General features: G+C 37.2%; 8 protein-coding genes and 2 long non-coding RNA genes across 14 annotated transcripts; 7 read left to right on the top strand and 3 right to left on the bottom strand.

The window, feature by feature from the left end:
- The first annotated feature begins 30,529 nt into the window (after positions 1-30,529).
- Positions 30,530-32,023, top strand: LOC147760868 (uncharacterized). The gene is made up of 2 exons (XR_015335530.1): positions 30,530-30,815; positions 31,131-32,023. It is a non-coding gene; the product is annotated as an uncharacterized LOC147760868 (long non-coding RNA).
- A 7,108-nt stretch (positions 32,024-39,131) lies between these two features.
- Positions 39,132-47,486, top strand: LOC106170076 (steroid hormone receptor ERR2). Its single transcript, XM_013549813.3, has 8 exons — positions 39,132-39,597; positions 40,122-40,415; positions 41,303-41,488; positions 42,161-42,328; positions 43,613-43,720; positions 44,091-44,175; positions 44,363-44,550; positions 44,966-47,486. The coding sequence occupies exons 1-8, from the start codon at positions 39,360-39,362 to the stop codon at positions 45,202-45,204; spliced, it is 1,506 nt and encodes a 501-aa protein (XP_013405267.2). The 5' UTR covers positions 39,132-39,359; the 3' UTR covers positions 45,205-47,486.
- A 513-nt stretch (positions 47,487-47,999) lies between these two features.
- On the top strand, positions 48,000-53,194 carry LOC106170063 (uncharacterized). Its single transcript, XM_013549792.2, has 6 exons — positions 48,000-48,154; positions 49,053-49,165; positions 50,019-50,082; positions 50,734-50,939; positions 51,512-51,666; positions 52,074-53,194. The coding sequence occupies exons 2-6, from the start codon at positions 49,145-49,147 to the stop codon at positions 52,162-52,164; spliced, it is 537 nt and encodes a 178-aa protein (XP_013405246.2). The 5' UTR covers positions 48,000-48,154; positions 49,053-49,144; the 3' UTR covers positions 52,165-53,194.
- A 1,033-nt stretch (positions 53,195-54,227) lies between these two features.
- On the top strand, positions 54,228-57,436 carry LOC106170038 (uncharacterized). Of its 2 annotated transcripts, none has more exons than XM_087018435.1 (5): positions 54,228-54,365; positions 54,487-54,550; positions 55,365-55,570; positions 55,907-56,049; positions 56,909-57,436. In XM_087018435.1, exons 1-5 carry the CDS (start codon positions 54,282-54,284, stop codon positions 57,018-57,020), a joined length of 609 nt encoding a protein of 202 aa, XP_086874561.1. In that variant the 5' UTR covers positions 54,228-54,281; the 3' UTR covers positions 57,021-57,436. The 2 variants fall into 2 exon arrangements, with proteins under 2 accessions (XP_086874561.1, XP_086874562.1); XM_087018436.1 differs by having other exon boundaries at positions 54,344-54,369.
- A 2,010-nt stretch (positions 57,437-59,446) lies between these two features.
- LOC106170042 (uncharacterized) lies at positions 59,447-68,147 on the bottom strand. 2 transcript variants are annotated; one of them, XR_015335362.1, is made up of 12 exons: positions 67,967-68,147; positions 64,847-65,462; positions 64,296-64,434; positions 63,791-64,134; positions 63,273-63,423; positions 62,456-62,610; positions 61,876-62,035; positions 61,288-61,520; positions 60,906-61,000; positions 60,632-60,674; positions 60,455-60,518; positions 60,128-60,205 (listed from the first exon to the last, which is right to left on the bottom strand). XR_015335362.1 is itself a non-coding variant. In XM_013549770.2 (11 exons), exons 2-11 carry the CDS (start codon positions 65,426-65,428, stop codon positions 60,110-60,112), a joined length of 2,019 nt encoding a protein of 672 aa, XP_013405224.2. In that variant the 5' UTR covers positions 65,429-65,462; positions 67,967-68,147; the 3' UTR covers positions 59,447-60,109. The 2 variants fall into 2 exon arrangements, 1 of the variants encoding a protein (XP_013405224.2); XM_013549770.2 differs by lacking the exon at positions 60,632-60,674 and having other exon boundaries at positions 59,447-60,205.
- Positions 68,148-69,282: 1,135 nt separating this feature from the next.
- On the top strand, positions 69,283-78,180 carry LOC106170053 (uncharacterized). The gene is made up of 9 exons (XM_087016644.1): positions 69,283-69,446; positions 69,952-70,032; positions 70,728-70,895; positions 71,844-72,023; positions 72,484-72,663; positions 73,065-73,244; positions 73,647-73,826; positions 76,356-76,535; positions 77,427-78,180. The coding sequence occupies exons 1-9, from the start codon at positions 69,405-69,407 to the stop codon at positions 77,559-77,561; spliced, it is 1,326 nt and encodes a 441-aa protein (XP_086872770.1). The 5' UTR covers positions 69,283-69,404; the 3' UTR covers positions 77,562-78,180.
- Positions 78,181-80,653: 2,473 nt separating this feature from the next.
- Positions 80,654-86,609, top strand: LOC106175111 (uncharacterized). The gene is made up of 10 exons (XM_087016643.1): positions 80,654-80,821; positions 81,246-81,314; positions 81,921-82,070; positions 82,718-82,897; positions 83,541-83,717; positions 84,123-84,299; positions 84,690-84,863; positions 85,050-85,226; positions 85,597-85,767; positions 86,116-86,609. The coding sequence occupies exons 1-10, from the start codon at positions 80,774-80,776 to the stop codon at positions 86,278-86,280; spliced, it is 1,488 nt and encodes a 495-aa protein (XP_086872769.1). The 5' UTR covers positions 80,654-80,773; the 3' UTR covers positions 86,281-86,609.
- Positions 86,610-86,738: 129 nt separating this feature from the next.
- Positions 86,739-89,804, top strand: LOC147760867 (uncharacterized). Of its 3 annotated transcripts, none has more exons than XR_015335359.1 (2): positions 86,739-87,406; positions 88,866-89,804. It is a non-coding gene; the product is annotated as an uncharacterized LOC147760867 (long non-coding RNA). The 3 variants fall into 3 exon arrangements; XR_015335360.1 differs by lacking the exon at positions 86,739-87,406 and adding an exon at positions 87,423-88,533; XR_015335361.1 differs by lacking the exon at positions 86,739-87,406 and adding an exon at positions 88,549-88,690.
- A 176-nt stretch (positions 89,805-89,980) lies between these two features.
- Positions 89,981-94,265, bottom strand: LOC147760866 (uncharacterized). The gene is made up of 5 exons (XM_013556958.2): positions 94,074-94,265; positions 93,504-93,692; positions 92,637-92,779; positions 91,587-91,704; positions 89,981-90,803 (listed from the first exon to the last, which is right to left on the bottom strand). Exons 1-5 carry the CDS (start codon positions 94,075-94,077, stop codon positions 90,643-90,645), a joined length of 615 nt encoding a protein of 204 aa, XP_013412412.1. The 5' UTR covers positions 94,078-94,265; the 3' UTR covers positions 89,981-90,642.
- Positions 94,266-95,306: 1,041 nt separating this feature from the next.
- On the bottom strand, positions 95,307-100,064 carry LOC106175117 (uncharacterized). The gene is made up of 5 exons (XM_013556957.3): positions 99,873-100,064; positions 98,768-98,956; positions 98,153-98,295; positions 97,171-97,288; positions 95,307-96,493 (listed from the first exon to the last, which is right to left on the bottom strand). Exons 1-5 carry the CDS (start codon positions 99,874-99,876, stop codon positions 96,327-96,329), a joined length of 621 nt encoding a protein of 206 aa, XP_013412411.1. The 5' UTR covers positions 99,877-100,064; the 3' UTR covers positions 95,307-96,326.
- Between the last annotated feature and the right edge of the window lie 1,119 nt (positions 100,065-101,183).

Here is a 101,183-nt window from a genome sequence, read left to right as displayed (position 1 = left end):
AAATGAAGTAAAGGAAATAAAAAATGTTGAAAATTTATCAAATACTGCAGAGGTAATTAAAAATCAAAGCATTCAAGTCAGAGAAGAATTTTATCAGCTATGTTATGTTACCTGACAACAGTAATTTTCTTCAATCAGCAGCTTAATACTGTAATAGTTTAACTCCAATATTTTTGTCTAACAGAACATCTTCATTAGAGAGTTAGGCTATCCAGGTGAACAGCCTCTATTCAGGAGATATACTTGCCCCCCACCCCCCTCCTCCTCCTCCCAAACAATGAACGTTTAACAAGCACAACTTGTACAGAAAAGCTGGGTTCACCATCCAGAATACAATGGTAAGTCCCAAAGACCCATTAAAGTCAAGAACAGAGAGTGAGGAGTAGTCTGTTAAATGTAATGTGAAGGGTGTGGAAGATCAGCAGCAGAGAGAATAGCAGAACACCCAAAATCAGTTTAAATAGAGACAGCAAGTCGGCATTAAGTCAGCATGAGTATCACATGGACATGTATCTCCTGAATTGAGGTTATTCACCCAGATAGCCTCATTCCCTGATGAAGATGTTCTGTTAGACATCAGAATATTGGAGGTAAACCATTACAATATTAAGCTGTTGACTGAAGAAAAATTACTTTACTCAATGCTTTCAAGTAAGATATTACCTCATAGGGTAAATTATAGTTATCTGAGATGCAGTGAGTAAAGTGGTGTTGGTTTGGCATAAAAAAAGAAATGGTTTGTAATATGAAAGAATAGTTTACTCTACCAGGAACAGTTATGATCAAGCAAAGCAAGAGTCACATTTCCAAGAGTCACATTGCATGGGGCTCTTTCTATCTGTAACAAAACCTTTTCATTTGATATGGACAGTAATTTTTAAAATAATAATTAAAATAATAATAATAATAATTATTATTATTATTTCTTATTGCACTTATTTTACCATCAAGCAACATTCAATGATTTTTTGAAAGTTATTGTATTGCAAGTACTATTCTATGCCTTACATACATTTTGTACATGTATCACCTCACCAAAATTAAAATCTAAAAGATAAATATGATATAATGTTATAAGTATTTTTAACAAAGAATTTGACTTCCTGTACTTAAAGGGATAACAACTCTTCGTATCAAATCTGTATTTTACAAAAAAATACATTGTATACAATTCAAAGGAATATAAAAGTTCTATTTTACACCAAAACAACGGTTATTGCAATTATTCTTGAACCTGTACTTGAAATTGGACCACGACCCCCCATAGATAACTACCCTCTATAATAATCTCTGAAGATACTGCTAGAAAAGTTCAAATATTTTAGGAAAATAACCCCCCCAAAAAAACAGGGACTAACTTTTAATGTTGGAAGAGATTCACAAACCATTGATAAAGATGGGAAAATTGTTGTTTACCCCAGGAAAGTCCATTTTTTAGCCAAAATGAACAACTGTTATTCCCTTTGATGCCTTGCGCATAATTGCTTAGTATTTGCATCACTAAAACATCCCCTATTCTGTTCCACCATCCCCCTAAACACTGCCCCCAACTCACATGCTAATAATATGATATACCTTTCAATTCTGTCAGTAACCTGCATTGGTGCTGCTGCATTAGCCCTGTATTGTTGCTGCTGTTCGTCTTCATATTGTGCTTCGTCTTCCTCAGTCCACTGGTCTGCTTTTACAAGCCTCTCAGCTTCTACATGCACACTGCTTGTGTAAACTCTTACTTGACCTTTCCCTAGTATGAACACACACACAGTTACTGCCATATATTACAAAAACAGACAATCACTATAAGGATACATCACAATGAATATATAGTACTAGCTAGTGCCCACCAACTCCACAGGGACTCTTGCTGAATACAATCAGATTAACAGAATTTAACAAGCCCCTTCCTGTTTCAAAAGCACTTGTATAACCACCACGTTTTCTGTATTCTACTCAATTCATAGTAGTGATATGTTAATCTGAGTGCATTCAAGAGTCCCAGTGGAGTTAGTAGGCACTAGCTAGAATGATAAATTCATTGTGAATGCACCCTCATATTCCTTTCTGAAGAAAAAAGTCAATGAAAAAGGGTTTTGTTAATCATCTTCCATAATAAATATACACAGTTAAAAATAAAATGATACATTACTAAACATCCACTTACTATTATCACTGCACAAATATACCTTGCTCTGGTGCTAGATTAAAAGCAACATATGGTGCATCTGCCTCATTATGTGTACAGTTTTTTACCTGGCCTTACACCTTTGGTTCCTCCTTTTGGGTCCTCTCCATTATCTGTATTAGTTGAAGTAGTTCTTTTATCAGGACCTCTTACAACACCTGTTACAGTGGATTCTCTGTCAGGACCTCCTTCATCACCTGTTACACTGGATTCTCTTTCAGGACCTCCTTCATCACCTGTCACAGTGGATTCTCTTTCAGGACCTCCTTCATCACCTGTTACAGTGGATTCTCTTTCAGGACCTCCTTCATCACCTGTTACAGTGGATTCTCTTTCAGGACCTCCTTCATCACCTGTTACAGTGGATTCTCTTTCAGGACCTCCTTCATCAACTGTTACAGTGGATTCTCTTTCAGGACCTCCTTCATCACCTGTCACAGTGGATTCTCTTTCAGGACCTCCTTCATCACCTGTTACAGTGGGTTCTCTGTCAGGACCTCCTTCCTCTGAAATACGTATGTAATACTTAACAGCATAAAACTAAACAACAAAGCTGGCAAATGTACAGACACCAAAAAGCAAGAAACATCAACAAAATACATGCAAAAAATTAATTATTTTACCTTAGTTAAGGACCTGTATAATCTACTGAAAAATGTCAAACATAATAAAATTGCTTTCAAAATGTGTTGAAATATATCATTATGCCTAAATAATTCTTTGATTAATTCCTGGAAACATGCAGTTGAAAGATATAATGACCCAAGTGGTACAATTTTGAGGACTAAATTTTAGTGCGTCACCACTTATTTGCATGTCCGCCTATTTGGCACAGTACTAGGACACATACTGTCATGGCGTAGGGATTTTACGTCATTTTTTCACGCATCATTACATTACGTCGTGTTCGTTTTGTGAAACAATGAAAATTTGACCGAAAAATGTCAATATTATCTGCAGAAGTAAATATCTAATACTTCCAATCAGATGTATATTAATTGGGTGTTTAAGCTTCATACCCATGTAATATTTTATTTGGAAACGTTTTATTTGTCAGAGTATATGTTCGCCAAACTCACACATTGCGGTAACATTTTTCCTTGACAACATCATAACTTTCATTTTAATTTGCAAACTAGAAAGTGTGCGGGAAATTCCAGAGCCTGTATAATTTGTTTAAAAGCCATAATTGTGTAGCTATAATTTTATTCAAATCTATCCTTGTAAACAAATGCTTCAGCTGTTTTTGTAGGAAGATCATGTAAAATTCAAGATTAGATGTCATGCATTGACCAAGACGAGCCCAACTCAATGTTTGTTTACATTTTTATCAATTTTCACTTTGGCAAATACTTGTGTTAAATATGGTCGGTAATTCTATTTTTATGTTGATATATGTTACTGTCTGTACAGGTTTTAGTCCCAATTCCATTTTACGCTTTTATAACCGAGAATTGTCCAAAAAAACAATATCTATAATACCCCATTCACACTACGCTCAGTTATCCGGATAGCAATTTCGAATAAATGCAGTAGTGTGAACGCAAGAGGATTTTTGTAATGCGCATTTTCAAAATCCTGCAAGCGAGGTGGATTTCTTAGCGCGATCCGGATAACTTACTGGAATCGACACCTGTACAGATCTAACTGCGCATGTGTGCAGATAAGTGCGGGTATCTATGAACGCTTGTTTATTACTTTAGCGATTGCACCAAACGTATTTGGAGGTCACCACTCACTACAACATGAGAAAACAAACTTATTTTGCCATCTTATACTTCTCAAGAATGCTAGAATGTCTTTAGAGTTGCATTTGTCGTCACAAATTTTTGTTGGTATTTTAAGATTTCCTGTGCGGCGCATGCGCGAGTGTTCAAAACAGGAAGTTAAACCTGAAATTTTCAACGTGTAATTCGGTTTCGCTTACATGTGTGAACGCAATACCGATTCGAAATCTCACGAAAAATTCGGATTATAGAAAAGCGCATTTTTGCAACTGTACTGTGAATGGGGTATTTGAAGCTGGTCAAAAATTTCAGTGGTAAATGTGTAAGCTAAAATGACTAATTTATGTATTCATAAATGTAATCTGTGTTTTATGTGATATTGATAAAATAAGTGGATTGTTTTCTTCATTTTCAAGGGCAGATAAGTATCTTTAATGAATATATTTTTCTTTGAAATTCTTTATTCAACATGTACAACATAATGAAACATGTTGAACAATTACACGTACTGGTATCTGGCAAGTTGTAATAGTAGAAAAAAATGATAAATTAACATGGTTATAGTAATAAATCCACCTCCAAAAACCAAGGCATCATTCTGTTACGATCTGTACCATGTGTTAATGATATAAATGCACTTTTTGGTTGTTTTATGTTAAAGGACTTCTCTAGGCATTTGGCAAATTAAAAATATTTGAAGACATCGTACAGTGCCAGCACACTTCATTTGCATTTATTATCAAGTGCAACCGGCTGTTTAAAAACACATAGACCTTTTTTGTCACAGTATATACTAGTTCTGCTATATGAAATGAAATGAAAAGAAAAATGACACAAAATATATTAAAGCTTTGTGATCAAGTCTGATAATGTATATAATTTCAAAATACAGTGTCATTTTCAACATTAATCACAAAATCATTTTGCATGTTCTTTTACAAAACTTTGCTCACGAATCTTTGAGAGTGCCTGTATGTAAAAATGTAGAGATATAAAAAAAAATTGTTGCAGAGATACTGTCAGAATGCCCACAGGTACTATGCTTTCTAGACAGTCCTGGTTTGGATGGAGAAATTATTAGAAATGTCCAGTGTTTTGAATGGGTTGTGACCAAATGACTATCCTACAGTAGGACGGAAGTCTGGTGTCCCATGTGATTAATAAATGTTCAGGTTAGAAGGACGTACCTGGGTAAGTGCACAGATCAAACGACACCTGTACATAGTAAAGGGGAATGGATGTTATGTCTGTCACAATAATGTATAACCAAATAGACACTAGAGGATCAGAGAGGCAATACTGCCTCCGAATATTGTACCACCAGCTGGAGCAAGCGCATTCGTATAGACCCCCACATATACAAAATAAGGGACACAGCCACCAGTCTTTTGCTTGACAAGCTGTAAAAATGCAATCAACAAGAATTTTCAAAATATGCAAAAAAATATATCAAAAGTTCATCAAAAGGTAGGTGAAAGGTCAATTTCACAGTAAGATTGCCAGTATATGACTTCCTATTCAACTTCAAAAGTAACTTTGGACCTATCTCTGCCAGTTTGGGAGATAAAAAAGAAGCAAAATTTGCAAAGTTCAGTTCATGGTGAAAAGTAGGTCAACGGTCAATTTCAAGGTCACATTTAGATTACCAGTGTATGACTTCCTATTCTAGTTCAATAGTAACTATGGACCTATCTCTGCCAGTTTTGGAGATAAAAGGGAAGCAAAATATATGCAAAGTTTAGTTCATGGTGAAAAGTAGTCAGGCGGCTAAGTCCAAATTTTATCCAGAATTGTGCAAAAGATGATAAAAGCATGAAATTTTCCACGATGAATGACCATTGGGTGTTTGTCAACCCCCTGATCCAAAATAGACGAACACCCAATGGTCATTCATCGTGGAAAGTTTCATGCTTTTATCATCTATTGCACAATTCTGGATAAAATTTGGACTTAGCCACCTGACTATACCGTACTGCACATTTTGCTTTCACCACCAATATGTGCTTTTTGAAAGCGTAACTCGAAAACCGTTTGGAATACAAAAAACGGAGACCACCTCCAGTGTTGGGCTTTACATGCTCTACAAAATGCAAAAAAGAATGGGTCTCTAGCATTAAAGGTTCCCCAATTAGAGACAGTTTTCAGTTTTGGCATCTTATGGCCGCTACTCCAGTGAAAATGCACTGATTGACCCCAAATTCAAGGAGATGAAAGATGATCTGAAGGGTAACACTTTCCAATAATATTATTGGTTAAGTCTGTGTGGTGTCTGAAAAACAGGGCAAAAAAAATTTTTTTCATAATTTTTTTGAAAATTTTGGCCAGTTTGACCTTGAAGTAAAGGTCAAAGGTCAAATCCAAGGGCATATTTGAAATCTACACATATGACTTTTGGAAAGCCGTCTGTAGAAATTTTTCCCGAAGGGTAGATAATTAGCATTTAATTTTGCCATTTTTGGACAAGGGTGCATTGCAATGAGTGCCACAACCAGACCCCAATACCGACAAAGCCCAAATTTTACGTGGAACGAGCTGAGATTATAGGTGACCTAAATCCAAGAGATGGGTACGGGGGCCCTTACCGTCTAGGAGGAGAAGCGGTAACGGTAGCCATCCGGCGGAGCCGGCGGAACGATCCGGACAGGACCGAAACCATGTGTACCGCCAGCGCTAACGCTGGTGGTACAATAACTGAAAATACAAATAACCCTGCAGGCCAAACTGGTGTGAATTTTACTGTGGCACAGCAGCTCTTTTCCTCAGTACAATGCTTATTATTACCTCCTTCCTCATCTCCTCTCTCCTGCACTGGAGCCTGGAGAAGTCCTTCTCTAGCTAAAATGAAATAATTTGGGATTAAAAAGCATACTCACCCCATGTTCCTACCTACATGTACCCAGCCAAAGTTTTTTTTAAAAATAAATATTTATCTGCAACCAAGAGTTGGACTGAACAAATTTTATACTTAAAATTGTAATTCTAAGAAAAACATATTGCATATAATATAAATCATATCTAAGGTACATTTTCAAGAACTGCACTAAAATTGAGTTATACAGATGGGTTGCAGTACAACTAAAACAAATTCAATGAAACCAATTGTAACCATCTCAATGTATTTTGAAGTTTAATAGCTAGGTACGAAATGATCAGCTGTTAAACACAAATTATTACAGGCTCAACCACAACAATTCAAACTAAAAATATTCAGAGACTGAGACCCTTTTCATTTTGTGCGGTACAATTTTGTCTTTTGCTCCATTTTTTGAAAGATTGACAACAGAACTCTACACTGATATATATATATATATATATATATATATATATATATATATATATATATATATATATATATATATATAACAACTATGAGACATGGGCAACACGGCACCGATCTTGTGAGCACGCTTTCCTCTCATAATGTGCAATTTAAAATTTGGAAAATGCAACATTAAACACATACAAAATTTATTAGGAAAGAGTACACTTAACTTTAAAGAGTCCGAAAAGCACACTGTGATCCTGCACTGGCAGTTATGCAACGATGACATGAAATCATCTCTTGTGTCCAAGCTCTACCTTTATAATATATATAGTACTTTGCTTCATATTAATAAAGTTTGGAAAATGTTACATTAAACACATTTAAATTATCAGGGAAGAGTACACTTAAAGGGTGTCTTTCCGATGTAGACGCTTAAATAGGCCTTTCTCTGAAACTTTGCCTATTTTATCCTGAACCCCAAAGCATATCTCACACGAAACCGTTGAGAAAATAAAGTTCAAGATATAGGTTTTTAAGATCACTTAAAGAAAAAAAAGCGCAGCATTTCTTTTTTTCGTCTAAACTTTTTGCCATTACTCCCCTACACGTGGCATTCTGGGACTTGCCTCAATTTGCATATGACTGAATACTACTGTTTACTACGCTCTGGAGAAGACCTGGATGTCACTGCAAACCAAGATGGAGCGTAGTCCGAGCACACGTGGGTTGAAAGAGAGAGGAATAACTCCACGGGACAATGAAAAAGGAAATAAAACGGGAAATGCAGAAGCAGAGGATGTTATTTTCATTGGCAGGCCAGTTAGGTAGACAAAGCAGAAGTAGGAACTAAAACTGACACGCGAGAAACTGACAAAAATTCTGCCAGATATGGGTAGGTTAATTCTATATCTTATCACCCCCGACTCTTTTATTGAGAACATATTCAGGAGGCGGATTTAGGTCGTCTTCTGGTTCTTCCGGAAGACGGTTAGATTTTCAAGTTTTCATTGTCAGGTATATGTAATATTTCTGTTGAAAGGCGGTCAAAAATGGAGGATGGATCAATATATTCGGAAGACTGTCAGAAAATATCTCTGGATCCGCCCCTGTTATCCCTGCCGCACGCAGAAAAGTTTATTATTCTTTAGAGCAGTCAGTGCAAACAAGGATTGAGCTAAATCGTCTTCTGTTGAAGACTGGTTTTTGTCGGCTTACTTAACGTCGTAATATACTCAAGTCCATAAAAAACTTTCACGATTAACCTTATTCGAATTTAATTTAAATTAAAAGATTTAAAGCGAGCATATTAATTGCAGCATCAGATGGAAGTAAATGTTTATTCTCTGTTTACATTTTTAAAAGTTGACTTCATGGGGAATCTCTGGGGAATGAGGACAATGCACTGGTATAATTTTTTTTAATCCAGGTACTATGCATGTGGCAAACATCTACTCCTAAATCAGGTTCAAGGCCACAGTCTTGTTTTAACCGTGCAACATAGAGCTTCAGAGCCAAAGTAAGTACCTGACACCCAGAATCCAAACACACAATAGCTGTTCATTTTACCATGTTCGATACACCTTGCCATCAATACAGGCAGCGTTTGACCTTCGTTTGAAATAGTACAGGCCAATTTGGCCAGTGTGCTCTGAAAGTTACTGGCCAAACCGAAAATGCACAAGCCAGACTTTGGCCAGCTTTATTACGAAGTTACTGGCCAAATATTCAAAGTGCAGGCCATGTGGTAATGACTCATGATGGAGATGTTATCATATGCAAATAAAGAAAAAAATTAAAACCTTTTTTAAACCTAGAACTGTGTTTATTCTTTAGTCTACAGATTTTGCACATTCTAATCTAAATTAAACATAAACTATATGCATATTTATTTACCCCACTTTATCTAGAGATACTCTGATTAGATTTTTAATAAAATTTTCTGTACTTGTACACCATGTCATGAACATAATTTGTTTAATGAAATTTATATTTTGTATCTTTAAGTTGCATCATCACACCAAGAAGTATTCATACAATAGATGCAAGGATTTAAGCTTCATGCTCTTTGCTATATATTTGTACATAAATATTTATTCTTTGGGGGGAATCGGCCGGGGGGGGGAAATTGTCCTGATACCGATGAAGAGATAAAAGTCAGTATAAAGATCAATTTTGTCTTAAAAACGGCTCCACATCCTTCTCAGTCATTTCATTTTCTTCATCTGAATCACTATAACAGTCATCAAACCCCTCATCACTGTCACTGTCTGACATCTCTGCCTGCTCAGAGTGGATACTGGGAGTTGTCACATCAATGGAAGACTCAGAAATTGTCAAATCAATGGATGGCTCAGAGTGGATACTGGGAGTTGTCACATCAATGGAAGACTCAGAAATTGTCAAATCAATGGATGGCTCAGAGTGGATACTGGGAGTTGTCACATCAATGGAAGACTGAAGTTGTCACCTCAATGGATGGCTCAGACTGATATGCCTTAATCTGAGGACCCTTCAATTTTTGGTGTTTTTGGTTTGGTACCTGCAATTTTTAGTGTCAAGTGTCAAGTTTATTAAAGACTGCCAACACAATCGCTGAGTCAGACATAATCAATTACTGGTACATGTGATAAAGAGCTAAACATTTAACAACGTTAAAATCAACAATTGGGACAAACAACTAGACCATTCAGATATGGGGTCCTAATAAATATATATATAGAAATACTTGTTTCAAAATAAATATTAAAATGAGGTTAAATTAAGCACTATCATTATTAGAGAACTTGTGAAATTCAGGGTGAACTCCGTAAGTCGCTCTGACGGAGATGCAATCGGTGAACTGCTGAAAACTAACGAGATTGTTAAAAGATTCAATTGTATCAGAGTTGAAATAAAATTCATTATTTTGTATTATTTGTATAGTATTGCACTGTACTGTAATAGCGTGCGCTAGGTAATTCAAGTTCTCCTACCCTACACACGTTGCACATCGCACGCATTTAACCCCCCCCCCCCCCCCTTTGACCTTGGTTTTTTTTTTTTTGTTCCGCTCAGGAAAAAAATCAGAAAACGTCAAAAACATGTGTTGGGTCAAAGAGCTCAGACTATTAGTTCGTTTCTGCTTTGATTTTGTTTACTTACCACTTGAAGTTGAAGCCGATTCTGCGACGCTCTCACTTCTACTTGCCGTTTTGAAATTTTTAAAAACTTCTCCATGCAGCTTGATGATCCACGTGCATCAGGTTTTCTCCCGGAAGCGTCAACTGCGCAAAATCGCAAGACGTAAGTGAAACGAAACAGACAGCATTTCCTATACTTTGTCAAAATCCGGCGCGCAAACAAAGGCTAGATACTTTCAAAAACGACAGCGAGACTGTGAATACGTCATTGTGGAATTCCCCAACTTCAACCAATCACGATTATGAGAGTAAAAACGAGGTTAGCAGTAAGGGTAATCCCATGAACTTCCCTGTAAATTTTGGCATATGAGTCGTACTTAAATTGAGTTTTAATTTTGCCGATAAACTTAATACAGTAAGTTGACATAAATCGCCAAAATGGCGACTTGCACCATGATTTTCACTCGCCAGATTTAATTTTAACTCGCATTGGCGAGCTGGCAAGTGCGAGTGTCAAACCCTGTACAGGTCTAATTAATGCATGTTAGTACTTGGAACAATGCCACTTTATTATAAAGTTTAATACCGTCCATGACAGTTTTGTCCCAGACTTGTGACGAGCACAGGATATCAGTACTTATAATAAATTGGATTTTGAAACAAATAATTTTGATAACCATGCTCTATTTAGTGCTTTTATGTCTGGCATAGACATTACAGATAGTGGGTGCTATTAACTTCACAAAAATGCATTGAGGTCTTTCCAATAGTCAATGTTTTGTTTTTAGGTATACTAAGCAGGCAAGCAAGCACTCAAAATCATGGATGACAGTAGGACCTCAAGCTGTTACATAAACAATTAGCAAAAACTAGAGGATCAGAAAGGCGATACTGCCTCCGAATATTGTATCACCAGCTGGAGTAAGCGCGATCGTATAGACCCCCACACACACAAAAAAGGGACACCACCACCACCAGTCTTGTGCTTGACAAGCTGTAAAAAATGCAATCAACAAGAATTCTCAAAATATACAAATATATATATATATATATATATATATATATATATATATATATAACTAAAAATGGTACACTCAAAGTTCAGTTCATAGTAAGGTAGGTCAAAGGTCAATTTCAAGGTCACAGTAAATTTCCAGTATATGACTTCCTATTCAAGTTCAATAGCAACTATGGACCTATCTCTGCCAGTTTTGGAGATAAAAAGGAACCAAAATTTGTAAACTTCAATTCATGATAAAAAGTAGGTCAAACATAAATTTCAAGGTCACACTTAGATTGCCAGTATATAACTTCCTATTCAAATTCAATAGTTACTATAGGCGTATCTTGTCAGTTTTAGAAAAAAAAAGGGAACCAAAATTTGCAAAGTTAAAAAAAAAGCATTAAAAAGTTGCAAAGTTCAGTTTATGGTGTTAAGTAGGTCAAAGGTCAATTTCAAGGTCACCTTTAGATTGCCAGTATATGACTTCCTATTCAAGTTCAATAGTAACTATGGACCTATCTCTGCCAGTTCTGGAGATAAAAGGGAACCAAAATTTGTAAACTTCAATTCATGATGAAAAGTAGGTCAAAGGTCAATTTCAAGGTCACACTTAGATTGCCTCTGATGACTTCTATTCAAGTTCAATAGTTACTATGGGCGTATTTTTGCCAGTTTTGGAGATAAAAGGGAACCAAAATTTGCAAAGTTCAGTTCATGGTTAAAAGTAGGTCAAAGGTCAATTTTAAGGTCACAGTAAATTGCCTAGTATGACTTTCTATTCAAATTCAATAGTAACTATGGGCGTATCTCTGCCAGTTCTGAAAATAAAAGCATTAAAAAGTTGCAAAGTTCAGTTTATGGTGTAAAGTAGGTCAAAGGTCAATTTCAAGGTCACATTTAGATTGCCAGTATATGACTTCGTATTCAAGTTCAATAGTAACTATGGACCTATCTCTGCCAGTTTTGGAGATAAAAAAGAACGGAAATTTGCAAACTTCAATTCATGATGAAAAGTAGGTCAAAGGTCAATTTCAATGTCACACTTAGATTGCCTCTAATAACTTCTATTCAAGTTCAATAGTTACTATGGGTATATTTTTGCCAGTTTTGGAGATAAAAGGGAACCAAAATTTGCAAAGTTCAGTTCAAGGTTAAAAGTAGGTCAAAGGTCAATTTTAAGGTCACAGTAAATTGCCTCGTATGACTTTCTATTCAAATTCAATAGTAACTATGGGCATATCTCTGCCAGTTTTGAAAATAAAAGCATTAAAAAGTTGCAAAGTTCAGTTTATGGTGTAAAGTAGGTCAAAGGTCAATTTCAAGGTCACATTTAGATTGCCAGTATATGACTTCCTATTCAAGTTCAATAGTAACTATGGATCTATCTCTGCCAGTTTTGGAGATAAAAGGGAACCAAAATTTGTAAACTTCAATTCATGATGAAATAAAAGTGAAAGGTCAATTTCAAGGTCACACTTAGATTGCCTCTAATGACTTTTATTCAAGTTCAATAGTTACTATGGGCGTATTTTTGCCAGTTTTGGAGATAAAAGGGAACCAAAATTTGCAAAGTTCAGTTCAAGGTTAAAAGTGGGTCAAAGGTCAATTTTAAGGTCACAGTAAATTGAATTAATGACTTCCTCTTCAAGTTCAATAGTAACTATGGATCTTTCTCTGCTAGTTTTGGAGATAAAAGGGAACAAAATTTGCAAAGTTCAATTCATGGTGAAAAGTGGGTCAAAGGTCAATTTCAAGGTCACATTTAGATTGTCAGTATATGACTTCCTACTCAAGTTAAATAGTAACTATGGACCTATCTCTGCTAGTTTTGGAGATAAAAGGGAACAAAATTTGCAAAGTTCAGTTCATGGTTAAAAGTAAGTCAAAGGTCAATTTTAAGGTCACAGAATAGTGCCTCGTATGACTTTCTATTCAAATTTAATAGTAACTATGGGCGTATCTCTGCCAGTTTTGAAAATAAAAGCATTAAAAAGTTGCAAAGTTTAGTTTATGATGTAAAGTAGGTCAAAGGTCAATTTTAAGGTCACAGTAAATTGCCTCGTATGACTTTCTATTCAAATTCAATAGTAACTATGGGCATATCTCTGCCAGTTTTGAAAATAAAAGCACTAAAAAGTTGCAAAGTTCAGTTCATGGTTAAAAGTAGGTCAAAGGTCAATTTTAAGGTCACAGTAAAATGCCTCGTATGACTTTCTATTCAAATTCAATAGTAACTATGGGCATATCTCTGCCAGTTTTGAAAATAAAAGCATTAAAAAGTTGCAAAGTTCAGTTTATGGTGTAAAGTAGGTCAAAGGTCAATTTCAAGGTCACATTTAGATTGCCAGTATATGACTTCCTATTCAAGTTCAATAGTTACTATGGACGTATTTTTGCCAGTTTTGGAGATAAAAGGGAACCAAAATTTGCAATGTTAAGTTCATGGTAAAAAGTAGGTCAAAGGTCAATTTTAAATTCACAGTAAATTGAATTAATGACTTCCTCTTCAAGTTTAATAGTAACTATGGATCTATCTCTGCTAGTTTTGGAGATAAAAGGGAACAAAATTTGCAAAGTTCAAATCATGATGAAAAGTGGGTCAAAGGTCAATTTCAAGGTCACATTAAGATTGTCGGTATATGACTTCCTATTCAAGTTAAATAGTAACTATGGACCTATCTCTGCTAGTTTTGGAGATAAAAGGGAACAAAATTTGCAAAGTTCAGTTCATGGTTAAAAGTAAGTCAAAGGTCAATTTTAAGGTCACAGAAAAGTGCCTCGTATGACTTTCTATTCAAATTTAATAGTAACTATGGGCGTATCTCTGCCAGTTTTGAAAATAAAAGCACTAAAAAGTTGCAAAGTTTAGTTTATGATGTAAAGTAGGTCAAAGGTCAATTTCAAGGTCACATTTAGATTGCCAGTATATGACTTCCTATTTAAGTTCAATAGTAACCATAGACCTATCTCTGCCAGTTTTGGAGATAAAAGGGAACAAAATTTGCAAAGTTCAGTTCATGGTTAAAAGTAGGTCAAAGGTCAATTTTAAGGTCACAGTAAATTGCCTCGTATGACTTTCTATTCAAATTCAATAGTAACTATGGGCGTATCTCTGCCAGTTTTGAAAATAAAAGCATTAAAAAGTTGCAAAGTTCAGTTTATGGTGTAAAGTAGGTCAAAGGTCAATTTCAAGGTCACAATAACATTGCCAGTATATGACTTCCTATTCGAGTTCAATAGTAACTATGGACCTATCTCTGCCAGTTTTGGAGATAAAAGGGAACCAAAATTTGCAAAGTTCAATTCATGATGAAAATTAGGTCAAAGGTCAATTTCAAGGTCACATTTAGATTGCCAGTATATGATTTCCTATTCAACTTCAATAGTAACTATGGACCTATCTCTGCTAGTTTTGGAGATATAAGGGACTAAATGTTATAATTTTGGAGTTACAATAATGTGCCATAAATTTCGTACAGAAAAAATTAATTAAAATAAAGAAATGGTCATTTTAGTCAAAATTCCTGAAATGAGAGGTGCTCTGAAGTTCCAGATGTTCAAATTTGATGAAATAATGTCATTTTTGACCACAAGTTGTCTGCCTCGCCAAGCCTTATGTTTTATTTTTCCGGAGTTCAAAATTTATTATCCATTACCGTACTGCACATTTTGCTTTCACCACCAATTTGTACTTTTTGATACAGCGTAACTCGAAAACCGTATGGGTTGGGCTTTACATGCTCTACAAAATGCAAAAAAGAATGGGTCTCTAGCATTAACAGTTCCCGAATTAGAGACAGTTTTCAGTTTCGGTATCTTATGGCCGCTACTCCCGTGAAAATGCACCGATTGACCCCAAATTCACGGAGATGAAAGATGACCTGAAGGGTAACACTTTCCAATAATATTATTGGTTAAGTCTGTGTGGTGTCTGAATAACAGGGCAAAAAAAATTTTTTTTTGTAAAAAATTTAATTTTTTTGAAAATTTTGGCCCGTTTGACCTTGAAATATAGGTCAAAGGTCAAATCCAAGGGCATATTTGAAATCTACACATATGACTTTTGGAAAGCCGTCTGTAGAAAATTTCCCATAATTCCTTCTGTAGGGTAGATAATTAGCATTTAATTTTGCCATTTTTAGACAAGGGTGTATTGCAATGGGTGCTAACGCTGGTGGTACAATACAGGTACATTCCAGTCTTACAAACCAGGAATTTGACATGGGAATTACAAGTACACATTTCTTAGCAGCCATGGTGCAGATGGAACCAAGAGACTCGAGGCACCTTGGTCCTTATATATATATAAGAAACAAGGCAGCAAAGCTGTCAAATGTACAGACAAAAAGCAGACAATAACAATGCACAAAACAGGCTACTGTCAATTCTGATGCAAAAGTACATTATGCTTAACTGCAAATTCAACATCAAATTTTAATTATGCTCAACAGGTAATACCAATGTAAGTGAAATGTGAAACAAGCGTAAGGCTTCGAGCCCATGGGAGTTTAAGTTCACACTTTGAATATGCCAGAATGAGAAAAATGAAAATTTCACATAAAACTGCTTAAATTCAATAATAAATGATAACCCATTTGAGCTGGCTTTCTTATTTGAACTATACGCCAATCCTACCAATCATACTTGTAAGTTGAAAATACTAATAAGTAACATAGTTTTCTTTTCATAATGTTTGTAGTAGCAGTGCAAAAAGATTTTTGTCAATTTTGATGTAACATTACATAATAAATTACAGAATAATTATCACCAATTTTTGATTATTGACTATAAATAGCATGGACAAGTAGAAAATTTCATTACCATTTGGCTTCATGTCCATGGGAGCTTCGAGTCCCACAATGAATATGCCAACATGATAAAAATGAATATTTCACTACAATGTATAACTTCCAGAAAAAGAAGCCAATTAGACTGCTTTTCCAGCTCAGGCTGCATTTTAGTCCTTTGTTTCTTTTTTGAAAGTTTGACAATCATAAGTAACATGGTTTTCCCATAATGGTCATCATGGCAGCAGCACCCAAAATTGTGTTTTCTTCTATTTTAATGCAATATTACATAATGCTTAACAGCATAATGACCATCAGTTTTTAATAATAAAAGATCCATATCATGGATTTTCAGAAAATGTGATTAGCATGGGTCTTCAAGCTCGTGGAGGTTCTTAAGTCACACCTTGAAAATGCCAATATGTGAAAAATTAAATTTTCAGAAAAAAAAAAACAGTTTAACTGCCAGAAAAATTTACCAAACAAACTGCATTGCCCACTGAAGCTTTATTTAAGTCCCATGTTTCTTTCCTGTAAGTTTGAGAACAGTAAGTGACATGGTTTTCCTTAAATGGTCATCATGGGAGCAGTGTCCAAAATAGGTGTGTCTTCAAATTTTGATGCAATATTACATAATGTTTAACAGGATAATTACCATCAATTTTTAATAATAAAATATTTGTATCATGGATATTCAGAAAATGTTCCTAGCAAAGGTCTTCAGGCCCAAGGAACTTCAAAGTCACACCTTGAAAATGCCAAAATGTAGACAAGGCAGCACTGTCCTGAAATATGTTTTTTTCCATTTTTAACAATTTTTAAACATATAACAAAATTAACAATTTACTGCCATTTTTATATGATCAACTAAGAAAATTAATGAGATAGGAAAAATATCAATAGAACAGTGTTAAATGTCCAATTTCCTCCATTCTGAGATTCTGAACATAGTGAATGAATGAATCTGACAAACTGCTATGATATGAGTTTATTTCCATTTTTGAAACTCTATTATACAATACATGATAACAAGTTTACCATCATTTTTACATAATCAACTAACAATGTTGTAAAGATGCAGGAAATGTCAAACAAACACTTTTACGAATCTTATTAGTTAAATAATGAGACTGTTAACATGCCTAAGAATTGAATCTGAGGAAATGTGAAAAAACAGCATAACTTATAAAATAATGGCCTGATTATGCTGATTTTCGAACTTGACCTGCGTTTTAGTAAGATTAATTACTCCTGTGAGTTTCATGACAACAGGTCTATCGGTTTTCCTTGAAATGTGTTAACAGTGTTGCACATATGCTGAAAAGTGAAAAAAACAGCATAACTACTAAAATAGTGGCCCGATCATGCTGATTTTCGAACTTGATCTGCGTTTTAGTAAGATTGATTACTCCTGTAAGTTTCATGACAACAGGCCTATCCGTTTTCCTTGAAATGTGTTAACAGTGTTGTATATATGCTAAAAAGTGAAAAAACAGCATAAATTCTACAATAATGGCCCGATCATGCTGATTTTCGAACTTGACCTGCGTTTTATGAATATTAGTCAGTTTTGTAAATATTAAGCCAAAAAGTAAAACTGTCTTCCAGTTATGGTGTTAACGCTGAAAGTGCACGGCGATGGCGACAGCGACATGATCGGCGACGGCGATGGCGACGGCGACGACAGACGCAGGTGATGGCAATATGTACAGACACATCTGTGTCTGTACATAAAAAGATGATAACTTCACATAAACCGTTTTTTTTTTTTAAATAAATCCATCCAGACATACATTATTTCCTTGTAGGACATTGCCTTTTAAAATGATTGATTTTATGAACAGATTATGTAGAGTGTTGCATTTTACTTTTGGTATGAAGAATGGATAAATGAAAGTACCTTATTTTTCCATGCCTTTATTTTTTTTATGTTCACTGAATTCTTGCACAAATTGCAGTAGAATGAGAAGAATCCTTCTACTCAGTGACTTGCATATTACAGGTCTTATGAATGTATGGTCAGTAAACTGATACTAGTGGTAATAGTTATTCTGTGATTTTCTTCAAAGAGAAGTACTTCAGCAAATTCAACAGCAGTCAAAATGTAGGGGACATTACAGTGAGTGGGAGATGGGCCAGTCCCTTCGCCACTGATGCTGGGTCATTGCCTAGTAAATTCTCTAGCAAAAGCATCTTTATATCCAAGGCCAGGATTTCCGTCACACTGGTTACAATGTATTCAGCACTTTTCTTGGCAACACCATCATGTATGCTCTGATAATGAAAAAAATGTTAACTTTTATATCTGTCATTTCTGTTTTGATATGTACAGTAGCTTACTGCAAAAATAAAATATTTGAAAATGTATGAACACTAAAATAACCATAAGGACTGGATTTCACACCACCAAATTTAATTGAATAAATTTACTTTGAAAATAAGAAGGAATATGAATGGTGTTTGTGTATTGTGAGAAACTTAGAATTTATCTGTTCAATAAAAATGTAATGATTTTCATACCTTTTCTGTGAGTTACTGAATTCTCTTTTCATGTTCTTGGGTCAATCCTCCTGATCTCACACCTCTTCCAAGCCTGGTACCACTGGACCTAGGAGTGCTATGTATCACTGCCAACTCTACTAAACCTTTATACAGGGCTTTTTTCTAATGGGACTGACATCACAAGATAGTATGCTGTAAAATAATAATAATAAAACTAATAATAATTATGATAACTAGAGGATCAGAGAGGCGATACCGCCTCCAGATATTCTACCACCAGCTGGAGTAAGCAGATTTGTATGGAAAACCAAAAGGAAGGGGACACCACCACCAGTCTTGTGCTTTACAAGCTCTATAAAATGCAATCAACAAGAGTTCTCAAAATATGCACAAAAAAATGCGGAAAAAACATAACTAAAAATGGTCCAATCATGCAGATTTTCGAATTGACCTGTATTTTCCTAACATTGATCACTCCTGTGATTTTCTAGACAATAGACCTATTGGTTTTCCTTGAAATGTGTTAAATGTAGTATACTGACAAAAGAGAAAACCCAGGAGCAACACTGGGCATATCTCTGCTAGTTTTGATGATATGAGGAGCAAGAAAATATGCAAAGTTCAGTTCTTGGTGAAAAAGTAGGTCAAAGGTCAATTTCAAGGTCACAGTATATGACTTCCTATTCAAGGTCAATAGTAACCATGGGCATTCCTTTGCCAATTTTGGAGATATAAAGGCCAGAAAACATGCAAGGTGCAGTTCATCATAAAAAGTAGGTCAAAGGTCAATTTCAAGGTCATAGCTAGATTGCCAGTGTATGGCTTCCTATTCAAGTTCATCAGTAACTTTGGGCGTATCTTTGCCAGTTTTCGAGATATAAAGGATAGAAAATTTGCAATGTTCAGTTAATGGCGAAAAGTAGGTCAAAGGTCAATTTCAGGGTCACAGTTAGATTGCCAGTATATGACTTCCTATTCAAGTTCAATAGTAACTATGGTTGTATCTTTGCCAGTTTTGGAGATATAAAGATCAGAAAACTTGCAAAGTGCAGTTCATAATGAAAAGTAGGTCAAAGGTCAATTTCAAGGTCATAGCTAGATTGCCAGTGTATGGCTTCCTATTCAAGTTCATCAGTAACTTTGGGCGTATCTTTGCCAGTTTTCGAGATATAAAGGATAGAAAATTTGCAATGTTCAGTTAATGGCGAAAAGTAGGTCAAAGGTCAATTTCAGGGTCACAGTTAGATTGCCAGTATATGACTTCCTATTCAAGTTCAATAGTAACTATGGTTGTATCTTTGCCAGTTTTGGAGATATAAAGATCAGAAAACTTGCAAAGTGCAGTTCATAATGAAAAGTAGGTCAAAGGTCAATTTCAAGGTCACAGTTGGATTGCCAGTATATGACTTCCTATTCAAGTTCTATAGCAACTATGGGCGTATCTCTGCTAATTTTGGAGTTATTCACATTTAATTTTCACCACTGGATATTGCATAGTACTTTTTTTATATAGCGCAGCACCTTTAAGCGTATTGAAAACAAAAAAGTGGACACTACCTCCATTATTGTGCTTGACAAGTCCTACAAGTTGCAAAATTCAAAAGGTCTGAGGCATTTACGGTTCCAGAATTAGAGAGAGTTTTCAGTTTCAGTATTTAATGGCTGCTTATCCCATGAAAATGCACCGATTGACCCCAAACTCTCAAAGGTGAAAGGAGTCCCTAGTTGTAACCCCTCACCATAATATGAGAGCTTAGGTCTGTGTAGTTTCTGAAAATTGGTACAAACAAATATTTTTTTGCAAAAAATTCCCATTCTTTAAAAATTTTGGCTCGTTTGACCTTGAAATAAAGGTCGAAAGTCAAATCTTAGGGCATATTTGGAATCTCCACATATGACTTTCGGTCAGACTTCTGTAGTAATTTTTCCCGTTATTCCTTTGGTTTGGGAGATATTTAGCATTAAATTTTCAAAAATTTTGACAAGGGTGTGCTTCAACGAGCGTCATGCCCAGGCCAAAGCATCAACTGAGACAAAAATACCCAGGTGTTCAAGTTGAGATTATATGTGACCTAAATGCAAGAGATGGGGACACAGTTCCTTGTGGTCTAGGAGGAGAAGCGGTAATGGTGACTTGTATCCCATGACACCCTGTGGAGCCAACGGAGCCCACGGACCCGGCGGAGTTCACGGAGCCGTACGAGACGGGTCAGGACTAAAACCATAAGTACTGCCAGCGTACACGCTGGTAGTACTAATTATTGGCACTGATTGAATTGCATGCTAGTTATAATGTTGTGAACTGTTCAAAATGTGTTTCACTTCAATTAATCATCGTCCTGTACTGAAGCGTATCAATTGTTAATCCCTAAACTAATTTTTTTTGTATATGTGGATTATATGTGAATTTAGGTGAGGGTTAGGTGGGTCCTACACATTACAGTCAAAACTAAGGAATGTGCCAGATTAACCAAAGGCTTGTATTATTTAAGAATAACAGAAAACTCTTTACCTCAGGGAGCTCTTTACCCTCTAGTCCTGGACTGCTTGCCTCATCAACAATAGGCCTACTCTCTGAAAGGTATAAAAACAGATCGACTAGAAAACCAAGATAAGATACGTGTGTGCGTAGCACAAAATTCATGCACTCCTATTGACGATTTTGACATCAGCAAGATGCTCACCACTACTGCCAGTAAGTATCAAAATCATCTGGAACGCGTTTGTAGTCCGTGCTACATTGTGCGTGCAAACTGAGGTGTCAAAATTGCGGCTCAGAAAGCAGACGCACAAACAATGAAAAAGTAACAGTCGTTCATAAATATCCAACCGAAAAGGGCTGGTTCAATAGACACGAAAAATATCACTGTCTGTTATCATGTCACCAGTATATTTCCTGGTACAAGTTACTCATTCGGTGAATCGGCATTGAGAATTACGTATCAAGCGCTGTTGACATGTAGGCTGCACAACGTCGTAATATTTCCAAGCTATTCGTTGATTCTTGGACTATTTTAACCGACGAGAAGTTAAATGAATTCTTTTCATGCTCAAGTGCACAAACCTGTTCACGAACAATGAAGGGAGAGTGTTGTAACTAACGTGCATCTGTAAACGACTTACTTCGAACTCCACCGCCATACTTGTTTTTCCTTATGCTAGTGCTATTTTAGGCATAGCACTCTGTTTGGCTAAAGCTTTTCAGTAGACGTCTTCTCTTTTTTGGGGAGAGGACATTCTCCAATACAGACTTGAATTTGAAATAATTAATTATTTTAATTGTCGTCTACCTCAAAGGCGAATTTTGGTTTAGATCGTGACCTACATACGTAAGAAAAAGTTTGAGATATGTTTCATATTTTCTCATATCGGAAAGAGACCCTTTAACTGCACAGAGTTGGGAAAGCTTGCTGCAATCCTGGATTGGTGGTTAAACAGCGATGATGACATGAAGTCATTTTTCGTGAGTTGCACACCAAAAAGTGGAGACCGGACATAGCTATTTTAATATACATAGCTTAACTGGGTCATTATGTCATCAATGGAAATCTCCACTCTACGCTACGCTAAGACCCTGGGCCAAATCTGAATAGGGAAACAAAACTACATGCTAGATGTGGTTTTGTTGTCGTGCAAGTCTGGAGGAAACCAAACAGGATTGGGTCATAACATCTGTGATAACACGCTCAGATGACAGGACTTCCTTACACATTGTTGTTGTATGGAAAGCAGACTATTTCAGATATTTAAATCCCGAAATTGAACAATTTGTATAGTTCATGTGTATGGGAGATAATACTTTGTACTGAAGTTGAAGACAGACAAGATAGAAATGCACCACAACCCATTTTCTTCACCCATCAAAATTTGCGACGAAGAGCAATTTTTGTTTTTTCTTTAGTGTGTTGTTTTTCTCTAGTGTGTGTCCCGTAAATGATCCCTGATATGAAAAATCATGACAATACTTTTTTGACAGCTTTCTTTTCCATAATGTACAGCTGAAAAACAGACTGGTATGTCTAAGTCCCAGATTTAAGCGCTTTTTTAGTGTCATTTTTGGCTAAGAATTTAAAAGTTAAAAAAAACAGTAATATTTGGAACATAAAATTGTTTGCTATAATAAAACAAATTAATCCCCTTTCACATAATAGCACCCTCACTGTAATCCAAAACATAGGAATATTTTGAAAGACTTTCAAAGATGATAACTGACTGTTGCGATCCAGTATTGTGGACAGATATATTTATATGGTAGATGCAGTTTTTTTGCAGTGTAGAGGGAGTGAATCATAAATACCTTCATTACTTCTCTTCTTTCTTTTATACAAAAAGATCGTTCCCATAATTCCAACTGACACTATTAATACTGCAGCACCTCCTATGACAGTGTACTTCCATGGGAACTCAGCTAAGGTGAGAAATTAAAATGCAGTAATCACTCATCTTCCCAATGCGCAAAAGTGATCACACTTTCAGATACAAATACACGATTTTATAATCATAAAAATTTTTATTTCTATATACGTAAATGTAAATCCCCCTTGAAATACTTCATACCAGCAGTGTGCATGTGTGTGTTTAAGAGCGAGAGTGATCCGTTCATTATTCAAACAACGTTATATTTATCAACGGCCTATGAACTAGAAATAGTGAACTAAAATTGTATTTTTTCCAAGCTAGTTTAAAAAGTGAACAGAAGAATCTGTGCCTACCAGTTGGGGGTGGAGGTGTTGTGGGCTGAGGACCTGGATGAGTTGGTGTGGTGGGTTGGGAATATGGCGGCTCCGCGGGACATTGGTCCACTCTGTAGTCCATATCTTTGTCGCATTGATGGAACTGGTACTGTGCCTCACACTCCTTCATTTTGTGACCCCACATGACCTCTCCAGTAATTTTGTTGGTTTTGTTACAGCAATCACATGGCATACACCTGAAATATGAGACATTTATGCTTTGTATATGCAACAATATGTTAACACACACACACACACAATAAATTTTGTGGCAAAAAAAAAAAAAAAAAAATTGACTTCAAGTGCATCTTTTTAGCATTTTTGAAAAAAAATTCTGGGTAAAATTAACAGAATCACACAATTTTATAAAACAAACCTAGTTCACTTTTGACATTACCAATTAATAGACAATTAGCTAGTTTCTACAAACTGAGAAATGTCTACAGCGCAATCTTCAGGTAGATCTTTCGCCCAAAAGAAGGGGACAAATTTGTCCAAGTAGGTGAAATTCTCAGCTGGTCATTATTTACCTGTCATCTATATCAGTATACTGGCCTGAGCATTTGGAACACAAACAGGGATGAGGTGTTGCTGTTGCATTTGTCAGAAGTTTTTCACCTACAAGACAAAAGAAAAGAATGTAGTAAATACAGATATTATATGAGGTAGATGAAATTTCGTTGAGAATTACAGGGGCGGATTGAGGCCGTCTTCTGGAAGACGGTCAGATTTTCAAGTTTGCATTGACTGGTATCTAATTTTTTTCTATTGAAGACAGTCAAAAATGGAGGACAGATCAACAAAGATAATTTGGAAGACTGTCAGAAAATATCTCTGGATCCGCCCCTGAATTAGAGGGACAGAGAGAGGTTTTGTACAGAATCAATGACTGAAATTTCTTCAAAATGTGCATAAAACTGCAGTGTTTCCCCTGCACTTAAATGAGCGAGGCGCCCGCCTCGCTGATATTTGCAAGCGCCTCGCTGAAATTTGTCAAAAGCACCGCGTCGCTGGGCTATATGGAACAACAAAGTATATTTTCACTCATGCTAACTGAAAATTATTTTTATTTCTAAGCAAATATGGCATTTTCTGTTTACATAAGTAATCCCATGCTTCTGAGCGCTTGATTTAGTAGTAACCGAAATACGCATGCGCGTATGCCTAAAAATAACCAGCAGTTACTATCTCCCTGTGAGTGCCTCGTTTTCGCATTTCTGTGCCTAATTTGAAGTATAAGAGACAGAGCGAAACGAGGCAACTGTTCTTGACACCATTTAATCACGCGTCAAGAATACACTTTCTCTATCACTTCATGTTTCGAAATTCAGACCGCCTGTTGTGTGTTTTTATAGTTTACGAATATTCACTGATAAAAAAGGAGCAAATAAAGTGGACTTCGTTGATTTTATAAACTTGGAGAAGATTTTCTATTGATTTACGAATGAGTTTTGTGAAAGCAGTAGTGTTGTAAAACTGGGTCACGTCAGTATTTCACGTGGAAACCTATGCATTGAATATGAATTTCCATGACTGAATAGAACCATATAAATGAATAAACGAAGAACTAAAATTGTTGATAAGTGTGATTTTCATCTCTTTAATTCCGAAGAATTCATTTAACGGTGTTTGAAGTTGTTGATTATAAATTACATCTCAAACTATGTATAACTAGTAGCGGGAGTCGCTTTACGCTGAACGACAAGAGAGAGAACATTTTGCGGCAGTTTTATATTAGGATGAAGCGCTCCCACACGCAAAGTCAATTGACCAGTTACTTTCACAAGAATGTGAAAACGGTAAAAACAACATATTTTATCAACTTTTTGGTCAATTTAAAAATGATTCAATGTAGTAAGCCCTTTTTCCTGTTTCTTGTAAGTATTAAAGTAGTTAATTTTTTTATTATTATATTTTTTTTTTGAAAGTCTTAACTTTTTTTTTTTTTTTTGAAAGAGTATGTTCTATAAACTGAAAAGGACTAAACTGAGTGAATGCACAGACTGGAAAATAAATTTTGTCCAAACCTTTGTTATGTCATTACTGAATTTACTCCTCAAAACATCTAAAACAAGACAATTCAGTGCCACATAAAATGTAAAAAAAATCAGTTCTAAATACCCTAAAATGCACCAAATTGCACCTCGTTTTAAAAGATTTTCTGGGGGGCCATGCCTCTGGACCCCCTTAGTATTGCTGGGATCGCGGACTGCCTACCACCTCGCAGAGCTTGAAAGCCAGGGGAAACACTGAACTGCAATCACAATGGAATGCATATACAATACCAAAAATAAAGGCTGACTCACATACCTTTTTTACAAGGTGGGCAAGTATTGTTTGATGTGTTTCCCTGAATGGTCCCTGTATTGTTTGATGTGTAACTAATGGTCCCTGTATTGTTTGATGTGTAACTAATGTTCCCTGCAAAAAAAGTAATTACTATAAAGTACTCATCTTATAATTATCTCCAATGCACATAATTAACATGTACTAATACTAGAATTCAGTTTACAAGTGCTAGTATTAGGACATCAGCAAACACAGGATACACATTACCAAAACAGTTCACAATGATTATGATGATATTGCTGGAGTGTATTAACAGAAGCAACAAGCAGTAATGTGCATAATACTAATAGACTTAAGTATAATTTAACATGCAGCTGAGTACTAAAAGTATATATTTAATTTCACTACAATAAATACATGCTTGCTATTTATGCAAGGTTTTCTGATTAGAGCATGACATATAAAATTATGTAAATACTTGGAATGTTATATTGGTATCAAATTAAGAAAACCGGCTGGTGGCCGTGCAATTACTTACTAACCTGTGTTGATATCATATTGACTACTTGCCATGAACAAAGGCATCCCCTGACATATACTAGTAAGTATTAATCCCAAATTCAATACCTATTAAATAAATAAACATATAAATACATGCATATATAAACACAATATAAATAATGCATGCAAATAAACTATAGGAAAAATATGTAAGATTTGAAACATGCGCTAAGCACATTATGTGACATACTGGTAAACCTCTGTAATTGAGAAAAAGAAAATTTTGATTTTTTGAACATACAAATGGCATGAATTATTGACACCAAACAAATGATCAAATTTTCCTCCTCACAAAACACAACACCTGTTAACCATGTTTTGACATTAACAAGAATCGTCTTACCCCTGGAATTTTAATAAATTGTTAATCTTTCATCAGAAAATCTTACACTGTGCATTTTTAAAAAGCAACTGCAAGATTATGGGCATGTTGCAACCTCCATGCACGGCTTTCAATTTCATTGCATAAGCAAGCTAGTCACAGTGAATTCATTTTGACACAAGTACATCTAGTGACTCCCACATTACCAATAACTTACTTACTAATGCATGTACACCAGCCCAGGCCTACCCAACTACCAGACTCGGCACCGAATGATCCTGAATTCACCGGTAAATCGGACCACACTACCCGTTTTCAAGGTGTGTATCAGTACGCATCTCACAGTATCAGACTGTAGTGTTCACAAATATAATTCCCAGACATGTAAATTAATTTGATTAGAGTCGATTGCTTGTGCACTCGACTCGTTTTATGGCCTTACCTGTAGTTATGTAACTAAAGTGACGTGTGCAATTTGAATAATTAAAATTAGTATGTACCGCCAAATAATGCAGCACCGAATCCACCTAAAGATAAGAAATATGTATAAAGGACGTCTAGAATTAATATCTGGAGGTCAGACTGAAGAAGACTCGAAGGAGACCGCTCGACAGAGCCATGGGAGACGGCCTAGAGCTTGGAGATTTCATGTAGATGATGTAGTTAGACAGAGTCAATGAATAAATCATTTAACTGGTCATTATGTGGACTTGGGTTTTCTTTGCACGACCTCACGTAAATCTGACACGAATCGTGGAATCTTTGAATTGCGTTATCCACTGAGTAAGTCTGAAACGTAAGTCCTATTTCGAGCCCACGCTTGAATTAAGCGTACAAAATTATATAAGTTTAGGACATTCATCTCATATGTATATGTAAAGGTACATAACAAGACGCAACACCGCTCTTGCCTAGTACGCGATGTGATAGTGACGATTCTCAGCGGGGTTGAAAAGCATTGCATCACCACTCAAAATTTGTTCAGGGTATGATACCGTGTAATGCGTACTGACACCTTGAAAACGGGTAGTGTGGTCTGATCTACCAGTGAATTCAGGATCATTCGGTGCCGAGTCTGGTAGTTGGGTAGGCCTGTACACTGTACATTCTATGGTGAGAGAAGCTGTCTGAAAGTTGAGCTTTATCTCAGCTCATAGTTACCCAATGCACCAGCACAGGTACATTACACAAACATACAATTAATCGGCTGTTTCACAAACAGGGTGAACAAATAAATGTTGTTAATGTTAATTAGCAATTTATGATTGGATATTGGTGATAGACTGGTATCAAAGGCACTGCTCATGGGAGCAAAATAAAAAAGAATTATGGTAATCGGACTATATTTACAAAAATATAGCCAATTATGTGTTTTACAAGTATGTATTTTTAGCTGTTACGATGGGTCATTTGCAATTAAGGTCATATGATATTGGTCTCTAATTCCCACAACATATGTCTTTACTTTTAGCAGACACATTCTGAGAAAAATAATATTTTAACCATTTTGATGAAACAGGCTTTGATGCATATTTTATTTATTTTTGTTAATGCAATGAAAAAACATATCTGATCAGGCCAGATATATATATATCTTTGTCATTGCCTACATGATAAATAGATTAATGACCATATTATGACTTAAAATAATAAAGAAGTTGTGCTTGTGTAACCATTATTAATATTGTTATGGTATTTAAAATCATGAGCCCCTGGTGTCTCCTAAATTTTTAAGTGTCCGAAACCCCCCCCCCCCCCCACACACACACACAGAAGTCAACGCGATCCGCCATGTTGCACGGGTAGCATTACCCCAGATGCCAGTTGCTTAGACGTGTGACTATAGTGAGGAAACAGGCGACAGTATGACCAGCAAGAAGGTGGATCCAGCCTTCCTGAGACAGCTGAGTCATAAATGGCGTCTGTGAAGGGGTAGCCAGTTCTGGCCTATAATTAGGTATATCACAATCCGCTAGGGGCGCTACAGTAGTAACTACAGGGGCGGATCCAGAGATATTTGCTGACAGTCTTCCAAATTGTCTTTGTTGATCCATCCTCCATTTTTGACCGTCTTCCGACAGAAAAAATTACATGCCAGACAATGTAAACTTGAAAATCTGACCGTCTTCCAGAAGACCCAGAAGACGGCCTAAATCCGCCCCTGAACTATCCAGGGGCAGTGAAGTATAAAACTGATATTGGCCTGCTGACAGCTCGCCTATGGCACCCCTTTTTTTAAATCTCTCTTTTAGTGCCGCGTAAAAAAACTAATACAAGCCATTAACTAAATAAGCTGTAAACCAAAGAGTAAAATCCGGTCACATGATTTTCCCGTGTTGCCGTCTTTGAAAAGTTTCAGTTCAGGGCGTTTGAAGTTTTGCCTCAACAAAATGCTCAAAAATGTCACTTAAGTACTGGTTGAAATTTTTTTGAAATTTATAGTGAATAAAGATTATGAAATTTGCAATATTATGTAGAAAAATCATGAAAATTAAACCATGCGAAGTATAGTTTATTTGATGCGCAATATTTATAGTACATGATCTGCATGGAAGCCATCCCAGCCATGTGCTTGTGCGGTTGCCAATTTGGGTTTGTTTCCGGGTCATTAGATTAACATACAGCCATAATTGCCCTAATTGGTCACAAGCAATTTGAGCTGCAGCTACAGCTGAGTGATCACTGCTGGTCGTAGTGACAGGTTTTTAGCTGAAGAGTGTGGACACTTTTGGTGAATTTTTGCAGTTAAAAATATCTTTGTTGCTTGTAGGAATATTTAAAAAATTTCAAATGATTTCATCCGGTTTTTGCATTGCCTTTCAGATGATATAAGTATTATAATCTTCTGATCAGTTTGAAAAATTTTCTACTATAATCATAGCATAGATCAAGTATCAATTGTTTTATCAGGTTCAACTCTCTTTGTGTTTGCATGTGCTTAAATGAATCACTGACACTTACCAGCAGTAGCAGTGGAGGCCACCTTGTACGTTGTTGTGAAGCAGTCGACGCCATATTCAATATTGTGCAACAGTAGGACACATACTGTCAAAAAGCGGTGTACTTCGGCACGTCATGATTGTTGTTTTGCTACGTCCGCGTAACAAAATAGCCCGAGAACGGCGACTCGTTGAAAATGTGTACGTTACACGTAAATCTATATTGCAAAAAATCTACAGTGGCTTGAACTTTTATATTTTAAAAAGTGAATAAGCATTTGTTCTTCTGTCGAAAAATAGCATAGTTTTACCAATAAACCGTAAAGAATTCTTTCCACCGCGTCCTGAATACAGAGGACGGAATTTTTTACAGAACCAAAAACGCAAATGTCTAGGGAGGGACTATAATGCGAGAAATTTGTTTACAAATATAAAATTCGCTTAAATTGCGAAAAAAGATTGCTAAAGTATAAAGGTTTTCAATTTTTAAAGGAAAATCCCGCACACTCTTTGGTTTGTCAGTCTCGACCGAAAATATGGGAAGTTGTCAAAATCAGCGGAAATTTACTCCCGCGCAAAACCATCGAATAAAATACCCATTTTTGCCGTCATTCAAGCAAATAAACACCTTTATTCACTATAAAAAGTTTCAAACTAACCTCAAATTTCACATAAGGTGCTATGATCCACACTTTTCTCCTAAGCAGCAGACTACTGACCTTGAACTGTTTTGATTCGTAAATATCATGTGACAGAAGTCATGTGACATGCTGTTTGGGCCTTCAAATTATGCATTTCTTAAGTCCAGTGTGATCACAAATAAGGTTTTCAGTTTATTAGGGCAATGATTGCATGAAATAATAAAAATACAACTTAAAATTAATGCCGAAGAACCAATTTTGCCTCTCGTTTTGCGGGAGTTTGTCTGACCTATTTTCATTGGAAATCCCGCAATTTTATCACGAGGGTGGACAGGTGGAGTGAATTGTGCGGCCAGTTACGAATTGCACCAAAACTTGCGGAAATTTGTGACCCACACATGTAAACTATATATGAAGATTATAATGAGGTAGGTATAGATTTTCAACAGAATTCAGAAGTTATACTTTATACGAAAAAAGTGTATGCCATCCCCCAACTTCAAGATCATGTTCGGTATATAGTACATTTGGATATGTCCAAGTTGTAAGTTATAGTATACAATGTATCATACATGTAGTTTTGTTAATAGGGGGTGTTGTTCATTCTGCACTGTGTGACCTACCCCGACTCATTTACATCACTTTAGTCAACAGATTTACTTAATTTTTGGCAAGTCTGAATAATGATACGAAAGCAGTTTACCAGCGCGAGCACCTGCCAAGATTCATTTGATAAGTATACGGGGTACATATTTAATCTTCAATTATACACTTCTAATTGTTATACAGCTATATCTCAAAGTACATTCCAAAATACAAATCTACAGTAGAAAATTTTTGAGCATCATCATATTAGTTCCCAGGAAAGCATTATTATGTAATTCATAGTAAACTTTGTAACAGTGCCTTATGTACCCCCGGTACCATTAACTATGTGTGGATCTGTTGTGGTCTTCTGTAGTAAGTTTTGATACATGTTCTCAATTTATGTAAATGAAAATGTTTATCTTTAACCATGGTCTCTAATAATTTATGTTGTAGTGGTATTTTTTCATTGCAGGTGAAAATGAAGAGTTTCATGCAAGTAACAGGAAAAGTGGGTGCTACATAATGTGAAAGTGATCATGATGATATCAATAACGCAACCTTGGTTTATGTATTTATTTCTATACCTCTGTTGATAGAGATATGCAAGATGTATTTACTGAGTGTTTGGACAGATCTAAAGCAACTAAAGGCATATTAGACTTGAAAGTAATTTTTCAATAAAAGTTGATAATTGCAGAAAACCAATAGCCCATGGTTTACCACTTATAATTGTTGGCTTATAATATTCAAAAAGAAAGACAGCAAAGGAATGGAAAATGAAAAAGAAAAAGAAAACAAGGGAAACAGACATTTTGCAGTTTAGTATACATTAATCATGCCCTCTCTAAGAATTCATGATTTTGTAAAAAAACATGCAAAATTATAATTTTGTGATTAATGTTGAAAATGACACTATCTTTAAATAATAATTATAAACATTATGAGACATGATCACAAAGCTTAAATATGCTTTGTGACATTTTTCTTTTCATTTTCTTTCATATAGTAAAACTAGTATTCGCTGTAACAAGAAAGTCCATGTGTTTTTAAACAGCCGGTTGTACTTGATAATAAATGCAAATTAAGTGCCCTGGTTATATACAATGTCTTCAAATATTTTAATTGCCAAATGCCTACAGAGAAGTTCTTTAACATAAAACGATCAAAAACTGCATTTATAAATTATATCACTGACAATGCAACACATGGTGTAGATTGTAACAGCATGATGCCTTGGTTTTGAAGGTGGATTTATTAGTATCATCATGTTAATTTATTATTTTTTCTACTATTATAACTTGCCAGATAAAATTGTTCAACATGTTTCAGTATGTTGTATATGTTGAATAAAGGATTTTAAAGAAATATATGCTTATTAAAAATACTTATCTGCCAATTAAAATGAAGAAAACAATCCACTTATCTTATCAATGTCACATAAAACACAGATAACATTTAGAAATACGTATATTAGCCAATTTAAGCTTGCACATTTACCACTGAAAATTTTGACCAGCTCCTTAGATATTGTTTTTGTACAAATATCAGTCGTAACATCGTAAAATGGAATTAGGACTAAACCTTATACAAACAGTAACATATATCAACATAAAAATAGAATTACCGACCATATTTAAAACAAGTATTCCCCAAAGTGCAAATAGGTGAAAATGTAAACAAACATTCAGTTGGGCTCGTCTTGGCCGATGCATGACGTCAAATCCTGAATTTTACACTATCTTCCTACGAAAACAGCTGAGGCATTTGTTTACAAGGATAGATTTGAATAAAAATTTAGCCACACAATTATGGCTTTTAAACACATTATGCAGGCTCTGAAATTTCCCGCACACTCTCTAGTTTGCAAATTTTAAGGAAAGTTACGATGTTGCCAAGGAAAAATGTCACCGCGACGTGTGAGTTTGGCAAACATAAACTCGGTCAAATGAAACATTTCAAAATAAAATATTACATGGGTATGAAGCTTAAATACCCAATTAATATAACATCTGATTGGAAGTATTAGATATTTACTTCTGCAGATAATATTGGCATTTTTCGGTCAAATTTCCACTGTTTCACAAAACGAACGCGACGTAACGTAATGGCGCGTGAAAAAACGACGTAAAAACCCTACGCCGTGACAGTATGTGTCCTACTGTGCAACAATTGACCTATCAACTATACGGGCGTTATACCAATCCTAAACGTCCTACTGTACTCAGTACATGTAGTGCTCACTAATTTGGCGGCTGACGTTCGCTGATATCGCCTTCAATTACTGATAGTTGTCAAGTTCTAACTTTCCCTGTCAGACTGTACTGTGTGTCGCTTTGACACAAATAGCGCAACACACCCTAAATGTCAGCAGCATCGCCATCAAACGCCGTTTGTGTGATGGGAAATTCCCAGTTTCACAGACTGAAACCACGCTCGGCTGTCACCTTGATTGGATAGTAAACGATTGTCGTAAAATCGCTAAATGATATTAAAACCGGGTGCATAAACTTGAAAACCACCTACAACAACCTTGGACTACCACATTAATCCAATACAATGCAAAAATAAACTATAACAAGTAGTTAAAGCCTTCAAACCGAATGTCGTAAAGTCCCCATATACCTCCATAGAGACAATAAAATAGAGTAATACGACAATCGTTTACTATCCAATCAAGGTGACAGCCGAGCGTGGCTGTTGCTGGTCAACAACAACGGAGAGGTGATAGAAACGATAATGTGGGCAATAGCGGAGTCTCCCCTGGATCAATGGAGTGGTCCTGTAGGGATCATGCCGATACTCCCCCGCATCGTTACTCCCCCGCACCGATACTCCCCCTTAGTAAATTTTTGCATTATGCACATCGATACGACCCCACACCGATAGATCCCCGCATCGATAAACCCCCTGTAAAATTGCCGTTATACGCGCACCGTTACTCCCCCGCACCGATACTCCCCCGCGTTGTTGTTTCCCCGCACCGTTATTCCCCCGCACCGATACTCCCCCGCATCATTACTCCCCCTATGCAATTTTGACGAAACTGAGGATCGAGTAATAGAGTCAACCCTCCATTTAATTATACAGGTTAGGGTCAGTCTAGGTAAGTGGATCAAAATCTACGACCCGTTTTAAGTCCAAATTTTGCGGAGAATCTCATGTGCCGCGCAAGTCCTTTATGCGAAATTTCGAGTTCGCACGTATGTAAGCACGTACGGAGGATATTGAACATGTCCAATAGATTCTACGAATAATCTGCGAACAGCGAGGCCGCAAGCGTAATTTGCTCCCTTTCTAAGGACTTGCCTGGTCCAAGATGCACGCCGCAAGAAATGAAGGACAGGGCCGTAGCCTGAGCAAAATCCCAGGGGGGGGGGGGGGGGGGGGGGCAGTAAGCGGACACGAGGGGGCGAAGACCCCAAGGAGGGAGGGGGTGGGAGGGGGTTTCCCCCTCCCACGGTGTGGAAAATTTTAAAAAACTGTATGTATAATACTGCATTCTGGTGCATTTTAACTGTTATTTATTGCTCAATCAGAAGTAAGAAATTGTGGGTTCATTTTGCCATAAGTACAGTCATTTTTTCAACACAACCCGCCCATTGGACTTCATTTCGTAGATTGTCTCAGGATTAGGAATAACGTTTCTTTCTCTGTGGACAATCAAGAGAGCCAATCCGCTAAGGCGTGCCTCTGCCATGCTCCAAGTGCGTGTCCACAGTTTCAGACGACGGAGGGCTGAAATGATCTCTCGCATGCAACACTGCCTACTGGTGTTGCAGGGAAGATTGTAAAGATCCTACGAAGTGCAGGGAAATAAACAATAACCTGATAACAGCTTGGGGGATAGCTCCCTAAGGGAGGGTGAGCTTTCTGGCATGAACTGAGTTGGCTAAAAACAGCACACCTTTGTAAACAGATTGTTGAATGATTGTCTAGTGGCCATGAGTGCATTTTCTAACAGAATTGATACCAACTTTGCAATTATTTTTTTTTTTACCTCTGCAATTGTTTTTTTTTTTTTTTGGACCTCAAATCCCAGGGGGGGCAGCTGCCCACCCTGCCCCCCCCCCCCCCCCCCCCCCCCGGAGGCTACGGCCCTGAAGGAGAAAGAGCCCTTTGCGTGTTGAGTACGGCGCACGCCCTCACATCTATAACGAACAAAATCGAAAACACGGCGGGACTGCGAGTATAAAAGGCGTGCTCACGACGCATGCTCGTGTCTCGACAATTTCGTTGTGCAACAATTTTCAAATATTTTGAATTTTGCTCAATTCAGATTCTAATCTAATTCAGATTCAAAAGACAAGGGAAAGAAGCTTAAAGAGCAGAAAAGAAGGTTGGATGAAAAAGACAGAAAACGAAGCGCTTTAGCACTTCTTTTTTATTACTTAATAATTTTACGAATTCATCGTTGCCTGAAAAAAAAAGACATAGCTGCGTTATCTTAGATTAAAACTAACTTTGCCTTAAGTTATTAAATAAATAAATAAATAAATAAATAAATAAAAGGCCGTACAAGATATATATACAGTAACTACTGAGTACAGTAGGAGAACGAAATTAATTTTGCAAAAACATTTCTCAAAAATCACAAGGAAGAGCTGTAGACCTACGTACTGTCAAGCTGCACACTAAGTCTGAGATCGACTTCGTGTAACGTTCTTTATTTTTCCCAATATATTTCGAATAAAATTAGTCAATTCTGGGTCCCAAGAGGGTGGTGCATCTTGAAAAAAAAAGCATTATAGAAAGTGTTGTAAATTACGAATGGGGTTTTACAAAGCCAAGGGAATCTATGCCTTGGGGGAGTAGTGTTTTTGCGGAGTATCGGTACGCGGGAGTATCAGTGCGGGGGAGTATCGGTGCGGGGATGTAAAGAAGCGGGGGAGTATCGGTGCGGGGGAGTATCGGTGCGGGGATGTAAAGAAGTGGGGGAGTATCGGTGCGGGGGAGTATAGGTACGTAGCCGTACTGTAGGTACTTTGATAAAAATGCCACTGGAAGATCTTACGCAGGGCAAGAATTTGATTATGAAATTCTAGCCGAGGATGTCATCAGAAAACTTGTTCCCCCCCCCCCCCCCCCCCCCCCCACAATGGAATTTCGCGGGAGCCGCGTATATATTATATTTTTAGTGATATTTGAATGGTAAAATATATTTTCAAACATGTGCCAAATGGATCTGTTGGTCCATCCCAGTCATACTCAGTAGGACATACATGGTGTATACATAACAGATAATTAGGTTCTTGAGACTTCTGTGTGAGTTACTTTGCTGAGCATGTGATGTTCATTGTTAAATACTGACGACATATGATGTTATGTTATTTATGATTGGCTTTGGTTTCTCTTAGTTTAAAGCTGTGCAACGACTTCAACGTGGAAACCTGCACAGTTTCTTCTAACACTTAAAGACATTAATGCTAATGCCATTGGTCACTGCTCTTTTAGAAGTTGATGATTCATTGCAAAAGTTTGGTATTTTGGACAACTTTTCAATAATTATGACTTGTGACATTGACATTACACCAAGAAGAACTATACATGAGACGGGGGCGTCTCGATAGTCCGAAGGTTCATTGGTCCGAAGGTTCATTGGCCCGAAAAGTGGTAACATTTTCATCGATTTTTTAATCAAGGGTTCATTGGTCCGAAGGTTCTATAGTGAAGATTCAGACCAATGAACCTTCGGACTATTGAACCTTCGGACTATTGCTACGGCCCCCATGAGACTGCCAGAACCTCGTGCATAGAAGAAAAGTGGGTGGTGGTATTAATCTTAAACAACAAGAAGAGTTAATTTTTTTAATTACTTTAAATTATGAAGATTTTTGCTTTAAATAATAAAGAGTTACATTAAAAATGAAGATGATCTGGAAGTAAAATTTACTTAATACTTCTACACATTATTCATCATACAGATTGTGTATATTTATAAGTTTTGCTGCCATCTTTCATTTTGGTGCTAACTTCGAATCGGTAGCAAAATATGCTACCAGTCAAAAAAAAAAAAAAAAAAAAAATTCTAGCATTTTATTGCTGATGTAAAAAATTTAATGTTAAGAAATGTTAATGGACAATTGTGCCAAAGTAGTCAATGTCAGATGACATGACATGTTTGAGTAATTACAGAACATGCATGATCATGCAGTTATTTTAAGAAATATAAATCTTGAACTTACAATTTGTTCTTGAAAACTTCAAAATTTCATAACAAAAAAGAAATTAATAACCTTTTACATTTCTAGTAACTAAAATAATGAAATTGTCATGTCAGTGCAATTTTATCTTTAAAAAGCCACAAACAGAGAGGAGTTTTGAAGTTGATTTATAAAAATGCTTGTCCATTTTTTCTGTCTGTAATGGTGATCAATAATCAATATTTCTCAAAAACTAATAGATGTTATTTCAAGTTTTTTGCATGGTCACAAGTTTAGGCTTGCACTAATCAATATTCCTGCCAAATTTGAACAATGTATGTATTATAGTTTTTGTAGAATTTATTTTTAGAGTGTCAAAATTCCATCTATAATGCAAAACGAATAACGCAGAATGCCCCTCAACAAAATGTAGTTATTAACTTGTTGAATTTTTTTCAGAGATCTGCTGTAGTTTATTAAATCATTCAGTACTATTAACACTGCAGAGAAAATTTGCTGCCCTTAAGTGTTGCATTTTCCATGTGAACAATTTTATTGCCACACAGTACACTTTTTGTGTAATAATAATATTACAGTATTCACTTCAAAATAAATGTATTTGTTTAGATATTGTGTTTTTGTTATGTTTAATAGTCAAAACATTTTTCCAGATTGGAATATGATTTATAATTGCCATTACAATTAATTATTGAAATTATTAAATTGATCAAATTTTCCAGGGGGCACAATTTTTGCAATAGACACTATTGTTAAATATTGAGAATTTTTCCAGGGGGCACACTTATTTCGCCAGGCAAAATTATTAATTTCGGAAAGTTTTCCGGGGGGCACAATTATTCCGATAGGCACTATTATTCGGCACTTCAGATTAAGGATTGTGATATAAAGAAAATTATTATTTTTATTGTAGTACGTATGCGAGGGACATGCAGATAAGCAAAGTCAACAAAAGGCTTATGTTCTTCACTGGATCTTGGATTTTGTACAATTAAATATGAGCTTTTTCTATATAATGGTCTGAAGCCCAATAGTGGGAGTGGTGGTGGGGGGGTATCTCTGACATACAACATTTTTCAAGGCTTTTTTAGTTTCACAAGGATATTTATTCAACTTAAAATGCTTGGCAGTAGTAGGGAAAACTTTTCTTTTATCAAAACTGCATGCTGAAAAACAGAGGATGAAGACTTGGGAGCCCTGTCTGTGGATTTTGTACAAGTATTTCATCCCGAATTTGCTTGCTGAAAAAAGGAAGCCAAATCTAGGTCACAATGCATCAAAACCCAGTAGCTTTCAGGGGCCAATGTTTAACCTTTTATTTCACTCAATTTTTGGGGCCTTAGGATAACACAGATTCATACTTTCAGAGCCAAAACACTGGGATAGATCCAGGATGATTTGAAGGTTTTTTTTTTTTTTTTTTTTTTTTTTTGGGGGGGGGGGGGGATGGCAGGCCTCGAATACGATGCCTCCGTACAAACGTTTTTCCCTTTTATGGTAATCAAATGCAAGAAATTATTTATTGCCAAAATATTGTATTGAACATTCTAGAATTCAAACTCGAAGACAAGTGTTTAGCTTTGTCCAAGGCAGCAGAGTTACCACAGAGCTGGAGAAGCTTTATTGGTAGGCTTAATTCAGATCAAATGGAAACTTTCTGCTTTGTCACAGAGACGGTCAGTTTGGATGTGCATGTATATATCTGCAATAACAATCAATAGCCGGGGTGCTGTACTTGTAAATGTATTTAACCCTGCGCAATATCAGTCCCCAAGGGGCCGTAGCAATAGTCTGAAGGTTCAATAGTCCGAAGGTTCATTGGTCCGAATGTTCACTACAGAACCTTCAGACCAATGCACCCTTGATTAAAAAACCGATGAAAATGTTACCGTTTTTCGGACCAATGAACCTTCGGACTATCGAGACGCCCCCGTCCCCAAACATGGCCTTAAGTATCATCAACCTTGAAGTACATGGATGTGGGGTATTCCTAAATAGCGCAATGAGTGGCAATACAGCGCAAAACAGAGAAAAACAAATTCGGCAAGTAATTCCGCCGAGAAGATACAATTTTTGTCTGCTAAACGCGTTTTACATGTGGTATGACAGCAGTGGATCACAGCAGAGGATTATTAGAAGGGTGGTCCTGTTTCAAGGCAAAAGGTAAAACAGTTTTCCTTTTATCGTGTTATCGGTGAAAGTACATGGCGACGACAGACGCGGGTGACGACTATACGTACACATGCGTGTCTGCGTGTCTGTACGTAAAAATGATGCAGTCCTTCCTGAAAATTCTCATTTCCGTTGTGTATCCTGCCTCCAATTTACGAGAGCAAAGCCAAAGCGAGGCCAAATCGAGTCGGCAGCCAATGTCTTCGATAAAATATTTCAAGTATTGGATGATTATAACACAATCTTGGTCTAACTTTGTGTTAAATGGACGGTAAATGGGGTTAAAGAATTTGCTATTTGATATTGGTTGATTTTCGGGTTAGAATAACACTTCATTTGTCGACTTATTCCCTAAGAAAGAGGTAAAAAAGATGGCGCGACGTGAAGACTTTCCAAATAATAACGAGAACGTTGCCGGCGCTGAGTGTTTAATTTTGGCGAGTAAACAGGCAGAAAACTCTATGGCTATTGCTGGACAACAACAACAACAACAACAGGGCGGTGATAGAAACGATAATGTCTCCGCTGGATCAATGGAGTACACAGATGGCAGTCAATCAACGGAACAAGTTATATACGTCACAGCGGCACAGAGACATGAGGATACCGGTATATTACCTCTTAATTTTCTCTGAAGTTTGTCTTTGTTTTATATAAACTATTACCCTTTCTCCTGCTAACTTAATCAAGTTAGCTACTCACAAATTCTACCTCAGTGACCAATGTGCATTTATAGAAATCCGACAATTCTCGCCAGAACGGTGTTTATATTACTAAAAGTTTTTTTTTATTACTGGACTTTTTTTTTACTTACTAAACGTTAGTTACTAGACTATTAGTAACAACTAGTTATATATGTAATCTTTCAGTTAAGAATTTGGCATGGCATTTTACTGCATTCTTCCAGCATAATTAAATTGCATTTTGTGCTAATGAAGTAAAAAAAAAAGCTGACCTTAATTTCAATATTTGTAGAAATGTACAATGTCATGTATTATTGTTTGATTGATATACAGTAATCATAAACCTTAGCATTATTCAACATGGAACTCCAATTTTGCATTTAACTCCAAACAGCTCTGGAAAAATTTCATAAATGTTTTTTATTTAATCAAAATCAAATCATATTCCAGATGAAGCTATTGATATGTCTCAAAGATCCCAAGCCAATGCTACATCCAACCAGACCCTACAGGAAGTCCAGAACACCAGCGTTGGATACTACACCCAAATTGCCAGCTCAACCGATGCTTCAATGACTCCACAAAGTAGTGCTCAACAGGGGGAGCCAAAAGAGCCCCCGTCTACGAGCATAGTTATAACCATGGATTCTCCGTCAGTTGTTACCAGCTCTTCGTTGAATACAGATTATCAGCTGGCTCACAGTCAGGAGACACCAGGCTACTGCTTGGTCTGCTCTGATAAGGGTATTTTACATTTAATGCTGATACTGCTTTAATAATAAACCATTGTTTTTTTTTCTTTATTCAACCAACAGCCAGTGTTGAAATTGTTGTCATCTATAGCAGAGAATGGAACATCCTCCCTGACCTGTGCCTGTGTTTCCTGAGGCAGTAGGAGGAGATGCAGAGGAGGGGGAGGGGGGGGGGTATTCTGACATTGAAACACAGGAACAACACATTTGGCCTTTTACAGCAATACATCTATAGCCTGTGTCTCAAAAATGAAGGGACCATCCTCCCTTCCCTTCCTTTTCTTACCTGCTCCTTTATGGTAGGTGGGTCAAGTATATCGGGACACTTGCTTATTAATAGGCCATTCACCTGGTATAGATGCTCTAGAAAGAGTTCAGAATGTTGGATATAAACAATTTCTTTACTGGCTGTTGCAGCTGATGGAATTCTTTTTTTATCTAAAAATGTCATGTACTCATAGGTCAGATCAGTTCTTATCAACTTTTTATTGCCCAAGATATTGACTTTCATTCATAGAGCTGCTGTAATTTTTTTTTAATTGTCATCCTTTGGCTGATCTTTCACAAACACATGGTTAGATTTAAATAATAGTACAAAGTTTTTTATTGTTTTTGTGTAGTTTTAGAAGACTTCAAGATGGAGTAAATCAATGTGAAAGGTTATGATTTGTTGATGTGGATATGAACTAAGCAAATGCCAACAAATATGCCATTGAGAGTGAAAAAACTTTTTAAAAAAAGTTTTAAGTTGTTTTTATTAATTTTGTAGCTTTGCCTTATCTATCAATTTATTTATTAGAGGCACATTTTGATATTTGACTTTTAAACTGTGGTAAATCATCCATACTTATATGTACACATTGTTGTCTTTTGTTTCAGGAAGTGGCTATCACTACTCAGTGTACTCGTGTGAAGGCTGCAAGGGTTTTTTCAAGCGCACAATTCAGAAGAATCTTGTGTATCAGTGTAAAGACGCAGGGTTGTGCATCATCAACAAGTTCACTAGGAATTCTTGTCAGTATTGTCGCTTTCAGAGGTGTATGGAAGTTGGGATGAAAAGAGAAGGTAACTTGATCATTGATATCGATGATTATGATAAACTGAAAACTAGAAAGTTATTCTATATGTGTTTGAAAATGTCTCATAGTCATATTTTTATGTCTGAATGTTGTGCATAGCTACTCGCGCCAAACCTTAAAAATGATATAAACTCCTTAAAACAATGCACTAGTACCCGATATTGGAATTTCCTCCTAAATTGCCAGGAATGTAAGAAAGTCTTAATGAATAATTATTATTTAAGAAGTAAGCCCCATGTTATGAAAGTTAATGGTGCAAAACATTGTATCTAAGTCCATTGGCAGGGTGTGCAGAGGTCTATGTGTGGGAGAACTTACTTTCTTAATTAAAAGAAAAATTATATTTAATGTGAAATTTCAATTACTATAGAATACAGTACTAAGTATATTGAATGACACAGACATAACTTGCTAACATTCATCATCACATTTAGAGACAAAAGGTATAGTCATTTATAGATGCACTGGCTTGGTGTACAGGCACATATGCAGTACACTTAGAATTTTATGTTTTTAACTTTATACAAAATATTGAAAAATTGAACACTAAAATTTGGAAAGACCAGGAAAGAACAATGAATGAGATACTAGTGTGTATGTGTGTGTATGCATGGATGTGCACTATTTAATAGACATAATAAGTTTAATTCCATTCCAGCTGTGCGAGAAGATCGCTCACCGGGCGGCAAACATCGGGTGCGCAGACCTAAAGTGATGGACTACAGCAACGAGAACCTGTTTCCTCTGGCCACAGAAGAGTACACGGACGAGATCATTGACATGTTGGTAGCGGCCAAACCAGACCTGTTACCAGAACCAGAGCCATGTGAGTGATTTAATTAAAATACTGTCAGCCAGATATATGACTGGACATGGAATTAGTTAAAGTGATCATTTTTCTCTAAAAATCATTTTGCTGATTTTTTTTCTTTTTCATTAGGTTTAAATTTCATGAATATATGTCTCAGCTTAATATGAATAAGCTAGTGTTGCCCTTATTTTCATTTTTACATGCTATTTTATTATTACTATTACTTTTGCAAGATGTGGTTTAATCTCAGAGAAGAAAAGGCATAAACATAAAACTCTCATTTAGTCTCAATAATCTGTATAATAGATACTGCTAAGAGCCAAGGTGACAAAGACTGTGATACCACACCTAAATCCCTGCTCATTGGATGTTAGGCCAGACAAAACTGAGGAATTGGTTAACAAGTATGACTGGCCATAGTTTTGATTAAACCCAGTTTTTCAGCATCTTCATTCATTTATTTACTTACTTTATCAAATGAAAAAAAAATGTATGGAGTATTGGCTTGGTAAGTGGGAGGAATTTAGACCTGACCCCAGGAAAACCCTGAATGTTGTTGTTATTGTCTTCTAAAATTGCCCACACTGTGTGGTTGGCAGTTCTTTCCCCTAAAATTAATGATTGAATAAATACATAAAAAGTGACTGGCCTTAAAATTGAGTGTTTATGCTTGGTCAATGCCAAACATTTAAAAAAACAAAAATAAATTTCATCTACTGACCCTGTTCACAGGGATTCACTCAACAGTCTTATCATTTTTTTGTCTGCCCTCAGCTGAATAAAATGAAGTTGACATGATAACAAGATCTGGGCACCTGTTAATTGGTTGCCTGTTGGGTACTGTGTTGTTTGGATGATTGCTAACACCTGCTCATACCTGTTAATTGAGATATTTTGATATTGCATATTTGATATTTGGATATTGTGCATGAAATGCCATAGATTTTTATATTGGAGACAAGTGCAAACACATGCACTCAGGCACATGTGCGCGCATGCATGCGCGCGCACACACACGCTAAATGGATATCATCTGAGATAGCTTTAAGTCTCATGAATGAAGTGAGATTTTGTAGAAATTGGAGGAGATTTGGGGCCAGATATGGGGCCGGTTTTCTGCCTTAACTGCCCCCCCCCTCACACACACACACACACACACCAGTTACAAGGCCATCAACTCATTTCTTCCTTCTTTTTGTCTTACAACTCAAAATCACGCCAGGCTCTGTTATCAGGAATCTAGCACAGTCACAATGAATACATTCCCATCTCACTTAATGCAATGTGCACTTATTTCAGTGTCAGATGATGTGGCCACAGATGGCAATGTGGTGGATATCAACCACTTGATGAGATATGGATACGGGGAACTGAAGATGATTATACAGTGGGCCAAAAAAGTTCCTGGTGAGTGGTGCCAAGTCTTAAGAACACCCCCCCCCCAAAAAAAAAAAAAAATTAAATAAATAAATTAATTAATTAATTAATTAATTTAAAAATTAAAAAAAGTGACAGAGAGGATAAAAAGAATTGTTATTATCATAGTAGCAAAAATAAAGTGGGAAGAATTTCTAATAACGATGTTGATATTAATCAGAATGGTTGGACTAGTAATTATAATATTGGGACTAGTAATTATAATATTGGGACTAGTAATTATAATATTGGGACTAGTAATTATAATATTGGGGGAATGGATGCATGAGAAGAATACAGCTCTATGCGAGTACAATGAGTACCTGCTCTTGGCTGAGGGTGACTTCTTTCTTGTCTTCAGGGTTTAGCTCAATTTGCATAGAAGATCAGATGGCCATGTTGAAGAGTTCTTTCATGGAATTGAACGTGTTTAGACTGGCTTACAGGTAACTGTGCTACGATTGTAGGTGACTTTATTGTTATATTTAGACTGGGTTATAGGTAACTGTGCTACAGTTGTTTGAAAAAAATTAGTTTGTCTCCAGAAGCAAAAGAAAAAGTAATTGAGGTATCAAACGGCATGCAAAAATATGTTCATAAGTTATAATTTTCTGTTTTATATTTTTCATACAGATCCAAGGAATTTGAAGGAGCCGTGAGATTTGCTGAGAATATCTTGATGTCCAAAGAAGAATCTGTCGAGATCGGATGGGGTCAAGACCTGGTTCTGGCCACACTGGACTTTGTCCGACGGCTCAAGGACCTGTTTCTTGACCGCGTGGAGTTCTGTATACTCAATGGACTCATACTAACATATCCTGGTAGGTTGTGTTTACTTGTGTCGCATATTTGTTCGCTTGGTGAATAATTTGACCTCTTCACACCTCTGTCTTTTCATTTGTCACATACTTGTTTTTTATGATACTCATCATTTTTTTTTTTTTTTTTTTTGCGTCCATATCCTCTCTCTCTCTTCTTAATTATTTATGTATTTGTCATTGAAGATTACTTAAAAACTTTGTCTCCAGTTTATATGAAACTATTAATTAGGAATGAGGTTTTTCTGCCGACTGGCAGATTTCCAACTTTTTCGGAGCCAAGAATATCATTGGCCTAGGCAGCCAATGATCCAGTAATCCTTAACTGTTTGCACTAAATGGCAAACTCATTCTAGATAAATTATTTCAATAATGAAATGATTTTGTGCAACTTCTTAAATCTTCATTTCAAATTCAGATGCAGCAGGATTGAAGGAAAAAGAAAAAGTGCAAATGTTGCAGGCCAAAATTCTGGACAGTTTCCGTAAATACGAGACCAGCAAGTTTCCGCACAACCCCAGACGATACGGACGAGTTTTACTGCGCCTGCCTGCCTTACGAACAGTCAGTGCTAAAGCTGCAGAGAGATTCTTGTCCATGTCTTTGGACGGCACAGTAAAATTGACAGGGCTTGTGACGGAGATGTTAAATGTATGAGAGACGGTGGTTGTAGGTGTATAAATAATGAATTCAGGTTTTTCAACATCCGGGTCATTTTCGGTTGCATTTCGCATGGCAAGGGGTGAAGAAATTGGGGTCAGTTTCATCAAGACAGTGGATTGTCAATACAGTGTCCTTTGCTGAATTTTATTTTAAGATGTGATGCAGAAAATTATTGATTATTAAACTACTTCCTAATTTTGGAATTGGATGGTAAACCCAAAAGACTTCTTGAAATAGACCCCCCCCCCCCCCCCCCCCAACTTCAGTTGACAAACTTGGGCCTTTGTGTGCCCCATATCCTGTTCTTGTGACAAACAATCCAACATCCTGAAAAATAAAATACCTGCCTCTCTCTCTCTCTCTCTCTCTCTCTCTCTCTCTCATTTTTTAAACCAAAGTTTAATATAATGTAGATAACATTTTCAGGCAGCATTTAGCCACAACTCTATACACTTGTAGATGACTACCTGGTGGCTTATATATTTTAGGTGAACTTAAATGAGTAAGCGAACTGAGATAGCAGCAAAAAAAAAGGGCATTTATAAACTTAACAACTGACACTGCAACCATCACTGAGGCCAATTTCACAAAGGGGGTATAGCCCCAAAATCGGTCTAACCTTTTGGACCCTAAATTTGGTCTACTTATGTTCAAAATGAACCCATAGTGGTCCACTTAGATACAGTGAGTACTGGTCTAAAACATTACCCATGTCTCTCACGTTAAAAAACAGATGCTGTATTACATTTATGTGGACTGTTTCCAATCTATTGTTCTTGTGAAAGGGGCCTCTGTTGTCTCTGCAAGGAGATTTGTTTATAGCAGTACGCTCAGCATTATTTTGGATCTATATTTTAATAAACTCGTCATTAGCAGAGCAATGTGCTTGTAGATTAGTAAGTATTGTTAATTTTCAGTAAAAACATCAAATTGCAAAATTTCAAAAAAAAAAAAAAAAAAAACGATCTGAGTTTTGCAGCTTGCCCTGGTAATTATCATTATTCACATCTCTATTTTTTTCATGTGGTTTTGTTTGTATGATTTTTTGCTTAGTTACGTTTTCCATAACCGGGGCAAGGGGCTTGTGAGGCAGAGAGTGTTTTTCTTATTTATGTGTAAATACAACTTGTAGATATGAAGTTGGCTAGTCAGGTTTGTGTTGATATGCCGCACACAGGCCTACTTTTTCTTTTGAGTTTATAGCTTCATTACCTGTGTAGGTAGGTCGTAGTCATTTTTTTTTTTTTTGTAACTTGTGATATTCTTTCCCCCCCCCTTTTTTTATTTTTATTTAATTTTTTTTTTGTTTGTTTGTTTTTTGCTTATTATTCAAAGGTATGGAAATATGAACTGGAACTATCATTTCTTTTCTTAGTTTGAGCATTTGAAGTGCTTTAAAGGAATGAGGAAGGAATGAGGATTTATTACTTAATAAGAAGTAGATTTTTTCACGGTTGTATCTTTCAACATTAATCCCGTGGGCTTAGTTTTGGATCTTACATGCGTCATGTTGTATTGTAAAATATTGAAAAAAATTAACATTTCACTATAAGTAACCGTCAATATTGTGTGTCAGCAAAATGGAATCAAATTATGTGGTTTAACACTAAGTCAGGCAATAATGTGAACGTGAAATGACAAAGCCATTATCATTATATTTATAAAATGATATTTAGCTATTAGTAATGTTTGTGGTGAAATCGTAGTATAGATATTAATTAGTATGGTATTGTAACCCTAATGTCACATTGAGAAAATATTTTCTTGATCTTAAATGGATAAAGTCGCCGTTTTTTATATAATTACAAAGACGCCGACAAAGAGATGGCTTCTCTTATAAATAAAATATTGGTATACAGATAATTACAAAGTCTGTAATGCGAATCTTAATTTCAAAATGGTAGTTGCAACGCGCGAACTCTTCATTTCAAACAGAATGATAAATTCGGAAAGATAAGTTTTTTTTAAGAATTACTGAAAACGGCTATCCCATGTTACATGGAGTTTAGAGACACAAGATATCAGAACATGTCAGTTGCAGGTATTTTGATTATTTTGTACATGAAGTACGAATCAATGGTAAAAAAAGATAAGACGCCAAAGATTATAAATATCTTAGAAGCAGCAGTTCCATTTTGTGTTAATTAGATGAAAGTTGTTATTTCAAGAAAAGAAAAAAGTCAAAATATCGTTTTCATGTTGATATGACCACTTCACTTCTCTGGAGGGGTGGGGGTATAAAATGGAAGATATTAATAAACGTTTCTTTTCCTTCAGGGATTTGTTGTTGTCTTGAGTTTTTTCTCAGTAAATATGCTTTTCCGAGTTTTCAAGCAAGTAAACCGACATTCTAACAGTCCAATGGCGTGCACAGTATTCTTTTGTAAAATGGATAAAGAGAAGGCAGACTCATTACTAGAAAAACAAATGGTGGCCTCATAGGGCCACCGTATGAAGCCATTGTTTATCCATCCCAACTCCGCATGAAGTTCTAAGGCGAGAAAAGGCATTACAAGTTTCACAAAACAATGCTCTTTATAATGTCGGATTGACTTTTCCCTCTTTTCATACCTATCAAGACAATGTAATTTTATTTTTCCCTCCTTTGTTTTGGTCTGGCCTTGGACGAAAACGTTTTATTCGCCCAAGGTGTGGCATAATCACATGTTGCTAGGGCGTTTCCTACAAAGAATATTAGATGAATGAACATGTATTGGATAAATGAATAATTCAACCAAAACAAAATAGCTGGAAGCGAAGACGAGATTCTGAACTTTTGCAAAATTCATAACCCTCATGTCTTTCTACGAATAGAGGAGTATGCGCACTCTGCAATGGCTGCCTTCGTCATTTTTATAGCGTAATAAGGTCAATTCGTTTATAGAATCTAATTAAGACATTTCTTAGTTTAAAAGCGCGCAGAAATGGTTGCGGACGCAATAAGGTACGTGAGGGTTTCTTACATTCTTGTGAGGTTTGATGGTAGGAAGCATTAAGACTACGCGAAGCTGTTATTGATACACAGCCGTGACCCATATCCGAAGCAGATGTAATTTGTGAAATAGTAAGGATAGCATTTTTCTCACTTAGAATCAGCTCCACCTAAATTTCTTTACAATTTCACGAAAAAGGATGAAATTGAGAGTACTAGCCTTGGGGGAATCTATGTGTCACTGGTAATTTAAGTCAGAAAAAGAATAGCACGAGCACTGTAAAGTATATGGAACCTATCATTATTACCGCCAGGGTGTGTGTCCAAGCCCCAGAGGAGACGTGCTGCACTAATACCTCAGGCTGGTGATACTAAATGTACTCTGTTTGCTATGAAGGCAGCAAAGAGTGGCATGTAGCTTTAGGGCATGTGCAAACACAATTTACACACACACACACACACACACACACACACAGAGAGAGAGAGAGAGAGGGCGAGAGAGTGTGTGTGTGTGTGAGAGAGAGAGAAAGAGATAATAATCCATTCATTATTCAAACAATGTTATATTTATAAATGGCCTTTGAACTAGAAATAGTGAGAGAGAGAGAGAATGTGTGTGTGTTTGTGTGTGTGTGTGTGTGTGTGTGTGAGAGAGAGAGAGAGAGAGAGAGAGAGAGAGAGAGAGGTCATTTTGCAAGCCTTATTTACTGCCATGTCAGTTTGGAAATAATTTGCAATGACCATAATCTAACGTGGTCTTTTATGTGCCAAATGAATACACGTGATATATCTTAAATATTTCATAAACTATTTCATAAGAAGCATCAATTGCTATAAGACTTATTCTTCAGTTTAACTTTTTAATTCATTTTTGAAAATAGTCTTGTATGAATGCATTACCTTCTTTCAGAACTACATATTCGTAGGCGCATAATACATGAATGCAATGCCGATGCTTGGAGGACGTGTAAAACGTATAAAAAACTAGAGAGAAACGTGGGAATGGCGTTTGTACAGCTTTGTGTAAGTGAGTCAGTCTCTCTCTCTCTCTCTCGCTCGCTCGCTCAATAAACTATCACAGATATAATCTGATTATATTGATATGCACTGTTGACCTTTTTATCTGGTTACACCCAGCTATACTTATCGGCGCATAATCAGCAGGTTTAGATAATAAATTTTCTTTTACTTCTTGATGTTATTCTCTTGTTTGTCAATGTATCTAAGCTTTTGAAAACTACAGATCTTATTATTTAACCTCTTTTTGTTTACGGGATACGGGATAATGTCTAACTTTAAACCATTCATTTTATATGAGACCCAATAAAGACGACTGATTGTATATTTTAAAACTCTTAGTTGTACTCAAATAATGGCGTGTGCGCGCCTCTGTGTAGGTGCGTGTATCTGTGTGCAATAGTTTGTGTATGTGTGCATATATATGTGTGTGAGAGCATGTTTGTGGGTGAGGGTGAGCGTGTGTGCGCGCACGTGTGTTTGTTTGTATACGCGTATTTTTGTACGTGTGTGTGTGTGTGTGTGTGTGTGTGTGTGTGTGTTTTTGAGTCTTGTGTATAATGAACTGTTCTGAGACAGTCAAATGATACCTTAAGAACATGGATTTTATGTCATATGAGGTGTGGTTCTTAATTTAATTAAAATCACGGATTTGAATGAATAATGGATACTTCACTCACCTCTTTTAAAAAGTCATTTCTTGTTATGCTGTACAATGTTATGATACACATTGCGGTTTGATGTGTTTCTTTTTGTAGAGAGTCAGTCCCGGATCCCTAGTTATTATCGCGTTCGTGTTGTATCATTACATTACCACTTTACGATTACTTTCGCTTTCATGTTTCTTTTTTATTTTTAGTGGCTGTTAATATTAATCTGCAGCTGGCACAAAGCATCAGCAGTAGTAATAGCAGAGGGCGTCTGTGAGTATGAGTATGATTGGAGAAAAACGAACAAACAAAATAACAGCTTGGATACGAAAGAAATTAAGTAAAAGAATTAAAGAAAATCCCAAGTAAAAGAAATACTTTGTGAATGTTTTTTCACTGCTCTTTTAGGAGGATGTATAAGCTTATATACTTTTAACAGTTTCCTCAAATAATGTATTTTATAATTTGCCTTAGTGTAACATTTAATAGGTTTACTAATGGGTTTAGCTTTTCTTTTAGCCGTTCTTGTTCGAGTGTATGTACCTTATATAATCACGTAGCAGGTATACAAGTGTATCCTGTACTACATAATGTAGCTGATCATGAGTTTTGCCCCCTGCACGAGTTGTGCTAGTCCTATCAAAGATAGCCATTGCCGTATCTCACAAACATCATAACCCATTTGTGATCTCGAATATCGTACTTTTTAATTAATTACAAATTATTATTACTTTATACATATAGGACCTAAATTATGTTCATTAATCACAAAATATCTTTATTTTCATGCAATAAGTAAACAGATATTTAACTTAATAAAGACAAGAAAATAATAATTTAAAAAAAAAATAATTTGTCTTCAGATTGATATCAAGGGGAAGCTGGCTACAATTTAACAAGTCAAATAATTCCTTCCATTTTCAGTTAACTTCACCTGTTTTACAGAAGAAATGAGATTCTGGTTCAAACCGAACGACTACGCGGCCTTCAGAGCGCGCTATCCCTCCAGTAAAATATATGCACAAGGCCATGGAAATGACACGAATTGTGTGGGGCAATTTAATGACACCATGAAATGGAACTTGATCAGAATTCCCCTTGCCAAAGACAACTCCGGATGTGGCGTCACGGTACGGCTTTGGCAAAGATGAATAACTGATAACAATAACAGCACGTTTTTCATTACACAATATTGTTTTGAAAATCACCAAATAATTTATTTCAAGCTGGTATTTTATGAAAAATATACCAAAAAGTATAAATAATAGCCTAGCATTTTTTAGTTTGCTTTTATTTGAATCACATTAGAGGAAAGGTTTCAAAATGGAAAATGCTCAAACCAATGTGGTTGTGGGAGATGAGGCTGAAACTGACGCTGTGAATGCGATGCGTGTATACCCGTGCAGCCAAGGAATATTGCCCGCGACTCAGCGTATAACCAGTGCTACCAGTTAACCAGACCGTTCATTTCTTTTAAAGTTTTTTAATTTTGAAAATTTAAATACACATGAAATAGACCTACATATGTGGTTTACACGAATAAACAAGCGATTGTGTTACAAAATGACAAGAGTTACAAAATTCGCATGTAACTTGTCATTGCATTGATTAATTGATTTATTAATTTCATTTATGTAATCATCTATCTATTTATTTATTTATTTATTTTTTATTTATTTATTTATTTATTTATTTATTTTAGCACAAGAAGATGGAGTGTGACATGTACAATGCAACTTTTGTTCTACGCCATACAGAGCAGATTATCCAGCTCCGGGATTATCTCATCCTCGTGGTGAATTGTAAGCCATGCCAGACGGTTTCCAATGGAAGTCCAATTATCGTCCAACAGCCCACGTAAGTATGGCCATGTATTTCTGGCCAAAAAGGTCCTGTTTATAAAAGGACAAAACGACATACATGTTAAGAAAAATGAATCATAAATGGCGAAACTTGGCAATGAACGCCTATCGGACAAAACAAAATGAAATATTTAACCATTGCGATATTGTTTGGAATGGCTATGGAGGAGAAAGTTTACTTTGGGCACTAAAGGAAAAGTATCGAAAATGCCATAATAATAAGGAAAATAACAGAGTGGAATTTAACCAATTAATCATTGTTCAAAACACGAATCCTAATATCTTTCTGGCAACATTTTGGTTATTTTACGGAACCGCGTTATGTCATCTTATTTCTTATCCTCGCATTACAAGATAAAAATAAAAATAATAATATTTTCCTTGTTTTTTATTTGGTTTCAGATCACCGCCGGACAGTGAATCTTCGAGCACATGTACTTTGAATTTATTGACCATTGTCACTTGGATAGGCACGTGGCTTTTGTTTTCCTGAAACCTAGTATGGAAAAGATGACACTAGGACAATCTTTCGCCTTTTTATCTGACCTAATTATGAACCACACCTATTGAACATTATCAAAACTGTACAGGTCATATATTAATTTAATATTTTTTGTCTCAATTACAAAACAATGCCGTTTCAGTTCTGTCATTAAAAACAATTCGTGATATTTGTAAAAAAACTGCTTGACCAAATGGTTTGTGGGAAGAGTCATAGGCAAATGGAACCATCTGAGCATGCAGACTGCCAAAATGAATTTGCCTGTTTTGTATAGATATTTGATAAAACATCAAGGCATATAGTAACGAAGTAACTCGTTCTGCATGAAGTAACTCGTTATGCATGACACACCTTCCGGTGACATTTGAACCTTTTTTTCATTTATTTAAAAAAAGACAGCACTGACGCTACAGTATACAGGTGCATGCGTACTATAATGCAGTTTTTAAACGGGATTTTATATGAACACTTACTCGTTTCCTATTACTGTGTTAGGTTTTCAGTTTGCAGGTAAATGCCTTGATTTTCACCATATTTAAGGGCAAAACTCAGTGAGGTTAGGAATACTGACCAAAGTGGTCGTTAGGGTCGAATTTTCTATCATTTAAGAATATTCATCAATGATACAGAGGTCCTAGTAAAAGGACAAAATGCGGGGTTATTCCTTATGATGCACATTTGAAGAAAGAGAGAGAGTTTATTAGCAACTGAAAAATAATTCACGCATTGTCCTTATGTTTCGATAAACAACTATGTACGACAACTCATAACCAATTCCCTCACTCTCAGGAGGTGGACATACTATTGTAAAGACTGCTGTTAAAAATACATAGTTCACCTGCAATTTGATACATCACAACCACTAATTGAGTACCTTATAGCATAACATGCATTAACACGTGTAATTTAGCACGTAAGCATATACTTGTATATCTTTATATATTGTGTAAATAATGTAGTCTATAGTGAGCCTGCAAATGGATCCTCATATCATTTAGTGCTCAATAAACTTATTATAATATTCCATTTTAAGTGATTTTTATATGATAACATTTGTGATATTTTTTGTCATAGTTCATCGCGGTTGACGATCGACGAAATAATGTAGGCCCTATAGCAAGTTATAAAACCTATTTAGGAAAACGCATGGTATTTTGTTTTCCTTCATCTTTCTTAGTTTACTTAAGATAAACTCAGCCGTTAACTGAATTTATATGTCTGTCACGCGTACTGAAGCCGATAAGCGGTAATTAACTAGCGTTTAGCAGCTTTAGTTGACGTCCCAGACATCTTAGCCTCTTAAGCTGAAAGCAATTTAGCGAGAAACCCCTTGGAGATGGACCGATCCTGTTAGATCGATCTGGGGATGGGAACCCAGTCGTTGACTCTAGCCACAATTATAAAGAGACATGAACGTTGCAGCCGGAAAAGGTTAACCGTTAGGACTGTGACCTCAGAGGACATGGACGTGTAGCAAGGAAGCCATGTTTCTTACAGCACCAATTACATGTACCATAACCCAGATAACACGGCCATATCTCGGGCGTAGTTTGTTACGCGGATGAGAGGGCATCTATCTTAACCACAATCAGCAACACCTAATTTTCTTTACAAATTCTGAACATTTAGGACAATGCATAGCTTGGGGGTTACAATGTGGTATACCCTTTCCATTATGGTTAAGAGTACAAAAAGAAAAAAACTATATTTATCTGCAGTATAATTTATTTTTTAAGGCATATATATATATATTATAGTACACAATGTTTTATCAGAAAATGTTTTAACTTTACTTAGAATAAGTGTGTGTGTGTGTGTGTGTGTGTGTGTGTGTGTGTGTGTATATATATATATGAGAGAGATAGAGAGAGAGAAGGAAAGAGAGAGAAGCCTCTTTAACTATTTGGCATTTAACGGGATGTGCATTGACCATAAACCTTTACACGAAAAGATGTTTTGATCCTCTGGGTCTGTCATAATTTCACTCTAATTTCTTTAAGCGCATTGTCACATCCGCATTGTGCATGAAATTATGCCAATTGCTTTTGACCCTTTTTTTTCGCTGAACCTGACACGTGTTGTAACATATCATAACTAAAGGTATATCAATGTTAGGGAAACACGTCAGTATAAGGAGAGGAAAAGGATTTCAAAGCGTTATCGGCAGAGCTATGGGATCAGCATCCGTATATGTGGGTATACCTCTCTCTCTCCCTTTCTCATCATCATCATCATCATCATCATCATCTTCCATTCCCGTAAAACAAAGTTGTTGTTTCTCTTCTGAATTTCGTTATTTTGATTTTTTTCTAGTGGGTACTGATGATCTTATTTGCCTTGTCTATAACATCAGTGGTTGAAGGACAAAATGGCAGCTGTAAGTATTATAATTATTATAATGATATGCTGGAAAATATCCCTAATTTTATGGTTTGAAAATGCCAGCACTATGCTGCGTCACCACATATGAAGTTTGTGGGTTTAACATGAGATAATTGAGCGTGTCATAAACACAACGGTTTCTATTGCTTGTGGATATTTTTCTGATTTTTTTTTATTTCGGAACTTTTTCACCTACTTGGGTACCAACACGGTAAGGTCCAAAAGACGAAGCTGAAATTTCGTATTCTGCTTGTAGGTTTAACCCTCTGCATGCATAGTTAAGGTCATATTCGTCTTCACTTGTTAAAATACTTTGTCGGCCGTAAATGCCCCTTACCATTTCTTGTTTAAATAAATTCTGAATACCTGACCTTGTAAAATGACGTCACTTATTTTCTCCAAGATGCCGCCAACACAACAGGAAAGTCGCACTTGGGAAGCTCATTTTGCAATGCCCTTTTCTTCGCTGGAACCTATTTCCAGATCGGAAGTTTAAACCTCGGTGTAAACGTCGATATCAACGAGATCCTTGCCGACAAATTGGACTAAAAATGACCGAATTGGTTGATATATATTGATTTCCCAACCATTTTATTCTGGTGGACATTTGTAGACGTTATTGGACGCATTGGTCGTTTGTGGTCGTTTGTGGACGTTAATTAGATAGCTGTAGTCTCGCCTAACATCTCGCCTCACGATGCACTCTCGACTAAAGTACTGCAACGTGCCGGAGAAGTACCACTGTCGGCCGATGGGGGGTAGGGTGAGGGATGCTTTGACAAATTCATACATTTTCTTCACATTTTCAGACACCGTGTCCTGTCTAACTGGAGCAATGGTATTCTGGTTCAAACCGTACGACTACTCGTCCTTTAGAACAAAATATCCTTCCTGCAAAGTGTATGTGCAGGGCTATGGAAACGACTCGAGGTGCGTGAGTCAAAATGACGTCACAAACGGGCGGTATGTTGTGTCTATACCCCTGGCAAAACAAGACACTGGCTGCGGAATTTCGGTAGGCCGAATATTGAAAACATTTCGTATAGAATATCGAGCTAGCGAATGTGCGTGTGTGTGTGTGTGTGTGTGAGTGTGTGTGTGTGAGTGTGTGCAAGTACATTAGCATGATACATGATTTCATACAATGTAAAACGTACATAAATGATCAGTTTTTTAGGGATGAGGCTAGCAAAAGGAAAACAAACACACACACACACACACACACACACACACACAAAGAAAAAAAACAGATAGTAAAGCTCATGTATCATATTCGTCTTGTGTTTCAGTATCATATCAGTCACCTCATATAGAAATTGCAATAATATTAAATCGAAAATTTCCCTTTCAGTATACGAAAGGAAGTTGTGATATCTACAGTGCTAACTTTTTTCTAAGCCATAATGACGAACTGGACCTAGCCACGGATACTTTGATAGGTGTGAGCGATTGCAAACCATGTTTGACGGTCTCCAATACAATCGTCGTTGTGACGTAAGTTAAGGCCTTCTCTTTAAAGGGATAATAACTCTTCGTTTTGGCCAAAAATTGAATTTTTTCTGGAGTAAACAATAATTTTCCCATACTTACCAATGGTTAATGAATCTTTTTTACATTCAAAGTTAGTCCCTGTTTTTTTTTCTAAAAAGTTTTTTTTTTTGTTATAATTTCTAAAGAGATTATAACGAAAGCTTTGAGTATAGCCATCAATGGAGGTCACGTGGTCTAAAGACAAGCTCAGATATCAGAATAATAGCTATAACTGCCGCTTTTGTTGTACAACAGAATATATTATATTTCTATGAGTTGTTCACAATGTTTTTATTGTGAAATATAGATCTCATACGAAGAGTTATTATCCCTTTAAGTAAAATAACCAGTTTTACAAGACAGAGCGTTTGCGTGAAGTATACATCGCCTACAACATACCTATGCATTATAACTTTTTAATCAAAATATCAGTGGAATGATTAAGCTAGATAAAGAGAGGAAGTGGACATTCAGAATCAACTGTTTCTGCCTTAAAACTCTTTCTGTCATGGAAAGCTTTTTATTGTGAATTTCGTTGTGGACATTTTTGCACACACACGCACACACACACACACACACACACACACACACATCAATTGCTCATGACATCCATGATATCATTATATTTACCTTTAGAGATAAAGCTTTTAACATTGCAGAGTCATTAAAAAAAGGATAACAGATTATTTTAAGAAAAAAAAAGATTCTAAAAGTTCTTGAATTTTGACAAGATAATATACACTGTATCATACCCTCATCCTACCCATGAACCCAATATGTTAACATTTTGCGATTTTGATTAGATTATCTAAATACGTTTCAGCCGACCACCTACGACAACAACGCCTTCGGCTTCTTTAACCACGTGCACTTTAAACCTGCTGACAATTGTGACGTGGTTACTCACGTGGATGGTGTGTCTCTGTTACCGCTAGCATAGGGATGAAGATCTGTATGCAACCGACAAGATCGTTTTCACTGTGTGCAACCGACACATTCGCAAGAAATAAGTTAGCAGATCATGAATATATCTTAACTCAAGAACTATTTACACAGTGTATACCTATTTATCACAAAAAGACCTAACTTTATCAGGTCGCAGTGCGACTTGTGCGATCGCCGAGTTAATGAAGATTACTGCAATCGTCATATTATTCGCTTTAAGCAACGCATTATAAGACACATGTACCTTGTCAGAAAATTTGGACTAATTTACATGGATAATTGCACTCATAAAATCGAAAAGACGTAGATGCTGTGACAAAGTCCTGATAAGTTTTGATCACTGTTAATTTACCATGTTGTGGATTTTATACACACCTAATATTTTTTAAATATTATTATTGCTGTTGTTGTTGTTGTTGTTGTCTCTTGTGGTCACTTGACAAATGACGGCGTCAGACAAGGTGACGTAGTGCACTCATGGGGCGTCCTGTTTTACGGGATAAATGTGCTGTACTGGTAACTCGTCCCTGGGAATATGGCACAGAACCGGCCCAATTGTTACAACTGAACTGGATCTCAGTGGCACGACAGCCACTAGGCCTGGTCATTATATACTTGATTTCCATCGTCTTCCTCCCTCCCTCCCCCCCCCCCCCCCAAAAAAAAAAAAAAAAAAAAAAAAAAAAAACACTTTGGTGCATTCTTCGACCCAGCCATGGAAAGTAACGATAAGTTTTCAGTTGAAATTACAGACTAACATTTTCAAAAGATGCACTGACCCCACATGTGTGATGGCAATCTATTTTGTATCACATAGGAAAAGAAGTATTCTCTAGCTAAATATGCCAAAAAATATCACCAGTCAGAGCAAATTACAGTGATGTGTCATAAATAATGATAGACTGACGTTTGAAAGGAAAGGAACTTAAAAAGGAAGATAATGTCTCTTTTTCATTTTAAGAAGAGCGGGACAATGAAAGTACTGAGCCCATTCTCAGGTCTCTCGGTCTCTCTCTTTATCTGCCTCTCTCTCGAACTTCTTGCCATTTCCGGCGTATACAGTTCCGCCCTCTTTGCTAGAAATTTAGCCTCGGTCACCTCACGCAGATTTGTGCAAGTCTTTTAAATCTCGTTATGACGTCACACGGTGCCGACAGCCTCGTTTTAGGCTATCTCGGATGAATTTCATTTACTATTGGGTTTCAGAGCAACCTATGGTTATAAACCAAAAATCCAGCTACACGTTTTAAACCAAATACGGTTACGCCTAAGTCTAAACGCTCCTTAAAATACAACTAGAAGTGAGTGGGGTATGTATATAAAGCAGGTTTTGTGAGGACGGTTTAAAAAATTCAAAAGACATGACATAGCACTTGAACGCACCTACATTGTTCACCTATTCTCTTTTTTGTATTTACTAGCCACCTTTGCTCCCTACTGGCAAAGATCAGGCGGCGCTATTTTTCCCTTGGCGACTTAATTGTCTTTTCCACATAAAGAAAGATAAGAAAGGCTTGGGTCACGCCTGTCATAATTTGGTGTTGACAGCGGCTTACGGGCATTCAGGATATTAAAAAACTCCTCAGTTTTAAACACTCGACATAAAGAAGGAAATGAATTTTGATATTTGGTTTTCAGTGCGTGGCATTTGGTGAGCCTGCGTGCCATCGCCATACACAATGTCGCTTTTATCTTCCAGATAAATAGAATGTATCCAAGGAAATACCCAAGTTAATATGAAAAGAAAATAATAAACTGTCCAGGCTTCCATGCTGTATCTCTGAACACAAGCACTAAGAGTACATGAGCTGTTATGTTGAAAAAAAAAATTATCAGAAATAAAACACGTATTAGAATGTTCCAAAACAGACCGGGTTAATCTTGAAATAAGCTTACGGTGGGTGCGTTATCATGCTTCCAGGCCAGGGGTTTTGTAGCTGATTCTGTCTATACATAAAGACATCACACTGGGCTGGCCGTTTGGTCGGTATCTCCTCTCCTCGTAATCTTTTGACAGGTGCTACCGTAGCAATCTGCCTGTCTCATCTGACGCAATGGCTCTTTGGTTTTATTTTCAGCAATTGGCAATTTCAGAGATTGTGTTGACCTTAGTATTAGTTATAAAAGTTTTTGAAGATGGGCTAACAGTAACGGTCGTCTTAAACGCCCATCGACTTCGATAAACTGGTGTGAGTTAATTTGCTTTGCATTGATTTTTTAAAATGTGAGACTCCGAAGTAGCATGTCCAAATCTCGATTGAGAAAAGAAGACTGTTGGATGATAGGTTAGTACCCCATTCTCGAAAAACGATAAAGCTACAGGAATGGGCTCAGAAACGGGAATGACGCCTTCGTTGCCAAATGAAGATATGTGTCTTGTGTTGTGTTCCAAGAGCAGTAAAGTAAATGAACGAGGCACGCAACAAGAATTTTATGTCAACATAATTCATTTCAAACAGTAACAAGAACTCACATTACAATGTGTTTACATAAATGAAGGCATGTGATGATACAACTGATACAAACTGTTAACGATACAGCACCACATTTATACAAAAAATTACAAATTAAGTATTTTGCACTTTTTTCTTGACGGCGCTGCAAAGTTGTCTCCACACTTGAATCAGTTGTAACGTGACAGATAGCCCCCCACGATAGAGAGTCCGCTTCCCGTTCATTTGTACAGGTGAGCCTTGCCCAAGATTTTGACCCACTTAGGTCAGGCTAACCCTAACCATTATAACTAAATGGAGGGCGGACTTTCTGTTACACGGACCCTTAGTTTCGTTACACCGGTACAGATTATATAGCGTACGTATATCCCTCGATGAGTAAACGGCCTAAATCTCATCTATATGCACCCCTTGATGCAAACATGCACTTGCATACAAATTACTGATTCTTGTTGAATCATGTAATGTTCTTTTTTCTTTTACCCTGGTCATTGATCACAAATTCTCAAATATTGCACATATTTCGTTTCCTTCTCCAACATTGCGAACATGTGAAGAAATTCAACAGGCTGTCGCAGTGGGTTGGGTCATTTCTCTGCCCACGTGTAAGCCTATTTTTACTTTTATCACAGTTCGTCAAGCGCATCACAGAAAAGTCTAAGATCGGTCAGAGATTCAAGTCCTAGTTTTTCTGACAGAAGCCTGAAGAAAAACTCCGGCGCCTATCAAAGACAAACAAAGAAACATTAAGTATAGTCCCTCCATTCTGCATTAATGGTGTTATTTTGATTCCAGAACTGCTAATATCTGTTTTGCATGTGATGATTGAATTATAATTTTTGTCGCCTCACAGCTGCATAGGATTATCAAAGATTGTGAAAAACAGTATTAAAGTTTTATTAACACATTATAACTGTTAACAACCAGGATGCTTGTAACTGGAAAAATATCAAAATAATTTTAAAACTTACAGTAGACTTGAGATGCCTCAAGAACACAATGTCGGGTACCGTCAAAGTAGCTAACTTTCTACATCTGAAAATACAAGAGGTTCATGCATTATATTGTTCATGATGGTCTTTGAATATTCAACATAAAGTAATGAAAGTTTTATATGCTTAGATAATTACATACATAGACCTACTTACGAGTAGCCAATTTGAGATGTTGATGGTGTCTGCGCTTCTCCCCCTCAGCAAAAATAAATAAATAAATAAATAAATAAATAAATAAATAAATAAATAAATAAATAAATATAACAATCGAAATGAGCAATAATAAGTGATCTGCGCTTACGAAAAAATGGACACAGCATCTCCATCCTGAAAACTGCGTCTGCCTATTGCCTTTTTAGTTTGCTATCCCTTTACATGGTGAAGTACGTTACAATCTTCCGTCGGTCCTGCATGTACATGTACTCACCTTTGGAGATTGTTTTGTCGGAGCCAAACATCCACGGAGAACAGTTTACTGTCCAACTTGCTGCCACCCTTAGGCATTCTACTGGGTTGATATATCTATCCAGAAAATGGATTTATTTATGATTATTTACAAACATGCAAGTAATTGAAAATATGACTTGATAAACGAACTGAACAATCGATATCCTAATAACGTTTTAACGTTAAAACTATTTGTGATACTTATATACTGAAGCTTTAACTACGTTCATAAATCCACACCTAAAATTTGGTTACCTTTTCTTAATTTTAATATTGCTGTAGTCTACAAGGCAATATGTCGTATTCTTGTAATATGCCGGTAATAAAACCAGCATACGCCAAACCAACGAGCAAGCACTTACCGAGACAGACCTAGTGAGCGGCGATATTGCAGCATTTTCATTTCTCGCCCCAGCAGCCTGCTTTACCAGCGCTTCCACAAGCTCTTGCATTTTATGTCCAAAATTCCTTTTCCTGGAAATATCGTAGTACAGAGCCTTCCCCACGAGAATTCCCAACCAACCTGTGGGTTTATAGGCCTCTTCAACTAGAAGGGGAATGATCGGCTTGTCGATCTCGTCCGCATATTCCGCTTCTGAAAATCAGTAATTTAAGTCGGTGAGTATTATGTTCAAACGTAAACAACTAAAACAATAATGATGAAAATCTATTAATGCTTATTTTCATTTTTTGAATATTTGTGAAAATGCAGTTACAAACTATGGTAAAACTTATCTCAATAAATGAAATTTATATTGTGTGGAGTATGCATATTTGAAGATGTTTGTGCACCGGATTCAACACTATATTTCACAGCAATCTTAGTGAAACAGGTGAGCTTAACTTTAAAAATGCGACACAGAATTCACTCCTATGAGAGAGAGAGAGGGAGAGAGAGAGATCAACAGCTAGTTCACTTTTCACAACAACACTTTCAGACATGCCCCTACCTTTGCGACAATTCTTACTGTCTTTATACCTCTGTGACATACTGATTAACACCACGGCAGCGTTCTCCACGGCGGAGGCCATGGCGTCGGACGTGGACCCGTACATGTTGTTAATGTCCATCCACACTTTAAAACCAGACTGGGTCAGGTAATCCCGTACCTGTACAACAGCATGAAATTAAATACATGATACTGTCCATCTAAAGACAACTTGCACAATATGTTGTGTAATTCAATGGAAAGGCCAGGGAACAATGGATTATAAACAATGGATGAGTACTTTAAGGGCGTGGTTGATGAACAATACATATTGGTGCTTTTGGACAAAACTAAAGCTTAAATTGACATTACAAGACGACTACATTACGCTATTGCCAGCCACCGGGTTACTTTTATTTATGGAAACTTATCTATTGGATATGGTGATAACAGAGACATCTTCAAAAATGCAAACGAAGAAGAACCCTAAAAGTCTGGAACATCTGGTGACGTCATCCCGACCAAAATCTGTTAAGGTCCGAGCATGCGTGTGAACAGAAATTACACCAAGCCATGACCATCTCATTCGTCCTTTGCTTACCTTAATAAGCAATTCCTGATGTGCCCAGTTATAGCTTATCATGATGTGTTCTTTGGCGTCCGTTTCACCCCATATTAGCGCTTCCAAATCGTTGGGTTGGACGTTTAGTTTAATACTTCCTGCAGATTGCTCTCGATTGTCCTTATTTTTATCGGCTGGAAAAAGAAGTACCATTTGATTTTATGTTTTCCATTGTCAAAAACTATCAAAACTTTTATTGTTTGTCGTTGGCATTGTTAAATGACACGGGAACTTCTAAATTTGATAGCGACACCAAAAATAACCCATTCAGCTAAGCTACATTCCAACATGGTTTGGCCTCACGCTGCGTTTCGGTACATCTGAAAACACTTTTACCCCTTTCAGTGCCAACATCCCTCCCCACTTGATACTTTCCTGTATCATAATATTGTTTGGCGGCCCAGGCCATTGACATGAACGAGTGAGTACCCTGTGAAAATAGATCAGGTTCCAATTAATTTGTACTGGCCCCGTCCTTGATTTTGAGCCAATTACGTCACGCTAACCCAAACCTGTCCCAATCAAATGGGTAGCAAGTTTCTGTTATAAAGACACATAGTTTTTAAACACTGATGTGACAGGAATGCAAAACTATTAGGAAATGAAGTCCGTTCCCTTTTAGTTTGTATAGGTGATCTTGGTCACAGAAATTGATATTTCCATCTAACCCTAACCTGTGCCAATCACATGGGACACATGATTTTCAACGCAAGGACTGCCATTTCTGTCCCATCGGCCCATCTGAACTTTAACGGGGCTAAGGAAGGAATCAGTTTAGGTCAATATCTAGACTCACCAGTAGGTCCTACAGCCTGTTCACCATCATCGCCCGCTTTGTGATGGTCCCTATTGCGCAGTTGCCACAGCACGGACTCCGAGGCAGCAGATATAGCTTCGTTAGTGTGGCGTCGAAGCTCATGGAGTCTCTCAACACAGATCGGGAGCTCCTGTTATAAAATTTACATCAACTCAGCAATGGTTTTTTTTTGCCTTTCCACTTTAAAACAAATAAATTATTTATGGATATAACAGAAATCCTACGAAATTCAGTTTGGAATAGTTACGTTTCCTAAACAAGAAATAAAACAAAAAAATGAATGATTTGCAGATAACGATAAGCAGTGAACAATTCCAGTGTTTTTAAACATTTTGGATCAAATAAATAAAAAATAATCAAAAAGGGCATTAGGTGTATTCCCATGAAGTCTCAATAGGCTTTATCAATGCCATTGCATGGTTATTAGATCTCAATAGTCTATCAATTGCATGATCATTACTCTAAGATCCCAAAATATTGCCACTTGACTGCATTACCATAATCTTCTCTTTGTTCGTCGGGAGAAATGAGAGCTGCCAGAGCGCCCTGACAGCAGCCTTCCTCTCCTCCTCATCCTCCGATGACAGCAGCTCAGTCAGCAGCGGTAGCGCCCCCTTTTCGGCAATTTTCGCACTGTTATATTCATTTCGGGCTAAGGCATCCAGGCCAGTGGTGAGTTCGAAGGCAGAGAACGTGTTGCTTCGACGACTCTCGCTCTTCATAGCGTCGTCAAGGAGATCGATTAGGAACTCGAAAAGGGTTTCGTCCGAGCGTAGGATTTCGTTTTCTTCGTCGTTGTCTATGAGATAGCCCAAAGTCATGACCACCTGGGCTTTGAGGGCTGAAACAAAGGCAAGTGCATTTTTTCACTATGATAGTCGATTAGTCTATATTATCTCAAAATGGTAAAAAAGTAAAGCTGTACAAGATTTGAAAAATACAGTTTTTTCTTATTTACAAATTTTTAAATATATTACCTAGTGTGTTAAATAATAATTGTACCTTGGTTTTCCGTTTTCAGAAATGGCGTCAGTATTGGAATGATGCCCAGATTTCTCAAATACGGCTTCACGTTTTCCGACTTGGCACAGTTGTGAATGATACCAATACTATACTCCACGGCATTTTGTATCACAGGAAACTGAAACATCAACGTAATACGACAAAGATACCACATGTTGCATGGTATATATGGCAAATTATCGAAGTGATTTTACTATTCTTACGTAATTAGAAAATATTAATGACGACAAGACATGTCTTCTGCTCGATTTAGTGTATTTGATCATTTAAATGCAGTGCCTCACGTCACCCATAACGGCGCGTGGTTTAAAGATAGGTATATTGATGGCGGAGACATGTTCTCAATGAAATGATTTTATGTATGTTGAGAATTAAGCAGGAGTAGGCCTATAACACACAGATGGCTGTAACGCTGTCGATATTTTTAAAACAAATTTATACAAGCTTTACATTATCTTTACGTTTTTCACTCGCATTAGATATACTTTTACCAGGCATTTTAACATTACAATCACACTGGCAATAATCACCTCTGGATCTAAGCCATTGTGTTTGCCTTCTTGTGCGGAAACTAAATCGTCTTTCAGAAGGAGCAGAAAACCAGCCTCTGCCAGTCCATCAGAAAAAGCGAAGCTGGAGTCGGAATAAGTCCACGAACATAGCCGAAGTGTGGAAAGTTCGTCGAACTCAACCGAAGACATCGATGTTACTTCGGTAAGTCCCGTCAAGCCGTACTTCTGCAAAGTGCTTCTGTACACGTTGGTAAGTGCGTCCGGCAATTTCACGTCGGCGGCGTGCTGAGCAATGACACGTCTGTGTTTGTTGTTTTTGAATTCTCTGAGCGCATGGTAAACTTTATCCTTTAAGAATGAAAACATCTCCGTTCGGTATTCCGGGGAATCATGGCGGCCGTGATCACCCAACATCTCGGAGGCTTTTTGGATGTTCTTAAACATTAGTTGTACCTCAGGGAGAGCCTTGATTTGGTTGTAGATTTTCTCTTTTCTCTTTATGCTGCTCTCACTTACGGACACTTCGGAAGATCTGGCCAGTGTTTTCGCCGAGCTGTTAGTAATCGCAGCACTCGTGCTTGTGCTGGCTGCAGATCCCATTTTTGCTTGTTGGTTGTCAAAGCCTCGCAGTTATCTATAGGAGGACAGAAAATATAGAAATAATTAGATCCCTGGTGTGGGATTTTTTTGAGTGTAAGTTCAGTGTAAGTGCTTAACTCGTTACGACGTAGGCAAAATAAAACAGAATTTTAACCCTTGATCTAATTCGCTCATTGATTTATCATAGAACTTAGCAGTTGACATCATGGCCGTAGGCAGGGGAAAATGCTTGGAATAATTTTGAAGGCCCACAATATTGGCAAATTAGTCATTTTTAGTCATCAGGAATTAAATTCAATTTATTCAATTCAATTTATTTCTGCACTGGTACATAGATTGTCATGACCTTGTACAATATGATATACAAATGACGATACAATACAGTTAGTGCATTACCATCTTTATATAATGAACATAAGTACTAGTAAAATTACTCATAAAATATTCTATCTAAGCAATGAGATAAACCTTGGTGTGATTATAAATTTACCATAAACATACTATAAACATGTTACACAAAAAGAATGTTTTTAAAAAACTTAAAACCACCGTTACATAGCTGTTTACATGGCTGTTCAAAGCCAGTTTGATGACATGGATAATTACGATTAATGACAATAACATAAGACAGATAAGTAAATAAGTTACACAGATATGAATATTGTGCCATGTTCAGTCCCACTGCCGAGTCACTTCTCACAACAGTGGGACCATACACTGACATTTTAAGGGATATGCTAAGAGTTACCAAGCAGAGCAACCACTTCACTTTTTTTCTTGAATGATTTGATTATAAAGTTGGAGAGGGACACTAAAGTATCTTTGTTGGCACTGTTAAATACATGGCATAATTGACTGTCTGGTGACCTTGAATCAGCTTTTAGGAATGAGGTTTTACTGAAAAAGGTGACTCGGTCTGTTTTGTACATTGGGCATTGGAATATAAAATGGTATTCATCCTCAATTACCCCTTGTGTGCACAGGCGACAGATTCTGTCGCACCTTTCAGTTTTTGGCCTGGTGTGCCGCCCAGTTTCGATGTGGAGTTTATGGTCACTAAGACGTAGTTAAGCAAGGGTTGACAAGGTGTCGTAATTTGTTATTTTATAAACATAAGTTGCCCTTTCACACTTTTGGTTAAGTATACGGAAGAGAGATAATTTGCTGTTGGCTTGAAGTTTGCTATTGCATATTTGGGTAAAGTGGTCAGTTTGTCTTTGTTTGAAAATTGTGGTGAAGTTTTTTGGAGGTGACTGGCTAAGCCACACATCACCAAGGCCAAATGTGAAAAGGATTTTTCGGATACCCTCAGACCATGACATACAAGCTGGTCTGAGTGTGTGGACTGCGGGTGGGACATAGGGTGTCAGTTACTTGTAACTATTTATCTCTTGTATGTACGCTTGTTTCATTAGTGTAGCATCAGACATTTGAATAATTTTACACCATAGTTTGACAGATGCAAACTGTATTTTGGTATAGAGGGGAAGGCGGCCAAGTTCAGTGTATACACCATAGTTTGATACGTTTTGATGGAGGATTTGTTTGCAAAATTTTAAGTGCAACTTTTCTGTAGGGCAGTTATCCGTTGACACCGAGTAGCCCCATATCTCTGAGCATTAAAGGAAAAGTAAAAAACCTAACACTTGAGAAAATTATTTTACCTGGGTTGGGGGGAGGGGGGGTCATGTGTGGCCAAATTAGAACAGAACCAGCTGACTTGAGCAAAGCAAGCGTTTCATTACACAAAAATAATACTTAACTTTGAGCACAGTTCATGTAGGTTAGCATAATATTTTTACTCAGTTTGGGCTTATGCGTTTACATTTTGTTGCAGCGTACGTTGTTAATCTCTCAAACTGGTGCAATACAGGAAACGGTAGCATTCTCCGTGTGAAAAGGGGATCAAGCTGCACCAGCTTTAAATGGTGGTTAATTTATAAAGGATAAGGTAGATGTAATGCTGCTTTTGAACGATGAGGGGGGGGATTACTCTCTCTTTCTCACTCTTTCAATCTCTAACACACACACACACACACACACACACACACAGACACACACACAGGGAGAGAGCTGTCTTTGATCCGTACTGCTTAGACCGAGGAAGGGGGGGTATAGACTTGAACGTGTAAAATTCGCTTGTTTACAGCATATGACCTATAACTGTTGAGTCAAAAAGGTACACTGACACAATTCCTTCGTTGAGCTAAAAAGTGAATTTCACAGATTTCAGGCTGGCCTTGGTGGTAACACTTAGGCCTACCAGCGTGATATAATTACTAGTAATCGTAAGTTATCTTAGTTAGACGTTATAACTACTTATAACGAGTCTCTCTCTCTCTCTCTCTCTCTCTCTCACACACACACACACACTCTCTCTCTCTCTCTCTCTCTCTTTCACGCACACGCACACACACACACACACTCTCTCTCTCACACACACACATACACACTCTCTCTCTCTCACACACACACTTACACACACTCTCTTTCTCTCTTTCAAAATATTCCGCACTATCTATACATATAGTAACTCACACATATATCAGCGCAGCTGTGCACAAAGCTTCCTCACGATGGACTTCCATTTCATCGCGTCCGACTGGCTCAGCAAACTGTCCTCTGCCTACAAAGGTAGTAACTAACGGGCGCCGCCATGTTGAAATAGGTCACCTTACACTACGTAACTAAGGTAAACAAATTAATCGATTGCTAATACATATTCAACGAACCGGGAGTATTCAAACGTTGGAATAAATATGAGCTACATCGTGCAAATACTGTGTACAAATGACTCTATTTTTAACACCCCTGTTCTTTAAATCTGACTAGGTGACAGTATATGGTATTGCTGCATTTAATATTTAAATGGATTACTCTATCACAGAATGAATTAAGTGATACGGGCAGAGTGTAGGCCTAAATTTTAGAGTTAGGTTTTTCGGAAGGGTTATACAGGCCTACGTACTATATGTACGACTTACATTGCACAGATTGTGAAATGGGTAGGCCTACACACACACACACACAAAATAATAAATTATAAATGAAAATAAATAAATGAAAAATAAATAAGTTAAAGTATGAATAATTTCTTTAAAATGTTCTCAGGCGATGTGTTAAAACAGACGAACGTCAGTCAAAACTGCGTCTGTATTACTATTAAAAGGTTAAGTACACAAGACAGCATAAGGGGCCAAATGATTTGATTGAGGCGCATTCACACGTGCCAATTAGTGAAGGAAGCGACTGTTGGGACTACCACATTGATTTGTAAACATTTCTATTTTATTGCAAAATACTTAGAGTTGGAGCGAGTGTATTCAGTCCACAGTAAAAGGCACGTTGCACGTTCTAAATAATGGATATGATACTCTTATTCAAACATGGAACAACTAAGGAAGGTAAAAGATCTGTTCACGCGATGATCTAAAAGCTATAAATAAGTTTGCATTTTAGTTTTGAACTCACTACAAGGACGAAAGTACTACTAATGTGTGGAAGACACTAGGGGAAACCGTTACGTGCATCATCTCCATTTACTATCCCTGTTATTTAATGTTTTTTCAATGAAGATTAATCGTGCACTGTACTCACCTTTTCCATCTCTTTAACTTGCGTTTTATCCAGTGTCTACATGGTTTACTGCACATCTTAGAGCAGTTGCGCAAGCCGCAACTAACTTCTTCGCACTCATTTTTACAGCATTTACATTAAAAAAAGATTTTGTGAACCAAATAAACCTTAAAATTGAGCCCAACCTATGGAATAACAAATTACGCGGTTTTATGTGTTTAATGTATTTAAAAGTGGATTATGTAAACAGAATGTGCATTTCATGAGGGACAGGGGGCTGTTGGCATTAAAAATGGTGTTTATTAAACTGGGAACGTTTCAACTGTGTTTAAAACCGGTATATAATGCACCAAAGACTCAACGGCTGTTTTCGTTAATACTTTTGTAGAATCGGGGCAGCATGATCGACTTCATCAAGCCTCTACTTTTTGTCATCTGCGTGGTAAGAATATACAGTGCATATACATTTATATATCAAGTTTTATTTGTGAGATCGGTTCATTCTGTTTATGATACGCATTTCCGAAAAAATTTGCATTTATGTATTTTCCATGGTATTGTTGCCATAATATATTTGATGTATAATATATCTGTAATGCAAGCATTTCAGCGCTAAAACAGCCTATGCCATATTGCTGCCCACAAGTTTATAGGTTTTGCTCGTCATGTTTTTGGTATTTAATATACAGCAAGCGTTGGTTTAGTTGAAAAAGGGGGTTAAATAGCTTAAATGCAGAGTGCTATATATACATGTAAGTGTACAAAAAGTAGTACCAGTACTCTGAAGCCTGGGGATTCGCCTCTTGTATTTACCTATACTGTATATACAAGTGCACTACTGTGGGTAAATGATGGTTGTGCTTGAACATGTTTTAATGTCTTCATGTTTTTTTTTGTAAGAGAAAAAAGGAAAATTTTCACTTTCACTATTTTCCCCAAATTTCCAGATATCTGTCTTCCCTGTTACTGTTGGTATACAGTGTGGGCAGCCATGTGTGTGGTCTCGGCGACCGGTTGTGTGTGAAAAGGTGATGAAATTATCTTTGATATCAGCGTTAATGGCACTGTTTTAATGAATAAAAAATTATTACTAAGATTTAGAATTTTTCTGATCTTATTTAGTTAATTTAAAAAAACTGAATATATTTTTTGTGAAATATCATCGGTCTGGGATTCCCAGTGGTTTGTCTATGTAGACTTATGTGTATTTAATGTATACATTTATTCCACAGATTCAAATAACTGTATATCAAACATAAATGAACAAATAGATAAAAATAATATAATAAAAATAAATAAACGACTGCTGTTATAAGATTCTATTTTCTTTTTACTTTTTGCCACAGAGATTATCTTCTAGTAAATTTCTTTATGGGTAAAAGGATGCTTTCAACTACGCGTGGCTGGCTGTAAAGATCAGCCAATGACCTCAAACTAACCATCACATCCAAAGACATAGGGCGTATTCCCATAGATTTTAGATCGATCTATCCCCGTGGGGAGTCTCACTAGATTACTGTCAGATAATCCGGCTTAAATGTCCGTCCCGCCTACTACAAGCTGTAAGGGGGTAATTAACTTTCGTGTCCGCTCGGCTGACAGCTATTTAGCGTGAACTCCCAGGGAGTTAGGTCGATCTAGTTTGGATCGATCTAATCTCTGGGAATGGGGCCATAGATTTAAAAAAATATAACTACTGTTATTCTCTTTCTTTATCGTACAGGTGGTCAGCTGTTCCCCTGGGTATCACTGTGAGCCCAGACTGTATCTCCCAGCCCCTGTTTGCTGGCTGCCATTTTGTTTCTACCCGGAGACTCCCACCCCGAAACCAGTCTGTGTGAAGACGAAAGACACGTGTCGTCCGTCCACCACAGCGGTACCCTGTGATACGGTATAACACAAAAATAATAATAATAATAATGATAATAATAATAATAATAATAATATTTATGTAAAGTCTAAAATCCTTTTAAAATATTCAATAGACTTAACAAAGTAATAATTTAAAATATGTAAACACAATATTTTTATGATTAAATTAAATAGCTGAAATGTTAAAAAAAATTTTTTTTTAAATGATTAATACGTGTATATACTGTAGTACATACAGTTGTAGTTAAAATGTATTTTAAATCCAGTTCATTCAGCTGTGGATATTTTCAAAGGTAAAAAAAATTTAAAGTTCTTTTTTAAAAAATTGTCTGGATTCTGTAATATTCTCAAGTGAAGACTGTTTATTGAAATGCGGCCATTAACTTGTAGAGCGACGTCACCATTATTTTTTAAACCTGGCTTTACATGGTGTCTATGGTAATAGTAGTTGATCAACTGATTTTAAATTGAGATCTAAATTATAATATTTGAATATGTTCAGTAGGAGACAGGGACCTGATCGATATAATATTGCACGCACAGGCCCGTAGCCAGGGTGAGGGGGTTCGGGGGGGGGGGGGGGGGGTTCGAAAGAACCGCCCTTTTTGTTAGAAAAAGGCCCATTCTGGGTAAAATCAGCTCTAGGTACACAAAGGCTTCATTGTAAAAGGTCCATATTTCGAGAAAAAAACCCTTTTGAAATAGCTGGCTACGGGCCTGCATTGCATAAATAAAAACTAGCTTCTGGATAAGACCATTTGGTTTAATGGGTCATACCGGTAGTTTTTGGTTAAGTGTTTTGATAATTATTATGATTAACTTACATCTGTTACATGCAAATGCAAGTGGCAAAACTCGGTTTATTATATAATGTGTCACGGTATTATCTATCCCTCGAATGCAAAGTGTACATTAAATAATTCTGATATAAACTGAATTTAAATACGAATTAATTTTCCATTTGAAGCTACTTGAATGTGCATCCGGGCATCACTGTGAGCCTGAAAACATCACGCTCTCGTTCTGCTGTGACGGGAATCGTGACTGCGTGTGCGACACGAAGGTGAATGCGACAGAGAAGATGCGGTGTGTTCCCGACAGAATGTGTTCAATGTCACCCCCAGGAGCTCCTATTGCTTGCAGCACGGTAGGCAAACTGCTTCTCTTTTCTTCGTCCACTTCCTCATTTGCAATTGAACACTGGTTAATTGTTCTTATTGGTGTTTCTCCTTGTCGGATTACTTTTAAGTATTTTACTATTTTAATATTCAGACCAATTGAAAGACTTGTTCACCTGACACACTACCTTCTTCACTTAAATTTCTCAGAGAAAGCAGACCTCCGTAAAGGCAGCTAAATTATGAATATCATTATTTATCTTTATATTTTTGATGGGCCAACACCACAATCTAAGCAAATATAGGTTAACCCACTTCTGACCGATCTATATATAGTTATATCGAAAACCGTCCCTAACTTTATGCAAAATATTTTTGATTTTGTAAAGGAATTCATAGCTTTTTTCTTCTGTTTGTACACGCCATTGCAAAAGTGAATTTAAAAAGCAGTAGAAAGGAGAAGTTCTTCGCAAAAATTGCCTATTCCAGGTAATCTCATGTGACCCAGGGTACCACTGTGAACCTGCCTTGATACCATCACGTCCCACGTGCCTGAAAGAGCCCGGATGTAAATGTCCTCCGCCCGGCCCAGACGGACCCGCCCCGAAGTGCGTGGAAGATCCACTGTGTTCTATGAGTCCACCAGGCCATCCTGTACCTTGCAGTGAGGTGTGGTTGGCATTTTTTCTGTTGGAGATTTTAAAATAATTCTGAAAATATGAAGTAAATGATAGAAACGTGACGAAACTATATAAGGAGGAAATATGGTGAACCAACTAAGTAGTTTTAATAGCCTACGACGCGGGACTTTGGATAGACTGTTCACTTTCAAATGCAGAATAAATCTTAATTTTATTGTTTTTTTTTTGCAGGCGCTGATGAAATACATTTTGTCGTGTATTACATCAGATTGTTTCCTATTTGCAATGTGTTTTAAATGCTTATCTTTCTTTCCATCAACAAACGTTTTGACTTGAACCTAGCGTACTCCTGAATACGAATGAGCCCAATCAATGTTGTTATAAATCAACTATGTAGAAGGATCTAGTAGTATACCGTGCCTCTTCCAGCTTATCTCATGTGACAGAGGGGAACACTGTGAACCGGCCATGATAACATCCCGTCCCTCCTGTATAAAGAAGCCAGGATGTAGATGTCCTCCGCCTGGCCCACGGGGACCCACTCCGAGGTGCGTGAGGGATCCACTGTGTGCTATGAGTCCACCGGGTCATCCTGTACCTTGCAGTGAGGTGTGGTTGGGATTTTTTCTGTTGGAGATTTTAAAATAATTCTGAAAATATGAAGTAAATGATAGAAACGTGACGAAGCTATATAAGGAGGAAATATGGTGAACCAACTATGTAGTTTTAATAGCCTACGACGCGGGACTTTGGATAGACTGTTCACTTTCAAATGCAGAATAAATCTTAATTTTATCGTTTTTTTTTTTGCAGGCGCTCATAAAATTCATTTTGTCGTGTATTACATTAGATTGTTTCCTATTTGCAATGTGTTTTAAATGCTTATCTTTCTTTTCATCAACAAACGTTTTGACTTGAAACTAGCGTACTCCTGAATACGAATGACCCCAATCAATGTTTTTATAAATCAACTATGTAGAAGGAGATAGTAGTATACCGTGCCTCTTCCAGCTTATCTCATGTGACAGAGGGGAACACTGTGAACCAGCCATGATAACATCCCGTCCCTCCTGTATAAAGAAGCCAGGATGTAGATGTCCTCCGCCTGGCCCACGGGGACCCACTCCGAGGTGCGTGAGGGATCCACTGTGTGCTATGAGTCCACCGGGTCATCCTGTACCTTGCAGTGAGGTGTGGTTGGGATTTTTTATTGAAGATTTTAAAAATAATTCTGAAAAGATGAAGTAAATGATAGAAACGTGACGAAGCTATATAACTTATAAGGAGGAAATATGGTGAACCTACTAGTTTTAAGGTCGGTGATAGGGTTAAATACGCTTAAAATCGTGTTTTTGAGTTTTTTGTGTGTTTATATTAATCAAAAAAGTATCTAACGTTGGATGTAATAATTTTTATGGATTTGCATCGCAAAATGCGTCTTTTGATGAGTTTTTCAACCGGCACGCGCCCCAGTCAGGCTGACAACTAAGCCACGCCTCTGTTACTAAGGGCCGTTGCCATGAGGGGGTCGGAGTACAGTTAATGAGTTATAAGCCGATTACGTGTGCGGTAATAGGTCATAAGTCTTACATCAGCTTAGCAGCGAAGAAGTCTAGCTAGTACACTATGGGGAAGAGAAAAGTTCGTGTTAAAAGTCCCTTTCCAGAGAAAAGAAGGAAAATTTTGAGAGTAAGGCCTATGCGTGGCGGTTGGGGAAAACCGGCCCTATTTGTTCAGTCGGATGACTGATTTCTGTATACCTAATAAATGGGTGAAAGAGTTAATCGAAACGTCTAAATTAATTGACAAATGAAAGAAAAATCGATAAAAACATAAATAAAAAAAGCTAAAAAAGGATACTTTTAGCCTAGCCTTTAATTTTTGCGATATATATCGTCGAGCGTATCTGCGACACGTTACGAAACCGGAAATGATTGTTGGTCGCCGTTTGCAAATGGTAAATCTAATGTTGACAAAATAAAATTTTATTCTCCAAGATATGATATCATGGAGCTTGAGAGACACGCGAAAAATTGTGATTTGAATGGCCAAACAAGAGAAATCCAAGCAAAGGTTGACAGCATGATTAAAACAATAAAAATAAAAACGCATGTTAGCGGCTTTGCATTTTGCGATATTTGGAGAAAAACAATTTCAAAATCACTGATCAAGCGGGAAGAAAGAGTTCAAGTGTCCAAAAATGAAAATCACAAAAAGACCCCGAGAATAGTCAAGGCTAGCAGGTAAAAAGCAAATAGGGTCTAAGTGTCATGTGTGTAAAAATAAAATATTTATTCAAAAGCCTTCTCTCAGCCACTTTTACCGCTGAATCTTGTGCAGCTGAGCGTCTCCCCTTTATCTTAGCTGGCATTTTGAGCGAGACCGCTCTGAAGTAATCACTGGATTTTTCCGTTGATCTGACGACTACCAAGTGCCGTGCAAAATAATCCTGCAGCGTTACCCGTCAAAAAACTCGTATCAACACAAGTGACGGACACTTGCTCTCGACACAGTTTTATCTGATCACTTTGCCGATAACAAAGAAGGAATCTCTCAGGTAAAATTACTCGATTGCCGAGGAAGAGCCATTGAAACGTTCAAATGCAACTTCACACCTCTTGATTGCGGTTAAACGTAATCGCCTTTGTTAGCGCTTCCTTCTACATATCCTTGACACCCTACTGGGCATCACAAGGCTAGGGCCCTCTCCAGAGCTGTCAATCAAAATGGCGGCACGCTTACATGCCTAACGAGTGGTCGGAAAATGTAACAAAAGCACGATTTTCTGCCCCTTCAAAGCACCCAAACAAAATATTTTTAGATGACAATAAGCAATGGTTCCAGCTGATCGTATAACCGATAACAGGTAAATTTGCCAGCTAAGCATTTGACTAATAAGCCCTGTTAACCAGCCTGTGAACGTTTTTGGCTGTTTTAACAGCTTTCTATATTGACGAGATAAGTGAATCGCTGCCAAGTATATCTCACTATCTGAGCAACCGATCGTTACAAAAGTTGCACCTATTGTTGTTAGGAATGTGGACTACAGCATGATATCAGGGGTTTAAGAGAAAATTGTTTGTTTGAAAGATATCGCCTTTTGAAGTGAATAAGCCATTGAAATATGGGGTAATTTAACGTAAAAGATGATAAAATCAAAAGTAAATAGTTTAAGACAATTCCCTGGTACCGCGCTGAAGTGCTTTCACCCAGCTTTATGAGGCCTTTTGAATCACTTGAATAGCTGTCTTGGTTATAGAGAAAATCCCAATACCGAAAACGGCATTTTTCCCCTCAAATTGGCGCCAGAGCGTCATCCGTTGGACACTGTACTTAATCCCCGTCTTTAATTGGCCTTTTGGGAAGTTTGTTTTAATTTTTTATAAAAACTTATAAGCCCAGGGCTTTGTTTCAATGACTTTGGTCCTTTTACTATCACCGGCCTTAATAGCCTAAGACGCGGGACTTTGGATAGAATGTTCACATTTAAATGAAGAATAAATCTTAATCTTATCGACTTTTTGCAGGCGCTGGTTAAATACATTTCTGTCATGTATTCTGTCATGTATTACACCAGGTTTTCAATGTATTTGCTTATCTATCTGATAATCATCAAACATTTTAACTTGAAATTACATCAGCGTGCTCCTGAATACAAATGTCCCCAATCACTGTTGTTGCGGAATTCAACTATTTACTTATATACCGTGCCTCTTCCAGCTTATCTCATGTGACAGAGGGGAACACTGTGAACCAGCCATGATAGCATCCCGCCCCTCCTGTATAAAGAAGCCCGGATGTAGATGCCCTCCGCCTGGCCCACAGGGACCCATTCCGGAGTGCGTGGAAGATCCACTGTGTGATATGAGTCCGCCTGGCCATCCCGTATCCTGTGCTGTGGTATGGTTTAAATTTTGCCTTTAGTGGAGATGCAATCCTTTTCAAACAGAAATAGTCTGATATATTGATCATATGCATGTGGTCCTGTCTTCTTACCCCCGTTTTAAAACCGACACATTACATACTGGTAGAGTGTGACTGCAATATGCGTTCATTATTACATATTATCCCTGGATTAAAATAAGTTTTGAGCCTACAAATTCACAGCTTTACGTTACTCTTTCTTGATTTATAAGTAAACTATCAATTATAAAGAGATGCAATATATGTATATGCAGTTTGAAATAGTGTGATTCTGGATAGATCGAAATTTTTTTCACAAAGAGGAAAATTAGAAAAGTAGCGGAAATTATAGTCAAATCACCTCGCGAAAACTATAAAGCTCCATCTCAATTTAAAAAAAAATATTGGCAGTTAAAGTATGTAATGCTACCCCAGAACGAACACAGAAAAACCCCAATTACACTGTAGCTAATACACAGTTGTATCAATCCTGCTGTAACATTAAACTACACATGAACATATTCCCACCCTTTCAATAATACCAATATCTCCAAATAAAGAAAAAAAGAGATTAAAGCGTAGAGATTATAGCATTTTAACACCCCATTTCCATAGATTAGATCGACCTACTTTAGATCGACCTAACTCCCTGGGGGTTCACGCTAAATAGCTGTCAGCCGGGCGGACACGAAAGTTAATTACCTCCTTACAGCTTGTAGTAGGCGGGACGGACATTTAAGTCGGATTATCTGAAAGTAATCTAGTGAGACTCCCCGCGGGGATAGATCGATCTAAAATCTATGGGAATAGAGCCTAATTCTCACCCAATGAAATGTCGAATACAATTAAATAAGCATAATCTGTCATAGCCTGTATTTCCATTTCCAGAGGGTACGCTGCCCCCCAGGACAACATTGTGAGCCAAGGATGTTGCTTGGGCGACGGAGTTGTATCAGAAAACCCGGATGTCGCTGTCCACCACCTGGGCCAGCTGGCCCAAGCCCTAGATGCGTGGATAATTAGAACCACCACCTCCTCCCGCATCATCCAACCGCCATACGGGCACTGAAGTTGTTGTAGAGTTTAGTTTCTAGTTTCGTTTTTAAAAACGATTCTGGCGCCATATAGAATTTTCGTTTTTCAAGCGTTTTTGGTAGCGAAAATGAGTATTTTCTAGTTTCTGGTTGTTGGAATCGTTCTTGAAAAACGTCACTAATACATGGTGCCAGAATCGCTTGGAAAGACGAAATTAGAAAAACTGACACAAAGTAATTGACGACAAACTATTTCTTTCTTCTCATTACTTAAAAAACTAAGTGTGATGGGGGGTAGCTTCAATCTTGTGATGCCGCGAATCAAAACATATATTGATTAATTTTCCTTTTCCCGTTAAAATGAAATTATCGAATTAGACATCAGACACATCTGTAAGTTCCGGAAGTGGAAAAGAATGGAAAGGTCTCGAAGTCCCAGCGTTCAAGAACAAGTGATATGTTTTCTTTTATAAATTTGTTGCTGGTAAACCATATCAAGAACGTGGACGTTTAGGCTACTACCTGATAACTTACACATCGCTTTTAAATTAATAATCAAATTACTGTTACAATAGTCTGTGAAATAAATCCAGGAAAAAATGCCTTTATTTTATAGTTGATCTTATCATAAACAAAACATAGCGAATTGTACTGATGAAAATTGTTTAGAAGACCGCTGGGGTGGACAATGATGGTGGACATGCATAATCCATCTCACATTGTTACTTTCAATATCATCATATAGGAACTTGATATGTCGAAGATTAATAAAATGATCATGAGGAATTTGCAAAGGCTCTTCGAAATTTTATGTGACTTGGGTGTGGTCGTCCCTAGGGGTGGTCGAGTCTAATTTTTACTTCATATTTTCAACTATCTACCCATTGTCTCTGCCAGTTGAGTAAGGAACATGAAACGTAGCTACAGTATGATTTGGGATGCGGAAGGGCACTTCAGAATGTTTTGACTCGGGAGTTGGTCCTGGGGGCAGTTGAATATTTTTTTACATTGTGATTTCTGCTATCTACCTTTAGACCATTAAACTTAGGAACGTAAGGCTTTGGGAATAGAAAAATCTGGCTTTGTGGATGTGTATGGGTCCTTCTGTTTTTTTTGTGACATTGGGTGTGGCCGTCCCTGGGATGGTTGATTCTCTTTTCACAACGTAATTTCTGCTATATACCCTTAGACCATTGGAGTTAGGAACATGAAACCTTGGGGACTGATTAAGTTGTCATGAACGGGCACTTCGGAATGTTTTTTTTTTTTTACCTCGGGATGTGGTTGATTCTGTTTTTTTTTTACATCGTACCCTTACGCCATTGGAGTTAGGAAAGTTAGGAACATGAAACCTTCCGGACGGATAGGCTTGCCACTGAGGATGTGCATGTAAGGCGCAAACAAAAGGATACAGCTGTTCGCGTCGGGATCATCAAAAACTCTCTGTAAAAATCATCTAGCGGTGTCTGTATTTAAACAGGGTGGAAACGAGAAAATAGGCTTAAAGTCATAATAACTCTTCATTTTGGCCAAAAATTGGATTTTCCTGGAGTAAACGGCAATTTTCCCGTACTTACCAATGGTCAGCGACCCCATTCCTGCATTCAAAGTTAATCCAGGGTTTTTTTCCTAAACGTACGGTTTTTTTGTTAAAATCTCTTAAGAGATTTTAACTGACGGAGCTCTCTCTGACATCGCATAGTCACTGTTGACCTACTTAAAACCGCGGGAAAAGCAGACAACAACAACACTATATAAGATTCATGAGATATATTCGTCTTTTTGTTAAAAATACATTAATATCCACAATGTGTGCCATTCTGGGCTTTTCGTTATCCGACGCACTGTACAAAAACTCGCAACTTACGTCTGCGTCCGCATTAATGCGTTTGGCGCCATATGTTATTTTGGTCTCGAATGAACGCGAGAATCCGCGTGACACCATTACGTCATTAGCAACGAATGCCTTGATGAAAGCATCGAAAGCCCGATTGACAAGCACAGATTTTAGTTTTACTGCAATAACGGCCGTTTTAGTGGTAAAATACAATAGAATATATTTCCATGCGTTGTTTACAATGTATTTCATGCGGAATTTTGAATCTCAAAGGAAGAGTTATTATTGCTTTAATTAATAATGAAGTTAGCAAAGTGAAAACCCATCTAAAAATGTCTACACCGTTGCTTTAGAAACAGAGCAGAAAAAAATTTTAATGGATTAACAGGTTATCACAGGGCAGGCTTGATGGGCGGTGATATTGCAGGGAAGCAGCTAAAAAAAATAAAAAGTACTTTTCATCTTGAGTACAATATATCGCTAATGTGACCGCAGTGATGTATGAAATAAAGCTGTCCACGAAAATATAGCATTTAATTAAGGAAGTCAGATGAAGTAAACATTTAGTCGTGTCTAACCCCCACGTAATGGCTTTGATTTGAAATATGATGTTCTCTATAAACAAGTTGTATAGCTATAAATAACAACTATAACATATAAGAAACCGACTTTTTCTCATTTTTCCTAATACGGTTTTCTTCTAAATTTTCGCCACGCTCGTTTCATCTTGTTTAACATCAAGGATACAGGACTCCTACAAAAACGTGCATCTTCTTCGTCGATCTATTCTTGACATAATGTGTGTCTGTGCATGGAATTTTCGAACAATTACATTCTCACGCACCACCTAAAGTAGGTTAGGACTGATATTAAGTGTCATTTATACAGGCATTTAATCAACATTTTTTTCGTGGTGTACCATTTAATGGAAGAGTTTAAATTAACCAAAGACAACACGCTGTTTGAAAGTTAATCCCTTTGAAGACACTTTAAGTAAGAAAACTTTTGGATCAGTAATTTTTACCCCGAAATACATTTCCTAGACGAATAAAAAGGTCTGTAAATGCAGATAGGGTGAAGAAGTCTTTGCGCGTGCAAGTGCTGAATTGGACATATCAATTTTCAGTGCATTGTAGCAGGTTAAATTGACATAAAAAGAGACAGATCTATGTCTTAAATTAAGCTTGCGCTCCAGCTGTAATCATCATAGATCCATTTTAAAGAGTGTAAACGCCTTGTTAGGTCCTTAAATGGGAATTCAATTGGAGTTAAGATGCATTGCACGGTGTTGCAAAATTGTATAAATAAAATCCTTCGAACGGCAGCACGAGACATTGGACCTGTGTCTCGAAGACGCAAAGAAAATGATGAAAGCGGGCGCTCCGTTAACTTTATTATATGCAATTTTTACGGTGAGTGAATATTTCATTTAAAAGAATCTCTTTGTTTTTTCAGTAAGTCCATCTAGGATAGATTTGTTTTTCGGAATTTACAAGCCAAACACCATCATTATGTGGGAGTCAATCTTATATGTCCTTGTTTGGGCATGTTTATTTGGCCGTTTCCGCCATGGTTATCAATCGAAATCATATGAATACATACATGTAATAATGTTTAAGTTACGAACGGACTCAAGGCTTTTTTTAAGGGGCGAGGGTGTAAGCACAAAACGCACACGCCTTTTGTAAGTGATATTATTCTTTAGAATCAAAAAGAGGTAATATTTATTAATGACTTGTGTATGACAACAAGATGTTGCATCTGCTATTATATCGTATATCAATGAACATTTTACTACGATATTTTAAGTGCTTCTTTACCCTTCTTCATTTACAGGTACTTTTCACCGCAGCTTCTGGGCAGTCAGGGTGCGTGCAAGGAGGTTTCAAAGTTCTCTGTAGTCAGGTAAGGTATATGACGCCACTGGACAGTCGTATGAGCCTAATGTATATGACGACAAAAGTATTCAGTATACATTTAGTCAATACATTCTATACAAATGGTGTGGTTTGACTTTAAATATTTCTTTTTTTATGATATTAAGTCGGCACCTGTGATGTTGTGTGAATGGAAAACCAAAAAAAAAAAAAAAAAATAGTCGTAGCATGCGTAAAATGACAGTGCTTTTCAAAATGTGCACATGACATGCTAATAGCTTCTTTGACAACATACCATTTAAACATACCATTTCACATACCATTTCAACATTATGAAAATATTTTGAGAATACCCCGACAGCACTGTAACAGTCTGGGCATCTTATAGCCTGCATTACGTGTGGAATACTGCGTTTGGTGCATACCAAAAGGCAGTTCACCTCAACAGCGAGAAATATGTTTAATTAAAATAACCAGGTACGTACACTATCAAAGTCTTTCCACGCATTTTAAACGTCCAACATAAAAAGAATGGTACCTACGCTAAACTTACATTGATTGTGTTTGTTGCGACTCCTGATTGTGCCGGGTGTGACAGAGCACTCACTAATGAAGTTGTCTATTTTATTTCTAGGGCCACAGTTGCGGTCCCGGGTACCACTGTGACATCACCTTCCAGCCTTCTCCGTCCCAGAGATGTGAGATGCCCGCACATCCTGTAGGGGGATGTGTTAGAGACCCCGAGTGTGAAGTTAGAGCGGCAAAAACAGTGCGCTGTTCACAAGTAAGCACGTTCTGGTTCTGCTACGTGTATGTACATACGACAGAGTACCTATCCTACCGTACAAAGCACTTATGGTTCAGATTGATATACGTGTATTGAGAATTGTTCGACTCCTTATGAGGAGCGTGTTCCCTACAACATTGTGCAGTGCCACTCATATAGCTAATTTATGTAGTTGAATATGAGTCATCATCTTACTAACATCGCTCTTATGTCGCAAAATTTGTGGACATAAAATGTAGCCCCCTGCAGCTGATTTTATATGATGTTTATCGAAATGTAAGAATCTACGATCAAGTATATCAGTTCATTTATTCACTTGGCATCTACGGATATACTGTATACATGTGTGATTACTATTCCTACGCAATCACTTGTATGTATGCATATGAACATTATCTTATCCTTTTTCCCAGCCGATATGCTTTTAATAACACGTGAAATGGCTAGATATATTTTTGAGAAGTGTTGAGGGTGTTATTTACTACTCGCATTTTGCATGTCTTTCTGGCTTTGATATTCCCCTTTTTCAAGCAGGTGACCATCTACAAGAAATGAATTCGGTTTTCACTATATATTTACCTGTATCTTATAAAAGTATGGGATTAATGAGACACTGTATTTCATCGATCACGGTTCTTTTTCAGGTGACCAATTGCCAAAGTGGATTCAAATGCGAACCGAACTTTTACACCCAGCCCCGGGAGTGCATAAAAAAGCCCGGCTGTGTGTGTCCCAGTCTGCCGGCGCCCGGCCCCCTCCCAACCTGCGTCCCTCTGCCCCCCTGTAACATGTCTCCTATGCCGGGGCGACAACGCTGCGAAATCGTGAGTACACGAAACCAGTGGCCAGAGGTCATTCACTTGCATAGTTAAAGTAAAATCGACAAACTGATCGAATCATTCAAGATAGCCCAACATCTAACGCTTAGCTTACAATAATGAAAATAAATTTAGCTGGGTTTGGAACCAGACCAGCGACTGCGTTGTGCCAATGTATCGGTATAAAAGCCGATAGAATTCATATAGGGATATTTTTGGATATTTTCTCTGTTCTGTAGAATTATTATGTTTTACAAAAAAGTACGTATATACACTCGTATTTGTATCTATTGTTCTGCTTTTTATAACACTATTCGTTGCATATTCACCATTACTGCAAAGAGATAAGTCCTAACTCACGCTGATGATGGCACGTTTTTAGTCTCGTAGCCCCATTTTAGGCCATCTCAGACTGAGATTTAGACGTTTTAATAGTCTGAAAGGTCACAGAGGATTGCCGATACTGTATTACACTAATTTCCTCATTTTTTACCCACTTATATACTTAAATGTACTGCCTTTCTTGCAAAACATTATGATACGATTAACAAAAGATTTCAACTTGGCACTTTGATAACTGTGATTCCATCGATGATAACCATGCACTCATCCATACCATTTGGCCTTTTTTTTCTCTTTTTTTTTACAGGTAACTACGTGTTCTGCGGGATATTACTGCGACCCGCCATGGTACCAGCCGCCTCCCGTGTGTGACAAAAAGCCCGGATGTGTCTGCCCCCGCCCCCCTGTGGGTCCTCCTCTCCCAACCTGTATTCCCCTGCCGGAGTGTCCAACACAAACCCCAAGTCCCGTACCGTGTGAACGTGTAAGCTGGGTTCATAGCAGTATTTACAAATTTGTCTGTTATTTTTTTTTATTAATGTAATATATACAAGTATAGTGCACGTTCGATGTGATGTCAAACAACGGACAGACAAATATCGAGAAAAACTTTGATGTCAATGTTTACCTTCCGTGACAGGTTATAGAGGGAGAAAGAATGGGGAACATTTATGATATAAGCACATTTCTTGATACAAATCTTTGCATGATAATTGTAGATGAAATGTCACATTTCTCCAGTATTTTCACTATATTGAAAAACAAATAATGCATTAAGTTGTCTAATACAACATGTAGTGCCTTTAAAAGCTATAGTAATTTATATCAAACGTTTCACCTTATTCACGTTTTGAACCTGTAGTGGCCTAATTTCTTTTCCATTAACCAGGTGACAAATTGTGATGCTGGGTACTACTGTGACCCTGCATATTACCAGCCGGCTGACCAGTGTGTTAAGGGACCCAGGTGTGTCTGTCCACCCCCCGGTCCACCCCCTCCTCTCCCCACCTGTATTCCCCTGCCTGAGTGTTCCACAGAGACTCCATACCCAGAACCGTGTGAAAACGTAAGTTACATATACACTGTACGTTTATTACTTGTATTAAGTGGTATTAAATGTCATTATTAATTCGTACGATGCATTTACTATATGTTCTGTATATTGTATAAACTGTATATTTCCATCTGCCGTCAAACATCCTATTGCATGTTTAAAATGTTTAACTGTTAATTGAGCCAGCGATTGAAGTGGCGGCCGAGGCGGGACACTTTGCCCGTATTTCAGTTTTCAGTCTGTGATCTCTGACTCGTAGGAAAATTATCTACTCTGCTTACTTACTTACGACCCATTCTCAATCATGCAGTTTTAAATAATAAGGTACAAAAAAAAAAAAGAAAAAATACTGGTGAGATTTTAGTTGTATTTTATAATCAGTTCCTTCGTTGTTAATTTCAGCACAAAACGTGTGGTCCAGACTACAAGTGCACACCTGCGCGGTACACCCCGACGCCGACCTGTATATCCGGTCCTCGCTGTCAGTGTCCTGTCATCCCCCCTGTCCCCCCGCCCACCTGTGTACTGAAACCCTTGTGTGGGACACTACCTACTGCACCTGTGCGTTGTGAAGAGGTGAGCCTCATTATATAATATAATATAATATAATATAATATAATATAATATAATATAATATAATATAATATAATATAATATAATATAATATAATATAAGAAGATTCAATGTACAATGGAAGGCTTCTTCTCAAAAGAGTTAAGCATCGAGAATCATTTAGACTCACAACATTTCCCCCTTATTCAGGTACTAGTTAATCAGTGTCCCCAGGGTCAGCACTGTGAGCCGGCATGGGTGAACCCGCCACCAAATTGCGATAAGAATCCCGGATGCAGATGTCCACCGACGCCAACGATGGCACCCCCCACCTGCGTCCCTACCCCGTGTAACACGCTACCAGCAGTGCAGAGACCGTGTGAGGACGTAGGTGGTTTAAAAAACTTCTTTACTCTCTTTCGATGTCACAGAACAAAAGAAGATGCCGATTTTTTTGGCCTCAATGTTTTGCGACATTATTATAAAAAAATATAGGGTCCAGATTACAAATAACGCGACATGCGCATTTGGATCCTGGTCGATGGTTATGTATATCTTTTTACGGCTAAATAGTTTTGTCGCCAATTATTTTGTTTTTTTTTTGCCGTAAATTTTCCTATCATTTATTATTCAAACCCATTATTCATTATTCTTCGCCTATTAGATTTATTGTATGATAGTATCATAAATACTTTTTAGATCCTCCACACAGGAACATATTTTTAATTTATAGAGTTTGTTTTCATACTATCTTCAGCTAATCAAATGCTCGGATGGCTACCACTGCGAGCCTAAAATGTTCGCACCTCCGCCGTGTTGTTTAAAGAACAGGGACTGCACGTGTGTGCCCCAGCCAGTGGCCAAGAAACTGGAATGTGTGCGCGACCCGTGTCCTGGTCCCCCAGGTCCGACTGTAGACTGCAGCGCGGTACGTATTGCACCCGTCCTTCCCGACGGATATCAGATGTGATTTTGAAACTGTTTTTGTTTTGCAGTTTTAAAAGTAGAGAAAAAGACTGATTGTTATTACGTTAATGATGTTTTAACCCTATTTATTACCTGCCTTTCTTCCAATATCGCGAGCAGTTTCCGAGGATATTTATCAAATACATTTATTTGCTAATATCTTAAGCTTAGGTTTGAATCATCTTATTTCAGGTACATGTATGCAACTGTACTAATTTATCACATCGGTTGACATTTCCTGATTTATTTATTTATTTATTTAGACTCATTAATTAGTTTATGAATTAATATGTTTATTATCTTTCCCCAGCTTATCACCTGTGATCCCGGATACCATTGCGAGCCAAGGACAGTGGTGACCTCCCCGCCCGGCTGTGGACAGCCCACGTGCCAGTGCCCGGGGGGACCGGTTGGGGCACCACCCGTGGGAGTGGGACCAGGGACCGGCCAGTTCCCTATTTGTGTAAAAGATTAAACAGAATGCCTTACTAATTTAGATTGGTTCTGTGATCTCCACACGTGACCGAACTCATGAAATAAAAGCATTTTGAAGAGTTATGATGTACAGTATATGAATTACTTCTACAAGTAGCAGCCCAGTGTGGTTCAATGCTTCCCTGATGTCAATTGTGTCAGTTTGATGTATTTTATTGATACTGGTATCTTTGTCATTTTTATCTAATCGTGACTGTAGGATACACGATGTAGTGTCACATCGGCATGCAAACAAAACGATTTTCTTAATCATGCCGCTCCGAAAAAAAGAAAATGCTATGCAAATAAATTGTTGCTGCTTTAATTTTATCAGATTTCTTGTCGAAATGAATTACGCTGTTGATTAGTGCAACGTCATGGTAGTAATACGTCTTTTTTCTTTTGGTTGCCTTTTTTCTTTGCTTTCTAAATCGATGTTACAACTATCATGATGCCAAGAAAGGATGGGAGGGGGGGGGGAGGTATCTGAATCTGCCATTTTTGTTGTTGAGAAAATGATATTGAGGTTGGCTAAGGAGTGATGTGACTCGAAAGAATATTCCAACTTATTTTGATCACGTGCTGTGGTCGAACCTCAGACATGCGCAAACAACCTCTACAGCAGTCGTGGAAAAAAGTCTCATCTACAGGCACACGCATGCAGTGAGTTCAAAGACTTTCAACAATAATTATAATTCAGCATATTGAATCTGGATGTCAAAGAAATATGTGATGTCGAAAATTTAAGGGATATTGAGAGCTGTGTTCTTCTCTATCCAATGAGCACTTTTTTTATTTTTACTCCCTTTCTTTTTATTTTATTTATTGCCCCATTTTCTAAAATGATAGATGCCCCATAGCAATATTGTTTTTGATACCAAAGGCACTTCCAGTGGGTTCATATCATTTAGTTGATAGATGTTGCCAGAAAATCCCTTAATGAAGATGGATTATACTGGGAGTGCGCCAAAATACGTCAGAAACAGTAAGAAGTTAGAGGTGCCATTGCTGCGCCTTGTCTAAATAAAATATATGGCATGAGGTAGTCGCACTGACACTTCAATCAAGTAGAATGACCCAGGCAAGAAAGAGATGTTCATTATAAGCATCACGGCCTATTATAAAAGGTAATTGTAGAAAACATTTATCACATTTAAGCGGCATCTTTTATCATGAGAAACAGGGCGCGTTATAAGAAGATAACCCAACGAGTGCTAGTGAAATAACAAGGATACCGTATTTGAGCTAAAGTGAGTGGCAAATCACTCAATTTGCCTGAAAGTACCCTTTTAATTTCTAGTGCACTTTGTTGAAAGCACGAAGATAACGGAATTACAAAGACCAGACGTGTGATATAGCTTTCCGAAGATGTTTCTTGAACTACTAGATGGCTGATGTTTTTATCAATCTATCCGACCGAGAAGCTAAAAAAAAAAATCCACACCCCATGTAATACATGTAGACGAAAGTAGAATGGCCATGTCGCCCGGTTGATCACGATCTTGTGGTTTTAAGATTGAGATAGGCTTATTTTAGACGGCGCCTGTTTGGAATTACACGATGAATATGCAAACAAGGGTGCTCTCTTTTTTTAGTCTTTTTTTTAACACTGAACCAAATTGTGGTCTTAAATGGGACAATTTCCCATGTGTAACATTATGCAATACCCATCAAAAAGCATGCTAATGTGTTAGTCTTGTTATATTTAAATAAGTACCTCATGGATATACTGCTATTTTTTCATATTAAAAGGATTAGATAAATAAAACCAATCTTAACCCTATATACGTATCCATACTGAACCGACTACGTGTCAAAATATATATAAATTTATAACAGCCTGACTGCGCATGTTGCTCTTCATGCAAAGAAAACGAATTTTTCCAGATAAGTCCTGAAAACATCAATGCAAGAGTCAAAAATGTCAATTTGATTCCGACCTCCGGCACTGGAATGTTTAACATATTTGGCCACAAAACGGTTTAAAAGCGGGTTGACCTCACCAGAAGATTGATCGATATAAACAATGCATTCCTTATTTTTCCTTCAAAGGGCACGGCAGTCTGTACAATACTGAGTCATTTTGCGTCCACTCGGCTAACACAGAATATGAACAGAAGTCGGCGTTGCTTCATTTATATCAATGCAATTTCATTTATCTTAAATCTAATTTTTTAAAAGGCGGCGTCAGGTTGCATCATCTTATCGTATTGATATCGTAATGAAGACCTGCTTTTATCAAGCAGCCTGAAAGGTAGGTTATGTCGCATCTCATTTAAGTAATATGACAAACTTGCGTAGACGGTCTGTTAACAAATGTACCGGGACAGACAAACTGCTGGATTTTTCTTTTTTCAAGTGTGTCGATATGGGCCAAACATTAAGGAAGGAGGACATTCTCTTAAATGACTGTACTGTACCCTGACGTTGGGTATCTAGTTAATGGGGGTCACTTGTATTTGGTATTTGTCACTGAGCTCCTTAAAAAGTTCTTATTTCACAAAAAGCTGAGATAAAATCAAACAACCTGTAGTGTTATAGATTCAGATACATACGGTCCGTGAATTCATTACTTTGCCATTACAGTGCCTTCAAGATGTCAGAGCCCACACAGAAAGACGAGTACGGAGAAAATTGGCGGGCTGCCAAGTTGACCAACGAAGAGGTGCGACGTTGCCAAAAGAAGGGGATTCGCGACAGGCGACAGGACCCGCAGGCCAAGCGGAAGTCCTGCTGCACCAATAGCGGTGGACACAGCGGTGTCGGGGTCAGTAATGGATTCGGAGCGTTTGACTGATAAAGAAAGTACATGGCCAGTAGTGTCTAATTATATAGGACCAATAATATAGGACCAAGCTATGCATTATTCATGCATATATATTCGTGATCTAACTGACAAGGATTTTTAAGATAGTATGGTTTTCAACTCAGAGATTTCAGAACCGATTTAAGTCGGTAAAATGTGGACATCACTAATTTTGGATTCAAACTTGGTTAAAAGATTTAAGATAATTTCAACTGCTGTATTCTTAACCGAAATGCATGATGTGATAATTTGATATTTAACTGTTGTTGAAAGAACTTACCACTAAAGATTCAGGTTAAAAGGTTGCTTATAGAATCCAACTTAAGCTGAGTCTTAGCCATACATGACATATATATTCTTTTGACTGGATATCAAAAATGCGAGAAGTAAAGAAAACAAAAAATCAAAATTTTGAAGTGACACTGCCGCATAGAAGATTTGACTGGGGTTAGAAGGCAGCCGATTAATATATAGTCTGTAGTAGAGACGTTTTTGCGAGATTGAGATGTTTTGTCCCGTTAATGATATAGTGCAAAGACGATGCATATCATCAAACAGTTCAGCAGCAAGCTAAACAAAGTTTTTTTTGACATAGTTATTTCATATTACTATTTTTTTCTTTTTTTACATTACTCTAGTAGAATTACGTGTAGAAGTAGCATAGACAGCTATGAATGTTTGCGCGTAACATTATTAGCTGAAATAAATTATTATTATTATTGTTGTTTTTATTATAATTATGTATAGCATTTTATCAGCTATTAGGCATTTGATAACGAACGTTTTTTTCTTTTACAAAAATGTAACTGTTTGTTCACTTCATTGGTAACACTGTGAATCATGCACTAGTTTACTGGCACTCCTTAAAAAGGTGTAAAAGACAACTAGACAAAACTTGTCTGTCGATACTTTATTTTCTAAAATGCTACAGATACTTTTGTCGCTTTTCGACGACGTAGGAAACGAAAAGGGCGAAATTTATACCTCTTAAATGCACATGTAAACCACTATAAAAATCAGCATGCGTTAACTTTAACAATGTAATTATGCAAATCAAATAACACACTCTATTTCCTTAAACTCTGCGAAGATAAGCACATTTAATCCCTACATCCACCACCCAATGACGAGAAATAACCACATGACGCTGAAGGCCATGGTGGTTTATTTGAAATGATAATGGATTGCAGAATGAATAATCAAATGTAAATTTACGATAACATCCAGGGATTGGGGAGAGGGGGTTACGAAAGTACACAAAATAGGGTTAGTTGGTTAAGGGGTTTCAGGGGTGGTTGAATGTGAGTTGGCAGAATTTTCCCCTCATTTTTTCTCAAAAAAGTCTTATCACCAAATATAAAGAACTATATACATCTATCTGTCAAGCACAGCAGAAATAAATCAGTCCATTTACAGTCCACCAGCCACCATACGAGTACCACATTGTCCTCTTCCTATGTGGGATTATCAAATATTGAAGTCACAGGCACTGTCCGCGATAAATGTTTTTCAATCTCCACGTTTTAACGGCCTGCTACCCTGAAAAGGGCGCCCCGTTTAAAAGGGGATTAGGCTGCTCAAAGTGTTGAGGAAATAGTAGCTGACTGGATTACCGTTTGTTACCGTGCCTGTGGCCCGTGGGAATAATAGAATTCTGAACAGGTCACGGCGGAGAGCCTGAGGAGCGGTTTCAGTAGAGATTGTTGAAGTAGGCGGAACTGAAACAAATGATAAGTGAATTGAATAAATTTATCCCAGAAAATAATGAGTCACGTATAAGGGTCCGTGTTAATATTCTATCGATTGATAGCAATCGTTTAACAAAGAGTTGGATAATTATCATTTATAAGCCAATTCTTTAGTAACGTAATTGTCTCATTTAATTGTCTATTTGTTCATTTCTGTACTTAAGCAATTTATTGTTGCCTCGTCGGAGAAAACCGAAGTCAATTTTTTTATATTTAGATGCATGTATATTGCAACTTTCAACAGCGTGTGATCAAAAGGCCGCTTTGCCAAAGGTGAAAAAGCCAACTTTAGATGATTGATTTTTTTCCTGTTCCTGACGAACAGCTCTATTTCAAGCGATACCAGTACACAGGTTTCTGGCATCCTAAGCTTTCCCATTTACTTTATTATCGTGGAAAAACAAGTAGGGTTTATATTAGCCTCTCATTTACAAATTTTAGCGACCTTAACCTTCGCGCTCTCTTGTTTTAATTAGAGGCATGAATACGTTATACCTACAGGAGCACGTTTCATCTACTTAAGACATATTTTACTGTCCTAAAGCCCCCCTATTTTATTCTTTGATAATTTGGGACATTGATCCGTATAAACAGAGGCATTATTACTTCACTCACAAAGAATTTCCAGATTTCACCACGTACATAGAAAACCTTCTCATGACATTGAAAGTATTTTTAAATTTAACATTACTCCCTCTGATCGCAATCCAGTTTCTGATATACCACGTGATATATTCACCAATAAAAACTTACTTCCACCGACGTCCTCACACGAGCCAATGGCCGTAAGGCTCCCGCCCTGACATTGGTAAATACGGGTTGTGTCAACAATCAGCCTGTCGTTGAAGCCACATAAAATTGATACAACAGGCTGGAAGCAAAAGAAACTCAGTAATGATATTTTGCTTAGTATTTACCTACAAAAGTACAATACTGAATTAGCATATCAGGAACTTAAGTACTGAGTACTGTAGCTCTAGATTATCTTAGAGATTATACATAGAGTTAAAGTTTGTGTACGTGTAATCTCTCTGTTTCGTTACCAATATTTCAATTGCGTTATATTAACACAGACTTGGGGCGTACTCGGAGCGTGAATGTATGAGTTATTTTCTTACTAAAAGCATTCTCCAGTATTGTCATTATTGTGCCAACATTTCAATATCATGTACATTTCACGACTAAGATAAAACACTGAATCTATAATTTCCAAAGTTAATTGTGTATCTGTCGAATAAACCTGTGTCGATAAAGAAATGCACATAATATTTACTCTAGACAGAAAAAAAATCACATAGAATGCACATACATGTGTGTACTTTTAAATAAAAAAGAAAATGAAATGGCAAACTGCTCTCATGCTAATTAACTACTTCAAATTTACACCAAAAATTCGCCCTCACATTTTGTCTATATTTAATGTGTAACGTAACATTATTTACAAAAAATTTGTACAATGTATCGCTTAAAATTGATAGCAACTTTGAATTCTTCTTATTATTATTATCAGTGTCGGATTTAGAGGGGGGTTCAGGGGGTCCTGATCTCCCCCCCCCCTTTCGATTTCTGGTCCCCTATTGTAATTAGAATTTTTACTAGCTGAATCATAGTTCTAATCAGTACCAAATGGCATCGTTCGCCCTCTAAATTCCCAAAAATTTTAGGGGGTATTCAGCGGCTTCGCATCCGCGGACCCTCCCCCTTTAAATCCTGGATCCACCCTTGATTATCTATTATGACCCGTAGGCTGTGGTCTTTGTTACAACCTATAACGCTTCAAATAGTGAGTGTGAGAATACTTACAGACAAGAATGTAGCCAAATCCGCAGAATATGGTGATTGAATACCGGTGCCTTCAAAATAGGTCGGGTTGCCCATACTGATACCCAGACAATCTGTTGTCCTCGAGTTACAGTCAAAGTCCGATCGACACTGAGTTCCAGAAACTGAAATACACAAAATCAAATACAGATTATTCTCAATAAGCTAGTGAGCACTCGGAGAGCAGAGACCGTAAGTAAAATTGAATTTAATTGAGTTAAGTTGAGTTACAGTTTAAGTGAAGTGACGTGAAGTGAAGCGAAGTGAAGTGAAGAGACCGAAATTCAGTTGAAATGTTCATCATTTCATTCCAATCGGGGTGTTTTTCTGCCCTTTTGAACCTTTTATCAAAAATGTGTCAAATAATTTGAGATACAACTTGTACGAACAAACGAACGAACCACAAATGAAAAATGAAATAATGACAAGAGTACCCGCGAACCAGTTTTCCTTCGAGCCCCATTCCTGGCACTCGGAATTATTCTGTTACAATTTAATAAACTTTAAAAAAAAATCCTTGAATCATGCTTAGGTGATTTTTTTTTCAAATTTCGTCATCCCAATGCTTGATATACATAATCTTCTTGTGAGAACAAAAGCAACCCTGGGTATTTGTGTTGCATCCGAATTTCAAAGGAACAATAATAAAACATAGTAGGTACTAAAATATAATATAATACAATATAAGCATGACTCCGATTTTAGTCCGTGTAAAACAGCCAAGAAGTCCCTCGGCTCTCCCGTGCCTCTAGATGGGTACCATTATCTGTAATATTTGAAAACTTATGGATTCTATTTTCTAAATACGGTCGTATTAACGGTTAGAAAAAAATAAGAAAGTTTACTTACTCGGTCTACACGTCACATTGTTAATATCTGTATATTCTGGTATTAGACCCGAGGGACAAAGGCAGCGCAACGCCGAGGCAGTAAAGAGTAAGAAGAGAGGACTATAGGTACAGACCCCTCCATTGCAAGCCTCGCTGACGTTAGCATAGGGTTGACCCGTGAGAGTACACTCATTGAATACCGCAGTAGCTGAAATCATAAGAAATATGGTTAACAATAGGTTCACGTTTTAATGTTTTAAAAAATAGTCCATATCAAGTCTATGATATTCAGGTATGGCTCACTGATGATAAATAATGCAAAAGCGCAATTTGTTTTTAAACCAATATCGGGCAAAACTTTTATATAAAACACATGAAAACAGGAGAACATAAAGTTTCTTAAGAGACTGGAAAAGAGCTACGAGATGTCTATAATGGAATGAAAATTAAAAAGAGTAATTCAACAACGCTAGCGCCACAACCGCCATTATCGAAATTAAAATAATGAAACTGTTAAAAGAAGAAATGTATACACACTCTGTCTTAAAGATGAACTAAATCCTGCGAAAATGGAAATGTTCGTACTTACCCATGTTGAATAACAGTTGTATCAGGAAAAGTCGTTTTCTTGAACCAAGGGGAACGGCGAGGTGTCCAGAGGCAGGTCTGCGCGGTCTCTTATAAAGCCCGTGCCTCAGATAATGATCATAGACGTTCGTTAGTAGGAAATACCGTGCTTATAAACTTGCACCGTCTCTGTATAAATTACCATACGCCCTACTATCTGATCAAACGAAAGGGAATGATTATTAACATAATTTAGGAAGCGGGCTCTATTAAGCTACGTAAATCAAGCAGGTTGAGCCACGTATAGGACTGACCAGGGCCCTGTAACTCGAAAGCATCGCTCATTGCGACCGACCGAGCGCAAGCGTCTCGATTCCATAACTCGCCCATACTCGCCCCATATAATACATTGTAGCCTCTGTGTGATATCGGTATTCGCCATACGCAATGCTTTTGAGTTACGGGGCCCCGGTAATTGTGCCGCTGACCATAATGGAAGAAGAAATGAACACCTTGCCATCGAAAGGGCGCGTAAAACCATCTGGATGTTGTTAGAACCTGTTATGCCATAAATGTAAACTGTCTGTGTGCTACAATATTGTAGGTGCCTGTTGTCAAATATGCTTTAAAGGGACACGGGGGTGATGGTTAACATGTATGTGCGTGTGTTATGAAATGTAAAAGAAAAAAAAAGGAAAGTGAAAAAGTGACGTCACGCCTTGCTCGGATGTGAGACTTAGACGTGGTTCTAAAATGATGTTAGTTATTAGAGATTCCAGGGAGTCTCTAGAGTTTTCATTTGACAAATACGCTGAGAATGCTTCACTAAATATAAAAAAGTTGATAACAAAGCCCCTCCCTCTCCTTAAACAAACAAACAAAGAAAGAAAAATAGAAAGAATCTTCGATGCTGGTCCAACAAAAGTCTGTAATGGCTGTTGATTTAAGTTTTATATTTTCAGAATACAAAGAAAGTGCATATACATGTATCATCAAACAGTTCAGCAGTAAGCTTAACAGTAATTTTCTGACCCACTTATATCACTGCTTTATCAGATACAATGAATTTAATAATAAACGTTCTTTTTTACAAAAATGTAACTGTTTTCCATTTCACACACTGGAAAGGTGTAAAGGTACAAGGTAACGCATTGGATGATGTACTTATTAACACTCCCCCCCAAAAAAACAAAAAACAAACAAACAAACAAAAAAAAAACAATATATATGAGTAAAGAGACAACAAGACAAAAGCTAGCAATTTCAAATCTGCCGATACTTTATTTTTTTAAATGCTGACGGTACTTTTGTCGCTTTTTCATTAAAGGAAGCGGAAAGGACGAAAAAGATGTCCCTAAAGTGCACCCGTGCACTTCTGTACAAGAATTATGTAATAATGTTAATCACATAATTATGCAAATTAAATAGCATACTCTACTTCCTTAAACTCTGTGTTGATATGCAGCTCTAATCAGTGGCGAAAACTAACCACATGCTATTGAAGATAATGATGGTTCATTTTAAATGCTAATAGTTCGCAGACTAAATTACATGTATCAACTGCAGATTGCACTGTATGTGAACTGGATGTCCTTCTCGCATAAATACATATATTTATTAAACCCGATAAATATCAAGGTGTTCTAGGACAACGGTAACCACATGGAGGTAAAGAACAAAAATGAATGTGAAGGATTTGAGGTGACGGATCGGAGAAAATATTTGACATAGCGGTTGGCTCGAGCTCAGGTCATGTGAAGGACAATAAACTTCTTATTTGCAATTTTGCAATTTCTTTGGAATGTTATCTAATTTTTGGTCAGAAATGCAAGGAGATATGTGAATAAATAAATGAATATATATATTAAGTATGACGTAAATGCTACTCGGTGCAAACTGACACATCCAAGGAATGTGTGTGTGTGTTGGGGGGGGAGGGGTTACTAAAGCACATGTATATAAAATAGGGTTTATTAGATGAGCTGTTTCTGAGGTGATTGAATGTCAGTTGGCAGAATTTTCCCCTCATTTTTGCTCAAAGCTACTTATCATCAAATAAATATACATCTAACTTATATCTGTCAAGCACAGCAGTCATATATATCAGTCCATTTCCAGTCCATTGGTCAGCGGACGAGTGACACACTGCCCTCTTTCTGCGTGGTTTTATAGGATTGAAGTCACACCCACATTATGTAAAAATACTGTTCGGCGATTACTGTTTTCATAAATCTCCATGCCTCTTTTACCTGCCACCCGGAAGAGGGCGCCCTGTTTAAAACGGGATAAGGCTGGTCAAAGTGTTGAGGAAATAGTTGGTCAGTGGAATTCCCGATGTAAATGTTCCCGATGCGATTGGGAAGAGCAGCGTTCTGAACAGGTCTCGGCTGATTGCCTGTGGATAGACAGTGCCATTGACGCTGACAGTCGTCTCCGGTGGAACTGAAACAAATGATAAATAATTAAATAGATTAACCCACGAATTAACGAATAATCTTATAGGTTGACTGTCAATATACAGAGCATCGATTGATATGCAACGAACGGAAAATTAATTATCATTGGTCAGCCAAGCTTATTTACAGAGGGTTAACAAAGTGTCCATTTATTCATTTCTGTGCCCGTCATGTATTCTTCACTTTTTTCAGTTTAGAGAAAGAAAAACGTTAGACCCACAAGAGCAAGCTTCATCTACTTTAAATATATTTTACTGTCCTGACAGCCTCTCACTCTCTTCTTTCTTTATTACGAAAATTGGTCCAAATAAACAGAAGCATGATTGTTTGACTTCAAAAATTCCCCAATTTTCACCTCCACGTCAGAACAAAACATTCACATCAGATACGGTTGCGTAGAGGAAGATTAACCCACTGTATCCTTACCTTCTACTATGGCGACAGATTGACTTTTCACAAGATATTCATAGATATGTCTTTAGATAAATAGACAGTCATTTCATTCTCTGGCTTTTTGAAAATTTCCCTATAATACAATGCATCTACCGTTGGTAGAGGATACTGTACCCTGCAATTGACAGTATTCTAAATTTAACATAAAACTCTCTGATTGCAATCTATCAGCTAATGTCTGATGATATGTTCACCAGTAAATATACTTACTTCCACTGACTTCCACACAAGAGCCTATGGCTGTAGTGCTCCCGCCCGAACACGTGTAGAACGGGGTTGTGTCAAGAATCAGCCTGTCGTTGAAGCCACATAAAATTGTTACAAATGGCTGGAAGCAAAAGAAAAACAGTAATGATCTTTTGCTTGGTATTTATCTACCAAAGCACAATGCTGAATTAGCATATCAGTAACTTAAGTACTGGGTATCTTATTGTAGCTCTAGATTATCTTAGAGATTATACATGGAATTTAAGTTTGTGTACATGTAATCTCACTGTTTCGGTATCAAATAATTTAGAATAATTAAGATAATTTAATTGCATTTTTTAACACAGACTTGGGGCGTATTCCCTGCGTGAATGTTTTCTTCTTTCACTATCAAAAGCGCTTTCCAGTTTTACCATTTACGACGTCTGTATGTCAAAATTCCGTACTTTTCACAACTAACTAAGGCCGCATTCACATGGAGTTGAGCCATGGCTCTACAAAGCCAAATATGGCGGACGTACATAAAAGGAAAACCGCCTAATCTCTTAAAAGTCTCTCTGCCTCTCACACGCCTCCCCATGTGTCGTCCCAATGGAGCCAAGATTTAATGACTGTACCCTTGCAGGGACGACGCATGGGGAGGCATGGCTCAACTCGATGTGAATGCGGCCTTAGTTAGTTGTTAGTTAGTAAGTTAAGATAATTAATGAATTTATGATTTCCATAGCAAATTGTATCTGTTGCATAAGCAATAAAAAGCGATAAAATGCATATCATGTTTATTCTAGGCAGAAAAATCACACAGAATGCACAAATACTGTATACTTCTAAATGAAAAAAAATAAATAAAATTGTGAACTTATCATCATCATCATCGTCATTATAATTATAATTATTATAATTATAATTATTTTTATTATCGGTCATTATCCGTTGGTTGTGGTTGTCATTATAACCTTAACAATTAAAATAAAATGATACTTACAGACAAGAATGTTGTCAAATCCGCAGAGAATGGTGGTTGAGTCCCGGTGCCTTCAAAATAGGTCGGGTTGCCCATACTGATACCCAGACAATCTCTTGTCCTCGAGTTACAGTCAAAGTCCGATCGACACTGCGTTCCAGCAACTGTAATACACGAAATCAAAAGTGGATTTTTTCTTATTATACTAGAGATCATTGGAAAAGCAAATAAAATAAAATAAAATAAAATTGAAATGAAATATAATTGGCTTGATTCCAATCGAATTGAATTGAATCAGATTAAAATAAATTTAAATGAAAAACAGACAGCAATTCAGATGAAATTTTGATCAGTTCTGTCTACCTTGAACATTTCATCAAGATGGGTACGTGAGTTTGAGAAACCTTGTCAACGAAAAAAATTAATGATGAAAAATATAAAGAAATAAATAAATAAATTCAGCAAAATATAGTAAATACTTAAAAGCATGACTCTGATTTGAATCCGCGTAAAAACAGCTAAAAATTCTCACGGGTCTCCTGTGCCGCTTCACAGTAAACAATTATCTCCAAAGGTTTAAAAAATGCTTTTTGTTTCTAAATATTAATGGATGGTAAAAAAAGAAAGTTTACTTACTCGTTCTACACGTCACATTGTTAATATCTGTATATTCTGGTATTTGACCCGTGGGACAAAGACAGCGCAACGCCGAGGCAGTAAAGAGTAAGAAGAGAGGATTGTAGGTACAAATCCCTCCATTGCAAGCCTCGCTGACGTTAGCATAGGGTTGACCCGTAAGAGTACAGTCATTGAATACCGCTGTAGCTGAAATCATAAGAAATATGGTTAACAATAGGTGCACATAAACACTTTCCTCACTGCGTATATGCGGGCGTCGCGAAATCCAACTGTTACAAACTTCTTATTTAATAACGCATTTTATTTATATACCAACAGCATGTAAAAAAGTTGTGTTTTGACGAAGAAATCATTAGTTGGTCACGTTTCTGAAGGAAATGCTCCGTTCTTGCCATTCTGATGGTCAGTTGGAAATCCTTTTAACACACACACACACACACACACACACACACACACACACACACACAATCGAGCGCCCGGCAGGAGTGCGGCGTTTCCTCTACCTCTACAACCCCCCCCCCCCCCCCCCCCGGCGTCCACTGGACCCAAAATTTGTAGGGGACATACGATACTAAAATTCGATCGCCCGGTTGTGAGCAAGGCTTTAAACTTGGACTAAAGCACGATTAGAATTGTCATACGAAGTCGCGTATACTTTCCGTAAATCCCGTTAAGTGCGGCGTCTGTGCGGTTTCACAACCTCTGCAGCCTCCACAATTTGGTCAAGCTAAAACTAGCGCCGGTAAAGATGTTTTATACTTAATGTAATTCACTTGCATAAATTTGAAATTGGGATTTTCTCTTATCTGACCACATGGGTAAAAAAAGCCGCACGGAAGGCGTCCCGCTACCGCACTGAGATTGAAAGGGCTACGTTCAATAATTTTTCAACTGACAAACCTACCACCCCAAGTCCTATCGGAGGAACGGCACGGCACCCGCACATAACGTAAACTTACTCGCCGTAGCCCATAGCTACTTGCGATGTAAAAAAAAAAAAAGATACGGAAAATCTTATACGGTTTAATCGTGCGGCGCCCCTGGAAATTGTAACCTAGGCTTAAATACTGGAAAATAAAACAATGGAAAAGTTCATACTTACCCATTTTGAACAACTGTTGTAACAGGCGACGTCGTTTTCCTGCACCTAGGGCAACGCCAACGTGTTCAGAGGTAGAACTGCGAGAACCGAGAGAACCGCACTCTCTTTTATAGTCCGGTCAACAGATATTGACAGCAAGGCGTTCATTACCAGGAAATACCGTGCTTATGAACATGCACCATCTCTGTAGAAATTAACATACGCCCTACTATCTGATCAAACAAAAGGGAATGATAATTAGCATAATTAAGGAAACATGTGCTCTATTAAGCTACGTAAAGCCCGCAGGTTGTGCCACGTATAAGACTGACCAGGTAACCGTGCCGTAACCGTAGACGTTATTAAAAAGAGGATATATGTTAATTATTGTGAATCCAATTTAGAATTTTGAATTTGATAAGTGAAAAGAAATTGGTATATCAAACTAATAAAGACAAATACATGGTTCTCACGCGCATGTAGCCCATAACAAAAATTGTCTTTATGAAAACGTATGTGCATGTAATTATGTAAATCATACAATTTAGATCATTTTTAAAATGCATTCCCTGTTGTGAAATTCACGTTGACCTCAACTTACTGCCCATTACATTTGCGCTTATCGCCCATCTTAGGGGTTATACGGCGATTCATTTGAACACATTTTTTTGTCAAAACCGTTCAACGTAACTATACTGTCCTTAGCTGATCCAGCGCCAAACTTACGCCCGTGTGTAGAGTAAACGACCACGCTAAGTATTGTCTTTTTATGGCATTATTGATCTCCAGTATAAAGATGATATATGTATGTCTTGTATGGCTGGGGACCAACACGAGTTGGATTTTAGAGTATGGTAAACAGCGAGTGTCGAAATTTTCTGTTAGCCTTGTTTGAATCCAAATTTAAGGATGTCCAGGTATTCAGGACTTGAAATCAAACCTCAGATCTCAGATTCGAATATGATAGTATCTTGATAATCCGTGGTAGGCAGATTGTGGATGTACATGTATATACATGTATGAATAATGAGTTACTTGGTTCTATATCAGTAGCGTCCGCAAACTAAATTAGATACCACCAGCCATTAACTTTCCTTATCAGTCAAACGCCTGAATCTTTACTGACCCTTCACGGTTGCTCCGTTTTGTGCGAAGGTCATGTTGGCAACCCGCCAATTTTCTCAGTAATAGCTTTTCTATTTGGGCTGTGGTAATTTGAAGTCACTGTGATGGAAATTTTAATCAACACACGTATGCGCTTGATTTTATCTCTCATATGCGTGAACTTAGAACCATTTTAAGGAACGCGATGCGAACTATATCTAAAATAAT

Source organism: Lingula anatina, chromosome 7 (genome assembly GCF_051362555.1).
Source record: "Lingula anatina isolate TDL-2025a chromosome 7, LinAna3.0, whole genome shotgun sequence".
Classification (NCBI taxonomy): Eukaryota; Metazoa; Brachiopoda; class Lingulata; order Lingulida; family Lingulidae; genus Lingula; species Lingula anatina.
This window is presented reverse-complemented; position numbering and strand designations above follow the sequence as displayed.

What these genes read in the sequence shown, in the direction of transcription:
- LOC106170076 (XM_013549813.3), top strand. Translation starts at nt 39,360, where the DNA reads ATGGCGCGACGTGAAGACTTTCCAAATAATAACGAGAACGTTGCCGGC. An exon ending in AGTTGGGATGAAAAGAGAAG is followed by an intron (nt 41,489 to 42,160) that starts GTAACTTGATCA and finishes ATTCCATTCCAG; the next exon opens with CTGTGCGAGAAGATCGCTCA. An exon ending in GTGTTTAGACTGGCTTACAG is followed by an intron (nt 44,176 to 44,362) that starts GTAACTGTGCTA and finishes TTTTTCATACAG; the next exon opens with ATCCAAGGAATTTGAAGGAG.
- LOC106170042 (XM_013549770.2), bottom strand. Translation starts at nt 65,428, where the DNA reads ATGGGATCTGCAGCCAGCACAAGCACGAGTGCTGCGATTACTAACAGC. An exon ending in ACAGGCTGTAGGACCTACTG is followed by an intron (nt 62,611 to 63,272) that starts GTGAGTCTAGAT and finishes TTCTTTTTCCAG; the next exon opens with CCGATAAAAATAAGGACAAT. An exon ending in CAGTAAGAATTGTCGCAAAG is followed by an intron (nt 61,521 to 61,875) that starts GTAGGGGCATGT and finishes ACTGATTTTCAG; the next exon opens with AAGCGGAATATGCGGACGAG.
- LOC106170053 (XM_087016644.1), top strand. Translation starts at nt 69,405, where the DNA reads ATGATCGACTTCATCAAGCCTCTACTTTTTGTCATCTGCGTG. An exon ending in ATCCTGTACCTTGCAGTGAG is followed by an intron (nt 72,664 to 73,064) that starts GTGTGGTTGGCA and finishes TGCCTCTTCCAG; the next exon opens with CTTATCTCATGTGACAGAGG. An exon ending in ATCCTGTACCTTGCAGTGAG is followed by an intron (nt 73,245 to 73,646) that starts GTGTGGTTGGGA and finishes TGCCTCTTCCAG; the next exon opens with CTTATCTCATGTGACAGAGG.
- LOC106175111 (XM_087016643.1), top strand. Translation starts at nt 80,774, where the DNA reads ATGATGAAAGCGGGCGCTCCGTTAACTTTATTATATGCAATTTTTACG. An exon ending in TATTATATGCAATTTTTACG is followed by an intron (nt 80,822 to 81,245) that starts GTGAGTGAATAT and finishes CTTCATTTACAG; the next exon opens with GTACTTTTCACCGCAGCTTC. An exon ending in CGACTGTAGACTGCAGCGCG is followed by an intron (nt 85,768 to 86,115) that starts GTACGTATTGCA and finishes ATCTTTCCCCAG; the next exon opens with CTTATCACCTGTGATCCCGG.
- LOC147760866 (XM_013556958.2), bottom strand. An exon ending in CAATGTGACGTGTAGACCGA is followed by an intron (nt 92,780 to 93,503) that starts GTAAGTAAACTT and finishes TGTGTATTTCAG; the next exon opens with TTTCTGGAACTCAGTGTCGA. An exon ending in GTGTGAGGACGTCGGTGGAA is followed by an intron (nt 90,804 to 91,586) that starts GTAAGTTTTTAT and finishes CATTTGTTTCAG; the next exon opens with TTCCGCCTACTTCAACAATC.
- LOC106175117 (XM_013556957.3), bottom strand. An exon ending in CAATGTGACGTGTAGAACGA is followed by an intron (nt 98,296 to 98,767) that starts GTAAGTAAACTT and finishes CGTGTATTACAG; the next exon opens with TTGCTGGAACGCAGTGTCGA. An exon ending in ATTTGACAACATTCTTGTCT is followed by an intron (nt 97,289 to 98,152) that starts GTAAGTATCATT and finishes TTTTGCTTCCAG; the next exon opens with CCATTTGTAACAATTTTATG.
- LOC106170063 (XM_013549792.2), top strand. Translation starts at nt 49,145, where the DNA reads ATGGCGTTTGTACAGCTTTGT. An exon ending in TGGCGTTTGTACAGCTTTGT is followed by an intron (nt 49,166 to 50,018) that starts GTAAGTGAGTCA and finishes TTTTATTTTTAG; the next exon opens with TGGCTGTTAATATTAATCTG. An exon ending in AGTAATAGCAGAGGGCGTCT is followed by an intron (nt 50,083 to 50,733) that starts GTGAGTATGAGT and finishes TTCCATTTTCAG; the next exon opens with TTAACTTCACCTGTTTTACA.
- LOC106170038 (XM_087018435.1), top strand. Translation starts at nt 54,282, where the DNA reads ATGTTAGGGAAACACGTCAGTATAAGGAGAGGAAAAGGATTTCAAAGC. An exon ending in TGGGATCAGCATCCGTATAT is followed by an intron (nt 54,366 to 54,486) that starts GTGGGTATACCT and finishes ATTTTTTTCTAG; the next exon opens with TGGGTACTGATGATCTTATT. An exon ending in TGAAGGACAAAATGGCAGCT is followed by an intron (nt 54,551 to 55,364) that starts GTAAGTATTATA and finishes TCACATTTTCAG; the next exon opens with ACACCGTGTCCTGTCTAACT.